This window comes from Rutidosis leptorrhynchoides, chromosome 11 (genome assembly GCF_046630445.1).
Source record: "Rutidosis leptorrhynchoides isolate AG116_Rl617_1_P2 chromosome 11, CSIRO_AGI_Rlap_v1, whole genome shotgun sequence".
NCBI classification, from domain to species: Eukaryota; Viridiplantae; Streptophyta; class Magnoliopsida; order Asterales; family Asteraceae; genus Rutidosis; species Rutidosis leptorrhynchoides.
Window position 1 is genome coordinate 335,428,380 of NC_092343.1, and position 144,179 is coordinate 335,572,558.

General features: G+C 35.6%; 1 protein-coding gene across 1 annotated transcript; it reads left to right on the plus strand.

The window, feature by feature from the left end:
• The first annotated feature begins 7,632 nt into the window (after nt 1-7,632).
• On the plus strand, nt 7,633-8,231 carry LOC139876714 (histone H2B.2). The gene has a single exon (XM_071864090.1). It carries the CDS (start codon nt 7,670-7,672, stop codon nt 8,093-8,095), a length of 426 nt encoding a protein of 141 aa, XP_071720191.1. The 5' UTR covers nt 7,633-7,669; the 3' UTR covers nt 8,096-8,231.
• Nucleotides 8,232-144,179: the final 135,948 nt, after the last annotated feature.

Below are 144,179 nucleotides of genomic sequence, written 5' to 3' on the forward strand. Positions count from 1 at the left end.
TGAATAAAATGATTCATAATAACATTACTACTCAAATAAAGGAGGCGCAACAAGGAGTTTTAAAAGAGGGAAATTTAAAGGATGAAATACCCAAAGGATCGGAGAAGCATCTTAATATTCGGGAAGACGGAACCCGGTATAGGGCTGAAAGGATTTGGGTACCAAAATTTGGAGATATGAGAGAAATGGTACTTAGAGAAGCTCATAAAACCAGATACTCAATACATCCTGGAACGGGGAAGATGTACAAGGATCTCAATAAACATTTTTGGTGGCCGGGTATGAAAGCCGATGTTGCTAAATACGTAGGAGAATGTTTGACGTGTTCTAAGGTCAAAGCTGAGCATCAGAAACCATCAGGTCTACTTCAACAACCCGAAATCCCGGAATGGAAATGGGAAAACATTACCATGGATTTCATCACTAAATTGCCAAGGACTGCAAGTGGTTTTGATACTATTTGGGTAATAGTTGATCGTCTCACCAAATCAGCACACTTCCTGCCAATAAGAGAAGATGACAAGATGGAGAAGTTAGCACGACTGTATTTGAAGGAAGTCGTCTCCAGACATGGAATACCAATCTCTATTATCTCTGATAGGGATGGCAGATTTATTTCAAGATTCTGGCAGACATTACAGCAAGCATTAGGAACTCGTCTAGACATGAGTACTGCCTATCATCCACAAACTGATGGGCAGAGTGAAAGGACGATACAAACGCTTGAAGACATGCTACGAGCATGTGTTATTGATTTCGGAAACAGTTGGGATCGACATCTACCATTAGCAGAATTTTCCTACAACAACAGCTACCATTCAAGCATTGAGATGGCGCCGTTTGAAGCACTTTATGGTAGAAAGTGCAGGTCTCCGATTTGTTGGAGTGAAGTGGGGGATAGACAGATTACGGGTCCGGAGATTATACAAGAAACTACCGAGAAGATCATCCAAATTCAACAACGGTTGAAAACCGCCCAAAGTCGACAAAAGAGCTACGCTGACATTAAAAGAAAAGATATAGAATTTGAAATTGGAGAGATGGTCATGCTTAAAGTTGCACCTTGGAAAGGCGTTGTTCGATTTGGTAAACGAGGGAAATTAAATCCAAGGTATATTGGACCATTCAAGATTATTGATCGTGTCGGACCAGTAGCTTACCGACTTGAGTTACCTCAACAACTCGTGGCTGTACATAACACTTTCCAAGTCTCGAATTTGAAGAAATGTTTTGCTAAAGAAGATCTCACTATTCCGTTAGATGAAATCCAAATCAACGAAAAACTCCAATTCATCGAAGAACCCGTTGAAATAATGGATCGTGAGGTTAAAAGACTTAAGCAAAACAAGATACCAATTGTTAAGGTTCGATGGAATGCTCGTAGAGGACCCGAGTTCACCTGGGAGCGTGAAGATCAGATGAAGAAGAAATACCCGCATCTATTTCCAGAAGATTCGTCAACACCTTCAACAGCTTAAAATTTCGGGACGAAATTTATTTAACGGGTAGGTACTGTAGTGACCCGAACTTTTCCATGTTTATATATATTAATTGAGATTGATATTTACATGATTAAATGTTTCCAACATGTTAAGCAATCAAACTTGTTAAGACTTGATTAATTGAAATATGTTTCATATAGACAATTGACCACCCAAGTTGACCGGTGATTCACGAACGTTAAAACTTGTAAACACTATATGATGACATATATATGGATATATATATATATATAGTTAACATGATACTATGATAAGTAAACATATCATTAAGTATATTAACAATGAACTACATATGTAAAAACAAGACTACTAACTTAATGATTTTTAAACGAGACATATATGTAACGATTATCGTTGTAAAGACATTTAATGTATATATATCATATTAAGAGATATTCATACATGATAATATCATGATAATATAATAATTTAAAATCTCATTTGATATTATAAACATTGGGTTAACAACATTTAACAAGATCGTTAACCTAAAGGTTTCAAAACAACACTTACATGTAACGACTAACGATGACTTAACGACTCAGTTAAAATGTATATACATGTAGTGTTTTAATATGTATTTATACACTTTTGAAAGACTTCAATACACTTATCAAAATACTTCTACTTAACAAAAATGCTTACAATTACATCCTCGTTCAGTTTCATCAACAATTCTACTCGTATGCACCCGTATTCGTACTCGTACAATACACAGCTTTTAGATGTATGTACTATTGGTATATACACTCCAATGATCAGCTCTTAGCAGCCCATGTGAGTCACCTAACACATGTGGGAACCATCATTTGGCAACTAGCATGAAATATCTCATAAAATTACAAAAATATGAGTAATCATTCATGACTTATTTACATGAAAACAAAATTACATATCCTTTATATCTAATCCATACACCAACGACCAAAAACACCTACAAACACTTTCATTCTTCAATTTTCTTCATCTAATTGATCTCTCTCAAGTTCTATCTTCAAGTTCTAAGTGTTCTTCATAAATTCCAAAAGTTCTAGTTTCATAAAATCAAGAATACTTTCAAGTTTGCTAGCTCACTTCCAATCTTGTAAGGTGATCATCCAACCTCAAGAAATCTTTGTTTCTTACAGTAGGTTATCATTCTAATACAAGGTAATAATCATATTCAAACTTTGGTTCAATTTCTATAACTATAACAATCTTATTTCAAGTGATGATCTTACTTGAACTTGTTTTCGTGTCATGATTCTGCTTCAAGAACTTCGAGCCATCCAAGGATCCATTGAAGCTAGATCCATTTTTCTCTTTTCCAGTAGGTTTATCCAAGGAACTTAAGGTAGTAATGATGTTCATAACATCATTCGATTCATACATATAAAGCTATCTTATTCGAAGGTTTAAACTTGTAATCACTAGAACATAGTTTAGTTAATTCTAAACTTGTTCGCAAACAAAAGTTAATCCTTCTAACTTGACTTTTAAAATCAACTAAACACATGTTCTATATCTATATGATATGCTAACTTAATGATTTAAAACCTGGAAACACGAAAAACACCGTAAAACCGGATTTACGCCGTCGTAGTAACACCGCGGGCTGTTTTGGGTTAGTTAATTAAAAACTATGATAAACTTTGATTTTAAAGTTGTTATTATGAGAAAATGATTTTTATTATGAACATGAAACTATATCCAAAATTATGATTAAACTCAAAGTGGAAGTATGTTTTCTAAAATGGTCATCTAGACGTCGTTCTTTCGACTGAAATGACTATCTTTACAAAAACGACTTGTAACTTATTTTTCCGACTATAAACCTATACTTTTCTGTTTAGATTCATAAAATAGAGTTCAATATGAAACCATAGCAATTTGATTCACTCAAAACGGATTTAAAATGAAGAAGTTATGGGTAAAACAAGATTGGATAATTTTTCTCATTTTAGCTACGTGAAAATTGGTAACAAATCTATTCCAACCATAACTTAATCAACTTGTATTGTATATTATGTAATCTTGAGATACCATAGACACGTATACAATGTTTCGACCTATCATGTCGACACATCTATATATATTTCGGAACAACCATAGACACTCTATATGTGAATGTTGGAGTTAGCTATACAGGGTTGAGGTTGATTCCAAAATATATATAGTTTGAGTTGTGATCAATACTGAGATACGTATACACTGGGTCGTGGATTGATTCAAGATAATATTTATCGATTTATTTCTGTACATCTAACTGTGGACAACTAGTTGTAGGTTACTAACGAGGACAGCTGACTTAATAAACTTAAAACATCAAAATATATTAAAAGTGTTGTAAATATATTTTGAACATACTTTGATATATATATGTATATATTGTTATAGGTTCGTGAATCAACCAGTGGCCAAGTCTTACTTCCCGACGAAGTAAAAATCTGTGAAAGTGAGTTATAGTCCCACTTTTAAAATCTAATATTTTTGGGATGAGAATACATGCAGGTTTTATAAATGATTTACAAAATAGACACAAGTACGTGAAACTACATTCTATGGTTGAATTATCGAAATCGAATATGCCCCTTTTTATTAAGTCTGGTAATCTAAGAATTTGGGAACAGACACCCTAATTGACGCGAATCCTAAAGATAGATCTATTGGGCTTAACAAACCCCATCCAAAGTACCGGATGCTTTAGTACTTCGAAATTTATATCATATCCGAAGGGTGTCCCGGAATGATGGGGATATTCTTATATATGCATCTTGTTAATGTCGGTTACCAGGTGTTCACCATATGAATGATTTTTATCTCTATGTATGGGATGTGTATTGAAATATGAAATCTTGTGGTCTATTGTTACGATTTGATATATATAGGTTAAACCTATAACTCACCAACATTTTTGTTGACGTTTAAAGCATGTTTATTCTCAGGTGAATATTAAGAGCTTCCGCTGTTGCATACTAAAATAAGGACAAGATTTGGAGTCCATGTTTGTATGATATTGTGTAAAAACTGCATTCAAGAAACTGATTTCGATGTAACATATTTGTATTGTAAACCATTATGTAATGGTCGTGTGTAAACAGGATATTTTAGATTATCATTATTTGATAATCTACGTAAAGCTTTTTAAACCTTTATTTATGAAATAAAGGTTATGGTTTGTTTTAAAAATGAATGCAGTCTTTGAAAAACGTCTCATATAGAGGTCAAAACCTCGCAACGAAATCAATTAATATGGAACGTTTTTAATCAATAAGAACGGGACATTTCACAGAGAGTCTGATCAGACCCCGAAAAACAGTAAACAAGTGCTCCGGTGGGATTCTTGGTGCTTGATGCTCATCATGGTTCTCATCCTTGATGCTTGTATCTTCAAGTGTACAACTCAATGATGTGTTAGCATCACTTTGACAAAGATTTAACCATCAACACACAAAATGTTAAGACCAAGTAAGAATACAACTCACTTAAGAGTTTCAGAAGGATGATGAACCAAGATTACATCATGTTCTTAGTCTTAACACAAACACAAGTTATATATACAACAAAAGCTATAAACTTTCATTCAATCAAACAAGTATGAACATAAATTTATCAAAGAAAGTAATGGAACCCTAAGCTAGAGAGCTTGGATCCTTTTCACACAAGTTATGAGATTACAAAGTTAGAAATCTTGAATCTTTGGTGTTCTTGAAGATCTTGAAGCATAAAGCTTAGATCTTCAAGTTTCATGAAGACCACAAACACAAGTTTTGATCTTTCAACAAAATAAAAGAGATCATAAGTTAGAAAACTTAGATCCAACAAAAGTAGTGAAGATTCAAACCTAGAAAGCTTGAATCTTGATTGTTCTTGAAGATCCTTGAAGCATGAAGCTAGATCTTCAAGTCACATGAAGACTACAAACACAAGTTTGAATCTTTACAACAAAATAAAGAGATTAAAAGCTAAAAAGATTTAGATCTACAAAATAAGTGAAGATTCAAAGCTAGAAAGCTTTAATCTTCCATGTTTTTGAAGGATTCAAATCCATGTTTGAATCTACAAGATGTAACAAGATCAAAAGCTAAAAAGATTTGATCTTCATATGATGATGATGATGTCGACTTTAAGAAGAAGAAAATAAGAAGAATAAAACTTGAAACTTACAATTTTTGAGTGAGAAAGACTAGAGAGAAAATAAATGAACAAGTGTGTGTAAATTGTGAATGAGAGCAAGTGTGAATTATGAGGAAATGACTTAGTATTTATAGGAGGTGAGGGTGCCTAACGGTGGTGGTGGCCGTAGGTTCTAGAGGGGACAAAGGGGGACAACTTTTTTGCTTTATGGTTAATGGTTGTCTAAAGTTGGTGCTTATGTTAGGATCCCATGCAACATTAAGGATAATGGTTAACAAAAATGCTTGTATGTTCCCTCTAATAAATGGGCATTTGTCTTACATATTATTGGGTCACTAGTCATTAATAATTGGGCTAATTAAATAATCCACTAACTAGAGTAGGGTGGGCTTAAGTCCAATAAGGTAGAAAGTCCAACAAGACTAACTAGTGTGTTCTAGTAAATTACTAAACGTAATTAAGCATCCAAAAATCCAAGTAATTGTTATTATAAAATAACAATTAATGTTTCGTAGTCATAATATTCCGATTATGACCAAAGTTAAGCGTGTACACAGTACATAGCTCGTTTCATACGTCAAGTGACACTAGCGGTCGTAAAAGCTTTCGGGGATCAAGTTAAGTGATTACACACTTAATAGCACGTTGTATGATAATAATGAAAGTAATTAATCATGAACTAAGATCCCAGAGCATAAACTAGCTCAGTACGCACAAATACGTAGTTTCGTGAAAGCACAAAGCACAAAAGCAAGTCGAAAAAGCCGGGTCGTTACATGATGGGTTGCGTTTAAAAACGCAAGACAGATTAAAGCTATGGGAACTCCTAGGTAATCCGGTGCTAAAATGTTTATTGTGTAATGGCACCATGGATTCTCACTCGCATATGTTCTTTACATGTGGTTATTTAGCTACGATATGACAGAAGGTTGTAGGGCTCCTTAAGGTTGACTTGGGAGGTAATCATTGGAAGGACTGCCGAAATGCAATCATGGGTGTAGCTAGGGGTAAGTCAGCTGATTGGGTGGTAGCGAAAATTTGATTGGGTGCCACCGTTTATCATATATGGAATGAAAGAAGCTCGCGTCTTTTCAAAGGGGTTAGAAGGACGGAATTGCAGGTTTGTGAATCCATCCGATCGAACGTTCGTTTAAAGCTTATGGCTACTACATTCAAGGCATCAAAAAAGGTGGATCAAATTAAGATTGATTGGCAACTTGTTTAGAGTTTCGTCGGTTGTTGTGTGTTAGCGGGTCTCGAGTATGTATTATGCTTTAAATTGCTAATTTGGTTGTTTTTACTTGGCTGCAAGAGTCACTTGTAGCATCTATGCTCTCATTCCTGTACTATCTTGTTATTATTAATAACATTCATCGGAGTAACTCTTTACAAAAAAAAAAAAATGTTTGTTGGAACAATTTAATAATAAGTAATGTTAACTTAAAATAGTGATTTTACTGTTCTAAATAAAATAGTAAAATTTATTCAATTTATTACTCCATCCGTTTCATTCCAATAGTCCACAGACAAAAAAACGCAGTTTTAGGAAATCCCACTAACTTCATTTCTCCACCAATGAAATATCTTCTCTCTCCAGATCCACCAATGAAATATCTTCTTTTCTTTCTATTCTTTCTATTTATGGAAGTGGACTATCAGAATGGGACAGCCCAAAATAGAATAATGGCCTATTGGAATGAGACGGAGGTAGTATATTGATTTTAAATTTAAATTTTAAATTGTACAATAAAAAAATAAATAAAATAAAATGGTGATTTCATATTGTGCAAGAAATTAATCAAAAACAACACATCCCCGATCCGCGTGAATACGTCACCATCCAATATTCCCTATTTTTGATCCTGTTCGTTAGATCACTCCATAACAAAATCAACGGCCACTATGATCAATTCACAAAACCCGAAACCCACCAATCACATGACACCATTCATCACCTATATAAACAAAACCAACCATTCACAATTTCCTCACTCTTATTCACTTTCATTTATCTAATTATCTTTCACCAAAAAATTCCAATAACTATCGAAATGGCGCCAAAAGCAGAAAAGAAGCCCGTCGCCGAGAAGAAACCAGCGGAAAAAACTCCCGCGGAGAAGAAACCAAAGGCCGGAAAGAAGCTACCGAAGGAGGCCGGCGCCGGTGCCGCCGATAAGAAGAAAAAGAGAAACAAGAAGAGCGTCGAGACCTACAAGATCTACATCTTCAAAGTGTTGAAGCAAGTGCATCCTGATATCGGAATTTCAAGTAAGGCAATGGGGATTATGAATTCGTTTATTAATGATATTTTTGAGAAACTTGCACAGGAGTCTTCTAGACTTGCAAGGTATAACAAAAAACCTACGATTACATCACGTGAAATTCAGACGGCGGTGAGATTGGTGTTGCCCGGTGAACTGGCGAAGCATGCGGTTAGTGAAGGGACTAAAGCTGTGACTAAATTTACTAGCGGTTAGATTTGGTATTGTTGCTAAGGTTTGTGGTTATGATGCAATTAGGGTTTGTAAAAATATGATTGTTGGTATGAACTGGATTGGTGCCTCGTCTTGTATTTCTAAAAGTTGAATTTAATGGATTTTAGTTTTCTGAATCTTTCTATATTTGTAATTGAATTTATTTGATTTACATATGATTGAAAACTGTTCTGTTACATTCATAATGCGTAATTGTAATATAAATTGATTGATTTATCGAAACCATCAAACTCATAATTATGCTCTGTCGGCAAATAATGATGGAAGACGATTTACTATCTCACCTAATTTCTTATTGTTAAGTAGGTTCCTTGATTGTGAAAATAAAAATTGGTAGGCTAAAAGCCCCATATTGTATGAACAACAAATCTAGCTAATGAATTAATTAGTACTGTAGAACACTAGGACATAAACATCCTGTTAGGCTACAAGCCTGAATTAAGTATAGTTTAACTAGTTGAAACAATGTGGTGCAGAGTCTACTGATTGTAGAAAAGAATACATTTTGTATCTTGTTTAATATTAAGCCTAGAAATCAGAAATTATAACCTAACAATAACAAGTGATATTATATCAGGAGATTCAATTGCAATTTCAAAGTATGTTGCCAGTAAAAAAAATCAGCATAGAATTGCAGGATATGGTCATCATTAATAAAATGTCTAAATCTCTTAAAATAATAACAAATGATTCAAGTAAACAAGTAGCTAAAATGAGAATGGGTCAATATTATCACCTCTCTATTATCATAGTTGTGTTACTTGCGTATAGAGATGTATCAACTTTGTCCATCTTTATTAAGAGTGTTACATATACCCAAGGTTGCAGAAATCGGTTCTCGGGGAGTTCTCGGCAGGGTCTCCAAAACGAGAACTCGAAGAACTCGGGGAGTTATCGGTGGTTGACTTTCATTGACTTTTGAGATTTTATCGAGTTTTTTTCCGAGATTTGACCGATTTTACCGAGATTTGACCGATTTTTCCGAGATTTGACCGATTTTTGGTCGTTGACCGATTTTTTGACCGATTTCAAAATGAGTTCTCGCCAGGAATGAAATTCCGAGTTCTCGCCGAGTTCTCCCGATTTTTGCAACCATGCATATACCTGTCAAACAAAATCATTAAATTTAACTACATCAAATACATATAAATTATAATTATATCTTTGATGTGATTTCAGAAATATGATTAACCAAAAGTGAGAAATATGCATATATTCCTTCAATTTACCCCAATGACAACTTGTGGTAGTCAATAGTCGATTCCACCAATGTCAACACACAACTTATAAAACATACGTTCGTACCAACACAAGCCGATTTGATCGATTTGTATTGGTATATCGTTGTCGCATTTCGGGCATCTAACCGAGTCGAGATCTATCCCTCTTTTTTCCAACTCTATTCGGACCGGTAACCTATTCCTTGATGCTCTCCAAATGAACACACCTATTTTTTCAGGAATTAGTTTGTTGCGCAGAGTTTCAGCGTCAGCAATGTTGGGTTGCAGCAGCTTCTTGTTTACAAGTTCGGTTAGCAAGGAGGTTGAAAAAGTCCCGTTACTTTGCATTGACCAATCCCACGTGTCCTTTTCAATTTGAAATCTCCACCGTCATTTCCTTAATAAAGCTAAGTTTTTAGCTTTTAGGGACCCGATGTTTAACCCACCCGACTCAAAAGGCCCAAGAATTGTATCCGATTTAACCCAAGACATTTTCAAATTTTCTCCCGACCCACCTCAAAAGAAATTACATCTCAAACCTCTGTTAATGACACACGATGGAGCGCGAAATATGGAGAAATTATACAACGGGAGACTACTAAGAACCGACTTTATAAGAGTGATACGACCCCCATATGATGTCATCTTTGCCCTCCAATCCGACAATCTATTTTTGAATTTCTACAGCCGGATTCCATTCCTTTGCCTTGTTCATTTTACATCCAGTTGGGATGCCGAGGTATGTGAAGGGAAGCGTAGAGACACTACACCCCATTGTTACAGCCATCTCATGTACTGAAGAGGAGGGTACCCCTAACACTATGTAAACAACTCCGTTGGTTAAGATTCCAATCATAATATTCAAAAGTTAATCACTTTTTTTTGATGATGACACAAAAGAGATAAGTGTTTAATCATATGTAAGACGACATGAGTTCATAAGCTTACACTTTCTCTAGCAAAAGCCTAATGCATAAATAATTAACTTGGTAAAAGTGGTATGCGGCTGCACCACGGTCGACCGTGAACTTGGCCGTGGATATCATGTACCAACGAATTTAAGTTTTTATAAAAATGTCAATCTACGGATAACCTCACGGTCAACCGCAGTTCGACCACAGTTTTCTCTGTTACCAAATTCATCCACTTTAAGTTAGACCACTTTGAGGCATCTATAATTTACAAAACCTTTTTAAACATACTTATAATAGTTGCCCTCTTTAATCTCAAAAGAATTTTGACCCAAAAGATGTTAATTCTTACTAATCAAACCTAATGACATCTTAATGACATTTTAAGCCTAATTAAGGTTAAACACAAAAATGTTTTATTTTTCACTTGTTACAAAATGTCTTTCAAATACATACTAATAATGGTCATTAAAAGTTCCAACAAAAGAGATGCTCTCCCACGATTCTTATGTATAATTTTTATGTATGTATTATTGTGAACTAGTAAATTGTTGTAGTCTCCAATTATGTTCCAACTAGATTCAAACTAGTTCATTTGAGATGTAACAATGTTCCAAAGAGCAATATATACTTCCATTAGTAAAATGACAAGTAATTAAGAAAGGTTGATGAAGTTTTTGGAAGGTAATGGTTTGTCAAGGGACAAAATTCTGCAATTACCCTATTAAGTAATCAATGACAAATGATCAAAGCTTGAAGACTTTCTTCTTTTATGGACATGTCAACTTCTACACTTATGTCCAAAACAAAAAGGGTAATGGGGATGATTTCAGAGACAATTGGCTTTTAGTTGCAGCTATTCAACAAGGAAAAATGACAATTTTCAAAGGACAAAAACAACTATAAGAATCAGATGTCAGAGGTACACGGTTTGTAACATCCCGCGTTTTTCCGTTAAATTTATTTTTAACACCGTCTTTTTTTTTTTAATAATATCTTTCGCTATTTAAATTCCCAATTTCCGTTGACTAACGTTTATAATATTCTCGTTATTTAATTATAACATCACTCGTCTACTCGAGCGTTTTTAAAATATTCGTTTGGTTAAATCCCGCACCCGCTTCTAAACTCGAGGGACTAAAATTGACACGGGGCAAACTAGTTGACTAGGTCAACTAGTCCACCCCAATCACCACCATTCAATCACCTCCCTCTCTTTCTCTTTCTTTCTTTTTTCTCTCAAGAACACAAACATAATTCATCATCTAAATTCGGATCGGGAAGCAAACTTCAAAACAAATTACATATTCGTGATCCTCTCATCATCCTCTTCGATTTGGTACCAATTTCATCCATTTTGGGTAACATTTCTAAAACACTAAATTTTCTCTAAATTCGTTTTATATACTTGAAATTGTGTTAGTTAGTGTCTATGGCTCGTGTGTAACATGAATATATGTTTTGTTTGCTCGATTTGTGGTTTGGAGTAACTAGTTTGAGTTTTTGAAATGGGATTGCTTAATCCTTGATTTTGGATGAGTTAATGTTGTTAGATTGTTAAAGTGCATGTTTTAATTGTGTTACTAGTATCACTAGCTTCGTTTTGATGCGTAGGTTGATTAAGGAAACTTCAAAAACATGAATATTGATTTTTGCGGATTTTGGTTAGGGTTTGATAGACTTAAAACGAGCTTTTGATGTTTCGAATGCCATGAAATGTTATTAGTAAGTGTTTAGTTGTAATGTATGCTTCATTACCTTCGAAACGGCATATCATATGTGTGAATTGGATTCCCGAAACTTAAAATGCAATTGATGAACTTGAAACTTTGAAAATGGACTTTTAAATGATCACTTGACGAGAAATCGGTTATGGAAAATGTTGTTTTTGTTTGATGAAATATGTTTAGTTGTGTTCCTTGTCAAAAGAGCTTTCCAACGGTATAAGATACGCTTTCTAATTGTTTACGGTTTGAGTTTTGCGTTTGTTTGAAATTTTACCAAGCCTTGAACAAGTGAAACAGGCCTGGGACCAGGCCACGGCCATTGTCGCGGCGCGACAGGCCTGGCCGCGGCGCGACATAAGCCGCGTCCAGATTCTGTTTCCCTTGACCTTTTTACTAAAAATGTTTGACATGTTCTAGACCTCCAATTTACATGCAACTTGTTTTAACATGCTTATATATGAATAACTAGCATAGAAAAATAGTTCGGGACCCGACCCGAACGTGTTGACTTTTTCGTTGACTTTGACCAAGTTTGACTTTTAGTCAAACTTAACCAAACTTTTATACAATCGTTCTAACATGCTTTCATACTTGATTCTTGCATGAAACTTGACAACGTGATTCACATGCTATACTTAATCGAGTCGTAACGAGCCATAGGACTAATTGAACACATTTCACCCGACCTTGTGTCGTAACCGGTTAATTGATACAACTTACTTGTTTAGGTCAAGGCTAAGCAACTTTCATGCACACGTTTACTTTGTGAAGTACATTTATACTCGTGCACTCGAGGTGAGATCATAGTCCCACCTTTTCAACAACTTTTTATACTTTTAAATTGTGGGCTGAGAAACATATACTTTGTTACATTTTGTGCTACTTACTTTTATACTTTGAACACAAGTACAAGGAAAACAAACATTCCACAGCGAGTTAGAACAAAAATCCTCAATTCGATTATCATTAGTTACACTTGCAGGGTGTAAGCGAGAACTTATATTGTGTGGCCATACGGGTTTGACAAACCCTCATTACGGACGGTTCGCTACCGTCTACGGATGAAATATATTTTCGGGAAACAGTGTATGTTCTAACACTATTGTGATGGGGTTCTATGGAAGGAAACGTTAAGTCTTGATAATTGGGTGCTCGCGAACCAACTTTTGGAATGCAACTTTTGGATGATCAATTTATGGAAATACTAAATCTTGTGGTTCAAAATATAACGTTTACAAATACACCTATGATTTCACCAACGTTTTTCGTTGACAGTTTTCTATATGTTTCTCAGGTTCATACTTGGCTATTTGATACATGCTTCCGCGTACACTCATACTTGCTTGGGGTCAAGCATACATGCATACACTCTGATTATTTGCTTGGAGTCAAGATACATACATACATACGCTAGTGATAGCACCTTTGGATTCAAACTTTTGTTTACATACTTACGCTATTTATAGCAACTGTGTTTTTAAACTAATTATGTCGCAAGTTATTGCATTTATACTTTATGACTTTTGTAAACTTAGACTTGTTGTCGAACGGTTTTGTAAACTAAACTTGCAAGTCTTGTACCTTTCAAATGAATGCGACATAATTTTGGTCAAACGAGTCTCATATAGGGACTACGACCACGCAACGGGACCTAAGTTAACGGCGCCGTCAATAGCGGTTTTGGTCGGGTCGTTACAAGTGGTATCAGAGCTGGTTTAACCTTAGCCGTAAAGGTAGTCACGCGCGCCGGCTGTTAGGCCGGGCACTCATACGGACTATGCTTTTTGGCGGGTTAATCGTAGAGGGGGTTCTCACAGTGTTACCTGTGACGAAGCATTGGCTCTTACCCCTTGCGATCCCTTGGAATTTGAGGGTTGGCAGTTTGGCAGAAATGCGGGCCGTAAAATCAGTGTCTGAGGTACACTCAGTAGTCACCAAGCGGTTAGCTGGAAAGGCACTGGGTGGGTTTCTACCCCATCTGTCGTTACAAGTGGTATCAGAGCGTTGGTTGTAGGGAACTAGGACGTGCATTAGTGTGTCTAACAGAGTCGTTAGGACGCATTAGTCAGTCTAGACTACAACCGGATAGTTAGCAATTGCATTCTGACATACATTTGCTATAGATAGCACTTACTTGACTACTTGTGCATTATACTTGAATCATTCTTAGGCAAACTTTTTAATGGTACCCAACCTTCATCATACGAACTCGTATTCCGCCACTTTTTGGTAACACACGTAAATTCATGATTCATACACGTATGGATGACGACGACTTCATTAGTCACACTCGTTCGGGAACTCTGTCTCCCGGATTGTTATTTGCCACCGTTTCAACTTACTCTCGGTTTCCCACTGGTGTTTCTTACTATCTACTTTTTGGTGTTACTACCATCACTACTCTAGGTGAGTATCGTCATCAACATTTATCACTACGGTTGCGTGCTACTCACTATCATGACTCGTTACTCTTTTCATACCTGAATACCTTATTGTCTGACTCGAACCACATTGACGTGAACAATCATTTATACACTTCCCACGGGGAAACGCTTCTTTAGAGTTGTAGAAACTCTTTCGATTTAATACGAGTCACGTTTGAGACGTCGTTACATTTTGTTCATTTTAGATTTTCGCGATTACACGAACTTGAATCTATAGAGTGATGTGGGAATGGAAGTATGAGTTAGCGTAATATAACGACACTCGATCAACGTGGTTATATTACGGTAAGACATACCAAAGTTCTAGTGACGCGTGATGGTGGTTAGACTCGATCAACCTAAACACCACCATGTGCCATGTACATGACTTCATCTTTTCAGGTTTGGACATCCGAAAACTCCGAGAATATTTATAACAACCATACCGGGGACACACCTTCAATTATTGTCGAATTATATTTATGCTTCCGAATGAATTACCGATTCCATTCGACTTCAACCGTATGTCGCACGGGTATACTAGCTCGTCCTCGCGCAGTCTTATTGACTAACTACAATTTACTCGTTATGCTCACATCGGGGCGGAAACTTCTCTTGCATCACCCTCGTACTTCCGGTTCAGGAGGTCCTTATTCTAAATTCTCAAAGGAGAGCGACTCTTCACGTCATATAAGTATTCGCCGCGAGGGTGGATAGTCCTAACAATCGTTTTCAAAACCCGATAAGAACTTGCCCCGACGAACGTTTTTAGAAACCGATAAATCTTCCGCGACGCGAATTTTCTTGAGAAACTTGTCCTAGCTAACGTTTTCAATTCCTAGCAAACTTGTTCAATATGCCTTAGGGAAATGTACCCCGTTTCGGATCGAGGTCCTCGTTTCACTTCTAGATTTTGGAGTACCTTACAAAAAGCCTCGGGACCGCGTTTAGACATGAGTATCGCGTACCATCCACAACCCGACGGACCGAACAAACATGCGATTTAAACCTTGGAGACCATAATACGAATTTGTATTACCAACTTCAAATTTACTTGAGAAAAGTATTTTCCTTTAACCGAATCCTCGTACTACAATGATTTTCATTCGAGTTTTAACGTCACTCCTTTTGAAACCACATGTGACCGGAAACGTCATTCTCCTTTGTCGAACCAAGTAAACGATGATCAATTCACCGGGGCCGAGGTTATTCATGAGCAACCGAGAAAATTTATTCATATTCGGGTAAAACCCTACGCGACTCGTAATCACCAAGAGCTACGCCGATGTTAGACGTAAACATTTCAAATTCCACGTGGGAAACCGCGTCACGTTAAGAGTCGCACCTTGGAAAGGTGCAATCCGTTTCGGGAAACGTAGGAAGCTAAATCCGCGATATTTTGATCCTTTAAATTCTTGGGGTGTTTTGGACCCGTCGCTAGCCGTTTAGACTTTTCCGACTCATTTTGGGTCTCCGTTTATCCTACATTCGATGTATCAACTCAAAGACGTGTTTTGCGAAACGAGAACTTGTTATCTCCTTTGATGAACTCACTATCGACGATAACCCTCACTTCCTAGGAGGACCGGTTGAAACCATAAATCGTGAAGCCAAACCTTAAAACAACATATGATCCCGACCGTCAAAATTCGTTGAAATACCCTAGAACGTACTTCTCCCTCATTCGTAGAATTGGCAACACAAGATCTCGAGGAAGATTCAACAACTACTACTTCCAACTAAATTTCGGGACGAAATTTCTTTTGAGGTGTGGATAATGTAACATCCCGCGTTTTTCCGTTAAATTTATTTTTAACACCGTCTTTTTTTTTTTAATAATATCTTTCGCTATTTAAATTCCCAATTTCCGTTGACTAACGTTTATAATATTCTCGTTATTTAATTATAACATCACTCGTCTACTCGAGCGTTTTTAAAATATTCGTTTGGTTAAATCCCGCACCCGCTTCTAAACTCGAGGGACTAAAATTGACACGGGGCAAACTAGTTGACTAGGTCAACTAGTCCACCCCAATCACCACCATTCAATCACCTCCCTCTCTCTCTCTTTCTTTCTTTTTTCTCTCAAGAACACAAACATAATTCATCATCTAAATTCGGATCGGGAAGCAAACTTCAAAACAAATTACATATTCGTGATCCTCTCATCATCCTCTTCGATTTGGTACCAATTTCATCCATTTTGGGTAACATTTCTAAAACACTAAATTTTCTCTAAATTCGTTTTATATACTTGAAATTGTGTTAGTTAGTGTCTATGGCTCGTGTGTAACATGAATATATGTTTTGTTTGCTCGATTTGTGGTTTGGAGTAACTAGTTTGAGTTTTTGAAATGGGATTGCTTAATCCTTGATTTTGGATGAGTTAATGTTGTTAGATTGTTAAAGTGCATGTTTTAATTGTGTTACTAGTATCACTAGCTTCGTTTTGATGCGTAGGTTGATTAAGGAAACTTCAAAAACATGAATATTGATTTTTGCGGATTTTGGTTAGGGTTTGATAGACTTAAAACGAGCTTTTGATGTTTCGAATGCCATGAAATGTTATTAGTAAGTGTTTAGTTGTAATGTATGCTTCATTACCTTCGAAACGGCATATCATATGTGTGAATTGGATTCCCGAAACTTAAAATGCAATTGATGAACTTGAAACTTTGAAAATGGACTTTTAAATGATCACTTGACGAGAAATCGGTTATGGAAAATGTTGTTTTTGTTTGATGAAATATGTTTAGTTGTGTTCCTTGTCAAAAGAGCTTTCCAACGGTATAAGATACGCTTTCTAATTGTTTACGGTTTGAGTTTTGCGTTTGTTTGAAATTTTACCAAGCCTTGAACAAGTGAAACAGGCCTGGGACCAGGCCACGGCCATTGTCGCGGCGCGACAGGCCTGGCCGCGGCGCGACATAAGCCGCGTCCAGATTCTGTTTCCCTTGACCTTTTTACTAAAAATGTTTGACATGTTCTAGACCTCCAATTTACATGCAACTTGTTTTAACATGCTTATATATGAATAACTAGCATAGAAAAATAGTTCGGGACCCGACCCGAACGTGTTGACTTTTTCGTTGACTTTGACCAAGTTTGACTTTTAGTCAAACTTAACCAAACTTTTATACAATCGTTCTAACATGCTTTCATACTTGATTCTTGCATGAAACTTGACAACGTGATTCACATGCTATACTTAATCGAGTCGTAACGAGCCATAGGACTAATTGAACACATTTCACCCGACCTTGTGTCGTAACCGGTTAATTGATACAACTTACTTGTTTAGGTCAAGGCTAAGCAACTTTCATGCACACGTTTACTTTGTGAAGTACATTTATACTCGTGCACTCGAGGTGAGATCATAGTCCCACCTTTTCAACAACTTTTTATACTTTTAAATTGTGGGCTGAGAAACATATACTTTGTTACATTTTGTGCTACTTACTTTTATACTTTGAACACAAGTACAAGGAAAACAAACATTCCACAGCGAGTTAGAACAAAAATCCTCAATTCGATTATCATTAGTTACACTTGCAGGGTGTAAGCGAGAACTTATATTGTGTGGCCATACGGGTTTGACAAACCCTCATTACGGACGGTTCGCTACCGTCTACGGATGAAATATATTTTCGGGAAACAGTGTATGTTCTAACACTATTGTGATGGGGTTCTATGGAAGGAAACGTTAAGTCTTGATAATTGGGTGCTCGCGAACCAACTTTTGGAATGCAACTTTTGGATGATCAATTTATGGAAATACTAAATCTTGTGGTTCAAAATATAACGTTTACAAATACACCTATGATTTCACCAACGTTTTTCGTTGACAGTTTTCTATATGTTTCTCAGGTTCATACTTGGCTATTTGATACATGCTTCCGCGTACACTCATACTTGCTTGGGGTCAAGCATACATGCATACACTCTGATTATTTGCTTGGAGTCAAGATACATACATACATACGCTAGTGATAGCACCTTTGGATTCAAACTTTTGTTTACATACTTACGCTATTTATAGCAACTGTGTTTTTAAACTAATTATGTCGCAAGTTATTGCATTTATACTTTATGACTTTTGTAAACTTAGACTTGTTGTCGAACGGTTTTGTAAACTAAACTTGCAAGTCTTGTACCTTTCAAATGAATGCGACATAATTTTGGTCAAACGAGTCTCATATAGGGACTACGACCACGCAACGGGACCTAAGTTAACGGCGCCGTCAATAGCGGTTTTGGTCGGGTCGTTACACGGTTGAACCACGGTCAACCGTGCAGCGAGCCGTACAACTTCCAGGCAGATTCCCCTTTCCTATAAAAGCCAAGCCTTGAAGCATATGAAGACTCACCTCTTGCACTTATATTTTCTTATACTTACTGATATCATTATTATAATTCATTGTAATCTTTTTAGAGTAATTCTAGCAAGAGTACTTGTAAGCTTAAGTTGTAAGTTTACTTGTAAACAATCTTCTTAAAGAGATCTAGAAGGTAGTTGTGTTTTCATTAGGATAGTGAATTAGGATCTTGTGGTAAGAGCTATAGGTGTTTGTGAAGTCTTCAAAGGGACGTAAGGGTTCACAAGTTGTGGCTTATCGAAGTACTAGTGTTGTATCCGGACACTCCACCGAGTTTAGAGTATCATAGTGAGAAAAATCTCAATTCGTAGAATTGAGGAGTGGATTAAGGAAGATTAGTTAACATCTTCCCGAACCACTATATATCGTTGTGTTTGTTCTCTCTTCCCTTATCTCTTTGATTATATTTACATATACATATATATTTTATAAGTATTGTTTGAGAACAAACATTTCAAGTTACACTATATCAAGTTCAAGTTCAAGAAAACGCAAAGAAAGTTTTAAAAATCGACTAAGTAACTATTCACCCCTCTAGTTACTTACAAACTCTTCGTGAAGTTGACTTTTATCCCGGATATCATCTTGTAATATTTTAGAAGTTTCATTATGTACTTTGCATTTCGTTTGTTCAATTCTCCAAGAAAGATCGTATTATACGCATATTCCAAGTGTGAGACCACCACGTTATCAATCCCTACTTCAAGTCCTTTAATCGTTCGGTGTTCAACAACCTATTTTGCTAGTCGGTTTAGTCCCTCGGCCATGATTATAAAGAGGTACGAGGATAAGGGATCTCCTTGTCGTACTCCTTTCTCCGGGGTGAACTCCATTGTTGGTGAACATTAACGAGAATGAAGACGGATGGTGATTTTCAACATTCTCTTATCCACGAACGCCATCTAGACTCGAATCCCATACAACTCATGATCGAATCTAAAAATCCCCAATTTAGGCTATCGAACGCCTTTTCGAAATCGACTTTGAATATTAGACTTTATTGCTTATTGTTTTCTGTTCATCAATGGTTTCGGATGCGATCAGTATGCCATCGAGGATTAGGCGCCCTTTTATAGAGGCACTCTATTCAAAATTGATTACTTTGGTGATTACTTTTCGAATGCTATTAGCTAGTATCTTCGAGAGGATATTGTAGTAACTTCCGATTAAACTGATCAGACGATAATCCACGAGCCCTATGGGATACTTCTTTTTAGGGATGAGTGTTACAAAAGAAGCATTGCAACCTTTATTGAGTATGTGGACTGAAACCAATCGATCGCCTTATGAGGTCATCTTTAATCAACCACCAAATGTTTTTGAAGAACTTCAAGTTGAAGCCATCGGGCCTGGGGCTTTCGAGTCCCCGCAAGATTTTAAAGATTCCAATATTTTGCTTTCTTGAAATCTAGATTCTAAGTATTTTGCATCTAATTCTGAGATGGGTTTGAATTCGAGGTTGTGCATTTCTTCGACGGAACCATTAATGGCATGACAAGAACTCTTCGTACTAAGAACTTGCCTAAGCAAAACATTGAGTAGACATAGAAACACATACACAATATGAACGGGAATACACTAGAACACTAGAATTAGCAAGCATACACTAAACCAAAAGTCATTCTTTAACAGTTTATGTAAGTAACTAGAGGGGGTGGGTGGATAGTTACTTAATACGATTTTTAAAACTCTTTCGATGATCGACAAGATTTGAACAATCATTGATCACTTTAATCAGCTCAAACCAATGTGTATCGTGTTTATGTTTGTAGTAATGCAGAATGTAAAGTAAGGAACCTATACACAAGGATTTATAGTGGTTCGGGTGAATGTTAACTAATCCACCTTAATCCACTCACCGATTCACTAATCGGGTGTTTTGCCTCACTAAGCACCTTTCTCCAAATCCGGCGGAGATCCAATTTACAAGCCTTGTACTTCTCCTTAGACAACAAACCTAATCCTTCTTTCCCTTTGAAAGATTACCTCTAACTTAGATCAACTTGTCTTCACCTTGGACAAGTATTAATCCTCAATGAAATTAATCAACTCCCTAGTTCCTTTTAAGGAAGATGATAGCCAAGCTAGCATATGCTTCTTGTTACAAAGTACAAGACTCACCTTTTCTAGTGATGACAATCCTAAGACAATTCTAAAAATAAATACAACACTATGTAAACTTACAAAGATAGTAATTTGATAGTAAGTTTACAACTCCTTCTATAACCTATGAGATTATAGAACTTCTCTTGCTAATCACAAACACACGTATAAGAGTTATATTCTTGTAATCCTCTGATGATTTAGAGTTGAAGTATGCAAGAGGTCCAAGTCATCAAAGTTCTCCAAGTCTTGCTATTTATATGGAGAGATAAAAATATAGCCGTTGCTGCGGCAGGGACCACGGTTGACCGTGGGTCGACCGCAGGAGGTCCAGTCCAAAACTTCTATCCGTTGTATAGCCGTTTGAATCAGTTTAGAACTTTAATCTTTGGACTCTTTACTTGATTTAATAAATGAAAAAGATACCCAACATCCATACAAGTACTATATGCATTAAGTGTTCATTTACCTTGAATGTATTGCCTTGATAGTGACTTGTAATGCTTAAAGTAGAAAGTCTCACATTCCTGGATACAATCATGATAATCGTTTGAGGCAATCTTAGTTGTGTCATAAACTTTTGTTTGTAATTAACACATTTGCTAAGGTCTTATTGGTTGGTCAACATGTCATTGATGACAGTAACTCACTTTAATCACAAAGCACATTAGTATTCAATTTTAAACTTGTTTGTGAATTAATTAAGTGTGTTCATGATGTCTTAACAACGGACTTATTTGATTGCCGGAACGGACCTAGCGCGCCGTAGCGGAGTAAGCGTCCGCACCATAGCGAACTTCAAAGGTGGTGCCGTTACGTTTTCATCTTTGTGCTATAACGGATTAGCTTTACCTCAATAAGGATCTTCGAAAGTGGTGCCGGAACGGACTTATCATTAGTGCCGTGGAATTTCTTGTGGTGATCACAACATGCCTTTTCAAAACAGAAAATAAAAATACAATTTAACATGAATCTTAATGTAGAATTTCACCGCATTTTTAAACGTTGGGCACTAGATACTGGTTTGCTTAAAGCTTAACGCGTTACAAGACTTTCACAAGCCTATCTTCATCTAACTAGCTCGGCATTGCTCGAAACTGTCCTCAAATGAAAATATTAGATAACCAGTGAATCTTTAAAACTCAATAAAATGGATGACCACAAAAATATGTAAGTCCTAGAGATTTAGTTGTACCCCATACCCAGTAGCGGATCCAGGAATCTGTAACACTGGGGGCGGAAATTTTGCAACAGTAATTATAATAAACCAACTTCGCTATTAAAATCTGAAAAAAGCTTAAATACATAAGCAAAAGTAAAAAAATACAACGTAATAACAATGGCAAAATAGCTTAGGAATAGCCCCAATGACCTAACCGTGGCAAAATAGCTTAGAAATAGCCCCAATGACCCAAAAAATTGACAAAGTCCTTCCAAAAAACTACACAAAATCTGCTTAAAACTATCCAAAGCTACATTTGTTTTTACGGAAACACATCTTTTGAAAACGTTGAGACCTAGAATCATTGGGAAATACGATTTAAGAGAACATAAATATGTATTGAAGAAGATGGTTCCTTTGTTTTAAGTAAGTTTTTCATAGCTTTCAAATTAACACCATTTGATCAGTAAACAAAATGAAACAACTAAAATCAAGTTAAAGAACACATTCATTAATTGTATAACGAAACATCAGATATCATCAAAGTTTAGTAGTAACCAAATTTATAACAAGTGGCATAGAAAGTTTTAGCCCATAATTTAGATCATTATTGAATAATTTAGGCATCTAGCAGATTAGCAGCTAACCTAAGTGGACCAAAGTGGAACTAAAAAAGTGATTATCTATTTACCAATTACCTAATTTTAACATTATATTTCAGAATTATAAGAAAAATTGCAAACCCTAAATTAATCAATCAAAAATATTACCTTGTTTAATACCAAAGGAAGTAGTTGAGGTGAGACTTGAGAAACATATGTAGTATAAAAAAACTGAGATCTTGAGATAGTAAGAATCAACATTTACATCTTCCTTGATTTGATAAAAAATGATTAGAGGTAAATGGTAATCGCCAATCGGCAAAAGAGAGTGAATATAGTGGATGTAACTGTTAATACACTTTATTTAATTCCAATTAATTAGTAAACAAGCTGAGTTGGATTTTGTGAGGTCAAAGTGGGCTGAATCAATGGTGGAACTTGAAAGAATTCTTTGAGGGGGCAAAATTATTTAATGTCTATAACGTATTTAATAAAATGGATGATTGTATTAAACAAGTATAAATACAACACTGTATAATATTTTTGTCAACAAACTTATGTGTGTTTAATAAAATGGATGATTGTATTAAACAAGTATAAGTAAATAGAAAGTATAGTACTTTTATGACATTTTCTTAAACTGTGTGTTTTTTATCTGTGGACTATTAATATGAGCTGGAGAAAGTAGTTATAAGTAAATTAAACTAAGTTGTACATTAATACTAGTGTGTTATATATTGAAAAAATACAACGAATAAGTTAAATATTACTCCGTGACTACTTGATACTGAGTAATATCAAATGAAACTAAATTAAAATAGTGAATATGACATAGATATAGATATACTCAGTAAATAATAATTTTGATTCAACTAAGAAGACAAGAAAAGACAACATGAAAGTATGAAAAGTCAATGACACAAAAAGCTTTTACATGTTTCATTTTTCAATTAAAAACTATTTTCTCTTTCTTCAACTTTTTCATCTAACCCTCTTCTTCTTTCCCTCTTTTCTCACCGTTTTTCTTTCAGTAGAGCTCATATCAAACTCTAATCTTCCCTAAAATCAATATAAATAAACACTAATTGCTCAAAATCCAAGGGGGACGGGCACCCCTCCCGGACTATACTAAGATCCGCCCCTGGGCTGCATATTTTTGATTGGGGTCAAACCTAAAAAATTACTATGATAATTTTTGGATCATGGGAGTCATATGATCCCATTTGTATCTCTTTGCCACCGCCCCTGCCCATACCCATGACAACGTGCACATCTCAATACATTTCTTGGTTTTATAGATGATCGTGGACACAAAAAAAATAAAAATAAAAATAAAATACCACACGCGTACCACTAATTAATGTTAGACGCTGAATATAACCACCAAACTTATCGCGGCATTATATCTACACCTAACGTGTTCAAATGTTCTTCATTGTTAAACGTCATATAATTAATAAAAACTTATCATACATCCTGGATGCTCAATGAACAGGTATTAAGTTGGTCACTCTCCACGCAATAAGTAATCTTATATTATTAATTTCGTTAAGCTGCAGATAAAATAGCAGAGAAGCGACTTAACTTATGCAAGTGCGCACAACATAATTCCGTCACTGAATGGAACTGTGGAATGCCGCAGTAACCAGAGCTCTTACCAGTGGTGACTCCACCCTTGGTGGAGTGGGGTCCCATGACCCCATTAAATTAAAAAAATTTAAACAATATACTATTAAAATTGTACAGGACACCACTAAATTTAACTACAGGGCTCCATATATTTTTAAAATTTATAGTTATTTAAAGGTAAACAACCACTAAAATAACTTTCAAATATATTTAGTTTTAGAAAAAAAAAAAATTAGGACCCCATTGAGTTTTCGTTTTAGATTCGCCACTGGCTCTTACGCAGTGGCGTCCGGACTAATGGCAGCTCAACCCCTTGTTGACCATTTTTGAGAATTTCATCATTTGACGGTTTCTCGAAAACCCATCTGTTACACACGGCCAAATAATGTGACGGTTACATAAGAATGAGCAAATCCAGTTACAAAACCAACTGTCCACATACACCAACTGTTACGAAATCGAAATTTTCGACTACAAACATTTGTAACAGTTACTAATTATAGCTTGATGATGAATGATAGAACTAAATGTATTTGTCACATGAAGCACATCAAAAGAAAGGTAGTTAGAGATATCGAATTGAAACAAAAATCACTAAAATATTAACGGGTATGTATGATATACCCTTACCACCACAAAAATGTGAATGATCGTGTCATCATGGGCTTATCCTGCCAAAATGGCCTTAATGTGCCAGACTGCCATCAGCCAAATTGTACGCTTAAGCCTCTAGATGAACTTATACGTACCACAAGTTCCATGGAAGAGAACCACATACATACGAGGCATGATTTAATTGAATGTTCTCGTTGCTTGATGAATACCAAATGTGATTGCTCTCTCACACGATGTCACAACCATGCTAGTAGTAGTCCTTGGGTGGGCTCGAGTCTCCAGTGCGTTGGGTAAATTGAGCTCGGAGCTAGGTCTCGTGTACACGATGTATCACATAAGAAACATTTAGCAAAAATAGTTAGATAACAAACAAATAAAATCGACATGTAACAGCGTGTAAACCTCTGATTTGAGATCACTGAATGATTGATCATTGGTTTTTGATCATAATCAAAACGGAATACAACGTTTGTTAATTGAAATGTTCGATGAACCATTTTATTTGATGCAACTAAAAATAATTACAGACAGTTACAATATGAGAGGTTATTGTTACCATCAATCTCGACAGTTGCACGAATTAATTCACATGTTGATTACCCACTACCTTGACGGTTACCAAATATTAATTTTAATATCTTTTATTAATAAAAAATAAAAATAGTAATGTAGTTGGATAACCCTAATTATCTCGCATTAACCTGACGGTTAATTCACCGAATCCTTTCCTGTGACCCATCGGTTTTTGACAGTTACCTTGTTGGTGCATTATAGTCGCCGAGTTCATTACGACTAATTTAATATGCTTTAATGTTTAACTTTCACTGCTGGAATGCAACCGCATGGATGCAGAATGCATCCGTACGGGTCCATTGGGCAACCGCAAGGTTGCACGTGCTGTAAGTATATAGAGGCCAATTCGGGTTCAGTGTTAGGGTTACGTATCCTAATCATTTCTTGGTGTCTAAACCGAATCCCTGGTCGTCTAGCATTCGTTTGGGTTGATCTTAATCATCTTAAGTCGTATACTAACATAAGATCAAAGAGTAATTGATTTTTTTTATAGTAAAACCCAATATCGAGTTATTCCGCACTCTATATTGAAGATTAGATCGTATAATCCTGTTTACACCACTCGATATTGAAGATTAGATCGTATAATCCTGTTTACACGATCCTGCAAGTGGTATCAGAGCGTAGTTTATAACCTTCCCTCCATAAAGATTCTGCTTTTACGGACTGACCCAAAACAAAAAACTCAGAAAATATATCTTCAATCTCACTTTCTAATACCCAACTCCTCACCATTTCAAAAAAGGTGAACATACTCGACGAAGCAATCGTTTCATGAAACCATGAACAACAGGGTCACCATGTTGGGCATGCATATGAATAGCTCCAACCATCGCACCACCCGTTAAATCCTTACACTTGTCCACAAGAACCGCCATTAATCGCATCTTAACCATACCAAAAGTCTTCTCAAGTAAAGATAATTTTCTGAACTTGCATTCTTTGAACTAAAGGAATTGGGTTCATTGACTGTGCATCAAGTACAGTTAACAATTTATAATACTCAGAAAGCTCATCTTGCAATGATGCACAAAAAGCTTGAGCTACAGTACCAATACGATCTTCATCATAAAACTTATCCATACTTTCAGAAATATACCTTTTCACTTTCCTAAACAACCATCCAAGCTCACACACCTTACAAATCAGTATCTTCATACGCTTTAGAACCCTAATTGTTTCAGATAATACATATCCATCAACACTCTCATCAAACACCACATACTTTCCATCAATCCCTTGACAAGCATACAACACATCCCTAACTAAAACCTCCTCTGAAACACAATTTTCTTCTTTCACTATCATCTCAATCTCCCTATATGCCATATCTTGCAAATTATCAGAATCCTTTGAAACCAATAACAGTCCACTATTTGAAATTTTTGGATTAGTATCATGCAAACCGTTTTCAATCCAACTTCCATTTTTGTTACCAAACGACACTACATTATCATTATCATCTATAGTTTGCCCTAACTTATTATCTGCAAATGATAATGCATCACAAATTACCTTGTTTAAAGAGATGACTTTTGATTGAATACGCCATCGCAGCTTCATCTGCAGTGATCAAAGGCGTCATTCGGCTGGATAAAATGCGAGTAGCGTACTTAACGTTGCTAGGGTTAGGATTAGGGTTTGAGTTTGAAGTCGTTGAAGAAGAGGAAATTTGCTCCGGTTCGTAAGATGCCATAGAATTTTGGTAAGCGTTTTAAGTGGTGGTATTATTTAACACCCCATCAAAGTCCATTATCGGCGATGTTAACTCTGGTCCCAGTGCTTGGCTTGACTTCTATGTAATAACAAAGTTTTACAGCAGAAGCAATAAGTACCTGAGAATAGACATGCTAAAAGGTCAACACAACGGTTGGGGAGTTATATGTTTGGTTTCAAAATAGTAGTTAAGAGACTACAAAAGTTTTGTAGTTCAAAAGTTTGTAGACAGCGTAAGCTCATGTTTTCAAATCTTTGTAGACAACAAAGTGTCTTAGTTTAAATCTTTTGTATACAACAAAATGTTTTGTTTCCAATGTTTGTAGACAATACCATGTCCTGTTTCAAATGTGTAAGACAAAAAAAATGTCCAGTTTCAAGTTTGTAAACCACGATATTTAGCAATAAAAGTTTCTAATGCGTATGTATCTCGTGAGCACTCAAATTATGAAGCTTAACACCGCGCATGGTATCCCACGCGTCTTCCTTTCTATCGGATTCTTAAACTAATTTAATTTCTCTTAATTAATAAAAGAATTCTAATTTTCATAAATTATATAGAATAATTATTTAATTCGTTTCTAAGTGTCGTTAACCGATACCGAAAGCTGGCACGTTAACCGAGCGTTTTAGCGAATTCTACGAGTTTTAAATTTATAAAACTTCGAATAAATTAAAAGTATTTTAAAAACTTAATAATTATATAAAAATAATTATTAAAAGTGAATTATCTTTCGTTTCGTTGCCTTAAAAGACGTTTTTTCCAGTTTTCACTAGCCGTACGTTTTTCTTGCGTTTTCTTAGTGTCTCGCATACTTCTAAACCAAAGTATGAAATCAAGTGATATGTAGCACATATTAAAAATAATATTTTTCTAAAAAAAAGTTCTGGCTTATAAATTCATAAGATTTAACTAACGGTCGTTAAGTATTTAACCGAAAGTAAACGAAAGTTAACGGAAAAAGTCGGGTAGTTACATATTATGATGGGCGAATTGAAGAAGCGGTTATATTGTTAGAATCTGGTGGTAACTTGGACGAGATTAGAATTATCAATCCTTGGTGGATTGAAATCTTTGCAGGGATGACATCAAAGTGTTGAGAAGACATCCGATTTTTCATGAGTTACAAAACATGGAACAAGCCATTCAGTTCAACAGGTTCGTTCGCACGTGTTATGCATATGATCTTTGCACTTAATGTCTATCTTTTGATCATAAACTCTCGAACTCTGGACTTGAACGTTTATTTTCTTTTTATTTTGATTTGGTTGTAATAACGTAACGTGAACGTATTAACTATTTGTTATTGGAATTGTTTGATTGCGCGTTTGTTTGTCTAATGCAGGTGAAAGTTGATTTTATTGTTTAAGATAATGAACTGGGTCCTAGGGGGAGTTTGTTGGTGCATTATAGTCCCCTAGTTCATTACGACCAAGTTAATATGCTTTAATGTTTAACTTTCACTGTTGGAGTGCAACCGCATGGATGCAGAATGCATCCGTACGGGTCCATTGGGCAACCGCAAGGTTGCAAGCTGCAACCGCACAGTTGCACGTGTTACTCAGAAAGTTTGTTATGAATGTGGTAAGCCTGGGCATTCCCGTGATACCTGCCCTAATAAGAAGACTACTAAGAATGCGCGTGGAAGGGCATTCAATATTAATACCAGGGATGCCGAGGATGATTCAAAACTTGTTACTGGTACGTTCTCGGTCAATGACTTATTGGTTTATGTACTATTTGGTTCAGGGGCTGATTTATGTTTTGTGTCAAGTAAATTTAGTCTAAAAATCAAAACTCCGTTAACTCCTCTAGATAGAATTTATGTTGTAGAGATAGCTAATGGTAAAGTGCTTACTGCTAAGACTGTGTATCGTAAATGTAACATTAAATTGGCTGGTAGAGACTTTGAGGTAGACTTAATACCGATTGAGCTAGGCAGTTTTTACGTTGTTATTGGTATGGATTGGTTGTCTGAGAATCTTGCTGCAATCGTGTGCTATGAGAAAGCTGTTCGTATTACTAATGTGGGTGGAGAGCCGCTGATCATTTTTGGGGATAAGAAATGCAGACAGTTAAACCTTATTAGCTGTTTGAAAGTTCATAAATATCTTCGCAAAGGTTGTCATGCTATTCTAGCCCATGTTGTAGATTCTGGTAAAGAAGAGAAGAACATTGGTGATGTTCCTATTGTTAGAGATTTTCCTAAGGTGTTTCCCGAGGATTATTTACCTGGCCTTCTACCGCAACGCGCGGTAGAATTTCAAATCGATCTTGTTCCCGGTGCTGCTCCTGTAGCACGTGCTCCTTATCGACTCGCTTCTGAACTTCAAGAATTGTCGAGTCAACTCCGCGAGTTGTTAGACAAAGGTTTCATCCGTCCCAGTTCGTCCCCTTGGGGAGCTCCTGTTTTTTTTGTTAAAAAGAAAGATGGTTCCTTCCAGTTGTGTATTGATTATCGTGAATTGAACAAGCTTACAGTTAAGAACCGTTACCCTCTTCTGAGAATTGATGATCTGTTCAATCAACTTCAAGGTTCGTCCGTTTATTTTAAGATCGATCTTCATTCCGGGTATCACCAACTGCAGGTTAAAGAAACTGATGTTCCAAAAACCGCATTCCGTGTGTGTAGACCTTATCTGGACAAATTTGTTATCGTTTTCATCGATGATATCCATATTTATTCCAAGAGTGATCAAGAGCATGAAGAGCATTTGAAGTTAGTGCTCGATTTGTTGAGAAAAGAAGAACTGTATGCTAAGTTTTCAAAGTGTGCTTTCTGGTTAAGAGAAGTTCAATTCCTTAGACACGTTGTTAGTAAGAAGGGAATTCAAGTTGATCCTGCTAAGATTGAGGCTATTGAGAAGTGGAAAATTTTGAAGACTCCTACTCAGATTCGTCAGTTTCTAGGATTGGCAGGCTAATATAGAAGGTTCATTCAAGATTTCTCTCGAATAGCAAAACCTCTGACTGCTTTAACGCACAAGGGGAAGAAGTATGAGTGAAAGGATGAACAGGAGGCTGCTTTTCAAACTCTGAAGAAGAAGTTAACTTCCGCTCTGATATTATCACTGCCTGAGGGTAATGATGATTTTGTTGTCTACTGTGATGCTTCGCGTCAAGGCTTTGGTTGTGTTTTGATTCAGCGAAAGAAAGTCATTGCCTACGCATCTCATCAGTTGAAGATTCATGAACAAAATTACACAACCCATGATTTAGAATTGGGAGCTGTTGTGTTTGCGCTTAAGATTTGGAGACATTATTTATATGAGGTTAAAAGTACAGTGTACACTGATCACAAAAGTCTTCAACATATTCTTGATCAAAAACAGCTAAATATGAGGCAGCGAAGGTGGGTTGAGACGTTGAACGATTATGATTGTGAACTCCTATATCATCCGGGAAAGGCCAATGTTGTGGTCGACGCATTAAGTCAAAAAGAGAGGGTTGAACCTCGCAGGTTTAAAGCCTTGAATATGACTATTCGAACAAACCTCGCAAGGCAGATTCTTGCAGCTCAACAAGAAGCCTTGAAGGAGGAGAATTTTGCGAACGAGAAGGTTAGAGGCTTGGGTAAGCAATTTAAGCTATGAGCAGATGGTACTTGGCATTTTGCGGGACGTCTTTGGGTTCCAAAATTTGGTGATTTGCGAAAACTTGTGTTAGATGAAGCTCATAAGTCTAGGTACTCTATTCATCCTGGTTCAAGAAAGATATGTCAGGATCTTAAGGAGCTATACTGGTGGCCCAACTTGAAAGCTGATGTGGCTACTTATGTGGCTAAGTGTTTGACCTGTGCTAAGGTCAAATCTGAACATCAAAAACTATTCGGACTTCTGGTGCAACCTGAGATTCCCGAGTGGAAGTGGGAAGGTATTACGATGGAATTTATTACGAAGTTACCGAGAGTTGTGGGTGGTTATGATACCATTTGGGTGATTGTTGACCGACTCACTAAGTCAGCTCATTTCTTTCCTATCAAGGAAACATATTCGATGGAGAAGCTTACTCGTTTGTATTTGAAGGAGATTGTTTCAAGACATGGTGTTCCCGTGTCAATTATTTTAGACCGAGACAGTCGATTCACATCGAGGTTTTGGCAGTCTTTACAGGAAGCTTTGGGGAAAAAGTTGTATATGAGCACCGCTTATCATCCACAGTCGGATGGTCAGAGTGAAAGGACCATTCAAAATTTAGAAGACATGTTACGAGCCCGCGTCATTTATTTTGGTAATGGTGGGATAGGTACTTGCCACTAGCTGAATTTTCTTATAATAACAGCTATCATGCAAGTATTAAAGTCACACCATTTGAAGCTCTGTATGGTAGAAAGGTCTCCTATCTGTTGGAATGAGGTTGGGGATGCCCAACTCATAGGCCCAGAGATTATTCATGAGACTACCGAGGAAACTGTACAAATTAAAGAAAGATTAAAGATCGCCAGAAGTCGGCAAAAGAGCTACGCCGATGTTAGAAGAAAGGATTTAGAATTTCAGGTCGGTGACCATGTTATGTTGAAAGTATCACCTTGGAAGGGTGTGGTACGATTTGGTGAGAGAGGAAAGTTGAATCCTCAATTTGTTGGACTATTTAAGATTACTGAGAGAGTTGGACCCTTGGCTTATCGGTTGAAATTGCCACAAGAACTCAGCGTCGTTCATGACATTTTTCATGTTTCGAATTTGAAGAAGTGTTCGGCCGAGGCCGATGAGACTATTCCTCTTGATGAACTTCATGTTGATAAACAACTCCATTTTATTGAGGAACCAGTTGAAATTATGAACCGAGAAGTTAAGACGCTCAAGCAGAGTAAAATTCCTATCGTCCGTGTGAGATGGAATGCCAGACGTGGACCCGAGTTCACTTGGGAACGTGAAGATCAGATGAAGCAGAAGTACCCGCATTTGTTCTCAAATGGCGAGTCAACCCATGCTCCTGCTTAAATTTCGGGACGAAATTTGCGTAACGGGAAGGTACTGTAACGACCCTACTTTTTTCGTTATCTTTTACCATTTATTATTTAACGTCCGTTAATTGTTATTCGTGCCACGTCATTCCATGACTTATATTATTATTTTAGTAATAATATATTAATTATTATGTGTTATATGAATATTTGTATTCGTATTTAAATTTGTACGTTTCTACGTGTCGTGAATTTCTATTCGGCGAATCTTTTCGGTTTTCAAACCAACGGTCAGACTTTTGAGATTTTCGAATCCCAATTTTTTTTAAATATGATATTTTTATGTCATATGTATATATATAGTGTTTATATATTTTATTCGTCGCGTGTGCGTTATCTCTCCGAATATTTAATCGCGTAGCGGTGTTTTCGCGTTTCGGGTTTCGTTCGAGCGTTCGGGCCACAAGCTAATTAACATTTTATTAAATTGGGCTAGTGGGGCCCACCCCTCCCCCTTGGATCAGTCGAACCCTCCTTAGATGGGATGGTATGTGATTTTGTTTTCATTATTTCATTTTTCATTACTTGTATTTTTCTCTCATTTCACACACAATCTAAAAGCTCCTCCCTCTTCTCCCTTGTTTGAGCCATCACCACTAACCATCATCATCATCATCATCTTCAACAATCAATAACACCTTTCAAGAAGCTTTCTTCATAATCGGATTCACCGCATCGTCCTCTACGCGATCATACCTTTCATTTCTTGATTAGGGTATAAACCCTAACCCTAACCTTTTCATTTTCATTCATTTTTACTGATTTTGATGTTATTATGATTGTATAGTACTTGTGTATCGTTGTATTGATGATTGTATGCGTAGAAATGCTCAATTGTGTATGTTTTCGGTTTAATTAAATTGGGACAACGGACTTTTTGATGAAATCAGTACACTTAGCTGTTGTTTTTGATAAATTAAAGTGTTTATATGAGTTTCTCTCATCAATACAATAATTTTGGACTTTGGATTCATGTTATTTCAAGTTTCGGATCAAAAGTTATGCTTGATTTAGTGTTTTCATGAGATTAAAATGTAAAAATGAATGTAATCAATTGGGGTCCGACTCTGTGACCATTTTTGGAGGCTCTAGAGTGTACTAGTGAGTTAGGATTGATGATTGGATGAACATTCATGTTCGGGTCATCGAAATCCGAGCCACGGATCACCCGGAATGACTAAAACAAGATTTCAAGCGGATTGATGTGCTAAGTTGATTCAAGGCTGTTCATCATGACTTGTGAACTGACTTTAGGGTGTTCTTTAGTATACTAAGGTTTCGGGTGGTTTGGTTAGACGAGGATATATATAAAATTCGTCGAAAACCGACACCCGGGGCTCAATTTATGACCCGATGAACTTTTAATTAAAACTTATGGTTATAAGATTTGAACTTATGTTATAAATAATGATTTTCATTATTATTAAAATTACTTATGATATAAAAGTATTTTTTTATAATTAAAGACTTATGATATATATTTATTATATCATTTATTAATTACTTTATGATTTAATTAAACTTTTAATTAAACTTATGATTAATAATACTTTTATTATTAATGAAAAATACTTATGATAAGTATTAAAAATACTTATGATAAGTATTAAACTTATGTTATGAGATTATTATATTAAGACTTATAATAAGGATTAATTAATTATTTAATTATTATAAGGCTTAGTTATTATTTAATTATTAAATACTTATGGTTTAATAATTATAACTAAATACTTATGATGTGATTAATAATTCATTATTAATTAATAATACTTATGATATGATTAAAAATTTATTATTAATTAATAATACTTATGTTATGATTAATATTTACTTAATTAATTAAATACTTATGTTATATTAATTATATTATTTAAACTTATGTTAACTTTAATAATTCATTTTAACTTAATTAAACTTATGATATAACATGATTATACATTTATGACTTTAAATAACATTATAACTTAATATAACTTACACTTTAATTTTAATGTTGACTAAGTTTGACCAAGGTTGACTTTTGAGTTGACTTTCAGTTGACTTTGACTTTTAGTTGACTTTCTAATTAAGGAAACTTTCCTAAGTTAAAAACTTTTCTAAAATAGAAAATTTCCTAAAATAGAAACTTTCCTAAAATAGAAACTTTCTAAAAACAGAAACTTTCCAAAAATAGAAACTTTCCAAAAATAGAATTTTTCCAGAAATGGAAACCTGTTAAAAATAGAAAGCACGTGTTAAACGTTGTCCTGATCATACCGAAACATACTGAGTGTTGTTCTATGTTTACTTGCAACAAGTACTATAGCTATCATACTAAGACTTGAACTAAGTTAGTTATTTATATCGACCTGCTTTATTTATAGGTCGGCGTTGTGATCATTCTTGTTCACTTTCTCATTTGCGGTTCACGTTTCTGTGTTATTACTTCGTTTACGTTAAAGTGAGTTATAGTCCCGTTTTCATACTATTTAAAGTATTTTTGGGATGTGATTACATGCATTTTTGTTTTATGTTTAGACACAAGTGGAAATAAATTTAAATTTTTCATTATGAGTTGAACGAATATATTCCCTAGTCTGGTAACTGTAATCACTGGTTTCTACTATGGATAGATCTATCAGGCTTGACAGCCCCATTTCGAGCTAGTCGCGCTAGCAATTTATAATCGGAATGTATTAGTACTTCGTTATTTTTTTTGAAGATACACCTGTTCAGTGTATATTGTGTTTGGTAAGGGTATGAAAATGGTTAAGTGGTTACCAGGTGACTCATGGATTAATGGAATAATAGTTTTATGTTTTCTAACATTTGAAATCTTGTGGTCTAAAGTTTATTCGTTATTTTAAAACCTATAATTCACTCACCATTTTTGTTGACAGTTTACTCGCATGTTTTCACAGGTACTTGATTATATGGCTTCCGCTGTGGTAGAGAGTCCGCATGCATTTTTGGCAGATTTTTGTTAAACATTAAAACTTTGCATTCTCTTTGGATTGTTAAACTGTGAGTGTTTGGTTGACAATGTTTTGGTCAACTTTGGTTATTTTAATATGATGGGTTTGTTTAAACTACATATTTTAGTAAATTTCCTTTATAGGAAATTATTTTAAATAAAGAATGCAATGTTGTTTAATAAATTCATTTAGAGTTTCGATCAAGCTGTGGGATCAAGCGACGCAGCCGTTAAGGTTACTTGACGGGCCATCACATTTGTGGACTAAATAATATAGGGGCCCATCAAGAGTGGCCCATTAACATGGCCTGTGTATATTAATAATACACACGTCATTAATCGACAATAGCGCAATCCCTAACAAATCCACATCCATCATTTAGGAATTGAAAGTGATGTAAATTATGTTTACTTTTATTTATTTATTTATTTATTGTTATTCAATAACATATAGTCGTTTATTGCATTAATTCCTAAAATGATTACATGATCCTAATAAATCAACTTACTTCCTAAAAAAGAAAATTACATTAATTAAACAACGATTATCTTCAATTCATGAATCTTCTGTCATCACTGTCAAAGCATCCCACACTTACGTACGTAGAACCAGATTCATCATCACTTTCAACAATATTAGTGATTTCATCCCTAAATTCAATATACACCTTAATTGTTTCGGTACGTATCATGGCTACCAGTCTTCATCATCTTTAAGAAGCGTGGCTGAAACGTTGGCTTCTTTGAAGTGCTCAACAGGTATGTTTTCCTTAAGAAAACCAAGCAAATTCGATAACCCAAACTGGCGCACATCAAAATTGTACTCTGATTGCCAGCAGCCCATGTAAGTCTTCACTTCACGATCAAATTCACCACCATAGTTGTCCTGTAGACTGTAGTCACTACTACAGAAACATAAATTGCAAACTGGTTTTTTTGGGTCTTTGAAACAGGTTTTAAAACCGGTTTGATATGGTAAGGTGTGGAAACTTGAGACCGGTTTAAAAACCGGTTCCCAAAGGTTACCTTCAAAACCAGTTATGTTAAAAAGGGGGTTTGGAATCTGAAGAATAGAAACTTGTTTCTTAGTTAAAACCTGTTCGCAATGTCTTTTTTTTATTTTATATATTTTTGTTTAAAGCACAGTTTGGTAACCGGTTTTTGTATAAAAACAGGTTTGCAATAAAGACCTGTTTTTATGCAAAAACGATTTTTTTACAATTTTACAAAACCTGATATATATATATATATATATATATATATATATATATATATATATATATATATATATATATATATATATATATAGCAGGTTTTGTAAAAAGGACAATATTAGTCAAGTCAAAATCATTCAAGTCATTTAGAACAATATTATTGGCAATGTTACTAGCTAAACAAAAATAAATACAATATTGTTAGCAATGTTACATCAATAATAGAATCTTGTAACTTAATGGCTTTACAAGATTTTATGCACTTGAAGATGACTTTAATATGTTTCCAATGAAGTTAGAGCTTTTAGCTTAACCCATTTGACCCGTCAAACATAAATCATAACTTAAATTTACCCATATATAATGATTCGCAACTGCCACCTCAACAGTAGAGATAAGTCTAGTTCCAAGTTTAAACATGCAGTGCACATGATATATTTTTATATAGATTTTTGAAATTTAAAGAAAATAAAATAAAATTGGAATTTATGATATCAAAAACATATAATTATAACCATGGTAATCTTCTTTTTCTTTTAACTGAAGCCGATTTAGAGGTGATATGATTCACACACATTGTATGCAACTCGAGTATCTTTCAACCCGTTCCCTTTTAAGCCGATTTTAACCCGTACCTTTTAATCCATTTAAATAACAACAAAACCATCATCCATGTCATCTACCATACTACAATTTTTTCACATAATTGTCAAACAAGTTGTTCATCATATAATGGTAAAAACAAGTCAAATTAGTCAACATCCTAAAATACATTTGACAAGTCGTGAAGATAAGTGATATGGCCAAAACAGAAGGTTTTATTTGTGCGGCGTCATTAGGTCGCAAAACGTCAGAATCAGTTACCAAACAGGTAGTAATGGTTTTATTATTTATATCTAGCTGGATTTCCTAGCTATAATTCACCTACTTGTCTTCTTTTTAACGAGTAAGTGGTAAGTATAACTCAGGTTTGTATTTTTGTATGTTTGCTCAGTACTGTGGGATAAAAGTGCCCTAATAGTTAACCCAAGTGACAAGTGGTGATAGATTGAACTTAACTAAGGTAATACAAACTATAAAGATAAAAAAGGATAGGTATGAAGAATAGAATACTGATGGAGAACTATTACAAGAGTTTAACTTCCTAGAATGAGCACTAAACCTCAATCAATTGGGTCATTAACCTAATTAATTTGTCAGTAAGAGTTTAGGTTTGAAAATTCTGGCTAAGATGGATATCCCTACTCCCAACGTTAACCTTAGAGGGTTTAAACGGCCTTATGGATAGAATCTTAGGTACATGAATAAAGTGGTATATCCCTAAAGGAAAGTCTCAACTTTTATTAATCCTAGTTGGTCTAACTACAGTAACATTCCTCCACTTAATACTAAGTTATGCCTTAACATTAATAGATGTGCAATCTTAGATATTCTAAGGTACTGCTAATTAGATTAGAGGTCTCACCTTTGCGATCACTTACTCAACCCCGGATCATCTTACAACATCGCAAGAACGTTGCTTCTGACGCGAATCATGCTTTTGAGTAAGCAGTGTTCACTGAACTCTATATTGCATACTCTAATCACAACCTAAATGGGCAGCTCCTCTTTTACGGATAAATGATTATCCATACGTAGGTACTATATCCCTATTGTGATGTTAAGCACACCTAACTACTTACCTTGTATCCTAGGGTTGATCAGTTCCTAATACTAGGTTATAGCCACGTGAATAAGTGGAAAGGTTGATCCGTAAATTAAACTTCTAAACCGTCAAGGTTTCAGCATAACAGCATAAGTTTCAGATAAGATATTCAACATATAATAAACATTTGCAACGGATAGATAAGCATGCAAGATGAAAGCAACTTAAAGTAACAAGATAACTTTATTAAATTAAGGAAAGCGTTCGCCTTTTACAGACGAGATATAGACCATTACAAGTGCTGACATCCTCTAGACCGCTCCTAGTACAATCTTCGGCGTTCGCCTCCGGGTACTTAATTTACCGCTCGGAGGTGAGAAGGCCTTGAAAGCTCTAGTGTGAGAAAGTGTATTGTAATGAGAGAGTGAAAGAGGTGTGTTGAAAATGGATGACAAAAATCTCTTTAAATAGACTTGAAAATTGCCTGCATATGGCTGGCAAGCCGTATGGCAGGCCGTTTGACCAGGCCGTTTGGTCTGGCAAGCCGGATTGCATGCCCCTTTACAATGGCCGTATGGCAGGACATTTTTCACACTGGCAGGCCGTATGGAAAGCTGTATGGCAAGCCGTATGGCCTACCCTGGTTTGCTGTTTTTACTGGATCGTAACTTGATTTCCTTGATCGTGACTTGATTTTTCGTCTTACACCGTTTTCGCTCTAAAATCTTCGTTTTAGCTTCAATTATCTTGATTCTTTTTGCATCGTCTTCGTAATTATGAATTCTACAAAATTAACCGACAAAGTGAATATTGCCGACAAAGCTTGAAACTTTATTACTTTTGGGTTCTAATACCGAGGTAAAAATGTGACTTTTTAGTCGATATCAAATATCTCACACTTAGACTTTGCTTGTCCTCAAGCAAACTTTAGAGCTTTTAGCACATAAGATTCCTATTCGTGGTGACCAAGTGATCTTTGTTTCGCAAGACTTAAGAGTGAAAACTTGGTTTTATCCTTTTTGTTATTCCTGAATCTTTTTTCGCAAGCATGAGAGGAGGTTACATAACTTAGGCTATCTCACTCGGGTCACTCAATTCACTAAGGTGTATCGGGTATCCTATAGTTCTAGGAAATGAAATCGCTCATAACCTGAAATGTCCCGTTCTTATTGATTAAAAACGTTCCATATTAATTGATTTCGTTGCGAGGTTTTGACCTCTATATGAGACGTTTTTCAAAGACTGCATTCATTTTTAAACAAACCATAACCTTTATTTCATCAATAAAGGTTTTAAAAAAAACTTTACGTAGATTATCAAATAATGATAATCTAAAATATCCTGTTTACACACGACCATTACATAATGGTTTACAATACAAATATGTTACAACAAAATAAGTTTCTTGAATGCAGTTTTTACACAATATCATACAAGCATGGACTCCAAATCTTGTCCTTATTTAAGTATGCGACAGCGGAAGCTCTTAATAATCACCTGAGAATAAACATGCTTAAAACGTCAACAAAAATGTTGGTGAGTTATAGGTTTAACCTATATATATCAAATCGTAACAATAGACCACAAGATTTCATATTTCAATACACATCCCATACATAGAGATAAAAATCATTCATATGGTGAACACCTGGTAACCGACAATAACAAGATGCATATATAAGAATATCCCCATCATTCCGGGACACCCTTCGGATATGATATAAATTTCGAAGTACTAAAGCATCCGGTACTTTGGATGGGGTTTGTTAGGCCCAATAGATCTATCTTTAGGATTCGCGTCAATTAGGGTGTCTGTTCCCTAATTCTTAGATTACCAGACTTAATAAAAAGGGGCATATTCGATTTCGATAATTCAACCATAGAATGTAGTTTCACGTACTTGTGTCTATTTTGTAAATCATTTATAAAACCTGCATGTATTCTCATCCCAAAAATATTAGATTTTAAAAGTGGGACTATAACTCACTTTCACAGATTTTTACTTCGTCGGGAAGTAAGACTTGGCCACTGGTTGATTCACGAACCTATAACAATATATACATATATATCAAAGTATGTTCAAAATATATTTACAACACTTTTAATATATTTTGATGTTTTAAGTTTATTAAGTCAGCTGTCCTCGTTAGTAACCTACAACTAGTTGTCCACAGTTAGATGTGCAGAAATAAATCGATAAATATTATCTTGAATCAATCCACGACCCAGTGTATACGTATCTCAGTATTGATCACAACTCAAACTATATATATTTTGGAATCAACCTCAACCCTGTATAGCTAACTCCAACATTCACATATAGAGTGTCTATGGTTGTTCCGAAATATATATAGATGTGTCGACATGATAGGTCGAAACATTGTATACGTGTCTATGGTATCTCAAGATTACATAATATACAATACAAGTTGATTAAGTTATGGTTGGAATAGATTTGTTACCAATTTTCACGTAGCTAAAATGAGAAAAATTATCCAATCTTGTTTTACCCATAACTTCTTCATTTTAAATCCGTTTTGAGTGAATCAAATTGCTATGGTTTTATATTGAACTCTATTTTATGAATCTAAACAGAAAAGTATAGGTTTATAGTCGTAAAATTAAGTTACAAGTCGTTTTTGTAAAGGTAGTCATTTCAGTCGAAAGAACGACGTCTAGATGACCATTTTAGAAAACATACTTCCACTTTGAGTTTAATCATAATTTTTGGATATAGTTTCATGTTCATAATAAAAATCATTTTCTTAGAATAACAACTTTAAAATCAAAGTTTATCATAGTTTTTAATTAACTAACCCAAAACAGCCCGCGGTGTTACTACGACGGCGTAAATCCGGTTTTACGGTGTTTTTCGTGTTTCCAGGTTTTAAATCATTAAGTTAGCATATCATATAGATATAGAACATGTGTTTAGTTGATTTTAAAAGTCAAGTTAGAAGGATTAACTTTTGTTTGCGAACAAGTTTAGAATTAACTAAACTATGTTCTAGTGATTACAAGTTTAAACCTTCGAATAAGATAGCTTTATATGTATGAATCGAATGATGTTATGAACATCATTACTACCTTAAGTTCCTTGGATAAACCTACTGGAAAAGAGAAAAATGGATCTAGCTTCAATGGATCCTTGGATGGCTCGAAGTTCTTGAAGCAGAATCATGACACGAAAACAAGTTCAAGTAAGATCATCACTTGAAATAAGATTGTTATAGTTATAGAAATTGAACCAAAGTTTGAATATTATTATTATCTTGTATTAGAATGATAACCTACTGTAAGAAACAAAGATTTCTTAAGGTTGGATGATCACCTTACAAGATTGGAAGTGAGCTAGCAAACTTGAAAGTATTCTTGATTTTATGAAACTAGAACTTTTGGAATTTATGAAGAACACTTAGAACTTGAAGATAGAACTTGAGAGAGAGATCAATTAGATGAAGAAAATTGAAGAATGAAAGTGTTTGTAGGTGTTTTTGGTCGTTGGTGTATGGATTAGATATAAAAGATATGTAATTTTGTTTTCATGTAAATAAGTCATGAATGATTACTCATATTTTTGTAATTTTATGAGATATTTCATGCTAGTTGCCAAATGATGGTTCCCACATGTGTTAGGTGACTCACATGGGCTGCTAAGAGCTGATCATTGGAGTGTATATACCAATAGTACATACATCTAAAAGCTGTGTATTGTACGAGTACGAATACGGGTGCATACGAGTAGAATTGTTGATGAAACTGAACGAGGATGTAATTGAAAGCATTTTTGTTAAGTAGAAGTATTTCAAAAGTGTATAAATACATATTAAAACACTACATGTATATACATTTTAACTGAGTCGTTAAGTCATCGTTAGTCGTTACATGTAAGTGTTGTTTTGAAACCTTTAGGTTAACGATCTTGTTAAATGTTGTTAACCCAATGTTTATAATATCAAATGAGATTTTAAATTATTATATTATCATGATATTATCATGTATGAATATCTCTTAATATGATATATATACATTAAATGTCTTTACAACGATAATCGTTACATATATGTCTCGTTTAAAAATCATTAAGTTAGTAGTCTTGTTTTTACATATGTAGTTCATTGTTAATATACTTAATGATATGTTTACTTATCATAGTATCATGTTAACTATATATATATCCATATATATGTCATCATATAGTTTTTACAAGTTTTAACGTTCGTGAATCACCGGTCAACTTGGGTGGTCAATTGTCTATATGAAACATATTTCAATTAATCAAGTCTTAACAAGTTTGATTGCTTAACATGTTGGAAACATTTAATCATGTAAATATCAATCTCAATTAATATATATAAACATGGAAAAGTTCGGGTCACTACAGTACCTACCCGTTAAATAAATTTCGTCCCGAAATTTTAAGCTGTTGAAGGTGTTGACGAATCTTCTGGAAATAGATGCGGGTATTTCTTCTTCATCTGATCTTCACGCTCCCAGGTGAACTCGGGTCCTCTACGAGCATTCCATCGAACCTTAACAATTGGTATCTTGTTTTGCTTAAGTCTTTTAACCTCACGATCCATTATTTCGACGGGTTCTTCGATGAATTGAAGTTTTTCGTTGATTTGGATTTCATCTAACGGAATAGTGAGATCTTCTTTAGCAAAACATTTCTTTAAATTCGAGACGTGGAAAGTGTTATGTACAGCCGCGAGTTGTTGAGGTAACTCTAGTCGGTAAGCTACTGGTCCGACATGATCAATAATCTTGAATGGTCCAATATACCTTGGATTTAATTTCCCTCGTTTACCAAATCGAACAACGCCTTTCCAAGGTGCAACTTTAAGCATGACCATCTCTCCAATTTCAAATTCTATATCTTTTCTTTTAATGTCAGCGTAGCTCTTTTGTCGACTTTGGGCGGTTTTCAACCGTTGTTGAATTTGGATGATCTTCTCGGTAGTTTCTTGTATAATCTCCGGACCCGTAATCTGTCTATCCCCCACTTCACTCCAACAAATCGGAGACCTGCACTTTCTACCATAAAGTGCTTCAAACGGCGCCATCTCAATGCTTGAATGGTAGCTGTTGTTGTAGGAAAATTCTGCTAACGGTAGATGTCGATCCCAACTGTTTCCGAAATCAATAACACATGCTCGTAGCATGTCTTCAAGCGTTTGTATCGTCCTTTCGCTCTGCCCATCAGTTTGTGGATTATAGGCAGTACTCATGTCTAGACGAGTTCCTAATGCTTGCTGTAATGTCTGCCAGAATCTTGAAATAAATCTGCCATCCCTATCAGAGATAATAGAGATTGGTATTCCATGTCTGGAGATGACTTCCTTCAAATACAGTCGTGCTAACTTCTCCATCTTGTCATCTTCTCTTATTGGCAAGAAGTGTGCTGATATGGTGAGACGGTCAACTATTACCCAAATAGTATCAAAACCACTTGCAGTCCTTGGCAATTTAGTGATGAAATCCATGGTAATGTTTTCCCATTTCCATTCCGGGATTTCGGGTTGTTGAAGTAGACCTGATGGTTTCTGATGCTCAGCTTTGACCTTAGAACACGTCAAACATTCTCCTACGTATTTAGCAACATCGGCTTTCATACCCGGCCACCAAAAATGTTTCTTGAGATCCTTGTACATCTTCCCCGTTCCAGGATGTATTGAGTATCTGGTTTTATGAGCTTCTCTAAGTACCATTTCTCTCATATCTCCAAATTTTGGTACCCAAATCCTTTCAGCCCTATACCGGGTTCCGTCTTCCCGAATATTAAGATGCTTCTCCGATCCTTTGGGTATTTCATCCTTTAAATTTCCCTCTTTTAAAACTCCTTGTTGCGCCTCCTTTATTTGAGTAGTAATGTTATTATGAATCATTATATTCATAGATTTTACTCGAATGGGTTCTCTGTCCTTCCTGCTCAAGGCATCGGCTACCACATTTGCCTTCCCCGGGTGGTAACGAATCTCAAAGTTGTAATCATTCAATAATTCAATCGACCTACGCTGCCTCATATTCAGTTGTTTCTGATTAAATATGTGTTGAAGACTTTTGTGGTCGGTATATATAATACTTTTGACCCCATATAAGTAGTGCCTCCAAGTCTTTAATGCAAAAACAACCGCGCCTAATTCCAAATCATGCGTCGTATAATTTTGTTAGTGAATCTTCAATTGTCTAGACGCATAAGCAATCACCTTCGTTCGTTGCATTAATACACAACCGAGACCTTGCTTTGATGCATCACAATAAATCACAAAATCATCATTCCCTTCAGGCAATGACAATATAGGTGCCGTAGTTAGCTTTTTCTTCAATAACTGAAACGCTTTCTCTTGTTCATCATTCCATTCAAATTTCTTCCCTTTATGCGTTAATGCAGTCAAGGGTTTTGCTATTCTGGAAAAGTCTTGGATGAACCTTCTGTAGTAACCAGCTAGTCCTAAAAACTGGCGTATGTGTTTCGGAGTTTTCGGGGTTTCCCACTTTTCAACAGTTTCTATCTTTGCCGGATCCACCTTAATACCTTCTTTGTTCACTATGTGACCGAGGAATTGAACTTCTTCCAACCAAAATGCACACTTTGAAAACTTAGCGTACAATTCTTCCTTCCTCAATACTTCTAACACCTTTCTCAAATGTTCACCGTGTTCTTGGTCATTCTTTGAGTAAATAAGTATGTCATCAATGAAAACAATGACAAACTTGTCAAGGTATGGTCCACACACTCGGTTCATAAGGTCCATGAACACAGCTGGTGCATTAGTTAAACCAAACGGCATGACCATAAACTCGTAATGACCGTAACGTGTTCTGAAAGCAGTCTTTGGAATATCATCTTCTTTCACCTGCATTTGATGATACCCGGAACGTAAGTCAATCTTTGAATAAACAGACGAGCCTTGTAGTTGATCAAATAAGTCATCGATTCTCGGTAGTGGGTAGCGGTTCTTGATGGTAAGTTTGTTCAACTCTCGGTAGTCGATACACAACCTGAATGTACCATCTTTCTTCTTGACAAACAAAACAGGAGCTCCCCACGGTGATGTGCTTGGTCGAATGAAACCACGCTCTAAAAGTTCTTGTAATTGGCTTTGTAGTTCTTTCATCTCGCTGGGTGCGAGTCTGTAAGGAGCACGAGCTATTGGTGCAGCTCCTGGTACAAGATCTATTTGAAATTCAACGGATCGATGTGGGGGTAATCCCGGTAATTCTTTCGGAAATACATCAGGAAATTCTTTTGCGACGGGAACATCATTGATGCTCTTTTCTTCAGTTTGTACTTTCTCGACGTGTGCTAGAACAGCATAGCAACCTTTTCTTATTAGTTTTTGTGCCTTCAAATTACTAATAAGATGTAGCTTCGTGTTGCCCTTTTCTCCGTACACCATTAAGGGTTTTCCTTTTTCTCGTATAATGCGAATTGCATTTTTGTAACAAACGATCTCCGCTTTCACTTCTTTCAACCAGTCCATACCGATTATCACATCAAAACTCCCTAACTTTACTGGTATCAAATCAATCTTAAATGTTTCGCTAACCAGTTTAATTTCTCGATTCCGACATATATTATCTGCTGAAATTAATTTACCATTTGCTAATTCGAGTAAAAATTTACTATCCAAAGGAGTCAATGGACAACTTAATTTAGCACAAAAATCTCTACTCATATAGCTTCTATCCGCACCCGAATCAAATAAAACGTAAGCATATTTATTGTCAATAAGAAACGTACCCATAACAAGCTCCGGGTCTTCCTGTGCCTCTGCCGCATTAATATTGAAAACTCTTCCACGGCCTTGTCCATTCGTGTTCTCCTGGTTCGGGCAATTTCTAATAATGTGGCCCGGTTTTCCACATTTATAACAAACTACATTGTCATAACTTGCTCCGACACTACTTGCTCCGCCATTACTCGTTCCGACACCATTTGTTCCTTTCGTTCTATTAACCCCTGGTCCGTAGACCTCACACTTCGCCGCGCTATGACCATTTCTTTTACACTTGTTGCAAAATTTGGTGCAGAACCCCGAGTGATTCTTTTCACACCTTTGGCATAGCTGCTTCTGATTGTTGTTGTTGTTGCGGTTATTATTGTTGTTGGGATGATTGTTGTAGTTGCTGTTGTTGTTGTTGTTGTTGTTGGGCCGTTTGTTGTAGTTGCGATTGATGTTGCGATTGTTGGGATAATTGTTGCGATTATTGTTGTAATTGCTGTTGTTGTTGTATTGGTGATTCTTATCACCGTTTTCCTCCCACTTTCTTTTGACTTGCTTCACATTGGCCTCTTCAGCAGTCTGTTCTTTAATTCTTTCTTCAATTTGGTTCACGAGTTTGTGAGCCATTCTACATGCCTGTTGTATGGAGGCGGGCTCGTGTGAACTTATATCTTCTTGGATTCTTTCCGGTAATCCTTTCACAAACGCGTCGATCTTCTCTTCCTCATCTTCGAATGCTCCCGGACACAATAGGCACAATTCTGTGAATCGTCTTTCGTACGTGGTAATATCAAATCCTTGGGTTCGTAACCCTCTAAGTTCTGTCTTGAGCTTATTGACCTCGGTTCTGGGACGGTACTTCTTGTTCATCAAGTGCTTGAATGCTGACCACGGTAGTGCGTACGCATCGTCTTGTCCCACTTGCTCTAGATAGGTATTCCACCATGTTAACGCAGAACCTGTGAAGGTATGCGTAGCGTACTTTACTTTGTCCTCTTCAGTACACTTACTTATGGCAAACACCGATTCGACCTTCTCGGTCCACCGTTTCAATCCGATCGGTCCTTCGGTTCCATCAAATTCCAAAGGTTTGCAGGCAGTGAATTCTTTGTAGGTGCTTCCTACACGATTTCCTGTACTGCTAGATCCAAGGTTATTGTTGGTATGTAGCGCAGCCTGTACTGCAGCTATGTTTGAAGCTAGAAAAGTACGGAATTCCTCTTCATTCATATTCACGGTGTGTCGAGTAGTCGGTGCCATTTCCTTCAAAATAGTTAAATGGAACAAGTTAATCATACAGAATATTAAGAGTAGTTAATAGTATTTCGTAGCATAATATGAACTCATTTATAAAAGCTTTTTCTTCATATTAGCGTTTTATAAGTTTAAATTCGGGTAGTGCCTACCCGTTAAGTTCATACTTAGTAGCTAATATACAATTCAACTACTACAATTCTATATGAAAAACTGATTATAATAATATTTCGCGTTCAAACTTTTATACAATATTTTACAAACTTACAATACCGCTTATTTTACATAAAGCATGAAATATAGCACACAATAACTTTGATACAAGATAGTTGTGAAGATAATTCTAGCTAGTACACAAGTCGTTCAGCAAAGGCAATAAAGACACGTAATTCATACGTCCAGAAACAAGTCATGCATTCTGGTTTTACTAGGACTACTTCCCATCCTTGGTCTTGTGCAACATAACCGTTATGGCCGTTGATAAGACAGCGTGTTGTAATGTCGTCAAAGGGACGAGGATTACGTAATGTCCAACAGTCCCGTAATAATCTAAAAACCTCATTTCTTACCCCAATTACCGACTCCGTCACTTGTGGAAACGTTTTGTTTAATAGTTGTAGCCCGATGTTCTTGTTCTCACTTTGGTGAGAAGCGAACATTACTAATCCGTAAGCATAACATGCTTCTTTATGTTGCATGTTAGCCGCTTTTTCTAAATCACGAAGTCCAATATTCGGATATATTGAGTCAAAATAATTTCTTAACCCGTTGCGTAAAATAGCATTTGGGTTCCCCGCAATATATGCGTCAAAGTAAACACATCGTAACTTATGGGTTTCCCAATGTGATATCCCCCATCTTTCAAACGATAGTCTCTTATAAACCAAGACATTCTTGGAACGTTCTTCGAATGTCTTACAAACTGATCTCGCCTTAAATAGTTGTGCCGAAGAATTCTGGCCGACTCTAGACAAGATTTCATCAATCATGTCTCCGGGTAGGTCTCTTAAAATATTAGGTTGTCTATCCATTTTGTGTTTTTAAACTGTAAAATAGACAAGAGTTAGATTCATAAAAAAAATACTTATTAATACAAGCAATTTTTACATATATCATAAAGCATAAGAACACTATATTACATATATTACACCACACGAATATAACTATCTTATTCCGACTCGCTCGTTTCTTCTTCTTCGGTTTTGGTTCGTTTTGCCAAGTTTCTAGGGATATATGATGTTCCCCTAATACGAGCCGTCGTTGTCCACATTGGTTTAGAAAAACCTGGTGGTTTAGAGGTTCCCGGGTCATTGTTACAACTTAAGGACTTCGGGGGTTGACGATACATATAAAGTTCATCGGGGTTGGAATTAGATTTCTCTATTTTTATGCCCTTTCCCTTATTATTTTCTTTTTGCCTTTTTAAATTCAGTTGGGGTAATTTCTATAACATCATCGGAATTCTCGTCGGAATCCGATTCATCGGAGAATTGGTAATCCTCCCAATATTTTGCTTCCTTGGCGGAAACACCATTGACCATAATTAACTTTGGTCGGTTGGTTGAGGATTTTCTTTTACTTAACCGTTTTATTATTTCCCCCACCGGTTCTATTTCTTCATCCGGTTCTGATTCTTCTTCCGGTTCCGATTCTTCTTCCGGTTCCGACTCTTCTTCCGGTTCCTCTTCGGGAACTTGTGAATCAGTCCACGAATCATTCCAATTTACATTTGACTCTTCATTATTATTAGGTGAGTCAATGGGACTTGTTCTAGAGGTAGACATCTATCACATAATATCAAACACGTTAAGAGATTAATATATCACATAATATTCATATGTTAAAAATATATAGTTTCCAACAAAAATGTTAAGCAATCATTTTTAAAGAAAACACGGTCGAAGTCCAGACTCACTAATGCATCCTAACAAACTCGATAAGACACACTAATGCAAATTTTCTGGTTCTCTAAGACCAACGCTCGGATACCAACTGAAATGTCCCGTTCTTATTGATTAAAAACGTTCCATATTAATTGATTTCGTTGCGAGGTTTTGACCTCTATATGAGACGTTTTTCAAAGACTGCATTCATTTTTAAACAAACCATAACCTTTATTTCATCAATAAAGGTTTTAAAAAAAACTTTACGTAGATTATCAAATAATGATAATCTAAAATATCCTGTTTACACACGACCATTACATAATGGTTTACAATACAAATATGTTACAACAAAATAAGTTTCTTGAATGCAGTTTTTACACAATATCATACAAGCATGGACTCCAAATCTTGTCCTTATTTAAGTATGCGACAGCGGAAGCTCTTAATAATCACCTGAGAATAAACATGCTTAAAACGTCAACAAAAATGTTGGTGAGTTATAGGTTTAACCTATATATATCAAATCGTAACAATAGACCACAAGATTTCATATTTCAATACACATCCCATACATAGAGATAAAAATCATTCATATGGTGAACACCTGGTAACCGACAATAACAAGATGCATATATAAGAATATCCCCATCATTCCGGGACACCCTTCGGATATGATATAAATTTCGAAGTACTAAAGCATCCGGTACTTTGGATGGGGTTTGTTAGGCCCAATAGATCTATCTTTAGGATTCGCGTCAATTAGGGTGTCTGTTCCCTAATTCTTAGATTACCAGACTTAATAAAAAGGGGCATATTCGATTTCGATAATTCAACCATAGAATGTAGTTTCACGTACTTGTGTCTATTTTGTAAATCATTTATAAAACCTGCATGTATTCTCATCCCAAAAATATTAGATTTTAAAAGTGGGACTATAACTCACTTTCACAGATTTTTACTTCGTCGGGAAGTAAGACTTGGCCACTGGTTGATTCACGAACCTATAACAATATATACATATATATCAAAGTATGTTCAAAATATATTTACAACACTTTTAATATATTTTGATGTTTTAAGTTTATTAAGTCAGCTGTCCTCGTTAGTAACCTACAACTAGTTGTCCACAGTTAGATGTGCAGAAATAAATCGATAAATATTATCTTGAATCAATCCACGACCCAGTGTATACGTATCTCAGTATTGATCACAACTCAAACTATATATATTTTGGAATCAACCTCAACCCTGTATAGCTAACTCCAACATTCACATATAGAGTGTCTATGGTTGTTCCGAAATATATATAGATGTGTCGACATGATAGGTCGAAACATTGTATACGTGTCTATGGTATCTCAAGATTACATAATATACAATACAAGTTGATTAAGTTATGGTTGGAATAGATTTGTTACCAATTTTCACGTAGCTAAAATGAGAAAAATTATCCAATCTTGTTTTACCCATAACTTCTTCATTTTAAATCCGTTTTGAGTGAATCAAATTGCTATGGTTTTATATTGAACTCTATTTTATGAATCTAAACAGAAAAGTATAGGTTTATAGTCGTAAAATTAAGTTACAAGTCGTTTTTGTAAAGGTAGTCATTTCAGTCGAAAGAACGACGTCTAGATGACCATTTTAGAAAACATACTTCCACTTTGAGTTTAATCATAATTTTTGGATATAGTTTCATGTTCATAATAAAAATCATTTTCTTAGAATAACAACTTTAAAATCAAAGTTTATCATAGTTTTTAATTAACTAACCCAAAACAGCCCGCGGTGTTACTACGACGGCGTAAATCCGGTTTTACGGTGTTTTTCGTGTTTCCAGGTTTTAAATCATTAAGTTAGCATATCATATAGATATAGAACATGTGTTTAGTTGATTTTAAAAGTCAAGTTAGAAGGATTAACTTTTGTTTGCGAACAAGTTTAGAATTAACTAAACTATGTTCTAGTGATTACAAGTTTAAACCTTCGAATAAGATAGCTTTATATGTATGAATCGAATGATGTTATGAACATCATTACTACCTTAAGTTCCTTGGATAAACCTACTGGAAAAGAGAAAAATGGATCTAGCTTCAATGGATCCTTGGATGGCTCGAAGTTCTTGAAGCAGAATCATGACACGAAAACAAGTTCAAGTAAGATCATCACTTGAAATAAGATTGTTATAGTTATAGAAATTGAACCAAAGTTTGAATATTATTATTATCTTGTATTAGAATGATAACCTACTGTAAGAAACAAAGATTTCTTAAGGTTGGATGATCACCTTACAAGATTGGAAGTGAGCTAGCAAACTTGAAAGTATTCTTGATTTTATGAAACTAGAACTTTTGGAATTTATGAAGAACACTTAGAACTTGAAGATAGAACTTGAGAGAGAGATCAATTAGATGAAGAAAATTGAAGAATGAAAGTGTTTGTAGGTGTTTTTGGTCGTTGGTGTATGGATTAGATATAAAAGATATGTAATTTTGTTTTCATGTAAATAAGTCATGAATGATTACTCATATTTTTGTAATTTTATGAGATATTTCATGCTAGTTGCCAAATGATGGTTCCCACATGTGTTAGGTGACTCACATGGGCTGCTAAGAGCTGATCATTGGAGTGTATATACCAATAGTACATACATCTAAAAGCTGTGTATTGTACGAGTACGAATACGGGTGCATACGAGTAGAATTGTTGATGAAACTGAACGAGGATGTAATTGAAAGCATTTTTGTTAAGTAGAAGTATTTCAAAAGTGTATAAATACATATTAAAACACTACATGTATATACATTTTAACTGAGTCGTTAAGTCATCGTTAGTCGTTACATGTAAGTGTTGTTTTGAAACCTTTAGGTTAACGATCTTGTTAAATGTTGTTAACCCAATGTTTATAATATCAAATGAGATTTTAAATTATTATATTATCATGATATTATCATGTATGAATATCTCTTAATATGATATATATACATTAAATGTCTTTACAACGATAATCGTTACATATATGTCTCGTTTAAAAATCATTAAGTTAGTAGTCTTGTTTTTACATATGTAGTTCATTGTTAATATACTTAATGATATGTTTACTTATCATAGTATCATGTTAACTATATATATATCCATATATATGTCATCATATAGTTTTTACAAGTTTTAACGTTCGTGAATCACCGGTCAACTTGGGTGGTCAATTGTCTATATGAAACATATTTCAATTAATCAAGTCTTAACAAGTTTGATTGCTTAACATGTTGGAAACATTTAATCATGTAAATATCAATCTCAATTAATATATATAAACATGGAAAAGTTCGGGTCACTACATAACCAGTCATGTATGCATTCTTCATCATAGGCTTGATCAAGACTCAAATCTCCATCACTTATTTGAGAAAATTTTTGGTTATAGGCTCAGCTTATATTTGTGAAAGAACGGTGATTTGGAGGTTTGGGTTGTAAAAGGGTTTGGATAGATAGGAGTTCTTTAAGGATCGATCTTTGATAATCCTTTCAGTTTTTTGTCAAAAATTTCAGAACGAGCATCCTTCTTTTTTACTGCCAGGAGTTCTTTTCTCGAATCTTTTTGGTTCCGCTCCTTTTTTGGGAACCTTTATTCATCGTCATTTTTTTCTTTTTTTTAGCAAGCATCTTTTGCTTTTCTCTTCGAGGTCTCCTTTTGTTGGCGGTCTCCTTGATACTTGACTTAGATGCTCGTATTTTTCTAATGCGGTTTTATAGAGGATTTACCGAAAGTTATGATTTTGTCGGGATTTATGTCTTTATTTATGAAGTGAATGAAAAAGAATAGGTAGCGATGGATGGATTTGTGGTGGCTTGGAGTGAAAAAGAATAGGTAGTGGGATTTATGTCTTTATTTATTACAAGTGTCATGTACTTTATAATATACGGTTATAGCCCAACGATTCCCCCATGTTGTCGAAATGGATGCTTAATATACGGTTATATACATATACATACATACAATTATATACTTGCAGGCATAGCCCAATGGTTCCACCATGTACTTTGTGTCATGGGATAGGGAGAGGTCATGAGTTTAATCATTAAGGATGACATGATTTTCTTTAAACCAATTGAACACTAATAATGGTTTTATATATTGACCATATGGAGGTTTTACCGGATTCGTTCACGAACCTCTACCCGGACCACTGCCCGAATGGATGTGTTCCCGAGTACCATCGATCGGGTTCGGGTTTCTACCCGAACGTGTGTGTTATATGCAAATGATGAGGGCCGTTGAAATAAATGATCTACTGGTACCAAAAAATCGACGTTCAAATATATATATATATATATATATATATATATATATATATATATATATATATATATATATACATACACACACAGTTATATACACGATTATATACATATACATACATCTATAACAAATACATGACCAACTTCCACGTCATGATCGGTTGCACCATCTATTTCACGGTCATGATCGGTTGCACCAACTCTAAAGCAACACGAATCCTTTGCATCCCATAAGGGCGCAATAAATAGCACTGAGTTGAACTCTACAACACAAAAATTTAGTTAGCACTTTGAACAAAAAAAAGTTAACAAATGCAATAAACATTTTGAGCAAAAATACTGAAATTGACAATTTGACTAGGAAAGTCAACTCTGCCAATTTTTTTGTAAAAATAATCCAATAAAACACACCACACCAAATTCCATAACCAAAATACCATTTTTTGAATAACACAGTAACATCTTTAACCCGAGAAAGTCAAACTTGCCAAAAATGAAGAAATTGGTAGTTTGACTACGAAAGTTAACTCTGCCAATTTAGATGAAGTTAACAGCCCAATAAACTGACCACACAATCTCACATGAAGTTAACGTAAAAGAAGATCCAAATTCAAGCCTAAACTATGAACATTTTCCATACCCCTAATTTTGAACCAAAAACTCAAAACACATTGATGACCCATTAACGATAAACTTAAAAACCTTTCAAAACACAGATTTAAATAGGTTCAAAACAGATTCATGAATTTATATTGATTCAAAATCAAACATAAACAGATTCATGAATTTAGAAACTACCTGGACATGAGCCAGATAAACTTCTGGTGTTCCCGAAGCACAACTACTTCCCCTCGGTTCATCTTCTTGCACAACTTATCCCCGCTCAAGCTTCGCAATTTTTTCATCCGTTTCTTTTTTATAAGCATCAAATCCTTCTCGCACAACGTGTGCCTACTGTCGCTTTTTCTTATTCAGAACAAATGTTTCCAACCTTTCCTCTAACCAGTGATGTAGTCAACCACCCTGGTACGCCCGTGATGCTCCTCTCCCATGACTGTCATCAAAAGATCTAATCCCGGTTCCGGGCCCAATTTCCATCAATTTGCTTTTGGTCTAACTCTATCTATAGATTAGATGTTAAATAATTATGAAATGATTATTATCATTCAATAACCCAATTTTATATACATAGTACAATAAAAAACAATACACTTACAAATTATTTTACGTTTTCCGGAGGTATAATTCTCACCCCATCTGGACCTATTGATGTTCCTAGACAGCAAGTAATATCTCACACATCGGTCACTGATCCTATGTACAATTGTACACTTCTCGGGATCTTTGCCTCTGCATTCCAAATGGGTATCGATCCACGATAACCTTTACATCCTAGTTGCAGAAAAATCCTTCCTTTTCAGTGCATTTTGTCTAGAAATTTCACGCACTCTCTGAAAATACGTGTAGCATCATCATAATTCATAATGAAACATCATATCATATCATATGATACTTTAATATAACAATAAAAATAAAAACGATACCTGTTTTTCTAAGGTATTTTTGTTACTAACAAATTGTACCCAATCTGTCTTCTCAATAAAATTACAAGGCGTAAATGGCACCTTCCCTTTTAACATGTACTTTTTGCGAAACATTGTTTTAAATCTTTTCCAAGTTGCATCACATAGCTTAAGCACTTCTTTTTTATTTGTATCATCTTTAATATTACAAAATTCCTGTCACATTTGAAATCAAAAATATTAAAACTTAGTAAAATTATAAACTAATACAATAAACACTACAATAATTGTTTATATACTATTACCTTAATCGCGACCAAAAATTCTTCTCTAATATCTTTTTTGAATTGCTTCCAAGTACTCTTACAAATTGAAATCATTCTCTTTGACATCGGTAGCTGGAGTCTCAGGTTCCTTCCTTTTTGGAGAAGGAGTTATGTCAACAGGAGGCTCAGACTCCTCAACCTCTTCAACATCCTCCTCGGGCTCAGACTCCTCTTCGGGCTCAGACCCCTCCTCGGGCTCCACCTCGGAAGGTTCCTCCTCTTCATCCTTAAAGTTCTCTTCCACAAATACCTCAAAATTTTCTTCTTCTCCCTCTTCTACCTCAACACCCCAAATACGCCCTACACCGTCATAATCAGCATCAAGTTAAGGTTCTCCAATAGGCAGTGAATGTGGTGGAGTAGCAGGCACATACAACAATGATGCAGGCGGTGTAGTAGGCACATAGACCGGTGATGCAGGTGGAGTAGCAGGAGTGTAGGTTGGTGCGTTGACTGATCCTTCATAATCAGATCCTTCGGAGTCGGAGATGATGATCGGATTATGGCTAGACATCCTAAAAGAAGAAAGAAAGAGTATTAGATAGATTCTAAAGAAAACGTATAAGCACGAAGTAAAATGTAAAGGAACAACACTTAAAACTAAGGCAGAAAAGGTTATAATCCTAAAGATCGCTAAGGTGCCCTAACTAGTACATATGGCACACATAAAATGCAATCCTGGTTCTCTATAACAACACGGCCCTGATACCAATCTGTCACACCTAGGGATGGAAATGGCTACCTGATACGGTGGATATCCACCTGATCCACCCGCTTCGTGATGGATATGAATGAACCTAAATGGATATGGATACGGATATGGATGAACCTAAATGGATATGGATATGGATATGGACATGGATAAAAAGTTTCATCCATGGATATATCCATTACTACCCAAAATACATATACAAATACATAGATATAAATATATGCTTACATTTAATACTACAATCTCATCTACCGTTAGATTTACATTTTTCTTTCAACCCCATAATGAAATAATTATAATATATTACAATAAAACATGTATATTTAACAAATAAACTTACAAATATCATATTTAACTTTTTATAATCTATGTTTTATAGTAAATTTAACAAATTTTGTTATATCTTCGACAAATATTACTCATTTTTATGGATAGAATTTTAGTATGTCATGATATATATATTTTTTCTATACTACGTGTTTGTTTTAATCGCATATTAGAAAATATTATAACATTTTTTAATATCCATTGGATATCCATTAACCCGCTTAATCAACTGGATATGGATATGGACGGATGACCTGAAACTAAATAGATATGAATATGGATATGGATTAACAAAAACTAAATGGATATGGTGAAATGTCCTGTTCATATTGATTATAAATGTTCCATATTAATTGATTTCGCCGCGAGGTTTTGACCTCTATATGAGACGTTTTTCAAAGACTGCATTCATTTTTAAAACAACCATAACCTTTATTTTATCTATAAAGGTTTAAAAAGCATTACGTTGATTATCAAATAATGATAATCTAAAACATACCGTTTACACATGACCATTACATAATGGTTTACAATAAGAATATATTACATCAAAAATAAGTTTCTTGAATGCAGTTTTTACATAGTATCATATAAGCATGGACTCCAAATCTTGTCCTTATTTTAGTATGCAATGGCGGAAGCTCTTAATAATCACCTGAGAATAAACATGTTTAAAACGTCAACAAAAATATTGGTGAGTTATAGGTTTAACCTATATATTATCAAATCATAATAATAGACCACATGATTTCATATTTCAATACATCCCATACATAGAGATAAAAATCATTCATACGGTGAACACCTGGTAACCGACATTAACAAGATGCATATAAGAATATCCCCTATCGTTTCGGAACATCCACCGGACATGATAAAACAACATCGAAGTACTAAAGCATCCGCTACAACGGATGGGGTTTGTTGAGCCCAATAGATCTATCTTTAGGATTCGCGTCAATTAGTAGACTGGTTTACTAATTCTTAGGTTACCAAGTAAAAGGGGCATATTCGGCTTCGATCGTTCAACCATAGAAAGTAGTTTCATGTACTTGTGTCTATTTTGTAAATCATTTATAAAACTGCATGTATTCTCATCCCAAAATATTAGATTTTAAAAGTGGAATTATAACTCACTTTCACAGATTTTTACTTCGTCGGGAAGTAAAACTTGGCCACTTGTCGATTCACTAACCTATAACAAATATGTACATATATATCAAAGTATGTTCAAAATATATTTACAATATTTTTAATACATTTTAATGTTTTAAGTTTATTAAGTCAGCTATCCTCGTTAGTAACCTACAACTAGTTGTCCATAGTTAGATGTACAGAAATAAATTGATATATATTATCTTGACCCAATTCACGACCAAGTGTATACACGTCTCAGGCTAGATCACAACTCAAAAGTATATATATTTTTGAAATCAACCTCAACCCTGTATAGCTAACTCCAACATTACTGCATATAGAGTGTCTATGATTGTTCCAAATAATATATATAGATGGGTCGATATGATATGTCAAAACATTTGCTTACGTGTCTGTGGTATCCCAAGATTACATAATATATTAGAATACATGTATAATACAATATAAGTTAGCTAGGATATGATTTTTATAGAATTTTTACAATATTTCCCGTAGCTACAACAATCAACAAAAATATCCAATCTTGTTTTACCCATAACTTCTTCGTTTTAAATCCGTTTTGAGTGAATCAAATTGATATAGTTTCATATTGAAGTCTATTTTATGAATCTAAACAGAAAAAGTATAGGTTTATAGTCATAAATATAAGTTACAAGTCATTTTTGTAAGAGGTAGTCATTTCAGTCGAAAGAACGACGTCTTGATGACCATTTTGAAAAACATACTTCCACTTTGAGTTTAACCATGATTTTTGGATATAGTTTCATGTTCATAATAAAAATCATTTTCTCAGAAGAACAACTTTTAAATCAAAGTTTATCATAGTTTTTAATTATCAAACCCAAAACAGCCCGCGGTGTTACTACGACGGCGTATATCCGGTTTTACGGTGTTTTTGGTGTTTTCAGGTTTTAAATCATTAAGTTAGCATATCATATAGATATATAATATGTGTTTAGTTGATTTTAAAAGTCAAGTTAGAAGAATTAACTTTTGTTTGCGAACAAGTTTAGAATTAACTAAACTATGTTCTAGTGATTACAAGTTTAAACCTTCGAATAAGGTAGTTTTATATATATGAATCGAATGATGTTATGAACATCATTACTACCTCAGGTTTTGTGGATAAACCTACTGGAAATGAGAAAAATAGATCTAGCTTCAAAGGATCCTTGGATGGCTTGAAAGTTCTTGAAGCAAAATCATGACACGAAAACAAGTTCAAGTAAGATTTTCACTCGAAATAAGATTATTATAGTTATAGAAATTGAATCAAAGTTTGAATATGAGTATTACCTTGTATCAGAAAGATATTTTACTGTAAATAAGAAAGATTTCTTAAGGTTGGATGATCACTTTACAAGATTGGAAGTAAGCTAGCAAACTTGGAAGTATTCTTGATTTTATGAAACTAGAACTTATAGAATTTATGAAGAACACTTAGAACTTGAAGATAGAACTTGAGAGAGATCAATTAAATGAAGAAAATTGAAGAATTAAAGTTTTTGTAGGTGTTTTTGGTCGTTGGTATATGGATTAGATATAAAGGATGTGTAATTTTGTTTACATGTAAATAAGTCATGAATGATTACTAATATTTTTGTAATTTTATGAGATATTTCATGCTAGTTGCCAAATGATGGTTCCCACATGTGTTAGTTGACTCACATGGCTGCTAAGAGCTGATCATTGGAGTGTATATACCAATAGTACATACATCTAAAAGCTGTGTATTGTACGAGTACGAATACGGGTGCATACGAGTAGAATTGTTGATGAAACTGAACGAGGATGTATTTGTAAGCATTTTTGTTAAGTAGAAGTATTTTGATAAGTGTATTGAAGTCTTTCAAAAGTGTATGAATACATATTAAAACACTACATGTATATACATTTTAACTGAGTCGTTAAGTCATCGTTAGTCGTTAGATGTAAATGTTGTTTTGAAACCTTTAGGTTAACGATCTTGTTAAATGTTGTTAACCCATTATTTATTATATCTAAAGAGATGTTAAATTATTAAATTATCATGATATTATAATATATTAATATATCTTATTATGATATATATACAGTTAAATGTTGTTACAACGATAATCGTTACATATATGACTCGTTTCGAAATCATTAAGTTAGTAGTCTTGTTTTTACATATGTAGTTCATTGTTAATACACTTAATGATATGTTTACTTATAATTTATCATGATTAAACATAGTGTATCAATATCTTAATATGATTCATATGTATTTAGTAAGACGTTGTTATAACGATAATCGTTATATATATCGTTTCGAGTTTCTTAATTCAATAAACTCAATTTTATGTATATAACTCATTGTTAAAATACCTAATGAGATACTTACTTATCATAATATCATGTTAACTATATATATAATCATATATATGTCATCATATAGTTTTTACAAGTTTTAATCGTTCGTGAATCACCGGTCAACTTGGGTGGTCAATTGTCTATATGAAACCTATTTCAATTAATCAAGTCTTAACAAGTTCGATTGCTTAACATGTTGGAAATACTTAATCATGTAAATAACAATTTCATTTAATATATATAAACATGGAAAAGTTCGGGTCACTATATATGGATATGGATACGGCATCACCCGATCCATATCCAATCCATTTCCATCCCTAGTCACACCCCCTAAATGGGACCAGGGGTAAATGTGACCAACCAATATCAAAATACAAGTGTATAAATGAGAACGACTCTAAATGAGACGTTTTTATTAAAAACCATAATTAATATCGTAGCGAAAAATATTAAATGTTTACATTGAAATCCAAAAAGTAAATATAATGTTTAATGCAATAATAATGGCAATATAAAGACTTCAAGTAGCAGCATTCAATCACCAAGTAGCAAGTAGAGCTTAGTAATCACCTGAGAAAAACTTGCTTAAATGTGTCAGCCAAAAAGGTTGGTGAAATTCATAGGTTTATCAAGATTTTTAGACCACAAGATTTAGTTAAAAGAGTTGATATAGACATATCAATTTGAAAGTAGTGTTGTGGTGTATGATATCGAAACTAAACAAAGTTAACCCCATAACACTTTATCCGTTCATGTCGTTAAATCATTATTAAGTATCCATTGACCAGCGATCACCTAGATAGAGACGTTACTCTCAATAGGCCTACTCATAATAATTAAGCTTGCATTTATACGTAGCAAATAACGATATCATGGCAGGGATTTAGCATGAAACATAGCATGGCAGCAAAATTATAGTTTGAGTACTTGTGTCTAAAGCGTAAAAACAATTTAAAAGCAAGCATGTGTCTAACCCAAAAGTTATAAACCAGTTATGAAATAGGAAAAATTAGGGCTATAAAATTCACATTAACATCAGATGAAGTTATTCCACATATGTAAATGAACAGAAGTAAACGACCGGGATCTCAACCTAGAGATATAAGTTTGGTCATTAGTTTCTTCAATCCGATAAATAAAGGTTCATAAGTAAACTTATGCGTTGTTAAGTTGTCAATCAAGTTTGTGTCCACTATAATCATGTTTAGATGTTGTATAACTTTGCCCCAAACCTCGGTGCTATCAAGTAAGTCAAGAGATGACCAGATGTAACGATCAGGAACTTTCGACTAGACTTAGTCTACAACCTTTCGTTTAATCCAAAACCTTATTCCCATAAGCCTCTGAGACATCATCCACATGTCCGTAAGTAGCGGTGAAGCTCATATAAGTCATACATTTATTGTTAGGATTATAGTTTTCACTCGTTGCGTGTGTATAGGAATACAACATTAAATAAATATACAATAAGTACTTATAATATATTATATATTATATAAGTTATAATATAGTTATTATTAATAATGTATTTTTATTATCAATTTAATTAAAGTTATTTATATAATAAAGGTATTATTAGTTTAATTATATGTTTAATTACTACAGTGAAGCTATTTATCAATATTATAGTTCAAGTATTTTAGTAATTAATATTATACTTAGTAATTATATTGAATATTATTATATAATATATAATTTTATTCATACATTCCAAATATTATATATATATATATATATATATATATATATATATATATATATATATATATATATATATATATATATATATATATATATATATATATAATAACCCATTAGATCATAAAATAATAAATAAATAACAATTAATTATAAATTAAGTTATAATGACATAATATCAGTATATAGTATGTATTAAATATAATTATCATCTTTCCTCATTTATTTTTGTAATTTATCTTATTATATGTTTCGATTTTTATCATAACTACTTTAAATATAGATAAAATACGAAATGAACTCCAAAATAATAAATTTTATATTATTAAGATCTAGTAAATATAATAATCATATATAAATTTTATACATAATTTCATCTTGTTATTTTATTTAATTTCAGATTAAATCTTAATTAACATATATATCATATAATAAATTAAATAAATACATTAAATATATCAAAAATTTATATAATTCAATAAATATATTCTAGAACATGTTTAAGTATTTTATACGTAATATATTCTGTTTTTGATAATTTTTAGCAATTAAATTCGATTTATGCACATTATTATATACATCGAATAGAAACTAATTAAATAATAATATTTCTACTGATTAAATATTAAATAATTATATAAATATACTAAATATCAGATCAAATATAATAAAAATTTTGATCAGATTATTCTGTTATATATAACTAACAGTTTCGGTTATTAAATAAAAAATAAAAATAAAAATTAACAAATAAATTACATTTTTGATTCTAATAATTATTTTAGGTTAATTGTAATCTATAAAAATTATTTTTTTCTTCTGTTTTTAAGTATTTATAATAATTTATATCTATTTTCTATATATATACATTAACCAAACAGATAATAAATAAATAATAATCATTCTATTGATCATTAAATTATTTAAAAATATGTAATACTTCAGAAGAATAATAATATAAATTTTGATCATATCTCTCTGTTAAAAATAATTTTATTCAAATTTTATAGATTTATTTGTTTATTAAACAGTTTTTGAATACAAATAAATAGAGAATAAATATGTATAATAATTTATAAACTAGGGTTCTGACTTTAATAACTTATATAGGATATGTAAAAATTATTTTTACTATTTTCACTGATTTTTAACAACTTATACTGATTTTCTACATATATAATATATATATATATATATATATATATACACACACACACACACACACACATTACTCAATGCATAACTAATTAATAATAATAATTTGATTGATCTAATAAATAAAAAAAATACGTTAACACATCAGATCTATATGATTACGTATTTTGATTAGTTTAAAAATAATGTTAGAATTTAATTTCGATTTATTATATATTTTTATATATACCGTATATGCATATATACATTAAATTTCATTTTTAACTATTAATAATAAATTCGACCATAAAATTTATGAAAATAAATTTTAAATCTATCTTAATTCCTAATACAAATTATCAAGCATTAATATGATATATATATATATATATATATATATATATATATATATATATATATATATATATATATATATATATATATATCATATTAATGCTTGATAATTTGTATTAGGAATTAAGATAGATTTAAAATTGTTGTCGTAATCTACTGTTGCTTGAAGCTTTAGGGTAAAAAGTTAGTGGGCCACGTAATCTACTCCTCTGGATTTATCTACCATCTCCTTCTATTTTCCCCCCTCCGTAATATCTCTCCCTCACTCTCCTTCGCGACTCCCTCCACCGAAATTAGGGTTTGAGGATTTGCTTCCAAACCCTTATCTACCATCTTTTCCAACTGATTCAAGTGGGACTAGACGATTGGGGTTTCAAGCTGCCTGCAGAACCCTAACGACCATATTCCAAAAAACCCATAATCAATGCTTGTAACACTTACTCTACAGGTAACTTAATTCTTCTCGAGATTAATAAGTTATTTTTAATCTTTTTGTTTATTAATTTTCAGTGTTAATAAGTTGAATATGAAAATTTTAGAGCAAACTAACTTTATTAATAAATTGAGATTACATTCCTGTTTAAGTGCAATTAACTGTTGTTTGAACGGATTTTTATCAGAATTTGAATTAAAAGTTATTTTATCGTTTTTTATGATTTGAAATGAGAATTTTGTATCGATTGATTTATGTTTATATCATACTAATTAAAATTTCTTTAAACTGGATCAACATTGATGTTTATATTCCATATTATATTTATGCTCTCTTATACACAATTTGACTTGAATTTAGTTTAATTAGGTTGATTTATAATGTAGCTTGAATTGGTGATAATAAAAAGGGTTGTGCTCGATTTTAATATGACTATTTATTTGGAATTATAAGTTAGAAGTACATGTGATTTGAAAGTTGTAATTGGAGATTCAATAGTTCTTAAAGAGGTTCCTCGAGGATCTTATTGTTCTTTGTAACTATTAGTTTCATAACTACTCCGTTTGAAGAACCACAACTGAATTAATGTTACCAAACATATGTGTTAGGTCTTAGTCAACTGTCCTTGGCTATGATATATTGTTCATTTGTTTGATTATATTTTTAGTAGATACCAAATTGTTCTCTTCTATATATGCTTCGTTGTAACAACATATTGTTTTGGATGAATGTGATAGGTACCGGCAGCAAACACATCTCATCATTGCTGACTTTGGTTGGACCAGTGATAAACGCTCTTTATAATTGCCATTTCGTTTTTTAAACCATCTAAAATCATAACTACATTCTGCTTAATATCATCTATTAATTGACTTGAGGTTTTTTTTTTTTTTTTTAAATTTTATTTGCAGGTGATGTATTTGGCATTTTGAGAATTTTTGTAAGTTTAGTCTTTAGGGCTGTGCAGCCACTCTAAAGAGTTTGGTTGTTGTCTACTAACAAGGTAGTCGCTCTTTTGTAATTGATTGATGCATATAAAACATATGCTTTGCTAAGGCAAGCGTCGCTCTTAAATGAGTTTGGGTTTGTATAAGCAACTTTGTTTGATGATGTTTATTAGGCTTTGTATAAAAATTACTCACAAATCAATCCAGACCTTAGTGTTTAGCAGTCACGGCATATCTAGTACTCAATAAAGAGTTTAAGGCCCCTGAACTTCTAATGCAAATATCATATCTGATCTGTCTATGAATTTAAATTATTCATATCAGCCCTTTAGTCTTGCCTAAGAAGATCTGACTTAACATAGTAGATTTTCCAATAATTATTTTGCATATCTAGATTATGTATGGGATCGAACCTATTTGATAGACTTTAAAGGAGCTGTTACACTGTTTGATGAATTTTTTTAGATGGTTTCTATCAATATGATTGATGTTGTGTATCAGTTTGAGTGTGTGACTCTTTATACTGTTCCATTTTATTTAACATAGTGAATTTAATAATGCAAAGTCTGATGAACTGAACCTTTAAAACAGGTTTCTAAACATTCATGAACTTATAATATGGAGTATACTTGGCTTTCTATTTTGCTGACTAAAATATTCATCGGCACATGCAGTTTTTGTTTCAGGGCAACCATCATTCATAAATCGACAAAGGCCTACTTCACGTTTTTTTCACTAGCTGCTGAAAAACTCATAAACCGAACTTCGCTCGATAACCACAGAAGGCAGGAGAAGATGAAACCCACATGAGTTCAAACGCGCCCTCTTCTTAATTTAAGGTAACAAGTGCAATATATTTTTGGACATCGAGTTGTTTAAACTTTCAAACAAAATTGGTAAAAGTAATTTGGGCATTTAAGTCATTATACGGCTGCATATTTATACAGCTTTTCACCTTTCTGTCTCGATGGTTCTCCACCCATTTTCCCTCCATGCACGATCGTTGTACACGAGTTGTGGTACGTCAGAAGGTATAAACCCTAGCTATCTAATTCGTATGTGTTTCATTATTATTGTTGTACAGCATTATACTTGATTTTGTTGTGTCGCAACATGCGATTTGAAGTAACTGCACCTAACACTGACCACACAGTTTTAAAACGAAGAAGCAAGCAGGCCTCCAACAACGCACATTTAGTATATGTGATGCCCCGTACAAAATTAACGTGTACGGATCATCAACAAAAGGATCATTACAAGGTCAAACACTATATGTTGTTTTAAAATAAGTTTGCATTCATAAGAAAGGGTGACGTCATAACCAACATCATAAGTTTTACAAACGATAGTAGGCTTCTACGAATAGAAGCAATTAACATAAGTACGAGACCCAATGGTCATTACAAATTCATTGTTTCAAAAGTAACATAGTTGTGAATGCAAGGTAAACGTTTCAGGCATAGACATCTCTAACAAAAGCAGCGGGAGTCTACACAGCAAGACTACTACAGCGGAAGCATCAAACCTCTAAGCACCTGAGAAAACATGCTTAAAAACGTCAACACGAATGTTAGTGAGCTATAGTTAAATGTAACAGTAATGTAAGGTAGGCCACGAGATTTCGTATTTCAAAACAGTATGAAAAATATATGCTCAACCGTGGGCACTTGGTAACTAACTTAACGTAATATCACCCCCTAAAAGTACACTTGTCGAGTGCGTAAGTTTACGAAGTATTAAACACCCGTTAAATGCCAGCGCGACTAGCCCGAGTGGGGATGTCAAACCCTATGGATCCATATCTAAGATTCGCGTTCACCGGTTCAAAAACCAATGACTAAACGTTACCGAGCTAAGGGGAAAGTTTATGCCGTTGTATAACCCACACATATATAAAGTTTAAGTACTCGTGCCTAGTATGTAAAATGTAAAATGCACATGTATTCTCAGTTCCCAAAATAGTTAAAGTAAAAAGGGATGCTATAACTCACAGTGAAAAGTAGTTAAGTTGATACGAGATAAGTAAGCAAGTAGCTGGTCCGAAAGGTCCTCAACCTAAGTCAAAAGTTACTAAGTTAGTAAATCATTTCCAAAGGCTTAAAAGTATGTAAATTAGGTCTTAAGTATCATCATTATTCATCATAAGTCAAAAAGGGTAAAGTAAGTTTCAATCAAGAATAGAGATCAAAACAAAGGCTGACTTCGTTCAGCCGCCACGACCTCTATACAAACTGAAATGAGGTGAGACCAGTGTCCATGCTTCCGTATATGAGTCCCCTAGTTTCTGACCAATTTCCAGAACCAAACTCATCTTCGTTTGACCGTGGCGACGGTTTAAGTGCGAGTAGGTCAGAAATTTCAGCACAACGTTATAAGGGCGTAGTGACTTTCGGAAGGCTATAAATCCTAAACCGTAAGCCGGATTAAGAAGAGTATTAAATGAAAAGTCATCTAATCGAACCGAAAAATCTGGAAATCAACTTTTCCAGTAGTCAGGAGCCTGATCAGATCTATAAAACAGTAAGTAAAGTGCTCTGGTGGATTCTTGGTGCTTGATGCTCATCACGGTTCTCATCCTTGATGCTTATAGCTTCAAGTGTACAACTCGTTGATGTGTTTGCATCATCTTTACCAAGTTTTGACCATCATAACACTAGTGTATGTCTAATATATGTAGCATAACTCATTTAAGGGTTGTAAGAAGGTTGATGAACCAAAGTTACATCAAGATCTTAGATCCGACACATACATGAGTTCTAATAGTAATATTAAGCTATAAACTTGAATGTAAACTAAATAAACAAGATCTTAAGTTGTAGAACTTAGATCTTAGTTAGATCTTGAAGATCCTAGACTAAAAAGTCTAGATCTAGTATTCTTAAGTTAAACCCTAAGTTATAGAACTTGGATCTTCACTTTAAATAAACCATAAGTTATGAAACTTAGATTTTTATTTTTGTAGAGTGTATATAAGCTTATAAGCTTTTGTTTTAGAAAAAATTGGAAGACCATAAGCTATAGAAACTTAGATCTAACATAAGTGTATGAATTTATAACTAGAAAGTTTAACTTCTATGTTCTTGAACTTACAAAGTTTAAACTTTAGTTTCAAGAAAAATGAGATCAAGTTTAACTAGTAATACTTGACCAAAATCATACATCACGAATTTAAATACTTATAAAAGGAAGAAATAAACTGAAGTTATAAGTAACAAGTTCATGTTTGTTTCATACTTAAGAAGATTCAAGCCAAAGCTTGGATCTTAAGAAAATAAACCTTAAGTTTCCAAAACATAAACACAAGTAAGATCTTAAAACTTATGAACTTTAGATCATTACAACATTTCAAGTGTAGAACCATAAGCTAACAAGCTTAGATCCTTGTTCTTAATTCCTCATCAAACAAAGGATGGAAGAAGCAAGATTCATGAAGATACAAACTAGAAAGTTTGATCTTTAACAACAACAAGTAAATTGATGATGATACTTGGTGATTTTTAAAGGAAAAAGAAAAAAAAATAATAAAGTTGTTACTTACAATTTAGAGAGAAAAAGTTGAGAGAAAATAAAGTGTAAAAAGGTATGTGAAAAATGAAGTAATACTAGCATATAAGTAATAAAAAAAAATTGAACTCCCTCCCATGCTCCCAATGGCTGATGGTTTTTAGGGGTCCAAAAGGGGAAGTCAAGTTTGATCTTTCAAGTGTGGGAGAGTGTTGTATGCTAGGAAGAGTATAAGGTTAATTACATGGGAAAGAGGTGCACGCATGCTTGAGACATTCTTGTCTCCAACACTTAATTAATCTATGTTTAACCTTAATAAATCACTAGTAATATGACGGGCTCACTAACTAGTCCATTAAGAAATGTAGGGTGGACTTTGATAGTCCAAGTCCATAATAAGAAATGTAGGGTGGACTTTGATAGTCCAAGTCCATAATAAAAGCCCATGTAAGTATGCAACAATTTAGTAACAAGCCCAAGTAATTAACTACTTACATTAGTTAATTAGGAATAATTAATAATAATTAATTATGAATGTAAATAATATTCAAAATATTATTCGTGAAAAGCACGTGTCGAAAGACGAGTCGGGACATGGAAAGTCAAATACGGTAACAAGTAAAATGTATAAGAATACATTTAGTACAATGCAAGTATTAATAATAAATATTAATAATATAAGTTGAAAAATCCAGGGTCATTACATTACCCACATGTTAAAGAAAATTTCGTCTCGAAATTTTAAGCTGAGGTAGATGGAGGAGTTGGGAAAAGGTGAGGATATTTCTACATCATTTCATCCTCTCGTTCCCAAGTAAACTCAGGTCCTCGTTTGGCATTCCATCGAACTCGGACGATCGGAATTTTGTTGCGTTTCAAAGTTTTGACCTCACGGTCCATAATTTCGACAGGGTCTTTCACGAAGTGGAGTTTGTCATCAATCATAAGTTCTTCCAGTGGTATGACAAGTTCCGGTTCAGCAAGACACTTCTTCAAATTCGATACGTGAAAGGTAGGATGAACTGAGCTCAATTGAGCTGGAATATCCAGACGGTAAGCAACGGGTCTGACACGCTTCAAGATTTCGAAAGGACCAATGTATCGCGGGTTAAGCTTCCCACGTTTTCCAAAACGGATCACACCTTTCCAATGTGCGACCTTCAACATTACACGGTCACCCACATTGAATTCAAAGTCTTTACGTTTAAGGTCGTCATAACTCTTTTGGCGATCACGGGCCGTCTTGAGCCTCGCTTAAATTTGGACAATCTTCTCGGTTGTTTCATGGACTAACTCGGGTCCGGTGATTTGCCTTTCGCCTACTTTGGCCCAATAAATAGGAGAACGGCATTTGCAGAATTAATACTCGAATGATAACTGTTGTAAGAGAATTCGGCTAGCGGCAAATGTCTTTCCCAAGCCTTTCCGAAATCAATAACACAAGCACGCAACATGTCCTCCAAAGTCTGAATCGTGCGTTCGTTTTATCTGTCGGTCTGTGGGTGATACGCAATACTCATGTCGAGACGTGTCCCCAAGGCTTCTTGCAAAGAACGCCAAAATCTGGAAGTAAAACGGGCATCTCGGTCTGAAATAATCGATAAGGGCACACCATGACGAGATACAATTTCCTTTATGTATAATTGAGCGAGTTTTTCCATCGTATCCATTTCTTTCATGGCTAAGAAGTGTGCAGATTTGGTAAGACGGTCAACGATAACCCAGATGGTATCGTATCCGCCCACCATCTTTGGTAGTTTCGTAATGAAGTCCATTGTTATCCTTTCCCACTTCCATTGCGGGATTTTCGGTTGCTGAAGTAACCCAGAGGACCTCTGTTGTTCGGCATTAACCTTTGAACAAGTCAAACACTTTCCAACGTAAGTAGCAACGTCCTTCTTAAGATTAGGCCACCAAACTGTTCCTTTAGATCGTGGTACATTTTACCGGCTCCTGGATGAATCGAATATCTTGACTTGTGGGCTTCGTCTAGAATGAGGCTTCGCAAATCCCCATAACTAGGCATCCAAATTCTTTCGGCGAAGTATCGGAGTCCAGTCTCCTTAACCTCGAATCGAGAGACGAGAATGTTCAAGTGTTCATGAGAAATATTCTCCTCCTTGAGAGCCTCATCTTGGGCTACTCGGATTTGGCTATTGAGATTTGAATGGATGGTGATGTTCAAGGCCCGAACACGAAGAAGTGCCATCCTCTCCTTTCGGCTCAAAGCGCCGGCTACAACATTTACCTTGCCAGGATGGTAACGAAGTTCACAATCATAGTCGTTTAGCGTCTCGATCCATCGTCGCTGTTTCATGTTCAGTTGTTTCTGATCGAATATGTGTTGGAGGCTTTTGTGGTCAGTGAAGATAGTACTTTTAGTTCCATAAAGATAGTGTCTCCATAATTTGAGTGCAAAAACAACGGCTCCAAGTTTGAGATTGTGAGTAGTGTAGTTTCGCTCATGAATCTTCAGTTGAAGAGAAGCATAAGCAATGACCTTCGTTCTTTGCATCAATACGCAACCAAAACTATTTTTCGAGGCATCGCAATATACAACGAAGTCGTCACTGCCTTCAGGAAGTGATAAGATAGGCGCGGTGGTTAACTTTTGCTTCAAGGTTTGAAACGCTGATTCTTGTTCGGTTTCCCAAACGAACTTCTTCCCTTTGTGAGTCAGCGCGGTCAAAGGACGCGCAATCAGAGAGAAACCTTCAATAAATCTTCGGTAGTAATCGGCGAGACCTAAAAATTGATGGATATGAGTCGGAGTAGCGGGGGTTTCCCACTTGATGATAGCTTCGATCTTTGTGGAATCAACTTTGATACCTTGATCGCTCACAATATGACCCAGGAATTGGACTTCCTTCAACCAAAACTCACACTTGGAGAATTTGGCATAAAGTTGCTCTTGTCTCAAGAGTTCAAGCACTAATCAAAGATGTTGCTCATGTTCTTCTTCGCTTTTGGAGTAGATGAGGATATCATCTATGAAGACGATAACGAACTTATCCAGGTATGGCTTGCATACACGATTCATGAGATCCATAAACACGGCAGGTGAGTTGGTTAAACCGAATGGCATCACGAGAAACTCATAATGACCATAACGGGTTCTGAACGCAGTTTTCATCACATTGCTCTCCTTCACCCTCAGCTGGTGATAACCTGATCGCAAATCGATCTTAGAGTAAATGCTTGATCCTTGCAGCTGATCGAAAAGATCGTGAATTCTGGGAACCGATTCTTGATCGTCAATTTGTTGAGTTCGTGGTAGTCGATACACATGCGAAAGGATCCGTCCTTCTTCTTCACAAACAAAACAGGAACGCCCCAAGGCGAAGAATTTGGTTGAATAAATCCACAGTCTAGCAGTTCTTGTAGTTGACTCTGCAACTCTTGCATTTCGGAAGGTGCGAGTCGATAAGGTGCGCGAGCTACAGGTGCAGCTCCTGGCACTAAATTGATCTGAAACTCCACTGCCCTCGTTGGCGGTAATCCATGCAATTCTTCTGGGAAGACATCGGGAAATTCGTTCACAATTCGTACATCATCCACGCTCTTCACCTCGGTTTCTAATGTTTTCACATGTGCTAAAACAGCAAGATGTCATTTCTTCATGATCTTTTGTGCCTTCATGCAACTAATGAGGTTCAGCTTCTAGTTACATCTCTCTCCGTAAATAATCAGTGGCTCACCATCTCCGTGTGGTATATGAATAGCTTTATCTCCACAGATAATGTCGGCCCTTACCTTGGTCAACCAGTCCATACCGACAATCACATCAAAACTTCCCAATTTGATGGGTATCAAGTCAATCTCGAAATCCACACCAGCTATGTTGATAATACCTCCTCGGCTAATTTGGTCAACTTTCTCAAGTTTTCCATTGGCTACCTCAACAAGCATACTCTCCTTTAAACGAACTAACGACCAATTTATCTTAGAGCAAAAGTGTCTACATACATAACTCCTATCGGCACCAGTATCAAATAGGACAGAAGCTAATAGATTGTTGAAAGTGAATATACCTGTAACCAAGTCGGGGTTCTCACGGGCATCCCTTGCGTTTACGTTGAAAGCTCTTCCACACGCTGGCCCGTCGTCCTTTATCTTGTTGGGACATTCATTCCTGAAGTGACTCTGTTGTCCACACTCATAGCACTTCCTTGGTCCAGTAGGGTTTGTCTTCACAGTTGGGGTGGTGATCTTGCGGTCTTTGCCAATATGCCCAGCCCTTTTACACTTTTCACAGACCACGTTGCAGTACCCGGTATGATGCTTGTAGCATCTCTTGCACTGCGGAAGACTACCCTTGTAGTTAGAGTTTGAGCTAGGGTTCGGGTTGGGGTTCCTCCCGTCGTTGTTTCCCTTGAAACTTTCATGCCTCTTAGCTGGGTTTTGATCAAAAAACTCTTCCCTTGTTGTTGTCCCACTTACTTTTCTCATTACTAGCTCCCGATTCTGATTTTGCCTTTTCTAGTTCTTTGCTGGTAATTTGGTTCATCAGGGTGTGCGCCATGCGCATATCTTTCGGGACATCAGCTGGTTTCGAAGAGGTGACATTTCCCTGAATGGACTTGGGAAGTCCCCACAAATACCGTTCCATTCGCTAAAATTTCGGGGTAATCATCGTGGGGCACATCAGAGCTAATTCCAGGTACCTTCGGTTATAACCATAAAGATCGGTTCCCACAACCTTCAACTCCCAAAACTCAGCTTTCATTTTCAGAATCTCCGTTCTGGGGCAGTACTCCTCGATCATAGCCCCCTTAAATTTCTTCCACGGTGTAGCATAAGCCTCGTCAATACCCTTAGCATGAGCAAGTGTGTTCCACCAGGTTAAAGTGCTGTCCAACAGTGTACAGGAGGCATACTTATGAAGCGACCCGTCCTAATCCATCCGGACGAAGTCCATATCGATTAACGATTCACAATAGTTGGTTACATCGCGAGGTACTTGACCTCTATATGATACATTTTATAAACATTGCATTCGTTTTTAAAAGACAAACTTTCTTTACATAGAAAGTTGACGGCATGCATACCATTTCATAACATATTCAACTATAATTGACTTAATAATAATCTTGATGAATTCAACGACTCGAATGCAACGTCTTTTGAAATATGTCATGAATGACTCCAAGTAATATCTTTAAAATGAGCAAATGCACAGCGGAAGATTTCTTTCATACCTGAAAATAAACATACTTTAAAGTGTCAATCAAAAGGTTGGTGAGTTCATTAGTTTAACATAAATAATCATTTTCATCATTTTAATAGACCACAAGATTTTCATTTTCAGATCTCATAAATATATGTCCCATGCATAGAGACAAAAATATCATTCATATGGATTGAACACCTGGTAACCAACGTTAACTTAATGCATAGAATATCCTCAAAAAAGAACCTCTCGTATGTATAATAATCTCGAAGTACTAAAGCATTCGTACCCCGAATGGGACTTATCAAGGTCCATAGATCTATCTTTAGAATTCGCGTCAATCAGGGGCCATTTTCCTAAATTCTTAGGTTACCAGACTTGAAGGGCGATATTCGGTTAATAATCCAACCATATAACTATATTGAACAGCGCATGTATTCTCAGTCCCAAAAATATATATTGCAAAAGCATTTGAAAAGGGAGCAAATGAAACTCACCTAATGTATTTTGTAGTAAAAATACATATAACTATATTGAACAATGCAGGGTTGGCCTCGGATTCACGAACCTATATCATTTGTATATTTATATATTAAAACATATACTTGTAATCGAACAAATTTATATATTATTATTATTAATAGTGATATAATTTTTATATTAATAACTTGTGTATTTCTTTATTTAGTTAAATATGTTTATTTTATATATTTTGAATGAATATTAATATAGTTAAGTTAAATATATTTTTATATGGAAATCATTGGTTTGAAATTAATAATTATGATAATGATAGTATTAGTGAATATTATTGATACTATATAATAATAATGATATTGTTAATAATAATACTTATGTTAATAAAAATAATATTACTAATAATTATAAAAATGATACTAATACTAATATTAATGACAATGATGATAACTTGTGTTATTTTCATAATAATAATAATAATAATAATAATAATAATAATAATAATAATAATAATAATAATAATAATCCTATAATACCTAATCACAATACTAACAATAATTATAATACTTATATTTAATGATAATAATAATAAAATGTAGTATGATAGTTATAATAATACTTAACTTAACAATAATAATAATAATATTCATTTTTGTAATTATAATCATAATGATAATAACAATAATATTAATAACAATAATAATAATAATTAGTAAGAAAACTACCTCAAAATGGTTTTCTAAAAAGAAATGTCTCAGGCCGGAATTGAACCCGAGACCTCTTGAAACCCATCACCATTCCTTAACCACCCCTCCAGTTTTGTATTTTCTGATTTAATATATACTAAATATATATATAAACCGTTCCCTTTTCTTCTTTCTTCTTTGTAAATGACTCGGTCCAAACCCGTTGATATACTATCGTATATTCTCTAGGTATCATCACAGTATTCTATCATTTCCTATCACAATCATAATCTTAATTAAACCTACTTAAACCTCCTCGTTCATCATACCATTAGTATTTATTTAAAATTGGCTTCGGCCCAATTTGTGCAACATGAGTAACCGCAGCCTAAATTAAAAAAAAAACGGAGTTATGTGGTCCGATACACAACAATTCAATGAGTTTACGTCTGATACTTTCGACAGGCATGGAATTAAAATAATCAAACCAACAACAACTTCTTACCCACTACACACAAGGCCAATAATAGATGTCACTTGAATTAAACGAGTATGGTGGGGGTTGTTTAGGAAAGCACCCGACATAGTTGCCTTTTATAATGATAATGGACGTCCACTTTTGTTTTCCTCATATTGATTGACCCACTTGCATTTATCTAGTATATTATTAGTATATTATGGGAGTTGCTTTCGGTTATAGTAACTCAATAAGTATTTGCAGTTGGCAATATGATAGAAGTGGGTCTCTACCGAAAAGCAACAGAAATCGAATAACATATAAATATATGATATTCTATTATGGTTTGCGAAAAAGAAAAAAATATATGAAGAAGGCAGGGGTTTTGACTGTTATGAAGTCCTAATTCGACAGTGAAGATGAAGTAGAGAAATGATGGTGTGTGGTGATCAAGCATAGCCGAAATCTAAGGTGATTCTTGATGTTTCACGTAGGATGGTGGCAATGGGTCATGTGGTGGAAGGTTGTCAATGGAGGTAATAGGTGATTGAGATTTGTTCATGATAAAAAAAATATATAGAGAGAGAAGAGAGAGTGAGTGAGGTTGAGGGTGATGGTTGTGGATGGTGAATTAAGTGGACGAGGAGTAACTCGTTGTATGTGTTGATCAAAGCATGAAAACAACTCGGTTATAGCAGTAGCAATCAACAAGAGGTGTTTGGTGTTTGAATCGGTTTGTTTATGGTGATGGTTGATCACAAATAAATGAGCAGAAACACTACGAAATGATTTGATTCAAATTTGAAGTTTTTGGATGAAATGATACAAGGACAGAGTAAAAACGAGCTATATAAATATTATGTGTTAATCTTTGAAAAGCAGTGAGTAATGGTTTGTTTGAGTAATTGAGTGAGTTGTAATCCTATAGTCAATCAAAATTGTTGGTTAGTGATTTATTGGCTGTCAATGCTCACTAGAATAATAGACAGGAAAATCAATCAAAGGAAGAAGATAAAGAAAAAAAATAAAGTAGATACAGATATCTATTTGAGTTTGTTTGCATTCACAACCGAATTTGATATACAACACATTCAAGGACAGAAGTACCAATTACACACAGTTTGATAAAGACTTGTATCTGACTCCATTCTCTTAATTCGTTATTAGATTATAAGTAAATATTAATAATAAAAATTCTATTAATAATAATAATTAATAATAATAATATTAATAATTATTAATAATAATATTAATCATAAATGATTAACAATTGATAATATTATTCATAATAATAATTTTAATTTGTATTATTTATATTAATACTTATAATAATAATTTTAATGATATTGGTAATTATAAAATAATAATTTTAAACTTTAATTTTTACTACTAATTATATTAATATTGTTATTAATAATGATAACAATAATTTTAGTAATTATAACAAATCAAATGTGCCGAATTTCCTATCTATATATTATATATAGTAATATTATCGATATTGATTTTAATGTTTATATTGATTTTAATAAAAGTAGTAATAATATTAATATATCTATTATAATTTATCTTGTAAGTAAGTTAATATGTTGATATTATTTAATCACTCATAAACAATTGTTCGTGAATCGTCAGTAAAAGTCAAAGGTCAATTGAATATATAAACATAGTTTCAAAATTTTCGAGACTCAACATTTCAGACTTTGCTTATCGTATCGAAATTGTATGAAGATTAAGTTTAAATTTGGTCGGAAATTTCCGGGTCGTCACAACTTAGTCTTGTTCATTTCTGAGCAGTTGCTCACACGGAACACAACTTCCAATTTCTCAAACCATCTCGTCAGTCCAACTGGCCCCTCAGTACCACTGAAATTGTGGGGCTTGCAGCTTTGATATTCCTTATAGGTGCACCCGTTATGATTGTTCTGGTTAACAGGTGGAGCTTGGGGGTTGACATTCGCAATTGCTGCGGCTACTCGTTCAGTTATCATCTCCTCAATCTGGGCTGCTGTGGGAGTTGATCTTCCGTTTGCCATTGATCTTCGAAACAGAAATTTGGACTTAAGTCAAAATCCATCATTCAATAAATAGTAATACGGTATAGAGGTGCACAAATAAACCAGATCTAATCTGATCCGAAAAAAGATCCAAAACCGGATCTATCATTAACCGGACACAGCCAAAATTCGGATCCGGATCCAAGATCCGATCCGGTTCCAATCGGATCTGGATTTTGCTGAAAACCGGATTTTTTCCGGATAAAATCCAGACACGGTCCAAATCCGGATTTAGATCCAATCCGGATCCGGTTGCAAGTGTAAGTAACTGTTCGGTTCTGAACTGGATTTTTCCACGACGGCTTAAAATTCATAATTTTATTTCGGGCCAATTTTTAGACAAAGCTCAAAATTTAGAATTACTTAGGCCGATGTGGGACAAACACAAAGTTCTATTAATTATTTTCCTACGTATATGGATGATCCAAACCACAAGTGAACTAAGTTAATAATTAATACAGTAGTATCAAAATGGTGATTTGCATGAATGAATGAATAATGCTGTTGAATATCATAATTTTATGTAATACTCGTACATAATATAGGTGTTTTCGTAGTCCATAAACAACTTAAGTAGACTTCGAGTTGAGAAGATAATCAAAAAAATTACATATAAAAAAAAAAAAACTAGTAGTAATTTTTATTTATATGCATCCATTGATATGTTAAAACTAGCAATTTATATTAGTTATACTAGTAATCTAATAATGATGCGGCCATCGAATCATAGTCCGAAAAAAATCGGATCGAGAACCGAAAAAAGACCGATTCCAGAAAAAATCCGACGCCGAGAACCGGAACCGGATCCGGAACCAGTTCCGAAAAATCTTGACACAAAAAATCCGGTTTTCTTTTTGTCCGGATCCGGTTTTTTATCCAGTTTGTGCACATCTACTACGGTATATGGTAACCAGCATGGAATCAACACAACACATGCTAATTAAGTAATGCAACTAGATACAGATATCACAAAATCATCATACCGTAACGTAAATAGAACACCGTACAAGGTTCGTACAATACATGAGTAAAACATGAAACTACAAACGGGATTACATAATGAAATCTAATACAATAGCCCTATGGTGACGGTTTGTAAAGGATGTCCATTATGTGGGATACCTGGTCCTCGAGCTCAGTTACCCGAGCATGGAGGATATGCACTTCCCTCGTCAGTTCCTCGACGACGGGGATGCTGGTGGGGCAGGCGGTGCAGATGGTACAGGTGGAGCTGGTGGTGCAGATGATGCTGGTGGAGCTGGTGGTGCAGATGGTCCAGCACCAGAAGTAGACGGTGCGTAACGGGAAGTCTTACGCACGAATGGATTGGCAGGGTAAGGCACAACCCGCTTACTGGTGGTAACCCTAACCAACTATCCGCGTGCGTCCACGAACGGTCTACCTCCGTTAACCCCTGGAATAACAGTACCATCAAAACGATACCGCTTCTTCGTCGGGGTAGAGGGCGGCTGCACGGGCGTCTCCTCAGGGTCCTCGTCGGAATCCTCCTCGCTGAAGTCATCGGATGATGAGTCGTCTGAATCATCTGAGGGTGGATCTACTCGACCGGTGGTCATCAGTCAATATCTGCTAGGCGGGATCGGCACGACACGTCCAACAGCAAGGCGTCTGACCCAATGTCCTCGCTCATTACGGAAAGGACTGTCCTCATTTCCCCCAGGAATCACAGCACCACCGGAATGGTGCTGTGGCTCCGGGAGTCCTGGGCTAGGTGGAGCTGGAATCTCCTCTGGGTCCCCGTGTCCGTCTGAGATGATCATCAGGTTAGGTGTGTGGCTACTATCCCCAGAGGATGAATCGCCAGAGTCACTGGAGGGTAGCGATGACGGGATCTGTGAGTCGGCAGCAGTAGCAGGCGAGGCGGCAGATGAATCTGAGTCGCTCTCCAAGTCAATGTTGATGGGCGGGATATCCGACATCTGAACAACGAAAAATAACCTTTTCCATGTCAGTAAGTCATATAGCAAGCATGTATTAGGCAAAGTAACTACGACAATCTAGATCACCTATAGTAGTAAATAGCATGGCAATAATAACAAATCCTACAGAAGTATCATGCAATCGAAAGCAGATAGTAGTATGCAGTAGTGAAAACAGGTAGTAGCATACGGCATATAGCAGTAAAAGTAAGCAGCAGTATGCAGCAAGTTCCGCAGAAACAAGTAAACTAGCAAGTTGTAGATTAGTCCTATTAGTGAATCCTACTCGGTCCAGTCTAGACTCACTAATGCAAACTAATTCCCTACAACCAATGCTCTGATACCAAATGTGATGCCCCGTACAAAATTAACGTGTACGGATCATCAACAACAGGATCATTACAAGGTCAAACACTATATGCTGTTTTAAAATAAGTTTGCATTCATAGGAAAGGGTGACGTCATAACCAACATCAAAAGTTTTACAAATGATAGTAGGCTTCTACGAATAGAAGCAATTAACATAAGTACGAGACCCGATGGTCATTACAAATTCATTGTTTCAAAAGTAACATAGTTGTGAATGTAGGGTAAACGTTTCATGCAGAGACATCTCTAACAAAAGCAGCGGGAGTCTACACAGCAAGACTACTACAGCGGAAGCATCAAACCTCTAAGCACCTGAGAAAACATGCTTAAAAATGTCACCACGAATGTTGGTGAGCTATAGTTTAAATGTAACAGTAATAGGTAGGCCACGAGATTTCGTATTTCAAAACAGTATGAAAAGTATATGCTCAACCGTGGGCACAGTGACCCGAACTTTTCCATGTTTATATATATTAACTGAGATTGATATTTACATGATTAAATGTTTCCAACATGTTAAGCAATCAAACTTGTTAAGACTTGATTAATTGAAACAGGTTTCATATAGACAATTGACCACCCAAGTTGACCGGTGATTCACGAACGTTAAAACGTGTAAAAACTATATGATGACATATATATGGTTATATATATAGTTAACATGATATTATGATAAGTAAACATATCATTAATTATATTAACAATGAACTACATATGTAAAAACAAGACTACTAACTTAATGATTTTGAAACGAGACATATATGTAACGATTATCGTTGTAACGACATTTAATGTATATATATCATATTAAGAGATATTTGTACATCATAATATCATGATAATATAATAATTTAAAATCTCTTTTGATATTATAAACATTGGGTTAACAACATTTAACAAGATCGTTAACCTAAAGGTTTCAAAACAACATTTACATGTAACGACTAACGATGACTTAACGACTCAGTTAAAATGTATATACATGTAGTGTTTTAATATGTATTCATACACTTTTGAAAGACTTCAAGACACTTATCAAAATACTTCTACTTAACAAAAATGCTTACAATTACATCCTCGTTCAGTTTCATCAACAATTCTACTCGTATGCACCCGTATTCGTACTCGTACAATACACAGCTTTTAGATGTATGTACTATTGGTATATACACTCCAATGATCAGCTCTTAGCAGCCCATGTGAGTCACCTAACACATGTGGGAACCATCATTTGGCAACTAGCATGAAATATCTCATAAAATTACAAAAATATGAGTAATCATTCATGACTTATTTACATGAAAACAAAATTACATATCCTTTATATCTAATCCATACACCAACGACCAAAAACACCTACAAACACTTTCATTCTTCAATTTTCTTCATCTAATTGATCTCTCTCAAGTTCTATCTTCAAGTTCTAAGTGTTCTTCATATATTTTACAAGTTCTAGTTACATAAAATCAAGAATACTTTCAAGTTTGCTAGCTCACTTCTAATCTTGTAAGGTGATCATCCAACCTCAAGAAATCTTTGTTTCTTACAGTAGGTTATCATTCTAATACAAGGTAATAATCATATTCAAACTTTGGTTCAATTTCTATAACTATAACAATCTTATTTCAAGTGATGATCTTACTTGAACTTGTTTTCGTGTCATGATTCTGCTTCAAGAACTTCGAGCCATCCAAGGATCCATTGAAGCTAGACCCATTTTTCTCTTTTCCAGTAGGTTTATCCAAGGAACTTAAGGTAGTAATGATGTTCATAACATCATTCGATTCATACATATAAAGCTATCTTATTCGAAGGTTTAAACTTGTAATCACTAGAACATAGTTTAGTTAATTCTAAACTTGTTCGCAAACAAAAGTTAATCCTTCTAACTTGAATTTTAAAATCAACTAAACACATGTTCTATATCTATATGATATGCTAACTTAATGATTTAAAACCTGGAAACACGAAAAACACCGTAAAACCGGATTTACGCCGTCGTAGTAACACCGCGGGCTGTTTTGGGTTAGTTAATTAAAAACTATGATAAACTTTGATTTAAAAGTTGTTATTCTGAGAAAATGATTTTTATTATGAACATGAAACTATATCCAAAAATTATGGTTAAACTCAAAGTGGAAGTATGTTTTCTAAAATGGTCATCTAGACGTCGTTCTTTCGACTGAAATGACTACCTTTACAAAAATGACTTGTAACTTATTTTTCCGACTATAAACCTATACTTTTCTATTTAGATTCATAAAATAGAGTTCAATATGAAACCATAGCAATTTGATTCACTCAAAACGGATTTAAAATGAAGAAGTTATGGGTAAAACAAGATTGGATAATTTTTCTCATTTTAGCTACGTGAAAATTGGTAACAAATCTATTCCAACCATAACTTAATCAACTTGTATTGTATATTATGTAATCATGAGATACCATAGACACGTATACAATGTTTCGACCTATCATGTCGACACATCTATATATATTTCGGAACAACCATAGACACTCTATATGTGAATGTTGGAGTTAGCTATACAGGGTTGAGGTTGATTCCAAAATATATATTGTTTGAGTTGTGATCAATACTGAGATACGTATACACTGGGTCGTGGATTGATTCAAGATAATATTTATCGATTTATTTCTGTACATCTAACTGTGGACAACTAGTTGTAGGTTACTAACGAGGACAGCTGACTTAATAAACTTAAAACATCAAAATATATTAAAAGTGTTGTAAATATATTTTGAACATACTTTGATATATATGTATATATTGTTATAGGTTCGTGAATCAACCAGTGGCCAAGTCTTACTTCCCGACGAAGTAAAAATCTGTGAAAGTGAGTTATAGTCCCACTTTTAAAATCTAATATTTTTGGGATGAGAATACATGCAGATTTTATAAATGATTTACAAAATAGACACAAGTACGTGAAACTACATTCTATGGTTGAATTATCGAAATTGAATATGCCCCTTTTTATTAAGTCTGGTAATCTAAGAATTAGGGAACAGACACCCTAATTGACGCGAATCCTAAAGATAGATCTATTGGGCCTAACAAACCCCATCCAAAGTACCGGATGCTTTAGTACTTCGAAATTTATATCATATCCGAAGGGTGTCCCGGAATGATGGGGATATTCTTATATATGCATCTTGTTAATGTCGGTTACCAGGTGTTCACCATATGAATGATTTTTTTTCTCTATGTATGGGATGTGTATTGAAATATGAAATCATGTAGTCTATTATTATGATTTGATATATATAGGTTAAACCTATAACTCACCAACATTTTTGTTGACGTTTTAAGCATGTTTATTCTCAGGTGATTATTAAGAGCTTCCGCTGTCGCATACTTAAATAAGGACGAGATTTGGAGTCCATGCTTGTATGATATTGTGTAAAAACTGCATTCAAGAAACTTATTTTGTTGTAACATATTTGTATTGTAAACCATTATGTAATGGTCGTGTGTAAACAGGATATTTTAGATTATCATTATTTGATAATCTACGTAAAGCTTTTTAAAACCTTTATCTATGAAATAAAGGTTATGGTTTGTTTTAAAAATGAATGCAGTCTTTGAAAAACGTCTCATATAGAGGTCAAAACCTCGCAACGAAATCAATTAATATGGAACGTTTTTAATCAATAAGAACGGGACATTTCAGTTGGTATCAGAGCGTTGGTCTTAGAGAACCAGAATTTTGCATTAGTGTGTCTTATTAAGTTTGTTAGGATGCATTAGTAAGTCTGGACTTCGACCGTGTTTACTTGAAAAATGATTGCTTAACAAATTTTGTTGGAAACTATATATTTTTAACATGTGAATATTATGTGATATATTAATCTCTTAACGCGTTTGATATTATGTGATAGATGTCTACCTCTAGAACAAGTCCCATTGACTCACCTAATAATAATGAAGAGTCAAATGTAAATTGGAATGATTCGTGGACTGATTCACAAGTTCCCGAAGAGGAACTGGAAGAAGAGTCGGAACCGGAAGAAGAATCGGAACCGGAAGAAGAATCGGAACCGGATGAAGAAGTAGAAACGGTGGGGGAAATAATAAAAAGGTTAAGTAAAAGAAAATCCTCAACCAACCGACCAAGGTTAATTATGGTCAATGGTGTTTCTGCCAAGGAAGCAAAATATTGGGAGGATTACCAATTCTCCGATGAATCGGATTCCGACGAGAATTCCGATGATGTTATAGAAATTACCCCAACTGAATTTAAAAAGGCAAAAGAAAATAATAAGGGAAAGGGCATAAAAATAGAGAAATCTAATTCCAACCCCGATGAACTTTATATGTATCGTCAACCCCCGAAGTCCTTAAGTTGTAACAATGACCCGGGAACCTCTAAACCACCAGGTTTTTCTAAACCGTTGTGGAAAACGACGGTTAGTATTAGGGGAACATCATATATCCCTAGAAACTTGGCAAAACGAACAAAAACCGAAGAAGAAGAAATGAGCGAGTCGGAATAAGATAGTTGTATTCGTGTGGTGTAATATATGTAATATAGTGTTCTTATGCTTTATGATATATGTAAAAATTGCTTGTATTAATAAGTATTTTTTTTATGAATCTAACTCTTGTCTATTTTACAGTTTAAAAACACAAAATGGATAGACAACCCAATATTTTAAGAGACCTACCCGGAGACATGATTGATGAAATCTTGTCTAGAGTCGGCCAGAATTCCTCGGCACAACTATTTAAGGCGAGATCAGTTTGTAAGACATTCGAAGAACGTTCCAAGAATGTCTTGGTTTATAAGAGACTTTCGTTTGAAAGATGGGGGATATCACATTGGGAAACCCATAAGTTACGATGTGTTTACTTTGACGCATATATTGCGGGGAACCCAAATGCTATTTTACGCAACGGGTTAAGAAATTATTTTGACTCAATATATCCGAATATTGGACTTCATGATTTAGAAAAAGCGGCTAACATGCAACATAAAGAAGCATGTTATGCTTACGGATTAGTAATGTTCGCTTCTCACCAAAGTGAGAACAAGAACATCGGGCTACAACTATTAAACAAAACGTTTCCACAAGTGACGGAGTCGGTAATTGGGGTAAGAAATGAGGTTTTTAGATTATTACGGGACTGTTGGACATTACGTAACCCTCGTCCCTTTGACGACGTTACAACACGCTGTCTTATCAACGGCCATAACGGTTATGTTCCACAAGACCAAGGATGGGAAGTAGTCCTAGTAAAACCAGAATGCATGACCTGTTTCTGGACGTATGAATTACGTGTTTTTATTGCCTTTGCTGAACGACTTGTGTACTAGCTAGAATTATCTTCACAACTATCTTGTATCAAAGTTATTGTGTGCTATATTTCATGCTTTATGTAAAATAAGCGGTATTGTAAGTTTGTAAAATATTGTATAAAAATTTGAACGCGAAATATTATTATAATCAGTTTTTCATATAGAATTGTAGTAGTTGAATTGTATATTAGCTACTAAGTATGAACTTAACGGGTAGGTACTACCCGAATTTAAACTTATAAAACGCTAATATGAAGAAAAAGCTTTTATAAATGAGTTCATATTATGCTACGAAATACTATTAACTACTCTTAATATTCTGTATGATTAACTTGTTCCATTTGACTATTTTGAAGGAAATGGCACCGACTACTCGACACACCGTGAATATGAATGAAGAGGAATTCCGTACTTTTCTAGCTTCAAATATAGCCGCAGTACAGGCTGCGCTACATACCAACAATAACCTTGGATCTGGCAGTACAGGAAATCGTGTAGGATGCACCTACAAAGAATTCACTTCCTGCAAACCTTTGGAATTTGATGGAACCGAAGGACCGATCGGATTGAAACGGTGGACCGAGAAGGTCGAATCGGTGTTTGCCATAAGTAAGTGTACTGAAGCGGACAAAGTGAAGTACGCTACGCATACCTTCACAGGTTCTGCGTTAACATGGTGGAATACCTATCTAGAGCAAGTGGGACAAGATGATGCGTACGCACTACCGTGGTCAGCATTCAAGCACTTGATGAACGAGAAGTACCGTCCCAGAACCGAGGTCAATAAGCTCAAGACAGAACTTAGAGGGTTACGAACCCAAGGATTTGATTTTACCACGTACGAAAGACGATTCACAGAATTGTGCCTATTGTGTCCGGGAGCATTCGAAGATGAGGAAGAGAAGATCGACGCGTTTGTGAAAGGATTACCGGAAAGAATCCAAGAAGATATAAGTTCACACGAGCCCGCCTCCATACAACATGCATGTAGAATGGCTCACAAACTAGTGAACCAGATTGAAGAAAGAATTAAAGAACAGACTGCTGAAGAGGCCAATGTGAAGCAAGTCAAAAGAAAGTGGGAGGAAAATGGTGATAAGAATCACCAATACAACAACAACAACAACAATCGCAACATCAATCGCAACTACAACAAACGGCTCAACAACAACAACAACAACAACAACAACAACAACAACAACTACAACAATCATCCCAACAACAATAATAACCGCAACAACAACAACAATCAGAAACAGCTATGCCAAAGGTGTGAAAAGTATCACTCGGGGTTCTGCACCAAATTTTGCAACAAGTGTAAAAGAAATGGTCATAGCGCGGCGAAGTGTGAGGTCTACGGACCAGGGGTTAATAGAACAAAAGGAACAAATGGTGTCGGAACGAGTAATGGCCGAGCAAGTAGTGTCGGAGCAAGCTATGCCAATGTAGTTTGTTATAAATGTGGAAAACCAGGCCACATTATTAGAAATTGCCCGAACCAGGAGAACACGAATGGACAAGGCCGCGGAAGAGTTTTCAATATTAATACGGCAGAGGCACAGGAAGACCCGGAGCTTGTTACGGGTACGTTTCTTATTGACAATAAATCTGCTTACGTTTTATTTGATTCGGGTGCGGATAGAAGCTATATGAGTAGAGATTTTTGTGCTAAATTAAGTTGTCCATTGACGCCTTTGGATAGTAAATTTTTACTCGAATTAGCAAATGGTAAATTAATTTCAGCAGATAATAATTGTCGGAATCGAGAAATTAAACTGGTTAGCAAAACATTTAAGATTGATTTGATACCAGTAGAGTTAGGGAGTTTTGAAGTAATAATCGGTATGGACTGGTTGAAAGAAGTGAAAGCAGAGATCGTTTGTTACAAAAATGCAATTCGCATTATACGAGAAAAAGGAAAACCCTTAATGGTGTACGGAGAAAAGGGCAACACGAAGCTACATCTTATTAGTAATTTGAAGGCACAAAAACTAATAAGAAAAGGTTGCTATGCTGTTCTAGCACACGTCGAGAAAGTACAAACTGAAGAAAAGAGCATCAATGATGTTCCCATTGCAAAAGAATTTCCCGATGTATTTCTGAAAGAATTACCGGGATTACCCCCACATCGATCCGTTGAATTTCAAATAGATCTTGTACCAGGAGCTGCACCAATAGCTCGTGCTTCTTACAGACTCGCACCCAGCGAGATGAAAGAACTGCAAAGCCAATTACAAGAACTTTTAGAGTGTGGTTTCATTCGACCAAGCACATCACCGTGGGGAGCTCCTGTTTTGTTTGTCAAGAAGAAAGATGGTACATTCAGGTTGTGTATCGACTACCGAGAGTTGAACAAACTTACCATCAAGAACCGCTACCCACTACCGAGAATCGATGACTTATTTGATCAACTACAAGGCTCGTCTGTTTATTCAAAGATTGACTTACGTTCCGGGTATCATCAAATGAGGGTGAAAGAAGATGATATTCCCAAGACTGCTTTCAGAATACGTTACGGTCATTACGAGTTTATGGTCATGCCGTTTGGTTTAACTAATGCACCAGCTGTGTTCATGGACCTTATGAACCGAGTGTGTGGACCATACCTTGACAAGTTTGTCATTGTTTTCATTGATGACATACTTATTTACTCAAAGAATGACCAAGAACACGGTGAACATTTGAGAAAGGTGTTAGAAGTATTGAGGAAGGAAGAATTGTACGCTAAGTTTTCAAAGTGTGCATTTTGGTTGGAAGAAGTTCAATTCCTCGGTCACATAGTGAACAAAGAAGGTATTAAGGTGGATCCGGCAAAGATAGAAACTGTTGAAAAGTGGGAAACCCCGAAAACTCCGAAACACATACGCCAGTTTTTAGGAGTAGCTGGTTACTACAGAAGGTTCATCCAAGACTTTTCCAGAATAGCAAAACCCTTGACTGCATTAACGCATAAAGGGAAGAAATTTGAATGGAATGATGAACAAGAGAAAGCGTTTCAGTTATTGAAGAAAAAGCTAACTACGGCACCTATATTGTCATTGCCTGAAGGGAATGATGATTTTGTGATTTATTGTGACGCATCAAAGCAAGGTCTCGGTTGTGTATTAATGCAACGAACGAAGGTGATTGCTTATGCGTCAAGACAATTGAAGATTCACGAACAAAATTATACGACGCATGATTTGGAATTAGGCGCGGTTGTTTTTGCACTAAAGACTTGGAGGCACTACTTATATGGGGTCAAAAGTATTATATATACTGACCACAAAAGTCTTCAACACATATTTAATCAGAAACAACTGAATATGAGGCAGCGTAGGTGGATTGAATTATTGAATGATTACGACTTTGAGATTCGTTACCACCCGGGGAAGGCAAATGTGGTAGCCGATGCCTTGAGCAGGAAGGACAGAGAACCCATTCGAGTAAAATCTATGAATATAACGATTCATAATAACCTTACTACTCAAATAAAGGAGGCGCAACAAGGAGTTTTAAAAGAGGGAAATTTAAAGGATGAAATACCCAAAGGATCGGAGAAGCATCTTAATATTCGAGAAGACGGAACCCGGTATAGGGCTGAAAGGATTTGGGTACCAAAATTTGAAGATATGAGAGAAATGGTACTTAGAGAAGCTCATAAAACCAGATACTCAATACATCCTGGAACGGGGAAGATGTACAAGGATCTCAAGAAACATTTTTGGTGGCCGGGTATGAAAGCCGATGTTGCTAAATACGTAGGTGAATGTTTGATGTGTTCTAAGGTCAAAGCTGAGCATCAGAAACCATCAGGTCTACTTCAACAACCCGAAATCCCAGAATGGAAATGGGAAAACATTACCATGGATTTTATCACTAAATTGCCAAGGACTGCAAGTGCTTTTGATACTATTTGGGTAATAGTTGATCGTCTCACCAAATCAGCACACTTCCTGCCAATAAGAGAAGATGACAAGATGGAGAAGTTAGCACGACTGTATTTGAAGGAAGTCGTCTCCAGACATGGAATACCAATCTCTATTATCTCTGATAGGGATGGCAGATTTATTTCAAGATTCTGGCAGACATTACAGCAAGCATTAGGAACTCGTCTAGACATGAGTGCTGCCTATCATCCACAAACTGATGGGCAGAGTGAAAGGACGATACAAACGCTTGAAGACATGCTATGAGCATGTGTTATTGATTTCGGAAACAGTTGGGATCGACATCTACCGTTAGCAGAATTTTCCTACAACAACAGCTACCATTCAAGCATTGAGATGGCGCCGTTTGAAGCACTTTATGGTAGAAAGTGCAGGTCTCCGATTTGTTGGAGTGAAGTGGGGGATAGACAGATTACGGGTCCGGAGATTATACAAGAAACTACCGAGAAGATCATCCAAATTCAACAACGGTTGAAAACCGCCCAAAGTCGACAAAAGAGCTACGCTGACATTAAAAGAAAAGATATAGAATTTGAAATTGGAGAGATGGTCATGCTTAAAGTTGCACCTTGGAAAGGCGTTGTTCGATTTGGTAAACGAGGGAAATTAAATCCAAGGTATATTGGACCATTCAAGATTATTGATCGTGTCGGACCAGTAGCTTACCGACTTGAGTTACCTCAACAACTCGCGGCTGTACATAACACTTTCCACGTCTCGAATTTGAAGAAATGTTTTGCTAAAGAAGATCTCACTATTCCGTTAGATGAAATCCAAATCAACGAAAAACTCCAATTCATCGAAGAACCCGTCGAAATAATGGATCGTGAGGTTAAAAGACTTAAGCAAAACAAGATACCAATTGTTAAGGTTCGATGGAATGCTCGTAGAGGACCCGAGTTCACCTGGGAGCGTGAAGATCAGATGAAGAAGAAATACCCGCATCTATTTCCAGAAGATTCGTCAACACCTTCAACAGCTTAAAATTTCAGGACGAAATTTATTTAACGGGTAGGTACTATAGTGACCCGAACTTTTCCATGTTTATATATATTAACTGAGATTGATATTTACATGATTAAATGTTTCCAACATGTTAAGCAATCAAACTTGTTAAGACTTGATTAATTGAAATAGGTTTCATATAGACAATTGACCACCCAAGTTGACCGGTGATTCACGAACGTTAAAACTTGTAAAAACTATATGATGACATATATATGGTTATATATATAGTTAACATGATATTATGATAAGTAAACATATCATTAATTATATTAACAATGAACTACATATGTAAAAACAAGACTACTAACTTAATGATTTTGAAACGAGACATATATATAACGATTATCGTTGTAACGACATTTAATGTATATATATCATATTAAGAGATATTCGTACATCATAATATCATGATAATATAATAATTTAAAATCTCTTTTGATATTATAAACATTGGGTTAACAACATTTAACAAGATCGTTAACCTAAAGGTTTCAAAACAACATTTACATGTAACGACTAACGATGACTTAACGACTCAGTTAAAATGTATATACATGTAGTGTTTTAATATGTATTCATACACTTTTGAAAGACTTCAAGACACTTATCAAAATACTTCTACTTAACAAAAATGCTTACAATTACATCCTCGTTCAGTTTCATCAACAATTCTACTCGTATGCACCCGTATTCGTACTCGTACAATACACAGCTTTTAGATGTATGTACTATTGGTATATACACTCCAATGATCAGCTCTTAGCAGCCCATGTGAGTCACCTAACACATGTGGGAACCATCATTTGGAAACTAGCATGAAATATCTCATAAAATTACAAAAATATGAGTAATCATTCATGACTTATTTACATGAAAACAAAATTACATATCCTTTATATCTAATCCATACACCAACGACCAAAAACACCTACAAACACTTTCATTCTTCAATTTTCTTCATCTAATTGATCTCTCTCAAGTTCTATCTTCAAGTTCTAAGTGTTCTTCATATATTTTACAAGTTCTAGTTACATAAAATCAAGAATACTTTCAAGTTTGCTAGCTCACTTCTAATCTTGTAAGGTGATCATCCAACCTCAAGAAATCTTTGTTTCTTACAGTAGGTTATCATTCTAATACAAGGTAATAATCATATTCAAACTTTGGTTCAATTTCTATAACTATAACAATCTTATTTCAAGTGATGATCTTACTTGAACTTGTATTCGTGTCATGATTCTGCTTCAAGAACTTCGAGCCATCCAAGGATCCATTGAAGCTAGATCCATTTTTCTCTTTTCCAGTAGGTTTATCCAAGGAACTTAAGGTAGTAATGATGTTCATAACATCATTCGATTCATACATATAAAGCTATCTTATTCGAAGGTTTAAACTTGTAATCACTAGAACATAGTTTAGTTAATTCTAAACTTGTTCGCAAACAAAAGTTAATCCTTCTAACTTGAATTTTAAAATCAACTAAACATATGTTCTATATCTATATTATATGCTAACTTAATGATTTAAAACCTGGAAACACGAAAAACACCGTAAAACCGGATTTACGCCGTCATAGTAACACCGCGGGCTGTTTTGGGTTAGTTAATTAAAAACTATGATAAACTTTGATTTAAAAGTTGTTATTCTGAGAAAATGATTTTTATTATGAACATGAAACTATATCCAAAAATTATGGTTAAACTCAAAGTGGAAGTATGTTTTCTAAAATGGTCATCTAGACGTCGTTCTTTCGACTGAAATGACTACCTTTACAAAAACGACTTGTAACTTATTTTTCCGACTATAAACCTATACTTTTCTATTTAGATTCATAAAATAGAGTTCAATATGAAACCATAGCAATTTGATTCACTCAAAACGGATTTAAAATGAAGAAGTTATGGGTAAAACAAGATTGGATAATTTTTCTCATTTTAGCTACGTGAAAATTGGTAACAAATCTATTCCAACCATAACTTAATCAACTTGTATTGTATATTATGTAATCTTGAGATACCATAGACACGTATACAATGTTTCGACCTATCATGTCAACACATCTATATATATTTCGGAACAACCATAGACACTCTATATGTGAATGTTGGAGTTAGCTATACAGGGTTGAGGTTGATTCCAAAATATATATAGTTTGAGTTGTGATCAACACTGAGATACGTATACACTGGGTTGTGGATTGATTCAAGATAATATTTATCGATTTATTTCTGTACATCTAACTGTGGACAACTAGTTGTAGGTTACTAACGAGGACAGCTGACTTAATAAACTTAAAACATCAAAATATATTAAAAGTGTTGTAAATATATTTTGAACATACTTTGATATATATGTATATATTGTTATAGGTTCGTGAATCAACCAGTGGCCAAGTCTTACTTCCCGACGAAGTAAAAATCTGTGAAAGTGAGTTATAGTCCCACTTTTAAAATCTAATATTTTTGGGATGAGAATACATGCAGATTTTATAAATGATTTACAAAATAGACACAAGTACGTGAAACTACATTCTATGGTTGAATTATCGAAATTGAATATGCCCCTTTTTATTAAGTCTGGTAATCTAAGAATTAGGGAACAGACACCCTAATTGACGCGAATCCTAAAGATAGATCTATTGGGCCTAACAAACCCCATCCAAAGTACCGGATGCTTTAGTACTTCGAAATTTATATCATATCCGAAGGGTGTCCCGGAATGATGGGGATATTCTTATATATGCATCTTGTTAATGTCGGTTACCAGATGTTCACCATATGAATGATTTTTTTTTTCTCTATGTATGGGATGTGTATTGAAATATGAAATCTTGTGGTCTATTATTATGATTTGATATATATAGGTTAAACCTATAACTCACCAACATTTTTGTTGACGTTTTAAGCATGTTTATTCTCAGGTGATTATTAAGAGCTTCCGCTGTCGCATACTTAAATAAGGACGAGATTTGGAGTCCATGCTTGTATGATATTGTGTAAAAACTACATTCAAGAAACTTATTTTGTTGTAACATATTTGTATTGTAAACCATTATGTAATGGTCGTGTGTAAACAGGATATTTTAGATTATCATTATTTGATAATCTACGTAAAGCTTTTTAAAACCTTTATCTATGAAATAAAGGTTATGGTTTATTTTAAAAATGAATGCAGTCTTTGAAAAACGTCTCATATAGAGGTCAAAACCTCGCAACGAAATCAATTAATATGGAACGTTTTTAATCAATAAGAACGGGACATTTCAATATCACCCCCTAAAAGTACACTTGGCGAGTGCGTAAGTTTACGAAGTATTAAACACCCGTTAAATGCTAGCGCGACTAGTCCGAGTGGGGATGTCAAACCCTATGGATCCATATCTAAGATTCGCGTTCACCGGTTCAAAAACCAATGACTAAACGTTACCGAGCTAAGGGGAAAGTTTATGCCGTTGTGTAACCCACATATATATATAAAGTTTAAGTACTCATGCCTAGTATGTAAAATGTAAAACGCGCATGTATTCTCAGTTTCCAAAATAGTTAAAGTAAAAAGGGATGCTATAACTCACAGTGAAAAGTAGTTAAGTTAAAACGAGATAAGTAAGCAAGTAGTTGGTCCGAAAGGTCCTCAACCTAAGTTAAAAGTTACTAAGTCAGTAAATCGTTCCCAAAGGTTTAAAAGTATGTAAATTAGGTCTTAAGTATCATCATCATTCATCATAAGTCAAAAAGGGTAAAGTAAGTTTCAATCAAGAATAGAGATCGAAACAAAGGCTGACTTCGTTCAGCTGCCACAACCTCTATACAAACTGAAATGAGGTGAGACCAGTGGCCATGGCTCCGTATATGAGTCTCCAAGTTGCTGACCAATTTCCAGAACCAAACTCGTCTTCGTTTGACCGTGACGACAGTTTAAGTGTGAGTAGGTCAGAAATTTCAGCACAACGTTATAAGGGCGTAGTGACTTTCGGAAGGCTATAAATCCTAAACCGTAAGCCGGATTAAGACGAGTCTTAAACGAAAATTCATCTACTCAAACCGAACAATCTGGAAATCAACTTTTCCAGTAGCCCAGGTGTGATGCCCCGTACAAAACCATCGTGTACGAATCATCAACAACAAGATCATTACAAGGTCAAACACTATATGTTATTTCAAAATACATTTGCATTCATGATAAAAGGTGACGTCATAACTAACGTTGAATGTTTTACATCAAAAGTATGCTTCTATGAATAGAAGCAATTAATAATTGTAGGTGACCCCAATGGTCGTTACAAATCATAGTTTCAAAAGTAATAATGTTTATGAATGCAAGATAAACGTTCATGCGGTGACATCTCTAAAGCAGCGGGTGTCTACAGCAAAACTAGTACAACAGCGGAAGCAACTTTAAGCACCTGAGAAAAACATGCTTAAAAAAGTCAACACAAAGGTTGGTGAGCTATAGTTTAAGTATAACAGTATGTAAGGTAGGCCACGAGATTTCAGTTCTACAAAGAGCGTTTCAAAACAGTATGATAAAGTATATGTTTAACCGTGGGCACTTGGTAACTAACTTAACGTTTATAACCCCCTGAAAGTACACTTAGAAAGTGCGTATGTATACGAAGTATTAAACACCCATTAAATGCTAGCGCTACTAGCCCGAGTGGGGATGTCAAACCCTATGGTTCCATATCTAAGATTCGCGTTCACCGGTTCAAAAACCAATGACTAAACGTTACCGAGCTAAAGGGAATGTTTATGCCGTTGTATAACCCACACATATATAAAGTTTAAGTACTCGTGCCTAGTATGTAAAACATAAAATGCGCATGTATTCTCAGTTCCCAAAATAGTTAAAGTAAAAAGGGATGCTATAACTCACAGTGGTAAAGTAGTGGTAAAGTCGAGTCGGGAAGTAAGCAAGTACGTAGGTCCGAAAAGTCCTCAACCTAAGTCAAATATTGCTAAGTCAGTAAATCGTCCCAATAGGTTTAAAAGTATGTAAATAAGGTCTTAAGGGTCATCATCATTCATCATTAAACAAAAGGTGTAAAGTAAGTTTCGTTCATGAAAAGAGTTTAAAACAAAGGCTGACTTCGATCAGTCACCACGGCCTCTATACCTACTGAAATAAGGTGAGACCAGTGGCCATGGCTCCGTATATGAGTCCTTTAGTTGTGGTAAAAATTCTAGAAGCAAACTCATCATCGTTTGACCGTGGCGATGGTCTAAGTGCGAGTAGTTCAGAATTTTCAGCACAACGTTAAAGGACATAGTGACACTCGGAGGGCCATAGATCCTAAACTGTAACTCGGATTAAGATGAGTCTTAAACGAAAAATTATCTACTCGAACAGAGATAACTGAAAATCAACTTTATAGTAGCCCAGGTATTCGGGTCTGTTCCATAAAATAGTAAACAGTAGGTTCCGGTGGGTTCTTGGTGCTCGATGCTTATCACGGTTCTCATCCTTGATGCATATAGCTTCAAGTGTACAACTCGTTGATGTGTTTGCATCATCTTAACCAAGGTTTTACCATCATAACACTTGTGTAAGTCTAAGACATGTAGCACAACTCATTTAAGTGTTGCAAGTAGCTTGATGAACCAAAGTTACATCAAAATCTTAGATCCGACACATACATGAACTATAAAAGTAATATTGAACTACAAACTTGAAAGTAAACTAACTAATCAAGATCTTAAGTTGTAGAACATAGTTCTTAGTTAGATCTTGAAGATCCAAGACCCAAAATTCTAGATCTAAAGTTATTAAGTTAAATCCTAAGTAATAACACACTTTAATGAAACCATAAGCTATAAAACTTAGATTTTCATCTTGTAAAGTATATGTAAGCTTTCAAGCTTTTGTTTATGACTAAATAAGTAGACCATAAGCTATATAAACTTAGATCTTTCATATGTATGTGAAGTTATAACTAGAAAGTTAAACTTCCTTGTTCTTAAACTTATAAGTTAACTTTAGTTCAAGAAAAATGAGATCAAAGTTAACTAGTAACACTTGACCATTATTACAACAAATCACGAATTTAAAACATGAACAAATGAAGAAATAAACTAAATAATCAAGTAACTAGTTCATTGTTGTTCATACTTTAAAGATTCAAGCCAAAGTCTTGATCTTTAAGGAAGTAAACTTTTAAGTTTACTAACATGAATTCAAGTATGATTTTACAATATGAACTTTCTTTAACAAGTTTTATGGAAGAATCAAAACATAAACTTGATTCTCCTAGGTTCTTTATGTTCTTGAATAACAAGATAAAATGAAGAACAAACTAAAGAGTTTGATTCTTAATAACATGTAAGCAATCAACAACAAAGAACAAGTAAGTAATTAAACAACAATAATCAACAAGTAATGATGATGATAATGTGTAGCTAGGCTACGGTTTTGGCCAAGAGAAAAGGAAGAGAGATTTGTTCAAGTTACTTACAAGAAAGAGAGAAAATGAGAGAAAAGCTTGAGAGAAAAGTGTAGTAAGTTGTGTTTGTTTGAAATGAGGTTTACACAAGTAGGGAAGTAATAAAAAAAAATGAAACAAAACTCCCTCCAAACACTAGTATGGCCGACGGCCAAGAGGAATCAAGAGGAAGGGAAAGAACCACTAGTTCATGCATGTAATTGTCTTAAAAGTTGGTTATAAGATGAGCTTGCATGGGGATAAGGTGTAACTAAGTGAATAACTAGATTCCATGCACTAATCCATCTAGTTTCATCTTAAGTAATACTTGCATAAATAAAATGGGCTAATTAATCCATTAAGGATGTAGTGTGGGCTTCTAAGTCCACTAATCATGAGCCCAAGTCCAATTAAGTAATAATTCAAGTAAAAGTCCATTAACACTAATAAAGGCCCAAGTAATCAACTAATAACCTTAGTTAATTAAAATGATTAATAAAAATCAATCATGAATGTAAATAATACTCGAAAATATTATTCGTGTAATGTACGTGTGTCACAAAGACGTGTCGGGCATTCAAAAGTCAAGTACAGTGACAAGTAAATGTAATAAAATACATTCGTTAATACACAAGCATTAATAATAAACATCATTAATTAAAGGATGGAAAATCCAGGGTCGTTACATTACCCACCTGTTAAAGAAAATTTCGTCCCGAAATTATAAGCTGAGATAGATGGAGGAGCTGGGAAAAGGTAAGGATACTTTTGCATCATTTGATCCTCTCGCTCTCAGGTAAACTCAGGTCCTCGTTTTGGCATTCCATCGTACTCGGACGATCGGAATCTTGTTGCATTTCAAAGTCTTGACCTCACGGTCCATAATTTCAACAGGCTCTTCCACGAAGTGGAGTTTGTCATCAATAGTAAGTTCTTCAAGTGGTATGATGAGTTCAGGTGCAGCAAGATACTTCTTCAAGTTTGACATGTGGAAGGTGGGATGAACTGAGCTCAATTGTGCTGGTAGATCCAAACGGTAAGCAACGGGTCCAACACGTTCCAAGATTTCAAAAGGACCAATATATCGTGGGTTTAACTTTCCACATTTTCCAAAACGGATCACACCTTTCCAAGGTGCAACCTTCAACACTACACGGTCGCCTACGTTGAATTCGAAGTCTTTACGTTTAAGGTAGTCATAACTCTTTTGACGATCGCGGGCAGTCTTAAGTCTCGCTTGAATCTGAGCAATCTTCTCCGTTATTTCATGGACTACCTCGGGTCCGGTGATTTGCTTTTCGCCTACTTCGGCCCAACAAATAGGAGATCGGCACTTGCGGCCATACAACGCTTCAAAAGGTGCGGCATTAATACTCGAGTGATAACTGTTGTTGTACGAGAATTTGGCTAGCCACAAATGCCTTTCCCAGGCCTTTCCGAAATCAATGACACATGCACGCAACATGTCCTCCAAAGTCTAAATAGTTCGTTCACTTTGCCCGTCGGTCTGTGGGTGATAAGCAGTACTCATGTCGAGACAGGTTCTCATGGCTCCTTGCAAAGAATGCCACAATCTGGAAGCAAAACGGAGATCGCGATCTAAGATGATCGATAAAGGTACACCATGAAGAGATACAACCTCTTTGATGTATAATTGAGCAAGTCTCTCCATCGTATCCGTTTCCTTCATAGCTAGGAAGTGTGCAGATTTGGTAAGACGGTCAACGATAACCCAGATGGTATCGTATCCGCCCACCGTCTTTGGTAGCTTAGTGATGAAATCCATGGTGATCCTTTCCCACTTCCATTGTGGGATTTTCGGTTGTTGAAGTAATCCAGAGGGCCTCTGATGCTCGGCCTTAACTTTCAAACAAGTCAGACACTTACCAACATAAGTTGCAACGTCTTTCTTAAGATTCGGCCACCAATACTGCTCCTTAAGATCGTGGTACATTTTGCCCGCTCCGGGATGAATCGAATATCTAGACTTGTGGGCTTCATCTAATATAAGGTTCCGTAGATCTCCATAACAAGGTACCCAAATTCTTCCGGCATAACATCGGAGTCCAGTTTCCCTAACCTCGAATCGAGAGACAAGTATGTTCAAATGTTCATGAGATATATTCTCCTCTTTGAGAGCCTCATCTTGGGCTACTCGGATCTGGCTGTTGAGATTTGAATGGATGGTGATGTTCAGTGCCCGAACACGAAGAGGTGCCATCCTCTCCTTTCGGCTTAAAGCGTCAGCTACAACATTGGCCTTGCCAGGATGATAACGAAGTTCACAATCATAGTCGTTTAGCGTCTCGATCCATCGACGATGTCTCATATTTAGTTGCTTCTGATCAAAGATGTGCTGGAGACTCTTGTGGTCGGTGAAGATAGTACTTTTCGTTCCATACGAATAGTGTCTCCATAATTTGAGCGCAAAGACAACGGCTCCAAGTTCGAGATCGTGAGTAGTGTAGTTCCATTCGTGAATCTTCAGTTGACGAGAAGTGTAAGCGATAACCTTTGATCTTTGCATCAGTACACAACCAAAACCACTTTTCGATGCATCGCAATAAACGACGAAATCGTCACTGCCTTCAGGAAGTGATAAGATAGGTGCGGTGGTCAACTTTTTCTTCAAAGTTTGAAATGCTGATTCATGTGCGGGTTCCCAAATGAACTTCTTCCCTTTGTGAGTCAGTGCGGTCAAAGGACGCGCAATCAGAGAAAATCCTTCAATAAACCTTCGGTAGTAACCGGCGAGACCTAGAAATTGGCGAATGTGCGTCGGAGTAGTGGGGGTTTCCCACTTGCTGATAGCTTCAATCTTGGCAGGATCAACTTTGATACCCTGGTCACTCACAACATGACCCAGAAATTGGACTTCCTTCAACCAAAATTCACACTTGGAGAATTTCGCATAAAGTTGCTCTTGTCTCAAGAGTTCAAGCACTAGACGAAGATGTTGCTCATATTCTTCTTTGCTTTTGGAGTAGATAAGGATATCATCTATGAAGACGATAACGAACTTATCCAGGTATGGCTTGCAGACACGATTCATGAGATCCATGAACACGGCAGGTGCATTGGTTAAACCGAATGGCATCACGAGAAACTCATAATGACCATAACGAATTCTGAATGCAGTCTTCATCACACCGCTTTCTTTTACCCTCAACTGGTGATAACCGGATCGTAAATCGATCTTTGAGTAAACGCTCGATCCTTGTAGTTGATCAAAAAGATCATCAATGCGGGGAAGAGGATACTGATTCTTGATTGTCAATTTGTTGAGTTCACGGTAGTCGATACACATACGGAAGGATCCATCCTTCTTCTTCACAAATAAAACAGGTGCGCCCCAAGGCAAGAAACTTGGTTGGATAAATCCACGGTCTAGCAGTTCTTGTAATTGGCTCTGCAACTCTTGCATTTCGGAGGGTGCGAGTCTATAAGGTGCGCAAGCTACAGGTGCAGATCCTGGTACCAAATCGATCTGAAACTCTACTGCTCTCGGCGGCGGTAATCCAGGCAACTCTTCAGGGAAGACATCGGAAAATTCGTTCACAATTCGAACGTCATTCACACTCTTCACCTCGGTTTCTACCGTTTTCACACATGCTAGGACAGCAAGGCATCCCTTCTTCACGCAACTAATGAGGTTCAGCTTCGAGATACATCTCTCTCCGTAAATAACCAGTGGCTCGCCCTCTCCGTGTAGTATACGAAGAGCTTTATCTCCACAGATAATGTCAGCCTTTATCTTGGTCAACCAGTCCATACCGACAATAACATCAAAGCTTCCCAACTTAATGGGTATCAAGTCAATCTCGAAATCTACACCAGCTATGTTGATAATAGCTCCTTGACTAATATGGTCAACTTTCTCAAGTTTTTCATTAGCGACCTCGACAAGCATACTCTCTTTTAAAGGGACTAACGACCAATTAATCTTATCGCAAAAGTGTCTACATACATAACTTCTATCGGCACCAGTATCAAATAGGACAGAAGCTAAAAGATTGTTGATAGTGAATATACCTGTCACCAAGTCGGGGTTCTCTCGGGCGTCCCTTGCATTAACATTGAAAGCTCTACCACGCGGTGGTCCGCCGTCCTTTTGCTTGTTGGGACACGCATTTCTGAAATGGCTCGTCTGTCCGCATTCGTAACACTTTTTAGGTCCATTGGGGTTCGCCTTCACATTCAGGGTGGTGACCTTGCAGTCCTTACCGATATGTCCAGTCCGTTGGCACTTTTTACAAACAACGTCACAATACCCAGTATGGTGCTTGTAGCACCTCTTGCATTGCGGTAAGGTGCCCTTGTAGTTCGGGTTGGGGTTCCCACCGTTGTTGTTTCCTTTGAAACCCTCATGTTGTTTTGGCTGGTTTTGATCATAGGTCCTTCCCCTGTTGTTATCCCATTTGCGCTTCTCACTACTACCCGCTTCAGACTTAGCCTTCTCCGGTTCATCGCTGATGATTTGGTTCATTAAAGTATGCGCCATGCGCATCGCTTCCGGGACATTGGGTGGCTTGGACGAGGTGACGTTTCCCTTAATGGACTTACGAAGTCCCCACAAATATCTTTCCATACGCTTGAACTCCGGGGTAACCATGGTAGGACACATCAGGGCTAGTTCCAAATACCTGCGATTGTAACCATCAAGGTCTTTTCCTACAACCTTCAACTGCATAAACTCAATCTCCATCTTCTGGATCTCGGTCCTAGGGCAATATTCCTCAATCAGGGCCCCTTTGAATTCCTCCCATGGGGTAGCAAACGCCTCATCAATACCTTTTGCTTGAGCCAACGTGTTCCACCACGTTAGTGCACCGTCAGACAGAGTGCATGAAGCAAACTTGGTTTTATTCGCCTCCGAGTAGTTACTAACTCGAAACACAGATTCTAATTTCTCGAACCATCTAGTGAGACCAACTGGCCCCTCCGTTCCGCTAAAGTTATGAGGCTTGCAGCTTTGGAACTCTTTGTACGTGCACCCATTACGAATGGGCTGAATAACCGGTGGCGGTGGAGCTTGGGGTTGCATTTCTGCAATGGCTGCGGCTACCCTTTCGGCAATCATCTCCTCGATTTGGGCTGTGGTCAGTGTTGATCTTCCGTTGGCCATGATGTTCTAAACAAAAATTTTGACTCAAGTCAAAATCCAGTATTCAAATAGTAATAATACAGTATAAAACAACCAACATGTAAACAGCACAACACATGTTAATTAAGTAGAGCAACCAGGTACAAATACCACAGAATCAACATACAGTAACGTAAATAGAACATCGTGCAAGAATTAAATAACACAAAGTTCCATTCATTAATAATAAGTTGCATACATCTGTATAAGTTCGTACAATACATAAGTGAAACATGAAACTACAACTAGATTACATAATGAAATCTACTACAAAAGCCCTACGGTGATGGTGGGTGTAGGATGTCCAATACGTGGGATATCTGGTCCTCGAGCTTAGTTACCCGAGCACGGAGGATCTCCACCCCCCTCATCAGTTCCTCGACAGAGGGAGAGGGTGGGGCAGGCGGTGCAGTCGGTACGGGTGGCGCTGGTGGAGCTGGTGGTGCAGACGGTCCAGCTCCAGAAGTAGAGGCTGCGAAGTGGTAAGGCTTACGGATGAAGGGATCAGCAGGATACGGCACAAGCCGCTTACGGGCGGTAACCTTACGACGTCGACCATATGCGTCAGTGAATGCTTGACCTCCATTAATCCCTGGAATGATGGTACCATCGAAACGGTACCGCTTCTTCGGCGGGGTGGGGGGTGGCTGTACAGGTGCATCATCATTCATCAGGGTCCTCCTCGTCGGAGTCATCGTCACTAGAGTCGTCTGTGGATGAGTCGTCGGATGACGGGTCATCTGAATCATGTGGAGGTGGCTGCACGGGTGGCTGTACTGGCTCTCCTCGGGAGGCCATCATCTGTCGGTATCTGGCGGGTCCGATCGGCACGAGATGTCCATCAGGAGCACGTCGGCACCAATGACGATACTGATTACGGAATGGACCTTCTCCAAATTCCGCGGGAATCACAACACCACCAGGATGGTGCTGTGGCTCCTGAGGTACTGGGGCTAGTTGAGCTGGAATCTTCGGGAGGTCCTGGGCTCCGTCTGCAGTACCCACTGGGGCAGGCGCATGACTACTAGCTCCGGAGGACGAAGCGCCTGGGTCACTAGAGTGTGTCGTCGACGGGATCGGGGAATCGGCAACAGTGGCAGGTGAAGTGGCTGAAGTGGCTGAATCGCTGCCCAAAATGATAGCAGGTGGAATATCCGACATCTGAACAAGGAAAAATAAATTTTTCATGTCAGTAAGTCATAAAGCAAGCACGTATTAGGCCAAATAACTATGATAGTCTAAATCATGTATAACAGTAAAAAGCATGGCAATAATAACAAATCGTACGGAAGTAGCATGCGGTTAAAAGCAGATAATAGCATGCAGTAGTGAAATCATATAGTAGCATACGGCATATAGCAGTAAAAGTAAGCAGCAGCATGCATCAAGTTTCGCAGAAACAAGTAAACTAGCAAATTGTAGATTAATCCTATTAGTGAATCCTACTCGGGTCGGTCCAGACTCACTAATGCAACCTAATTCCCTACAACCAATGCTCAGATACCAAATGTGATGCCCCGTACAAAACCATCGTGTATGAATCATCAACAACAGGATCATTACAAGGTCAAACACTATATGCTATTTCAAAATACGTTTGCATTCATGATAAAAGGTGACGTCATAACTAACGTCGAATGTTTTACATCAAAAGTATGCTTCTATGAATAGAAGCAATTAATAATTGTACGTGACCCCAATGGTCATTACAAATCATAGTTTCAAAAGTAATAATGTTTATGAATGCAAGATAAACGTTCATGCGGTGACATCTCTAAAGCAGCGGGTGTCTACAGCAAGACTAGTACAACAGTGGAAGCAACTTTAAGCACCTGAGAAAAACATGCTTAAAAACGTCAACACAAAGGTTGGTGAGCTTTAGTTTAAGTATAACAGTATGTAAGGTAGGCCACGAGATTTCAGTGCTACAAAGAGCGTTTCAAAACAGTATGATAAAGTATATGTTTAACCGTGGGCACTTGGTAACTAACTTAACGTTTATAACCCCCTAAAAGTACACTTGGCAAGTGCGTATGTATACGAAGTATTAAAGACCCGTTAAATGCTAGCGCTACTAGCCCGAGTGGGGATGTCAAACCCTATGGATCCATATCTAAGATTCGCGTTCACCGGTTCAAAAACCAATGACTAAACGTTACCGAGCTAAAGGGAATGTTTATGCCGTTGTATAACCCACACATATATAAAGTTTAAGTACTCGTGCCTAGTATGTAAAACATAAAATGCGCATGTATTCTCAGTTCCCAAAATAGTTAAAGTAAAAAGGGATGCTATAACTCACAGTGGTAAAGTAGTGGTAAAGTCGAGTCGGGAAGTAAGCAAGTACGTAGGTCCGGAAAGTCCTCAACCTAAGTCAAATATTACTAAGTCAGTAAATCGTCCTAATAGGTTTAAAAGTATGTAAATAAGGTCTTAAGGGTCATCATCATTCATCATCAAACAAAAGGTGTAAAGTAAGTTTCGTTCATGAAAAGAGTTTAAAACAAAGGCTGACTTCGATCAGTCACCACGTCCTCTATACCTACTGAAATAAGGTGAGACCAGTGGCCATGGCTCCGTATGAATCCTTTAGTTGCGGTAAAAATTCCAGAAGCAAACTCGTCTTCGTTTGACCGTGGCGACGGTCTAAGTGCGAATAGGTCAGAATTTTTAGCACAATGTTAAAGGACATAGTGACACTCGGAGGGCCATAGATCCTAAACCGTAACTCGGATTAAGACGAGTCTTAAACGAAAAATTATCTAATCGAACAGAGCTAACTGAAAATCAACTTTACAGTAGCCCATGTATTTGGGTCTGTTCCAGAAAATAGTAAACAGTAGGTTCCGGTGAGTTCTTGGTGCTCGATGCTTATCACGGTTCTCATCCTGATGCATATAGCTTCAAGTGTACAACTCGTTGATGTGTTTGCATCATCTTAACCAAGGTTTGACCATCATCACACTTGTGTAAGTCTAAGACATGTAGCACAACTCATTTAAGTGTTGCAAGTAGCTTGATGAACCAAAGTTACATCAAAATCTTAGATCCGACACATACATGAACTATAAAAGTAATATTGAACTACAAACTTGAAAGTAAACTAACTAATCAAGATCTTAAGTTGTAGAACATAGTTCTTAGTTAGATCTTGAAGATCCAACACCCAAAAGTCTAGATCTAAAGTTATTAAGTTAAATCCTAAGTAATAACACACTTTAATGAAACCATAAGCTATAAAACTTAGATTTTCATCTTGTAAAGTATATGTAAGCTTTCAAGCTTTTGTTTATGACAAAATAAGTAGACCATAAGCTATAGAAACTTAGATCTTTCATATGTATGTGAAGTTATAACTAGAAAGTTAAACTTCCTTGTTCTTAAACTTATAAGTTAACTTTAGTTCAAGAAAAATGAGATCAAAGTTAACTAGTAACACTTGACCATTATTACAACAAATCACGAATTCAAAACATGAACAAATGAAGAAATAAACTAAATAATCAAGTAACTAGTTCATTGTTGTTCATACTTTAAAGATTCAAGTCAAAGTCTTGATCTTTAAGGAAGTAAACTTTTAAGTTTACTAACATGAATTCAAGTATGATTTTACAACATGAACTTTCTTTAACAAGTTTTATGGAAGAATCAAAACATAAACTTGATTCTCCTAGGTTCTTTATGTTCTTGAATAACAAGATAAAATGAAGAACAAACTAAAGAGTATGATTCTTAATAACATGTAAGCAATCAACCACAAAGAACAAGTAAGTAATTAAACAACAATAATCAACAAGTAATGATGATGATAATGTGTAGCTTGGCTACGGTTTTGGCCAAGAGAAAAGGAAGAGAGATTTGTTCAAGTTACTTACAAGAAAGAGAGAAAATGAGAGAAAAGCTTGAGAGAAAAGTGTAGTAAGTTGTGTGTGTTTGAAATGAGGTTTACACAAGTAGGGAAGTAATAAAAAAAATGAAACAAAACTCCCTCCAAACACTAGTATGGCCGACGGCCAAGAGGAATCAAGAGGAAGGGAAAGAACCACTAGTTCATGCATGTAATTGTCTTAAAAGTTGGTTATAAGATGAGCTTGCATGGGGATAAGGTGTAACTAAGTGAATAACTAGATTCCATGCACTAATCCATCTAGTTTCATCTTAAGTAATACTTGCATAAATAAAATGGGCTAATTAATCCATTAAGGATGTAGTGTGGGCTTCTAAGTCCACTAATCATGAGCCCAAGTCCAATTAAGTAATAATTCAAGTAAAAGTCCATTAACACTAATAAAGGCCCAAGTAATCAACTAATAACCTTAGTTAATTAAAATGATTAATAAAAATCAATCATGAATGTAAATAATACTCGAAAATATTATTCGCGTAATGTACGTGTGTCACAAAGACATGTCGGGCATTCAAAAGTCAAGTACAGTGACAAGTAAATGTAATAAAATACATTCGTTAATACACAAGCATTAATAATAAACATCATTAATTAAAGGATGGAAAATCCAGGGTCGTTACACCAGGAGCCTGATCAGATCCAGAAAACAGTAAGTAAAGCGCTCCGGTGGATTCTTGGTGCTGGATGCTCATCACGGTTCTCATCCTTGATACTTATAGCTTCAAGTGTACAACTCGTTGATATGTTTGCATCATCTTTACCAAGTTTTGACCATCATGACACTAGTGTATGTCTAAGATATGTAGCACAACTTATTTAAGGGTTGTAAGAAGGTTGATGAACCAAAGTTACATCAAGATCTTAGATTCAACACATACATGAGTTCTAATAGTAATATTAAGCTATAAACTTGAATGTAAACTAAATAAACAAGATCTTAAGTTGTAAAACTTAGATCTTAGTTAGATCTTGAAGATCCTAGACTAAAAAGTCTAGATCTAGTGTTCTTAAGTTAAACCCTAAGTTATAGAACTTGGATCTTCACTTTAAATAAACCATAAGTTATGAAACTTAGATTTTTATTTTTGTAGAGTGTATATAAGCTTATAAGCTTTTGTTTTAGACAAAATTGAAAGACCATAATCTATAAAAAAACTTAGATGTAACATAAGTGTATGAAGTTATAACTAGAAAGTTTAACTTCCATGTTCTTGAACTTATAAAGTTTAAACTTTAGTTTCAAGAAAAATGAGATCAAGTTTAACTAGTAATATTTGACCAAAATCATACATCACGATTTGATTGATTTTTAGTCTAAAAGTCATAAAGTTTCAAGTTTTTGAGATTCACATCTCTAAGAATTGGTCCAATGAGTTTTTTTAAAACATATGGGGTCTTAGACAAAAAATGTGATGCCCCGTACAAAACCATCGTGTACGAATCATCAACAACAGGATCATCACAAGGTTAAGTACTATATGCGTTTTCAAAAAGGGTTTGCATTCATTAATTAAGTGATGTCTAAACCAACATCGAATGATTTACAATCCAAAAGCATGCTTCACTAAGTAGAAGCAAATAATAAGTGTATGTGACCACAATGGTCGTTACAAGTCATAGTTCAAAAGTACTAAAGTTTGAATGCAAGGTAAAGTAGTTCATGCGATGACAACTCTAAGCAGCGGGTGTCTACAGCACGACTAGTACACAGCGGAAGCTAACCTCAAGCACCTGAGAAAAACATGCTTAAAACGTCAACACAAAGATTGGTGAGCTATAGTTTAAGTATAACAGTATGTAAGGTAGGCCACGAGATTTCAGTGCTACAAAGAGTGTTTTAAAACAGTATGATAAAGTATATGTTAACCGTGGGCACTTGGTAACTAACTTAACGTTTATACCCCCTGAAAGTACACTTGGCAAGTGCGTATGTCTACGAAGTATTAAACACTCATTAAATGCTAGCGCGACTAGCCCGAGTGGGGATGTCAAACCCTATGGATCCATATCTAAGATTCGCGTTCACGGTTCAAAAACCAATGATTAAACGTTACCGAGCTAAAGGGAATGTTTATGCCGTTGTATAACCCACACATATATAAGTTTAAGTACTCGTGCCTAGTATGTAAAACATAAAATTCGCATGTATTCTCAGTTCCCAAAATAAGTTAAAGTAAAAAGGGAATGCTATAACTCACAATGATAAAGTAGTCGTAAAGTCGAGTCGGGAAAAGTGTGCAAGTAATCGGTCCGAAAGGTCCAACGAGTCCTCAACCTAAGTCAAATAGTACTAAGTCAGTAAATCGTCCCAAAAGGTTTAAAAGTATGTAAATAAAGTCTTAAGAGTCATCATCATTCATCAAACAAAAGGCGTAAAGTAGGTTTCGTTCATGAAAGTAGTTTAAAACAAAAGCTGACTTCGATCAGTCACCACGGCCTCTACCCTTACTGAATTAAGGTGAGACCAGTGGCTATGGCTCCATATATGAGTCCTTTAAGTGTGGTAAAATTTACAGAAGCAAACTCGTCTTCGTTTGACCGTGGCGACGGTCTAAGTGCGAGTAGGTCAGAAATTTCAGCACAACGTTAAAGGACATAGTGACAATCGGAGGGCCATAAATCCTAAACCGTAACTCGGATTAAGACGAATCCTATATGAAAAGTTATCTACTAGAAAAGATCTATCTGGAAAACAAGGTTACAGTAGCCCAGGTTTACTGGTCTGTTACAGAAACAGCACAACAGTAGGTAGAAGACAGAAAGCAGTAAAATAATGGGTTCCGGTGAGTTTGATGCTTGATGTTTATCACGGTTCTCATCCTTGATGCGAATAGCTTCAAGTGTACAACTCGTTGATGTGTTTGCATCATCTTGACCAAGGTTTGACCATCATAACCCAAGTGCAAGTCTAAGACATGAAGCACAACTCACTTAAGTGTTGCAAGTGTTTTGATGAACCAAAATTTCATCAAAGTCTTAGATTTAGCACATACATGAAATGTAAAAGTAATACTAACTAAGTTTTGACAATTATGACACAAGTGTGAGTCTAAGACATGTAGATCAACTCACTTAAGAGTTGTATGAAGTTGATGAACCAAAGTTACATCAAGGTCTTAGATCTAACACTTACATGAACTTTAAAAGTAAAAACAAGTTACAAACTTGAAGTAAACTTATGAAATCAAGATCTTAAGTGATCCAAGACTCAAAAGTCTAGATCTAACATAAGTGCACAATGTTATAATTAAAAAGTTTCATTTACATGTTCTTGAACTTTTAAAGTTAACTCTAGTTCAAGAAAGTATGAGATCAAGACTAACTTGTAGTACTTGACCAACAACAACAACAACAACAAACTTGAAATTAAAGTGTATAAAATAAAGAAGTAAACTAAGTAAACAAGTAATTTGTTTATGGTTGTTCATACTATAAAGATTCAAACCAAAGTTTGATCTTTAAGAAAGTAAACTTTAAAGTTTACTTCATGAATCACAAGTATGATTTTAACCAACACATGAACTTGCAATCTTTTTAAGAAAGTATATGTAGAACATAACTAGTAAGTTAGTTCTTGTTTGTTCTTGTAAATACAAGATAAAAATGAAGAATAAACTAGAGAGTTGATTCTTGTAATTAGTAAAGAACAACTAACAATTACATGTAACAAAGTAACAACAACAAGTAAGTAATTAATTAGCAAACATGAACAAGTATCAAACAACAAAGAATGATGATGATTGTGGGTTGTTGGTTCGATTTTTAACAAGAAAAGAAGAAGAGAAAGAGCTTCAAGTTACTTACTATCTTTTAGAGAAAAAGAGAGAAAAGAGAGTAAGTTTGATGAATGTGTGTGAAGTAAAAGGGAACTAGTGAAGAGTGTAAGTAATAAGTGAATGAAAAAAAAAATTGAACTCCCCTTTACACTAGGAGCCGACGGTTTTGGAATGGGGGAGGGGGAAGAAAGAAGTTCACTAGTCCATGCATGGTAAAGCTCATAAAAGTTGGATAATAAGTGTTAGTTCATGGGGATTATGGGCAAACTAGATTCCAAGTCAAGTTAACTAACTAGTTTCCATTTAACTTGATACTTACAAGTAGTGTTGGGCTAACTAAGTCCATTAATAATGTAGGGTGGGCTTATAAGCCCAAAGTCATAAGTCCATAACACTAATAAAGCCCAAGTTCACTTAATTAACAAATAAATCCAATTAAAGCCCAAGTAATTAACTAAAAACCTTAGTTAATAAAAATGATTAATAAAACTAATCATGAATGTAAATAATACTCTAAAAATATTATTCGTGAAGTTTCGTGTGTCACAAAGACGTTTCGGGCAATTAAAGACAAGTTCGGGCAATCATGGCAACATGCAAATGTAATAACATACATTTGTTTAATCACACGTAATAATAATAATAATTATTAATAAATAAACGTTGGAAATTCCAGGGTCGTTACATTACCCACCTGTTAAAGAAAATTTCATCCCGAAATTAAAGCTGAGGTAGATGGAGGAGTCGGGAAAAGGTGAGGATACTTCCGCATCGTTTGATCCTCTCGCTCCCAAGTAAACTCAGGTCCTCGTTTGGCATTCCATCGCACTCGGACGATCGGAATCTTGTTGTGTTTCAAAGTTTTGATCTCACGATCCATAATTTCAACAGGTTCCTCCACAAAGTGGAGTTTGTCATCAATTGCAAGTTCTTCCAATGGTATGATAAGTTCGGGTGCAGCAAGACACTTCTTCAAGTTTGACACGTGGAAGGTAGGATGAACTGAGCTCAATTATGCTGGTAGATCCAAACGGTAAGCAACGGATCCAACACGTTCCAAGATTTCAAAAGGACCAATGTATCGTGGGTTTAACTTTCCACGTTTTTCAAAACGGATCAAACCTTTCCAAGGTGCAACCTTTAACGTTACACGGTCGCCCACGTTGAATTCAAAGTCTTTACGTTTAAGATCGGCATAACTCTTTTGGCGGTCACGAGCAGTCTTAAGTCTAGCTTGAATCTGAGCAATCTTCTCCGTTGTTTCGTGGACAACCTCGGGTCCGGTGATTTGCTTTTCGCCTACTTCGGCCCAACAAATAGGAGATCGGCACTTACGGCCATACAATGCTTCAAAAAGTGCGGCATTAATGCTTGAGTGATAACTGTTGTTGTACGAGTATTCGGCTAATGGCAAATGCCTTTCCCAGGCCTTTCCAAAATCAATGACACATGCACGCAACATGTCTTCCAACATCTGAATCGTTCGTTCACTTTACCCGTCAGTCTGAGGATGATAAGCAGTACTCATGTCAAGACGAGTTCCCGTGGCTTCTTGCAAAGAACGCCAAAATCTAGAAGCAAAACGGGGATCGCGATCTGAGATGATCGATAAAGGTACACCATGACGAGATACAACCTCCTTGATGTATAATTGAGCAAGTCTTTCCATTGTATCAGTTTCCTTCATCGCTAGGAAGTGTGCAGATTTGGTGAGGCGGTCAACAATAACCCAAATAGTATCGTATCCGCCCACCGTCTTCGGTAGCTTAGTAATGAAATCCATTGTGATCCTTTCCCACTTCCATTGTGGGATTTTCGGTTGTTGGAGTAACCCAGAAGGTCTTTGATGCTCGGCTTTAACCTTCGAGCAGGTCAAACACTTACCAACATAAGTTGCAACGTCCTTCTTAAGATTCGGCCACCAATACTGTTCTTTAAGGTCGTGGTACATTTTGCCCACTCCAGGATGAATCGAATATCTCGATTTGTGTGCTTCATCAAGTATAAGGTTCCGTAGATCTCCATAAAGAGGTACCCAAATTCTTCCGGCATAACATCGGAGTCCAGACCCCCTAACCTCGAATCGAGAGACAAGTATGTTCAAATGTTCATGAGTTATATTCTTCTCCTTGAGAGCCTCATCTTGGGCCACTCTGATCTGGCTGTTGAGGTTCGATCGGATGGTGATGTTCAGAGCCCTAACACGAAGAGGTGCCGCCCTCTCCTTTCGGCTTAAAGCGTCAGCTACAACATCGGCCTTGCCAGGATGATAGCGAAGTTCACAATCGTAGTCGTTGAGCGTCTCGATCCATCGACGCTGTCTCATATTCAATTGCTTCTGATCAAAGATGTGCCGGAGACTCTTGTGATCGGTGAAGATAGTGCTCTTAGTTCCATACAAATAGTGTCCACATTTTGAGTGCAAAGACAACGGCTCGAAGTTCAAGATCATGAGTAGTGTAGTTCCGCTCGTGAATCTTCAGTTGACGGGAAGCATAGGCAATAACTTTTGATCGTTGCATCAGTACACAACCAAAACCACTCTTCGATGCATCACAATAAACAACAAAGTCGTCACTGCCCTCAGGAAGTGATAGGATAGGTGCGGTGGTTAACTTCTTCTTTAAAGTTTGAAATGCTGATTCGTGTGCGGGTTCCCAAATGAACTTCTTGCCCTTGTGAGTCAGTGCGGTCAAAGGACGCGCAATCAGAGAAAATCCTTCAATGAACCTTCGGTAGTAACCGGCGAGACCTAGGAATTGGCTAATATGAGTCGGAGTAGTGGGGGTCTCCCACTTGCTGATAGCTTCAATCTTGGCGGGGTCAAGTTTGATACCCTGGTCGCTCACAACATGACCCAGAAACTGTACTTCCTTCAACCAAAATTCGCACTTGGAGAATTTGGCGTAAAGTTGCTCTTGTCTTACGAGTTCAAGTACTAATCGGAGGTGTTGCTCATGTTCTTCTTCGCTCTTAGAGTAGATGAGGTTATCATCTATGAAGACGATGACAAACTTATCCAAGTACGGCTTGCAGACATGATTCATGAGGTCCATGAACACGGCAGGTGCATTTGTCAAACCGAATGGCATCACGAGAAACTCATAATGACCATAACGGGTCCTGAATGCAGTCTTCATCACGTCACTTTCCTTCACTCTCAACTAGTGATAACCGGATCGCAAATCGATCTTTGAGTAGACACTCGATCCTTGTAGTTGATCAAAGAGATCGTCAATTCTAGGAAGAGGATACCGGTTCTTGATTGTCAATTTGTTGAGTTCACGGTAGTCGATACACATACGGAAGGATCCATCCTTCTTTTTCACAAACAGAACAGGTGCGCCCCAAGGCGAGAAGCTTGGTTGGATAAATCCTCGATCAAGCAGTTCTTGTAGTTGGCTTTGTAATTCTTGCATTTCGGAAGGTGCGAGTCTATAAGGTGCGCGAGCTACAGGTGCGGCTCCTGGCACTAAATCAATCTGAAACTCTACTGCTCTCTGCGGCGGCAATCCAGGTAATAAATCAATCTGAAACTCTACTGCTCTCTGCGGCGGCAATCCAGGTAATTCCTCTGGGAAGACATCGGAAAATTCGTTCACAATTCGAACGCCGTTCACGCTTTTCACCTCGGTTTCTACCGCTTTCACATGTGCTAGGACAGCAAAACGTCTCTTCTTCATAATCTTTTGCGCTTTCACGCAACTAATGAGGTTCAACTTCGAGGTACATCTCTCTCCATAGATAATCAGTGGCTCACCGTCTCCTTGTGGTATGCGAAGTGCTTTATCTCCACAGATAATATCGGCCCTTATCTTACTCAACCAATCCATACCAACGATCACGTCAAAACTTCCCAGTTTGATAGGTATCAAATCAATTTCGAAATCTGCACCAGCTATGTTGATAATAGCTCCTCGACTAATGTGGTCAACTTTTTCAAGTTTACCGTTGGCGACCTCGACCAGCATACTTTCTTTTAACGGGACTAATGACCAATTAATCTTATCGCAAAAATGTCTACATACATAACTTCTATCCGCACCAGTATCAAACAAGACAGAAGCTAAAAGATTGTTGATTTTGAATATACCTATCACCAAGTCGGGGTTTTCGCGTGCGTCCCTTGCATTAACGTTAAAAGCTCTACAGCGGGGTGGTCCGCCATCTTTTCGCTTATTTGGGCACGCATTTCTGAAATGGCCCGTTTGCCCGCATTCGTAACACTTCCTCGGCCCTGTGGGTTCGGCTTCCCATTTAAAGTGGTGACCTTGCAGTCTTTCCCGATATGCCCAGCCCGTTAGCATTTCTCACAAACAACATTGCAATACCCAGTGTGGTGTTTGTAACACCTCTTGCATTGTGGCAAGGTTCCTTTGTAATTCGGGTTGGAGTTGGTGTTGTTGTTGGGGTTGGGGTTTCCACCATTGTGCCACTTGACGGGGGTCTGGTCATAGGTTCTCCCCCTGTTGTTGTGGTGGTTGTTGTTGTTGTTGTTGTTATTATCCCACTTTCGCTTTTCGCTACTACCAGCTTCAAACTTAGCCTTCTCCGGCTCATCAATAAGGATCTGATTCATGAGGGTATGCGCCATGCGCATTGGTTCGGGAACATTCGGTGGTTTGGACGAGGTGACGTTTCCTTTGATGGACTTAGGGAGTCCCCAAAAGTATCTCTCCATACACTTGAATTCCGGGGTGACCATGGTTGGACACATCAGGGCTAGTTCCAAAAATCTCCTGTTGTAACCATCAAGGTCGTTCTCAACGGCCTTTAACTGCATGAATTCCATCTCCATCTTTTGGATTTCGGTTCTCGGACAATACTCATCAATGATTGCCGCTTTGAATTCCTCTCATGGCGTAGCATACGCCTCATCGATACCTTTCGCTTGAGCTAACGTGTTCCACCACGTTAGTGCGCCGTCAGATAGCGTGCAAGAAGCAAATTTGGTCTTATTATCCTCCGAACAGTTGCTAACTCGGAATACTGATTCAAGTTTCTCGAACCATCTGGTGAGACCAACCGGTCCCTCGGTGCCGAACCGGTCCCTCGGTGCCGCTGAAGTTATGCGGTTTGCAGCTCTGGAATTCCTTGTAAGTACACCCATTTCGAACGGGTTGAATAACCGGTGGTGGTGGCGGTGGAGCTTGGAGTTGCATTTCCGCAATGGCTGCGGCTACATGTTCTTGGATCATCTCTTCAATTTGAGCAGCAGTAGGTGTGGATCGACCGTTAGCCATGATGTTCTAAACAAAAATTTTGACTTAAGTCAAAATCCAGTATACAAGTAGTAATAATACAGTATATAGTAACCAACATGGAATCAAAACATCACATGTTATTAAATAACGCATCTAGGTACAAATACCACAGAATCATCGTACAGTAATGTAAATAGAACATCGTGCAAGAATTAAATAACGCAAAGTTCCATTCATTAATAATAATAAGTTTCATACATCCGCATAAGTTCTTACAATACATAAATAATACAAGAAGCTACTGTGATGACCCGAAAATTTCCGATCAAATTTAAACTTTAATCTTTATATGTTCCCGACACGATGAGCAAAAATAAGTAATGTTGAGTCTCGAAAGTTTTAAAAACTATATTCATATAATCAATTACCCTTTGACCATGCCTAGCGATTCACGAACAATTATATATACTTATACATATGTGTGATTATTAAATTGAGATATATTGTATAAAACATCGAACGGATTAGTGGATATGATTATAAGCTATGAGATCTATTTTATGAACCTGGAAATGCTATCAAGGTATTGAATAGCTAATACTTTACATAAATGTATTTGTTCGATGTAAGTTTATCGACGAGATTAAAAGATAGTATCAAATGATTGAATTATCAGATACATTGAATTATGATTAAGAGTATCTGTTATGAGGTCCACTTTGAATTAGGTAACCCTTATTATTAACCGTATTCGGAAAATGGTAAAGTGAGTTATAAGTGAAGACAAAGGTGTCAATTAACGGGAACTAACCAAATGTTAGTGGAGTTTTCTGTTCGACTTTCTATATAAACGTTAACTAGTTAACCTTCCTATTATTTAGAGTGAAAGTGAAACTTTGGGAATATAGTTATATTATTTAGAAAGTTTAAGGAAAACAAACTAAACGTTGACGCATAAGGAAATTATATTTTTTAAAGTATAAACGTTATAGGATATAATATCATAAACGATCTTCAAATATACTTTGAAATATAATTAAAATCTAAATATTTTATTAAAGTATTTCAAACCTATATATTATAAATATATTTTAATTTAGTCAAAAGACGTTTTGGTTTAAGTTAATGTTATTAAATATACTTCGATAACTAACGAGGGTATGAATTATAAAAGTAAATGACCAAAACACTCAAAAGATTAAGTTGCACTCTGAGTGGGTTAGTTTTTAATTAATTTAAGTCTATATTTTGATAAAGGTACCAGTCATAAAACGTCCTGATTTAAAATAATACATTTTGATAAACAACGAGTCACTGATTTATAGAAGTAAATGACCACAATGGTCAATTTTATAAGTTATATTTTTATAAAGGTAATTTATTGTTGAGTAAGTCTAATTTTTGTAAAAGGTACACGTCACGTAACGTAAAAGGCTAGTTTTCTAAACGTACGAAAGTGCGCCCGAAAAACCGAAAGAGGTACATGAGTCGTGAGACCACGACCGTGTCATTTTTGTAAAAATTATATTTTTACCATGAGCGTAAATATAATATAATATTTAATTAATTCTAAAGATTAAATATATTATATATTAAATAATATATAACTTATGTATCATATGTAACATATGAGTGTCGGTAGGAATTAGAAAATGGATGCCAGCTGGGATTGATTTCACAAAAGGATTTAAAAGCTCGAACATGCTGGCCAAATTATACCATCTATCTATCGATCTCAAACACACATACAACTACATATTACTCTTTCTCTATTATTATTATTTATATTATTAGTATTAAGATTAATATTTTTACTAATCTTATTATTATTATTAAGAGTATTATAATTATTATTATTAATATACATAAAATATTATGACGAGGTCATGAGCGGGTCATTTCAAGACAAGTTTTATGAGTAGGATAGGGCTAAGGAAATTATGGGTTATGGCTATGGAGGTGATGGGTATGGTTCATGGGTATGCCCTTGAGGTCAAATTGGTAGTTATCGTCTCCGTCGCGTCTACGTACCTTTCCTACAGCATTGAATCTCAATATTGATACGTGAGCACTCATAACTTAACTTTTATTTACTAATAGTGTATCTCTGACTAGTGCTCGAGAAAATAGAATTATGCATATTTGTATTTTTGATATTGCCCTTAGATAGGTTATGTTGAATCCTGAATTAGTTACACCTACGGTTGAGATAAGGTATAAGATATGCATGTCCTTGGAAAGCTAGCGAAAAATTAAAAACTTTTCATTTAGATATCGAATGGATTCGATGAACGGTTAGAAAGTTATGAATTAAACAATTAATTTCGTAATTAAAAATGCTGATAATAATTAGTGAACTAATTTTATGGGTAATAAAAAGTGGTTATTTGGATTCTACTCGTCGAGTAGATGAATTTTCATATAAAGCACGTCTCGTTTCGTTGAACGGTTGTCAAGTTATGGATAAAAGAAGTTTTGTAAATTTTGATGAAACGTCGTTACGGAAACTGAAATTCTCGTTGATCTGCGTTGTTTCAGATTAAAACAAAATTATCACTGAATTCTTTGCTGTAAGATGTAACAAACGACTCTGGTCGTTTGTCAATTCGAGTCTCGACGATTTTTCTAAAAATCGTCAAAGTTGACTGTTTGATCACATTTTAAAATTCTAAAAAGAGCTGAAACTTTTTTATTAAAAATGTCAGTTTTGTATCAGTTGTCATGGTCGGCCTGATGTGTGTTTACTTTTGCCAAAAATCATGTTATATCTTTGTGGTAACGAGAATTTGAAGGCTTTGACCGTTTGTCAATCCGAGTTTCGAGGAATTTTCTAAAAATCTCCAAAGTAGGCTACTCGGTCACTTTTGTAAATTTATTAAAGCTGAAAAATTAACTTTGAAACACCGAAACCGCGTTGGCAACTACGAGTTGTCTAGGTTTAGTTTACTTCTGTAAAAATTTATGCTTAATCTTTTTGGTAATGTGTAACTTTTATCTTTGGCCGTTTATCAATCGGAGTTCCGATAATTTTTCTAAAAATCGCTGAAGTGGCCGTTTAGTCATGTTTGACCGAAAAATCATTTTTGTATAAGTTATTATATTTTTGCATGCGACCTCGTTTTTACTTTAACCTTTGACTTTTGCACATTAGTCTCGAGCATTGGGATTGTGGTACACTATGACTTGGCCTAGTTTATTAGACAAATATTGACAAATACATAAATATATATAATTACTATAGGTTCGTGAATCCGAGGCCAACCCTACACTTGTTCAATGATGTTATATGTATTTTTACTACAAAATACAGTATGGTGAGTTTCATTTGCCTTTTTACCCTTTATATTTTTGGGCTGAGAATACATGCGCAACTTTTATAAATGTTTTACGAAATAGACACAAGTACGTGAAACTACATTCTATGGTTGAATTATCGAAATCGAATATGCCCCTTTTTATTAAGTCTGGTAATCTAAGAATTAGGGAACAGACACCCTAATTGACGCGAATCCTAAAGATAGATCTATCGGGCCCAACAAGCCCCATCCAAAGTACCGGATGTTTTAGTACTTCGAAATTTATATCATGTCCGAAGGAGGATCCCGGAATGATGGGGATATTCTTATATATGCATATTGTTAATGTCGGTTACCAGGTGTTCAATCCATATGAATGATATTTTTGTCTCTATGCATGGGACGTATGTTTATGAGAAATGGAAATCTGAAATCTTGTGGTCTATTAAAATGATGGAAACGATTGTTTAAGTTAAACTAATGAACTCACCAACCTTTTGGTTGACACTTGAAAGCATGTTTATTCTCAGGTTTGAAAGAGATCTTCCGCTGTGCATTAGCTCATTTTAAAGATATTACTTGGAGTCATTCATGACATATTTCAAAAGACGTTGCATTCGAGTCGTTGAAGTTCATTAAAGATTATTATTAAGTAAATGACAGATTAGGTCATTTATAGTTTGGATATTATGAAATGGTATGCATACATGTCAACTTTCGATGTAATGAAAGATTGTCTTTTAAAAATGAATGCAATGTTTGTAAAATGTATCATTTAGAGGTCAAGTACCTCGCGATGTAATCATATGTTATTGTATTCGTCCCTATGGATTGGGTCGGGTCGTCTCATGTGGTATCAGAGCGGTGGTCTTAGCGAACCAGGTCTGCATTAGTGTGTCTAACTGATAAGTCGTTAGGATACATTAGTGAGTCTGGACTTCGACCGTGTCTGTATGTCAAAAGTTTTGCTTATCATTTTTAGTCGGAAATCATTTACTTAGCTTCCTTAGGAAATTACCTACTTATCATCCTTAAGTCTAGACGCGTTTTCCTACATTTATTACATAATAGTGTATAGACGAATTCGTGTCTTAGCATATCTATCACTGTGAACTTTGACTAACATCTTTCAAAGATTATCCGAAATCTATGGGATTTTGGTATTATATATACATATGTAAATTATGTATTGAGGAATACCAAATCTAAATTCTACAGTCTATTTCATACCAAAATTATTTCTCTGATCATACGAGATGGATCCCTCAACTAGTTCGAACTCCTCAGATTCCGACAGTTATGCCGATATGGAATTCCACTCAAGCTCCGAAAACAGTGTTACCGGAATGGATCAACCAATCAGCCATCATCTATTCTGGATGAAATGGGGATGGGTTCGTAGCCTCCTCAATTATTGGAGACAAGAAGAAGGTGATCCTTTCCATCCACCAAATTGCCCTATTGGCGATGAACCTGAAGCACTTACTGGCGAACCTGTTCGTGAAACCATTTTCTCTCTCATTTCCAGAGTATCTCGTCACGATTATATCCTACATCAAATCCTAGATTTTATTTATCCGCTCGTCCCAACCGACAATCATCCCGGTGTACTAGTAGAAGTTAACGAACTTCGCACACGCGTGACGGCTTTGGAGCTTATGGTGCAAGGATTACAAACACCATCAGTAGCACCAGCAGCATAATCAGTACCGCCAGTAACATCAACATCGCAAACCTCAATACTCTAGACATCAGCAGCATCACCGGCATCAACAATATCATCATCATTAACACCAACAGTACCATTACCACCATCAACAATCACATTCGCATCACACGCCTCAACATCATAATCTATACCTCGGATATCAACATCACAAGCATCATAGATACCAAGGAGTACCAACAACAACAAACGATGAAGTATTGATTCATAACTTCATCAGAGGAATATTCTACGGCGATTATGTAATCTCTAAAGTCTTAGAGATTATCTATTTCCACCCTAACCCTAAATCAGATGAGTGAACCAAAATGAGTCAAGGAAGAATCGAAACCCTAACAAGGATGGTGCGCGATTTACTTGTTATACAAGCATCACTAGCAGTTACCGGAAGTATCATAAGCAGCAACAGTACCGTTAGCATCACCAGTATAGTCAGTAACGTCAGCATCGTCAGAATCAGCAACACCTATGACATCACAAATCCCATCAGTTCAAGAATCACTGTGGAAATCATTACCAATCAACAACGAATATGTTGAATCGACGAGTTATATAGTATTAACTCATTCCTTCTGAAGAATTATTATATATTTTATATATATGAATTCTGGAATTATAATAAATCTTTTTGTACTAAGCTATTAAGTATGAATTGAAAAAGAGTAGATACTACTCGTTTAAATTTATATTACTAATATCTTATGATGTACATCCTTCATTAACAACTTAATCATCGTTAACCACAATCTCTGTTTCAATTTAATGAACTCCGGTTCATAATAAATCAAGTGTATCATTCAATAACATGTTTGTTTTTACACTTTCATTCTTGGTATATTCGAAACTTACTGGGAAAAACAACATTCGTATCTTGCGAAGTTAGCAAGAGTTCTATGAGCATCAGCATGATTCACTAAGGAAATACCTATAAATATTGAAGCATTGATTACATTAGTGAAATACTCCGCAAAGATATGTAATCTCTAATGTTTTAGAGAAAATTCATTTATAATTCAATCCGAAAATCAAATGAGCTTAGTATGATATTAACTCATTGAATCTGTATTACATCTGAAGAAAATATACCCACATATATTTTCATAAAGATTGTAATGAGAATTCTTGTTCAAAATATTATTTGTGCAATTTTTTTTAACGGGTAGGTAATACTCGAGAGATATATAAAATCACAATTAATATGTTACATTCTTCAATTCTGATTCAATAATCATCAACTAAACCAATATACATTCTTCTATAGAAATCAAAACAACCATACTCATTCGAATCTAATTACATATTCTGATTTTGGGAATTTCAGAATTCAACTCGAGATACAACCAAAATCATCACTCTTAGATCTTTACATTTTTCAAAGCTATACTTTGACTTCAAAACTGTGATAGAACATCACTTTTAATCGTAACACACAAGATGGATATGAAAAATCATACGGGATTTAGGACGATTTCATCATTTGGATATTGACTATGACAATCTGCAATTAAAACCCTTCGAAATTCTAGAAGACACTTCAAATAATAAACAATTGAGATAATGATCCAACCACACGTTACCCGAAGTTTTGTACCTGAAAAACTCTCGAAACCAAAATCATAATCTAACATGTACCTGCGTCAAATTCTTTATCATTTATTAGAAACAACATTTCGATTCCTTTTCAAAGTAGCCAATTTTGTCACAGCTCCAGCAAGTCAACTTCGATTTTTCAGTCGGACCAGTCTTATTATAACCCTGATAGATACGTTGCCCTTTCGTCATTATTACTGGAAAACCTTTCATATTCCACCATATTACCACCAGTGTTTAATCATCTAAAACACAATTCTTCTGAATCCACCTCAGATTGATAATCTATGATTCAGATATTATTGCATTAAATGCAGAGGAAACATAAAAATGGTAGACGGTCTAAACGGTCAAAAGTTTGATGATAGAAGATAGTGAGTTGGTAAAGCTCAGAAAAAGACAGGATTTGGTACTGAAAAACGGATTGAGCAAAGTATGAAGGAAGCCGTGGATAAATCACAGAGACTGAATCTGCCTTCAAAGAATTCAAATGATTCAGTGTCTACAGAACTCGTTAGCAAACACCTTACTTCTTATTCTAAACCTTCACAGACAGATATTCTTCATCATCATCATATCTTAAATATTATAAGATATCTTCGTATCTTCCATTATACATATTTTCCATATCTTTGGAGATATTTTCACAACTATTCTTATCAAGTATCATTTATCTCTCCGTAATATCTGCAACATAAAAGAAACTGTGTTAGTTTCTAAATTCTGAAAAATTCGAATATGAATGTTTTTGAAGTAGTGTTGGGAACTGATGCATGAGTTAGTATAATATAATGACACTTGATCAACGTCATTATATTAAAGTAATTCATGCTGAGTTTCTAATGGATGTGATGATTCACAGGACATACCGTCATCATGTACCATTTACACGACTCTTACATTCTATCTAATCTCTAAATATATCAAGAAAATATTTCTTGATGATTCGGTCTTTTTCAGGGTATTCTGGAAATTTAACAAATCAGGATTTACCATTACCCTTTCCTTCTTAGAACAATTACTATATTCCTTCTTAAATCCATACATATGAATTCCGGACCATTACAAGAGCTATTTAATCGCAAGAAGAAGAAACGAAAGGACAAAGCTTTGAAATGGAAATGTGGGGTATAAACCGCAGCAAATAGAAGAGAGCATTAACTATGGAGGATGATGATTATAGAAGACAGAAGCAGGGACATCGAAATATCAGGGAAGATATAAAAATCTAGCAACAACCCAAAAAAAAAAAAAAAATTACAAACCGTATATATCGATGCATATAGCAACGTTAAGACACGGGAGAACTAAAAACACTATAAACCCTAGGGTATAGTAAAAGTAAATATATTCTTCTGGTGGCAGATTAAAAAGAAGAATGACGGATATAAACGTTAAGAGGATATCAAGGATCAGGATGGGATGGAGCATATTAACGTATGAATTGAGGAAGAAAGAATAGAGGGTGTGAGTCGTAAGGAAATGGAGAAGGCGGATTTATAGGGAAATATCCGACAGAACAATCGAAACAGATTATCGCGTTCAACCAAAGAAGATCTAAATCTCCTTAATTACCGAAGAATCAAATCTTATTATGAAGATTTCTTCTAAATTCCTTAAATTCCGGAAAGCAATCTTGAACACGCCGCCGGTTAAGTCAAACCTGCATTTATTCATTTTTCACTCTTTTGCGATAGCTTCACTTATACTCTTCGCATAATCAAATTGGGTATCTATATTACTCAATGATGATAAAACTCTATGTATCAGTTTACATTCGTCATAATAACATTCTTACTGTTAGCCATGACGACCTTTATCAAATTTCGGGACGAAATTTCTTTTAACGGGTAGGTACTGTGATGACCCGAAAATTTCCGATCAAATTTAAACTTTAATCTTTATATGTTCCCGACACGATGAGCAAAAATAAGTAATGTTGAGTCTCGAAAGTTTTAAAAACTATATTCATATAATCAATTACCCTTTGACCATGCCTAGCGATTCACGAACAATTATATATACTTATACATATGTGTGATTATTAAATTGAGATATATTGTATAAAACATCGAACGGATTAGTGGATATGATTATAAGCTATGAGATCTATTTTATGAACCTGGAAATGCTATCAAGGTATTGAATAGCTAATACTTTACATAAATGTATTTGTTCGACGTAAGTTTATCGACGAGATTAAAAGATAGTATCAAATGATTGAATTATCAGATACATTGAATTATGATTAAGAGTATCTGTTATGAGGTCCACTTTGAATTAGGTAACCCTTATTATTAACCGTATTCGGAAAATGGTAAAGTGAGTTATAAGTGAAGACAAAGGTGTCAATTAACGGGAACTAACCAAATGTTAGTGGAGTTTTCTGTTCGACTTTCTATATAAACGTTAACTAGTTAACCTTCCTATTATTTAGAGTGAAAGTGAAACTTTGGGAATATAGTTATATTATTTAGAAAGTTTAAGGAAAACAAACTAAACGTTGACGCATAAGGAAATTATATTTTTTAAAGTATAAACGTTATAGGATATAATATCATAAACGATCTTCAAATATACTTTGAAATATAATTAAAATCTAAATATTTTATTAAAGTATTTCAAACCTATATATTATAAATATATTTTAATTTAGTCAAAAGACGTTTTGGTTTAAGTTAATGTTATTAAATATACTTCGATAACTAACGAGGGTATGAATTATAAAAGTAAATGACCAAAACACTCAAAAGATTAAGTTGCACTCTGAGTGGGTTAGTTTTTAATTAATTTAAGTCTATATTTTGATAAAGGTACCAGTCATAAAACGTCCTGATTTAAAATAATACATTTTGATAAACAACGAGTCACTGATTTATAGAAGTAAATGACCACAATGGTCAATTTTATAAGTTATATTTTTATAAAGGTAATTTATTGTTGAGTAAGTCTAATTTTTGTAAAAGGTACACGTCACGTAACGTAAAAGGCTAGTTTTCTAAACGTACGAAAGTGCGCCCGAAAAACTGAAAGAGGTACATGAGTCGTGAGACCACGACCGTGTCATTTTTGTAAAAATTATATTTTTACCATGAGCGTAAATATAATATAATATTTAATTAATTCTAAAGATTAAATATATTATATATTAAATAATATATAACTTATGTATCATATGTAACATATGAGTGTCGGTAGGAATTAGAAAATGGATGCCAGCTGGGATTGATTTCACAAAAGGATTTAAAAGCTCGAACATGCTGGCCAAATTATACCATCTATCTATCGATCTCAAACACACATACAACTACATATTACTCTTTCTCTATTATTATTATTTATATTATTAGTATTAAGATTAATATTTTTACTAATCTTATTATTATTATTAAGAGTATTATAATTATTATTATTAATATACATAAAATATTATGACGAGGTCATGAGCGGGTCATTTCAAGACAAGTTTTATGAGTAGGATAGGGCTAAGGAAATTATGGGTTATGGCTATGGAGGTGATGGGTATGGTTCATGGGTATGCCCTTGAGGTCAAATTGGTAGTTATCGTCTCCGTCGCGTCTACGTACCTTTCCTACAGCATTGAATCTCAATATTGATACGTGAGCACTCATAACTTAACTTTTATTTACTAATAGTGTATCCCTGACTAGTGCTCGAGAAAATAGAATTATGCATATTTGTATTTTTGATATTGCCCTTAGATAGGTTATGTTGAATCCTGAATTAGTTACACCTACGGTTGAGATAAGGTATAAGATATGCATGTCCTTGGAAAGCTAGCGAAAAATTAAAAACTTTTCATTTAGATATCGAATGGATTCGATGAACGGTTAGAAAGTTATGAATTAAACAATTAATTTCGTAATTAAAAATGCTGATAATAATTAGTGAACTAATTTTCTGGGTAATAAAAAGTGGTTATTTGGATTCTACTCGTCGAGTAGATGAATTTTCATATAAAGCACGTCTCGTTTCGTTGAACGGTTGTCAAGTTATGGATAAAAGAAGTTTTGTAAATTTTGATGAAACGTCGTTACGGAAACTGAAATTCTCGTTGATCTGCGTTGTTTCAGATTAAAACAAAATTATCACTGAATTCTTTGCTGTAAGATGTAACAAACGACTCTGGTCGTTTGTCAATTCGAGTCTCGACGATTTTTCTAAAAATCGTCAAAGTTGACTGTTTGATCACATTTTAAAATTCTAAAAAGAGCTGAAACTTTTTTATTAAAAATGTCAGTTTTGTATCAGTTGTCATGGTCGGCCTGATGTGTGTTTACTTTTGCCAAAAATCATGTTATATCTTTGTGGTAACGAGAATTTGAAGGCTTTGACCGTTTGTCAATCCGAGTTTCGAGGAATTTTCTAAAAATCTCCAAAGTAGGCTACTCGGTCACTTTTGTAAATTTATTAAAGCTGAAAAATTAACTTTGAAACACCGAAACCGCGTTGGCAACTACGAGTTGTCTAGGTTTAGTTTACTTCTGTAAAAATTTATGCTTAATCTTTTTGGTAATGTGTAACTTTTATCTTTGGCCGTTTATCAATCGGAGTTCCGATAATTTTTCTAAAAATCGCTGAAGTGGCCGTTTAGTCATGTTTGACCGAAAAATCATTTTTGTATAAGTTATTATATTTTTGCATGCGACCTCGTTTTTACTTTAACCTTTGACTTTTGCACATTAGTCTCGAGCATTGGGATTGTGGTACACTATGACTTGGCCTAGTTTATTAGACAAATATTGACAAATACATAAATATATATAATTACTATAGGTTCGTGAATCCGAGGCCAACCCTACACTTGTTCAATGATGTTATATGTATTTTTACTACAAAATACAGTATGGTGAGTTTCATTTGCCTTTTTACCCTTTATATTTTTGGGCTGAGAATACATGCGCAACTTTTATAAATGTTTTACGAAATAGACACAAGTACGTGAAACTACATTCTATGGTTGAATTATCGAAATCGAATATGCCCCTTTTTATTAAGTCTGGTAATCTAAGAATTAGGGAACAGACACCCTAATTGACGCGAATCCTAAAGATAGATCTATCGGGCCCAACAAGCCCCATCCAAAGTACCGGATATTTTAGTACTTCGAAATTTATATCATGTCCGAAGGAGGATCCCGGAATGATGGGGATATTCTTATATATGCATATTGTTAATGTCGGTTACCAGGTGTTCAATCCATATGAATGATATTTTTGTCTCTATGCATGGGACGTATGTTTATGAGAAATGGAAATCTGAAATCTTGTGGTCTATTAAAATGATGGAAACGATTGTTTAAGTTAAACTAATGAACTCACCAACCTTTTGGTTGACACTTGAAAGCATGTTTATTCTCAGGTTTGAAAGAGATCTTCCGCTGTGCATTAGCTCATTTTAAAGATATTACTTGGAGTCATTCATGACATATTTCAAAAGACGTTGCATTCGAGTCGTTGAAGTTCATTAAAGATTATTATTAAGTAAATGACAGATTAGGTCATTTATAGTTTGGATATTATGAAATGGTATGCATACATGTCAACTTTCGATGTAATGAAAGATTGTCTTTTAAAAATGAATGCAATGTTTGTAAAATGTATCATTTAGAGGTCAAGTACCTCGCGATGTAATCATATGTTATTGTATTCGTCCCTATGGATTGGGTCGGGTCGTCTCAGCTACAACTAGATTACATCATGAAATCTAATACAAAAGTCCTGCGGTGAAGGTGGGTGAAGGATGTCCATAACCTGAGACATCTGCTCCTCAAGCTCAGCTACCCGAGCTCGGAGGATCTCTACCTCCCTTGTCAATTCCTCGACAGTGGGAGTTGGTGGTGCCGGTGGGGCCGATGGTGCTGGTGGAACGGGTGGTGCTGGTGGAGCGGGTGGTGCAGACCGCACGAAGCGGGGTGCAGATGTCCCGGCTCCAGAAATAGTCAGCACGTAACGAGGTGCCTTACGTATGAATGGGTCGGCAGGGTACGGCACAAGCCGCTTACGGGCAGTAACCCTCCGACGCCGTCCAAAAGCGTCAGTGAAAGCACGACCTCCATTCACCCCTGGAATGACGGTGCCATCAGGACGGTACCGCTTCTTCGGCGGGGTGGAGGGTGCCTGTATAGGTACGTCATCAAGGTTCTCTTCGTCGGAGTCACTGGAGTCATCTGTAGAGGAGTCATCGGATGAAGGATCATCAGAATCATGTGGTGGTGACACGGGTTGTAACGACCCTGGAATTTCCAATGTTTATTTATTAATAATTATTATTATTAATACGTGTGATTAATCGAATGTATGTTATTACATTTACATGTTGCTTTAATTGCCCGTACATGAACTTTAAATGCCCGAAACGTCTTTGTGACACCCGGAACTTGCACGAATAATATTTTAAGATATTATTTACATTCATGATTAATTTTATTAATCATTTTAATTAACTAAAGCTATTAGTTAGTTACTTGGGCTTAAGTTGGACTTTTATTGGATTACTTGCTAACTACTTGCAAACTTGGGCCTTTTAGTGTTAATGGACTTGTGTAAGCCCACCCTACTTATATTTATGAATTAACTAGCCCACATGACACTTGTAAGTATTAGTTTAGCATGTAACTAGTTAGTTTTACCATTAGGAATCTTGTTGGCTCACAATCCCCATGCAAACCCATCTATTATCCAACTTTATGAACTTTACCATGCAAATGACCACCAAACTTAACATCTCCCCCTCTCTATTCAGCTGAATGCCGAATCCATGAAGGCCATATTGTGGTGATTTGATTTTCTTTTTACATTACATACTCACTTGAAGTCTTCTCTCAAAACACACACTCTTTACTTACAATTATCTTTCTCTTTTTCTCTCTCAAAGTTCTTTGTTCTTTGTAAGTAATTTGAAGACATTTCTTCTTCTTCTTTCTCCCTAAAACCGTGGCCTTTTACCCCTTAAACATCATCATCAATTGTTGTTTGTTTACTTGTTCTTACTTAATGTTTGAATACATGTAGTTACTAGTTATATGTTACTTACTTTCTAACTTTCAAGAACAAACTTACTAGTTTGATTTCTTCACCTTTATCTTGTTATAACAAGAACATTCAAGAACATAATCTCCCTAGTTATGTTCTACATATTTTGTTTCAAAGAATTAAAGTTCATAGTTGTATAAACTCTTTACTTGTAGTTCTTGAAGTAACTTTGAAGTTACTTCACTTAAAGATCAACTTGGTTGAATCTTTAAAAGTAAGAGCAACTATGAATCATCTTCTTGTTTAGATTAGCTTTCTACTTTATTTATTTCAAAGATTTAAAGTTTATAATCTTTAATTTTTGTTACTTGTGTTCTTGTTTGTTGTATGTTACTAGAATACCACCTTCATGGTTGGTTTAGGCTTATCATTCATTTCTTTATTTCTTATTGTTAGTTGCTTACTACTGTAGTGACCCGAACTTTTCCATGTTTATATATATTAATTGAGATTGATATTTACATGATTAAATGTTTCCAACATGTTAAGCAATCAAACTTGTTAAGACTTGATTAATTGAAATATGTTTCATATAGACAATTGACCACCCAAGTTGATCGGTGATTCACGAACGTTAAAACTTGTAAAAACTATATGATGACATATAATGGATATATATATATAGTTAACATGATACTATGATAAGTAAACATATCATTAAGTATATTAACAATGAACTACATATGTAAAAACAAGACTACTAACTTAATGATTTTTAAACGAGACATATATGTAACGATTATCGTTGTAAAGACATTTAATGTATATATATCATATTAAGAGATATTCATACATGATAATATCATGATAATATAATAATTTAAAATCTCATTTGATATTATAAACATTGGGTTAACAACATTTAACAAGATCGTTAACCTAAAGGTTACAAAACAACACTTACATGTAACGACTAACGATGACTTAACGACTCAGTTAAAATGTATATACATGTAGTGTTTTAATATGTATTTATACAATTTTGAAAGACTTCAATACACTTATCAAAATACTTCTACTTAACAAAAATGCTTACAATTACATCCTCGTTCAGTTTCATCAACAATTCTACTCGTATGCACCCGTATTCGTACTCGTACAATACACAGCTTTTAGATGTATGTACTATTGGTATATACACTCCAATGATCAGCTCTTAGCAGCCCATGTGAGTCACCTAACACATGTGGGAACCATCATTTGGCAACTAGCATGAAATATCTCATAAAATTACAAAAATATGAGTAATCATTCATGACTTATTTACATGAAAACAAAATTACATATCCTTTATATCTAATCCATACACCAACGACCAAAAACACCTACAAACACTTTCATTCTTCAATTTTCTTCATCTAATTGATCTCTCTCAAGTTCTATCTTCAAGTTCTAAGTGTTCTTCATAAATTCCAAAAGTTCTAGTTTCATAAAATCAAGAATACTTTCAAGTTTGCTAGCTCACTTCCAATCTTGTAAGGTGATCATCCAACCTCAAGAAATCTTTGTTTCTTACAGTAGGTTATCATTCTAATACAAGGTAATAATCATATTCAAACTTTGGTTCAATTTCTATAACTATAACAATCTTATTTCAAGTGATGATCTTACTTGAACTTGTTTTCGTGTCATGATTCTGCTTCAAGAACTTTGAGCCATCCAAGGATCCATTGAAGCTAGATCCATTTTTCTCTTTTCCAGTAGGTTCATCCAAGGAACTTAAGGTAGTAATGATGTTCATAACATCATTCGATTCATACATATAAAGCTATCTTATTCGAAGGTTTAAACTTGTAATCACTAGAACATAGTTTAGTTAATTATAAACTTGTTCGCAAATAAAAGTTAATCCTTCTAACTTGACTTTTAAAATCAACTAAACACATGTTCTATATCTATATGATATACTAACTTAATGATTTAAAACCTGGAAACACGAAAAACACCGTAAAACCGGATTTACGCCGTCGTAGTAACACCGCGGGCTGTTTTGGGTTAGTTAATTAAAAACTATGATAAACTTTGATTTAAAAGTTGTTATTCTGAGAAAATGATTTTTATTATGAACATGAAACTATATCCAAAAATTATGGTTAAACTCAAAGTGGAAGTATGTTTTCTAAAATGGTCATCTAGACGTCGTTCTTTCGACTGAAATGACTACCTTTACAAAAACGACTTGTAACTTATTTTTCCGACTAGAAACCTATACTTTTTTTGTTTAGATTCATAAAATAGAGTTCAATATGAAACCATAGCAATTTGATTCACTCAAAACGGATTTAAAATGAAGAAGTTATGGGTAAAAGAAGATTGGATAATTTTTCTCATTTTAGCTACGTGAAAATTGGTAACAAATCTATTCCAACCATAACTTAATCAACTTGTATTATATATTATGTAATCTTGAGATACCATAGACACGTATACAATGTTTCGACCTATCATGTCGACACATCTATATATATTTCGGAACAACCATAGACACTCTATATGTGAATGTTGGAGTTAGCTATACAGGGTTGAGGTTGATTCCAAAATATATATAGTTTGAGTTGTGATCAATACTGAGATACGTATACACTGGGTCGTGGATTGATTCAAGATAATATTTATCGATTTATTTCTGTACATCTAACTGTGGACAACTAGTTGTAGGTTACTAACGAGGACAGCTGACTTAATAAACTTAAAACATCAAAATATATATTAAAAGTGTTGTAAATATATTTTGAACATACTTTGATATATATGTATATATTGTTATAGGTTCGTGAATCAACCAGTGGCCAAGTCTTACTTCCCGACGAAGTAAAAATCTGTGAAAGTGAGTTATAGTCCCACTTTTAAAATCTAATATTTTTGGGATGAGAATACATGCAGGTTTTATAAATGATTTACAAAATAGACACAAGTACGTGAAACTACATTCTATGGTTGAATTATCGAAATCGAATATGCCCCTTTTTATTAAGTCTGGTAATCTAAGAATTAGGGAACAGACACCCTAATTGACGCGAATCCTAAAGATAGATCTATTGGGCCTAACAAACCCCATCCAAAGTACCGGATGCTTTAGTACTTCGAAATTTATATCATATCCGAAGGGTGTCCCGGAATGATGGGGATATTCTTATATATGCATCTTGTTATTGTCGGTTACCAGGTGTTCACCATATGAATGATTTTTATCTCTATGTATGGGATGTGTATTGAAATATGAAATCTTGTGGTCTATTGTTACGATTTGATATATATAGGTTAAACCTATAACTCACCAACATTTTTGTTGACGTTTTAAGCATGTTTATTCTCAGGTGATTATTAAGAGCTTCCGCTGTCGCATACTTAAATAAGGACAAGATTTGGAGTCCATGCTTGTATGATATTGTGTAAAAACTGCATTCAAGAAACTTATTTTGTTGTAACATATTTGTATTGTAAACCATTATGTAATGGTCGTGTGTAAACAGGATATATTAGATTATCATTATTTGATAATCTACGTAAAGCTTTTTAAACCTTTATTGATGAAATAAAGGTTATGGTTTGTTTAAAAATGAATGCAGTCTTTGAAAAACGTCTCATATAGAGGTCAAAACCTCGCAACGAAATCAATTAATATGGAACGTTTTTAATCAATAAGAACGGGACATTTCAGTTGGTATCCGAGCGTTGGTCTTAGAGAACCAGAAAATTTGCATTAGTGTGTCTTATCGAGTTTGTTAGGATGCATTAGTGAGTCTGGACTTCGACCGTGTTTTCTTTAAAAATGATTGCTTAACATTTTTGTTGGAAACTATATATTTTTAACATATGAATATTATGTGATATATTAATCTCTTAACGTGTTTGATATTATGTGATAGATGTCTACCTCTAGAACAAGTCCCATTGACTCACCTAATAATAATGAAGAGTCAAATGTAAATTGGAATGATTTGTGGACTGATTCACAAGTTCCCGAAGAGGAACCGGAAGAAGAGTCAGAACCGGAAGAAGAATCGGAACCGGAAGAAGAATCGGAACCGGATGAAGAAATAGAACCGGTGGGGGAAATAATAAAACGGTTAAGTAAAAGAAAATCCTCAACCAACCGACCAAAGTTAATTATGGTCAATGGTGTTTCCGCCAAGGAAGCAAAATATTGGGAGGATTACCAATTCTCCGATGAATCGGATTCCGAGGAGAATTCCGATGATGTTATAGAAATTACCCCAACTGAATTTAAAAAGGCAAAAGAAAATAATAAGGGAAAGGGCATAAAAATAGAGAAATCTAATTCCAACCCCGATGAACTTTATATGTATCGTCAACCCCCGAAGTCCTTAAGTTGTAACAATGACCCGGGAACCTCTAAACCACCAGGTTTTTCTAAACCAATGTGGACAACGACGGCTCGTATTAGGGGAACATCATATATCCCTAGAAACTTGGCAAAACGAACCAAAACCGAAGAAGAAGAAACGAGCGAGTCGGAATAAGATAGTTGTATTCGTGTGGTGTAATATATGGAATATAGTGTTCTTATGCTTTATGATATATGTAAAAATTGCTTGTATTAATAAGTATTTTTTTTATGAATCTAACTCTTGTCTATTTTACAGTTTAAAAACACAAAATGGATAGACAACCCAATATTTTAAGAGACCTACCCGGAGACATGATTGATGAAATCTTGTCTAGAGTCGGCCAGAATTCTTCGGCACAACTATTTAAGGCGAGATCAGTTTGTAAGACATTCGAAGAACGTTCCAAGAATGTCTTGGTTTATAAGAGACTTTCGTTTGAAAGATGGGGGATATCACATTGGGAAACCCATAAGTTACGATGTGTTTACTTTGACGCATATATTGCGGGGAACCCAAATGCTATTTTACGCAACGGGTTAAGAAATTATTTTGACTCAATATATCCGAATATTGGACTTCGTGATTTAGAAAAAGCGGCTAACATGCAACATAAAGAAGCATGTTATGCTTACGGATTAGTAATGTTCGCTTCTCACCAAAGTGAGAACAAGAACATCGGGCTACAACTATTAAACAAAACGTTTCCACAAGTGACGGAGTCGGTAATTGGGGTAAGAAATGAGGTTTTTAGATTATTACGGGACTGTTGGACATTACGTAACCCTCGTCCCTTTGATGACGTTACAACACGCTGTCTTATCAACGGCCATAACGGTTATGTTGCACAAGACCAAGGATGGGAAGTAGTCCTAGTAAAACCAGAATGCATGACTTGTTTCTGGACGTATGAATTACGTGTATTTATTGCCTTTGCTGAACGACTTGTGTACTAGCTAGAATTGTCTTCACAACTATCTTGTATCAAAGTTATTGTGTGCTATATTTCATGCTTTATGTAAAATAAGCGGTATTGTAAGTTTGTAAAATATTGTATAAAAGTTTGAACGCGAAATATTATTATAATCAGTTTTTCATATAGAATTGTAGTAGTTGAATTGTATATTAGCTACTAAGTATGAACTTAAAGGGTAGGTACTACCCGAATTTAAACTTATAAAACGCTAATATGAAGAAAAAGCTTTTATAAATGAGTTCATATTATGCTACGAAATACTATTAACTACTCTTAATATTCTGTATGATTAACTTGTTCCATTTAACTATTTTGAAGGAAATGGCACCGACTACTCGACACACCGTGAATATGAATGAAGAGGAATTCCGTACTTTTCTAGCTTCAAACATAGCCGCAGTACAGGCTGCGCTACATACCAACAATAACCTTGGATCTAGCAGTACAGGAAATCGTGTAGGATGCACCTACAAAGAATTCACTGCCTGCAAACCTTTGGAATTTGATGGAACCGAAGGACCGATCGGATTGAAACGGTGGACCGAGAAGGTTGAATCGGTGTTTGCCATAAGTAAGTGTACTGAAGAGGACAAAGTGAAGTACGCTACGCATACCTTCACAGGTTCTGCGTTAACATGGTGGAATACCTATCTAGAGCAAGTGGGACAAGATGATGCGTACGCACTACCGTGGTCAGCATTCAAGCACTTGATGAACGAGAAGTACCGTCCCAGAACCGAGGTCAATAAGCTCAAGACAGAACTTAGAGGGTTACGAACCCAAGGATTTGATATTACCACGTACGAAAGACGATTCACAGAATTGTGCCTATTGTGTCCGGGAGCATTCGAAGATGAGGAAGAGAAGATCGACGCGTTTGTGAAAGGATTACCGGAAAGAATCCAAGAAGATATAAGTTCACACGAGCCCGCCTCCATACAACAAGCATGTAGAATGGCTCACAAACTAGTGAACCAGATTGAAGAAAGAATTAAAGAACAGACTGCTGAAGAGGCCAATGTGAAGCAAGTCAAAAGAAAGTGGGAGGAAAACGGTGATAAGAATCACCAATACAACAACAACAGCAATTACAACAATAATCGCAACAATTATCCCAACAATCGCAACATCAATCGCAACTACAACAAACGGCCCAACAACAACAACAACAACAACAACAACAGCAACTACAACAATCATCCCAACAACAATAATAACCGCAACAACAACAACAATCAGAAGCAACTATGCCAAAGGTGTGAAAAGAATCACTCGGGGTTCTGCACCAAATTTTGCAACAAGTGTAAAAGAAATGGTCATAGCGCGGCGAAGTGTGAGGTCTACGGACCAGGGGTTAATAGAACGAAAGGAACAAATGGTGTCGGAACGAGTAATGGCGGAGCAAGTAGTGTCGGAGCAAGTTATGCCAATGTAGTTTGTTATAAATGTGGAAAACCAGGCCACATTATTAGAAATTGCCCGAACCAGGAGAACACGAATGGACAAGGCCGTGGAAGAGTTTTCAATATTAATGCGGTAGAGGCACAGGAAGACCCGGAGCTTGTTACGGGTACGTTTCTTATTGACAATAAATCTGCTTACGTTTTATTTGATTCGGGTGCGGATAGAAGCTATATGAGTAGAGATTTTTGTGCTAAATTAAGTTGTCCATTGACGCCTTTGGATAGTAAATTTTTACTCGAATTAGCAAATGGTAAATTAATTTCAGCAGATAATATATGTCGGAATCGAGAAATTAAACTGGTTAGCGAAACATTTAAGATTGATTTGATACCAGTAGAGTTAGGGAGTTTTGATGTGATAATCGGTATGGACTGGTTGAAAGAAGTGAAAGCGGAGATCGTTTGTTACAAAAATGCAATTCGCATTATACGAGAAAAAGGAAAACCCTTAATGGTGTACGGAGAAAAGGGCAACACGAAGCTACATCTTATTAGTAATTTGAAGGCACAAAAACTAATAAGAAAAGGTTGCTATGCTGTTCTAGCACACGTCGAGAAAGTACAAACTGAAGAAAAGAGCATCAATGATGTTCCCATTGCAAAAGAATTTCCCGATGTATTTCCGAAAGAATTACCGGGATTACCCCCACATCGATCCGTTGAATTTCAAATAGATCTTGTACCAGGAGCTGCACCAATAGCTCGTGCTCCTTACAGACTCGCACCCAGCGAGATGAAAGAACTGCAAAGCCAATTACAAGAACTTTTAGAGCGTGGTTTCATTCGACCAAGCACATCACCGTGGGGAGCTCCTGTTTTGTTTGTCAAGAAGAAAGATGGTACATTCAGGTTGTGTATCGACTACCGAGAGTTGAACAAACTTACCATCAAGAACCGCTACCCACTACCGAGAATCGACGACTTATTTGATCAACTACAAGGCTCGTCTGTTTATTCAAAGATTGACTTACGTTCCGGGTATCATCAAATGCGGGTGAAAGAAGATGATATTCCAAAGACTGCTTTCAGAACACGTTACGGTCATTACGAGTTTATGGTCATGCCGTTTGGTTTAACTAATGCACCAGCTGTGTTCATGGACCTTATGAACCGAGTGTGTGGACCATACCTTGACAAGTTTGTCATTGTTTTCATTGATGACATACTTATTTACTCAAAGAATGACCAAGAACACGGTGAACATTTGAGAAAAGTGTTAGAAGTATTGAGGAAGGAAGAATTGTACGCTAAGTTTTCAAAGTGTGCATTTTGGTTGGAAGAAGTTCAATTCCTCGGTCACATAGTGAACAAAGAAGGTATTAAGGTGGATCCGGCAAAGATAGAAACTGTTGAAAAGTGGGAAACCCCGAAAACTCCGAAACACATACGCCAGTTTTTAGGACTAGCTGGTTACTACAGAAGGTTCATCCAAGACTTTTCCAGAATAGCAAAACCCTTGACTGCATTAACGCATAAAGGGAAGAAATTTGAATGGAATGATGAACAAGAGAAAGCGTTTCAGTTATTGAAGAAAAAGCTAACTACGGCACCTATATTGTCATTGCCTGAAGGGAATGATGATTTTGTGATTTATTGTGACGCATCAAAGCAAGGTCTCGGTTGTGTATTAATGCAACGAACGAAGGTGATTGCTTATGCGTCTAGACAATTGAAGATTCACGAACAAAATTATACGACGCATGATTTGGAATTAGGCGCGGTTGTTTTTGCATTAAAGACTTGGAGGCACTACTTATATGGGGTCAAAAGTATTATATATACCGACCACAAAAGTCTTCAACACATATTTAATCAGAAACAACTGAATATGAGGCAGCGTAGGTGGATTGAATTATTGAATGATTACGATTTTGAGATTCGTTACCACCCGGGGAAGGCAAATGTGGTAGCCGATGCCTTGAGCAGGAAGGATAGAGAACCCATTCGAGTAAAATCTATGAATATAATGATTCATAATAACATTACTACTCAAATAAAGGAGGCGCAACAAGGAGTTTTAAAAGAGGGAAATTTAAAGGATGAAATACCCAAAGGATCGGAGAAACATCTTAATATTCGGGAAGACGGAACCCGGTATAGGGCTGAAAGGATTTGGGTACCAAAATTTGGAGATATGAGAGAAATGGTACTTAGAGAAGCTCATAAAACCAGATACTCAATACATCCTGGAACGGGGAAGATGTACAAGGATCTCAAGAAACATTTTTGGTGGCCGGGTATGAAAGCCGATGTTGCTAAATACGTAGGAGAATGTTTGACGTGTTCTAAGGTCAAAGCTGAGCATCAGAAACCATCAGGTCTACTTCAACAACCCGAAATCCCAGAATGGAAATGGGAAAACATTACCATGGATTTCATCACTAAATTGCCAAGGACTGCAAGTGGTTTTGATACTATTTGGGTAATAGTTGATCGTCTCACCAAATCAGCACACTTCCTGCCAATAAGAGAAGATGACAAGATGGAGAAGTTAGCACGACTGTATTTGAAGGAAGTCATATCCAGACATGGAATACCAATCTCTATTATCTCTGATAGGGATGGCAGATTTATTTCAAGATTCTGGCAGACATTACAGCAAGCATTAGGAACTCGTCTAGACATGAGTACTGCCTATCATCCACAAACTGATGGGCAGAGCGAAAGGACGATACAAACGCTTGAAGACATGCTACGAGCATGTGTTATTGATTTCGGAAACAGTTGGGATCGACATCTACCGTTAGCAGAATTTTCCTACAACAACAGCTACCATTCAAGCATTGAGATGGCGCCGTTTGAAGCACTTTATGGTAGAAAGTGCAGGTCTCCGATTTGTTGGAGTGAAGTGGGGGATAGACAGATTACGGGTCCGGAGATTATACAAGAAACTACCGAGAAGATCATCCAAATTCAACAACGGTTGAAAACCGCCCAAAGTCGACAAAAGAGCTACGCTGACATTAAAAGAAAAGATATAGAATTTGAAATTGGAGAGATGGTCATGCTTAAAGTTGCACCTTGGAAAGGCGTTGTTCGATTTGGTAAACGAGGGAAATTAAATCCAAGGTATATTGGACCATTCAAGATTATTGATCGTGTCGGACCAGTAGCTTACCGACTAGAGTTACCTCAACAACTCGCGGCTGTACATAACACTTTCCACGTCTCGAATTTAAAGAAATGTTTTGCTAAAGAAGATCTCACTATTCCGTTAGATGAAATCCAAATCAACGAAAAACTTCAATTCATCGAAGAACCCGTCGAAATAATGGATCGTGAGGTTAAAAGACTTAAGCAAAACAAGATACCAATTGTTAAGGTTCGATGGAATGCTCGTAGAGGACCCGAGTTCACCTGGGAGCGTGAAGATCAGATGAAGAAGAAATACCCGCATCTATTTCCAGAAGATTCGTCAACACCTTCAACAGCTTAAAATTTCGGGACGAAATTTATTTAACGGGTAGGTACTGTAGTGACCCGAACTTTTCCATGTTTATATATATTAATTGAGATTGATATTTACATGATTAAATGTTTCCAACATGTTAAGCAATCAAACTTGTTAAGACTTGATTAATTGAAATATGTTTCATATAGACAATTGACCACCCAAGTTGATCGGTGATTCACGAACGTTAAAACTTGTAAAAACTATATGATGACATATAATGGATATATATATATAGTTAACATGATACTATGATAAGTAAACATATCATTAAGTATATTAACAATGAACTACATATGTAAAAACAAGACTACTAACTTAATGATTTTTAAACGAGACATATATGTAACGATTATCGTTGTAAAGACATTTAATGTATATATATCATATTAAGAGATATTCATACATGATAATATCATGATAATATAATAATTTAAAATCTCATTTGATATTATAAACATTGGGTTAACAACATTTAACAAGATCGTTAACCTAAAGGTTACAAAACAACACTTACATGTAACGACTAACGATGACTTAACGACTCAGTTAAAATGTATATACATGTAGTGTTTTAATATGTATTTATACAATTTTGAAAGACTTCAATACACTTATCAAAATACTTCTACTTAACAAAAATGCTTACAATTACATCCTCGTTCAGTTTCATCAACAATTCTACTCGTATGCACCCGTATTCGTACTCGTACAATACACAGCTTTTAGATGTATGTACTATTGGTATATACACTCCAATGATCAGCTCTTAGCAGCCCATGTGAGTCACCTAACACATGTGGGAACCATCATTTGGCAACTAGCATGAAATATCTCATAAAATTACAAAAATATGAGTAATCATTCATGACTTATTTACATGAAAACAAAATTACATATCCTTTATATCTAATCCATACACCAACGACCAAAAACACCTACAAACACTTTCATTCTTCAATTTTCTTCATCTAATTGATCTCTCTCAAGTTCTATCTTCAAGTTCTAAGTGTTCTTCATAAATTCCAAAAGTTCTAGTTTCATAAAATCAAGAATACTTTCAAGTTTGCTAGCTCACTTCCAATCTTGTAAGGTGATCATCCAACCTCAAGAAATCTTTGTTTCTTACAGTAGGTTATCATTCTAATACAAGGTAATAATCATATTCAAACTTTGGTTCAATTTCTATAACTATAACAATCTTATTTCAAGTGATGATCTTACTTGAACTTGTTTTCGTGTCATGATTCTGCTTCAAGAACTTTGAGCCATCCAAGGATCCATTGAAGCTAGATCCATTTTTCTCTTTTCCAGTAGGTTCATCCAAGGAACTTAAGGTAGTAATGATGTTCATAACATCATTCGATTCATACATATAAAGCTATCTTATTCGAAGGTTTAAACTTGTAATCACTAGAACATAGTTTAGTTAATTATAAACTTGTTCGCAAATAAAAGTTAATCCTTCTAACTTGACTTTTAAAATCAACTAAACACATGTTCTATATCTATATGATATACTAACTTAATGATTTAAAACCTGGAAACACGAAAAACACCGTAAAACCGGATTTACGCCGTCGTAGTAACACCGCGGGCTGTTTTGGGTTAGTTAATTAAAAACTATGATAAACTTTGATTTAAAAGTTGTTATTCTGAGAAAATGATTTTTATTATGAACATGAAACTATATCCAAAAATTATGGTTAAACTCAAAGTGGAAGTATGTTTTCTAAAATGGTCATCTAGACGTCGTTCTTTCGACTGAAATGACTACCTTTACAAAAACGACTTGTAACTTATTTTTCCGACTAGAAACCTATACTTTTTTTGTTTAGATTCATAAAATAGAGTTCAATATGAAACCATAGCAATTTGATTCACTCAAAACGGATTTAAAATGAAGAAGTTATGGGTAAAAGAAGATTGGATAATTTTTCTCATTTTAGCTACGTGAAAATTGGTAACAAATCTATTCCAACCATAACTTAATCAACTTGTATTATATATTATGTAATCTTGAGATACCATAGACACGTATACAATGTTTCGACCTATCATGTCGACACATCTATATATATTTCGGAACAACCATAGACACTCTATATGTGAATGTTGGAGTTAGCTATACAGGGTTGAGGTTGATTCCAAAATATATATAGTTTGAGTTGTGATCAATACTGAGATACGTATACACTGGGTCGTGGATTGATTCAAGATAATATTTATCGATTTATTTCTGTACATCTAACTGTGGACAACTAGTTGTAGGTTACTAACGAGGACAGCTGACTTAATAAACTTAAAACATCAAAATATATTAAAAGTGTTGTAAATATATTTTGAACATACTTTGATATATATGTATATATTGTTATAGGTTCGTGAATCAACCAGTGGCCAAGTCTTACTTCCCGACGAAGTAAAAATCTGTGAAAGTGAGTTATAGTCCCACTTTTAAAATCTAATATTTTTGGGATGAGAATACATGCAGGTTTTATAAATGATTTACAAAATAGACACAAGTACGTGAAACTACATTCTATGGTTGAATTATCGAAATCGAATATGCCCCTTTTTATTAAGTCTGGTAATCTAAGAATTAGGGAACAGACACCCTAATTGACGCGAATCCTAAAGATAGATCTATTGGGCCTAACAAACCCCATCCAAAGTACCGGATGCTTTAGTACTTCGAAATTTATATCATATCCGAAGGGTGTCCCGGAATGATGGGGATATTCTTATATATGCATCTTGTTATTGTCGGTTACCAGGTGTTCACCATATGAATGATTTTTATCTCTATGTATGGGATGTGTATTGAAATATGAAATCTTGTGGTCTATTGTTACGATTTGATATATATAGGTTAAACCTATAACTCACCAACATTTTTGTTGACGTTTTAAGCATGTTTATTCTCAGGTGATTATTAAGAGCTTCCGCTGTCGCATACTTAAATAAGGACAAGATTTGGAGTCCATGCTTGTATGATATTGTGTAAAAACTGCATTCAAGAAACTTATTTTGTTGTAACATATTTGTATTGTAAACCATTATGTAATGGTCGTGTGTAAACAGGATATATTAGATTATCATTATTTGATAATCTACGTAAAGCTTTTTAAACCTTTATTGATGAAATAAAGGTTATGGTTTGTTTAAAAATGAATGCAGTCTTTGAAAAACGTCTCATATAGAGGTCAAAACCTCGCAACGAAATCAATTAATATGGAACGTTTTTAATCAATAAGAACGGGACATTTCAACTACACATTTGAACAAGGACATGAAACCAACAAGAGCTTACACTTTGGTGCAAGTATCATGGATCCAACACTTGGTTGTGATCTTTCTTAGTGTTCATGAACTTGTTCATAAACTTACATGTAACCTTGGTTCATCAAACACTTACAACACTTGCACTTGAGTTATGATGGACAAACCTTGGTCAAAATGATGTTAACACATCAACGAGTTGTACACTTGAAGCTATACGCATCAAGGATGAGAACCGTGAAGAACATCAAGCACCGAGACAACCGGAACTCTCCAAAACCCACTGTTCTGTCCAAAACCTACTGACCTGGTGCTTCTGGAACAGACCAGTAGACCTGGGCTGTTCTAACCTTGATTTTTAGATAGAACTTTTCGAGTAGATAACTTTTCATATAGGACTCGTCTTAATCCGAGTTACGGTTTAGGATTTACGGCCCTCCGATCGTTACCATGTCCTTTAACGTTGTGCAGAAATTTCTGACCTACTCGCACTTAGACCGTCGCCACGGTCAAACCAAGACGAGTTTGCTTCTGTAAATTTTACCACACTTAAGGGACTCATAGACGAAGCCATGACCACTGGTCTCACCTTAATTCAGTAAGGGTAGAGGCCGTGGTGACTGACCGAAGTCAGCCTTTGTTTTAAACGACTTTCATAAACGAGTCTTACTTGTTACCTTTTGTTTAATGATGATTGATGATGACCCTTATGACCTTAATTACGTACTTGTAAACCTTTTGAGACGACTTATTGACTTAGTGCTATTTGACTTAGGTTGAGGACGTTTGGACCGTTACTTGCACACCACTTTCCGACTACTACCTTACCATTACTACTAATCATTGTGAGTTATAGCATTCCCTTTTTACTTTAACTTATTTTGGGAACTGAGAATACATGCGGATTTTATGTTTTACATACTAGGCACGAGTACTTAAACTTTATATATGTGTGGGTTATATAACGGCAGAAACATTCCCTTTAGCTCGGTAACGTTTAATCATTGGTTTTTGAACCGTGAACGCGAATCTTAGATATGGATCCATAGGGTTTGACATCCCCACTCGGGCTAGTAGCGCTAGCATTTAACGAGTGTTTAATACTTCGAGGTTATACGCACTTGCCAAGTGCACTTTAAGGGGGTACATTAAACGTTAAGTTAGTTACCGGGTGCCCACGGTTAAGCATATACTTTTACATACTTTTGAAACGCTCGTTGTAGCACTGAAATCTCGTGGCCTACTTACATTACTGTTATACTTAAACTATAGCTCACCAACCTTTGTGTTGACCTTTTTAAGCATGTATTTTCTCAGGTGTTTGAAGTCGCTTCCGCTATCTTACTAGTCGTGCTGTAGAACCCGCTGCCTAGAGTTGTTATCGCATGACTACTTATGTTGCATTCAAACTTTTTACTTATGAACTTATGTTATGTAACGACCATTATGGTCACGTACACTTATTTAATGCTTCTACTTAGCGAAGCATACTTTTGATTTGTAAAACAATTGACGTATGTTATGACGTCACTTTTATTTATGAATGTAAACTCTGTTTTGAAAACGCATATAGTACTTAACCTTGTAATGATCCTGTTGTTGATGGTCCGTACATGATGATTTAGTACGGGGCGTCACATTTGGTATCAGAGCATTGGTTGTAGGGAATTAGGATGCATTAGTGAGTCTAAGACCGACCCGAGTAGGAATCACTAATAGGGCTAATCTACAACTTGTTAGTTTACTTGTTTCCGCTGAACTTACTGCATGCTGCTGCTTACTGTTACTGCTATATGCCGTATGCTACTACATGATTTCACTACTGCATGCTATTACTTGCTTTCGATTGCATGCTAGTTTCGTACGATTACTGATATTGCCATGCTACTTATTGTTATACATGATTTAAACTGTTGGCCTATTATTTGCTTGCTTTATGACATACTGACATGGAAAATTTATTTTTCCTTGTTCAGATGTCGGACGTTCCACCTACTGACATCCCGAGCGGCTCAGGCCCCGTTGTTCCTCCCACTGCTGCACCTGTTGCTGCTGCTGCTGCTGCTGACATTCCGGCCCCGACACCCACTGGCGACCCCGGCGCCTCTAGTTCTGGAGCTAGCTCTAGTGTGCCTATCCCGGCGTCTTCTTCCAGACCCCTGAGGCAACTGGCTCGCATTGGTGGCATGGAGATCCCCGCGGAGTTCGGGGAAGGACCCTTCCGTAATCACTGGCGCACACCTTGCCGACGCACTGCCGACGGCCGCTTAGCCGTGATCACGCCAGGCCGACACCGACAGATGTTGGCCGCTTTCGGATATGTTGAGCCACCCGCGCCACCACCGCATGATTCAGACGACGGTTCTTCCACCGATGCCTCTTCAGACGATACCTCATCTGACGACTCCAGTGATGAGGAGGATCCCGCTGACCGACCGATTCAGGCACCTTCTACCCCGCCGAAGAAGCGGTATCGCTTCGCTGGCATAATTCCTGGTCGTACTGTCACTGACGCTTATGGTCGGCGTCGTAGGATCACTGCTCGTAAACGGCTGGTGCCGTACCCCGCCGACCCACTGATATTACCGTCTCCACCCAGAGCCGGACCATCCACTTCAGCACCACCGGCTCCACCTGCACCGCCAGCACCACCTGCCCCACCATCTTCCTCTAATGAGGAAATGAGGCGGGAGATTGAGATTCTCCAGACTCGAGTTACTGAGCTCGAGGAGCAGATGGCTCATGTTTTGGACATCTTGTACCCACCATCGCCGTAGGACTTTGTACTAGTTTCTGTATTGTAATCATTTTTGTAATTTCATATTTCACTTATGTAATGTACGAACTTATTGTAATGTATGAACCTATTATCATTAATGAATGGAATTTGTGTTGTTACTTTGTGCGCAAGTGTTCTATTTACATTATCATATCATGGTTTTGTGGTACTTATATATGCTTGCATTACTTAATCAACATGTGTTGTGCTGCTTTCATGTTGGTTGTTATATACTATATTATTATTATTTGCATAATGGATTTTGACTTGAGTCAAAATGTTTGTATAGAACATCATGGCCAACGGGAGATCTATCCCCACCGCGGCACAAATTGAGGAAATGATTAACGAGCGAGTCGCTGCTGCACTAGCTGAAAGACCACCCCAAGTTCCACCACCACCGCCTGTCAATCCACCTGTCGTCCGAGATGGGTGTACTTACAAGGAATTCCAAAACTGCAAGCCACACTACTTCAGTGGCACTGAGGGACCCGTCGGTCTCACCAGATGGTTCGAAAAGTTGGAATCGGTATTCAGGGTTAGCAACTGTTCTGAGGCTAACAAAACGAAATTTGCTTCTTGCACGCTGTCTGATGGCGCGCTCACATGGTGGAATACCATGGCCCAAGCGAAAGGAATTGATGAGGCGTATGCTACGCCTTGGGAAGAATTTAAATGTGCTATGATCGAGGAATACTGTCCGAGAACCGAGATTCAAAAGATGGAAATCGAATTTATGCAATTGAAAACCGTAGGGAACGACCTTAACAGCTACAACCGTA

What these genes read in the sequence shown, in the direction of transcription:
- LOC139876714 (XM_071864090.1), top strand. Translation starts at nt 7,670, where the DNA reads ATGGCGCCAAAAGCAGAAAAGAAGCCCGTCGCCGAGAAGAAACCAGCG.